General features: G+C 51.0%; 2 protein-coding genes across 2 annotated transcripts; both read left to right on the forward strand.

Annotated features, from left to right (window-relative positions):
• The first annotated feature begins 23359 nt into the window (after nt 1–23359).
• On the forward strand, nt 23360–35543 carry LOC140386501 (uncharacterized). Its single transcript, XM_072468892.1, has 11 exons — nt 23360–23383; nt 23685–23752; nt 24649–24721; nt 26507–26628; nt 27003–27069; nt 28509–28561; nt 30406–30654; nt 31391–31504; nt 32535–32597; nt 35022–35056; nt 35435–35543. The coding sequence occupies exons 2-9, from the start codon at nt 23698–23700 to the stop codon at nt 32555–32557; spliced, it is 756 nt and encodes a 251-aa protein (XP_072324993.1). The 5' UTR covers nt 23360–23383; nt 23685–23697; the 3' UTR covers nt 32558–32597; nt 35022–35056; nt 35435–35543.
• Nucleotides 35544–39968: 4425 nt separating this feature from the next.
• On the forward strand, nt 39969–66570 carry psmc4 (proteasome 26S subunit, ATPase 4). Its single transcript, XM_072468893.1, has 11 exons — nt 39969–40074; nt 40620–40718; nt 42003–42189; nt 44348–44494; nt 45243–45352; nt 45934–46027; nt 47769–47936; nt 48703–48779; nt 56908–57076; nt 66076–66131; nt 66332–66570. The coding sequence occupies exons 1-11, from the start codon at nt 40039–40041 to the stop codon at nt 66443–66445; spliced, it is 1257 nt and encodes a 418-aa protein (XP_072324994.1). The 5' UTR covers nt 39969–40038; the 3' UTR covers nt 66446–66570.
• The last annotated feature ends 77609 nt before the right edge of the window (nt 66571–144179 follow it).

The raw sequence follows: 144179 nt of genomic DNA on the forward strand, positions 1-144179 counted from the left end.
CCCCCCCCCACTCAGACCACATACGGCCAGTGGGCGCCGCCATCTTCCCCTTCACGTAACACGTGCGTTTCATGGGCGCCGCCATCTTGTTCCACCCCCACAACATGCGTTCCATGGGCACCGCCATTTTGTAACCCTCAAAATCTTCGGGCGCTGCCATCTTGTCTACCCCTCAGCACATGGACACCACCAGCGTTCCAGGACCCGGGTTCACCAGCCGCCCCATTACCCGACGACCAACCAAGACTCGCCTCCATGTCAATCGACCTGTCTCGTCCGCATAACTTGACCAACGCATCTACCAGCGTGAAAGTCGACGGACATGTAACCTCTTGCCTGCTGGACTCCAGGAGCACCGAAAGCTTCAAACACCCGGATACGGTAAGGCGCTGCTCCCTCACAATACACCCCGGCAACCAAAAAATCTCCGGATCCCATTGCGTAGCAATCCGGGAGTACTGTACGGTCACGCTCACGGTCCAGGCGTAGAATTCCACGGCTTCCACCTCTATGTTCTCCCTAACCTCTGCGCTGCACTTATCCTCGGCCTGGATTTCCAGTGTAACCTCCAGAGCCTAACCTTGAAATTTGGCGGGCCCTTACCACCCCTCACTGTGTGCGGCCTTGTGACCCTAAAGGTCGATCCTCCTTCCCTCTTTGCCAAACTCCAGATTGCAAGCCCGTTGCCACTAGGGGCAGATGGCACAGCACCCAGGACAAGACCTTCATCAGGTCCGAAGTCCAGCGGCTGCTTTGGGAAGGCATCATCGAGGCCAGCAACAGCCCCTGGAGAGCTCAAGTGGTAGTAGTTAATACTGTGGAGAAACAGCGAATGGTCGTGGACTACAGCCAGACCATCAACCGGTACACACAGCTCGACGCGTACCCCATCCCACGCATATCTGACATGGTTAACCAGATTGCGCAGTACCGGGTCTTCTCAACGGTAGACCTGAAATCCACCTACCACCAGCTCCCCATCCGTAAATCAGACCGTCTATACACCGCCTTCGAGGCAGACGGCCGTCTATATCACTTCCTTAGGGTCCCCTTCGGATTCACAAACAGGGTCTCGGTCTTCCAAAGGGAGATGGACCGAATGGTCGACCGGTATGGGTTGCGGGCCACCTTTCCGTACCTAGACAACGTCACCATCTGCGGCCATGATCAGCAGGACCACGACGCCAACCTTGCTAAATTTCTCCACACTGCTACTCTCCTAAACCTCACTTACAACAAGGAGAAGTGTGTGTTCAGCACGAACCGCTTAGCCATCCTTGGCTATGTGGTCCAGAACGGAGTTCTGGGGCCCAATCCCGACTGCATGCACCCCCTCATGGAGCTCCCCCTCCCCCACTGCTCCAAGGCCCTCAAACGCTGCCTGGGGTTCTTTTCGTACTACGCTCAGTGGGTCCCAAACTATGCGGACAAGGCCCGCCCACTCATACAGTCCACCCAGTTTCCCCTGATGGCCGAGGCCCAACAGGCCTTCGCCCGGATCAGAGCCAATATCGCCAAGGCCACGATGCACACTGTAGATGAGGCACTGCCCTTCCAAGTAGAAAGCGACGCATCAGACGCCACCCTATCACGAGGTACATGTGCCAGCGCACAGGTAGACCGACTCATGGCCCAGTACAACAACCTTTGTCACCCAGGAGTAACACGGTCGTACTACTTCATTAAGGCACAAAATCTGCCCTACTCCGTCGAGGAGGTAAGGACGATCACCAAGGACTGCCAGGTCTGTGCGGAGTGCAAGCCACACTTCTACCGGCCGGACCGCGCGCGCCTGGTGAAGGCCTCCCACCCCTTTGAACGCCTCAGCTTGGATTTCAAAGGCCCCCTCCCCTCCTCCGTCCGTCACACATGTTTCCTCAGCGTGATCGACGAATACTCCAGGTTCCCCTTTGCCATCCCATGCCCCGACATGATGTTTGCCACCGTCATTAAAGCCCTCAACACAATCTTCACTCTGTTCGGTTTCCCCGCCTACATCCACAGTGACAGGGGATCCTCATTCATGAGCGATGAGCTACGCCAGTTCCTGCTCAGCAGGGGTATCGTCTCCAGCTGAATGACGAGCTACAACCCCTGGGGAAACGGACAGGTAGAAAGGGAGAATGGGATGGTATGGAGGGCTGTCCAGCTGGTCCTACGGTCCAGAAACCTCCCGGCCTCCCGCTGGCAGGAGGTCCTCCCTGATACACTACATTCCATTCGCTCATTACTCTGCACTGCTACTAACAATACACCGCATGAACGTCTTTCCGCCTTCCCCGGGAAGTCCACATCCGGGGCATTGCTCCCGACTTGGCTCGCAGCTCCAGGAACCGTGCTTCTCCGTAAGCACGTCCGACTCCACAAGGCGGATCCATTGGTCGAGAGGGTGCACTTGCTCCACGCAAACCCCCAGTACGCCTCCGTGGCGTTCCCCGACGGCCGCCAGGATACTGTCTCCCTCAGGGACCTGGCACCGGCAGGTTCCACCCCCGCACCACACCCCTCGCCCCCGGCGCCACCCTCCCCTCCCCCGTCGCGCACAACAGCAAACCCCCCCCACCCAGGACCGTCCCCCCCCCCCCCCCCCCCCCCCCCCCCCTCTGCCCACGGCCAACGATGAAGCACGCTCCCAGAGTCATCTTCGACCAGATCAGCACCAACATTGTCGGCACCACTGCGTCACTCCCAGAGGAACATGGCCCCGGACTGGCTAAACCTCTGACCGGTCCACCGGACATCAAAGGACATTTGTTTGCTCAAATCTTGTAAATATTAACTCATTGTTGTTTATAGTTATCCATGATAATGAAGTGGATGGTGGGTATGGGGTCTATCTGGGAGCGGGTGGAGGCGGCTTCGTGCAGGGGCACCTGTTTGGCAGCCCTGGTCACGGCTCCCCTACCGCTTGCGCCGGCCAGGTACTCCACCAGGCCGGTAGTGGGGGCGGCCCTGTGGATTTGGGGCCAGTGGAGAAAGTATGCAGGGGAGGTGGGGGCGTCGGTCTGGGCTCCAATTTGTGATAACCATCGATTCGCCCCCGGGAACATGGATGGAGGGTTTCGAGCATGGCGGCGGGCGGTATGTTCCTGAAGGGGAGCTTTGCGAGTTTGAGGGATTTGGAGGAGAAAGCTGGGCTGGAGAGAGGAAATGGCTTTAGGTGCTTACAGGTGCGGGACTTTGTACGCAGACAGGTCCCGTCCTTCCCACGCCTCCCGCCAATAGGGATTCAGGACAGAATAGTCTCTGGAAGAGAAGGAGGAGAGGGAAGTGTCTCGGATGTTTACAAGGTGCTCATGAAGGGGGAAGAGTCCCAGACGGAGGAACTGAAACTCAAATGGGAGGAGGAACTCGGTGGGGAGATGGAAGATGGGGTATGGGCGGCAGACCTGAGTAGGGTAAACTCAACCGCAACATGTGCCAGGCTCGGCCTGATTCAATTTAAGGTCGTTCACCGGGCCCACATGACAGTGGCCCGGATGAGCAAATTCTTTGGGGTAGAGGACAAGTGCGCTAGATGCGCAGGAGGACCAGCGAACCATGTCCACATGTTTTGGGCATGCCCTAAGCTTAGGGGGTACTGGGAGGAATTTGCGGGGGTCATGTCCCGGGTGCTGAGAACAAGGGTGGTGATGAGTCCAGAGGTGGCAATATTTGGGGTTTTGGAAGACCCGGGAGTCCAGGGGGAGAAAGAGGCAGATGTTCTGGCCTTTGCTTCCCTAATAGCCCGGCGGCGAATACTGCTGGCATGGAGGGACTCAAAACCCCTGAAGATCGAACTATGGCTTTCGGACATGTCAAGTTTTCTGGGTATGGAAAAAAATCAAGTTCACCTTGAGGGGATCTGTACTGTGGTTCGCCCGAAGGTGGCAACCATTCATCGACTTCTTCGTGGGAGAGTGAACATCAGCGGGGGGGGGGGGGGGCGGAGATTAGGGTAGTGTAGGAGCGATAAACAGGCGGGGAGTGTAGGTGGGAGAGGAGCGGGTATGTGCATTATGGTTTGGTTGAAGTGTTGGTTTTCTGTTGATGTTTGCATATTTCTGTAATCTGTAACTGTTTACAATGCCAAAAAATACCTCAATAAAATTGTTTGTTAAAAAAAAAAGAAGCTACCCAACTAATTGGGAACAAGTTTAAGGCCCGCCTAAAAGCGTGCAAAGCCCCTCCCAGTATAAGAAGGAACCCCCGCCAAAGGTTCAGTCTCTTGGATTTGGCTCTCAAGCGGAGAGACCCTTCCACCTGCACCACCAGAAACAAGTAAGGTCAAGTTCAACGCTCGCTACCACATGGATGACCTTAGCTGTCCTCCTGTTACCTCTTCAAACCCAACAGCCTCAAATCCGAACAACAGCCATTGTTCCTCTGACCTAAGCGGGCATCCAAAGTTAAGTCTTGTTGTTAGTGATAGATACAGTTTAGCCTGTAGTGTTATTGTGCATGAGTAAATCATACTGTGTGTAAATAAAGTAGTACTGACTTTGAACTAACTAACTGGTGCATTGGCTCTTTGATCGTAATTCGGTTAAACCTTGTGGCGGTATCGCGAGATACCTGCCGACTCCGAAAGCATACTCATAATTAGGATTAAGAATGGCGACCTTATTAACTGCCATATTTACAGCAAGTAAATATAGCAACACTATGGAGCGAAGCACTGAGCAAGGCTAACTCCACCTCCTCCTGCGCAAGGCTCAGCCTCATGCAGTTCAAAGTGGTGCACAGAGTGCACCTGACCAGAATCCGAATGAGCAGGTGGAGGTGGAGGATAAATGTGAGCGGTGCCAGACGGGCCCGGCCAACCACACCCACATGTTCTGGGCTTGCCCCAAACTTGCTGGGTTCCGGACAGCCTTCTCCGAGGCGTTGTCCAAGTTGGGAGGGTGAAGCTATGCCCAAATGTGGCAATCTTCGGGATATCAGAGCAGCAAGAGTTACACATGGGGAAGGGGGCCAACGCCCTCGCTTTCGCTTCCCTAATCGCACGCCGGAGAATCCTGCTCGGCTGGCGATCGGCAGCACCACCCACAGCTGCAGACTGGCTCGCTGACCTCTCGGGATTTCTCCACCTGGAGAAGGTTAAATACGCCATCCGAGGGTCGGAGGAAGGCTTCCTTAAAGCATGGGAGGAGTTTGTCGGCCTGTTCCAGAACCTGTTCGAGGCCAGCAACAATGAGTAGATAGGGAAACGGGAAAGTTAAAAAAAGAGGAAAAAGAAAGGCAAGGAGGAACCGCAGGAACGCACATCCCAGGGGAAGGGGGGAGGAAGATGAGGAAGGGCTGCAGAGGCACAAAAGACGCAACTCTGTGCACCACTTTGAACTGCATGAGGCTGAGCCTTGCGCAGGAGGAGATGGAGTTAGCCTCCACCCCCCCCCCCCCCCCCCCCATATCATCCACAGGAGAGACACTGCCGACAGGGGGAGAAAAGAAAGGAGGGGGGAAAGAGGAGGAGAAGGGGGAACCCCCCCCCCAAGACTGACCAGAGAGGGCACAAGGTGGGTGGGCGGGAGGGGGCAGGGAGAGGCGGGCTGGGGGGGAGGGGCAGGGCGGGGAGAACTGTACGTCGAGTCAGATGAGGGAAATTTAAGGGAAGAAAAGGACAAACCTGTCTGTATTATACAGTAAATTAAAACCAATGGCAGTGTATATAATTTTGAAAATGCCAATAAAAAGATTTATAAAAAAGATAATGCTCCAGTCATTTCACAGGAAGGCGAAAGCTCCATCTGGTGGTCACGGAGAGAATTGTACCAAACTGAATTTCCTGTGTAAAGCTCCATCTGGTGGTCAAAGGACAGAATTGCACTGACCTAAACCTCTTGAATAAATCAATTTCCCCAGAGCGTCACATTCAGAAAAGATGGTTGCCTACAGAGGCCACAACAACTGCAGCAGAGAAGATTAACCTCAAACCTTTTCCTTCAATTCCCATTATTTTAATTCTTCTCTTACCCCTTTACCGTGTGTCTGTCTTGTGTGTGTCTGGGTGGAGAGTGGGACAGGGGGTTGGGAATAAGTAGACTTGTAGACCATCATTCCATTATTTGCTTCATATGTTCATCTTTTATTCTTGTCATAAATAAACAATTTGTTAATGTTTTACTGACTAAGCTTTTGAGATGAGTGATTGCCCTTGACCGTTTCACTGGGCCATTCAAACCTCTAACATTCCAGATGACCAAACGGATTGGAGGTCTCCCATCACCCCTTATTCCCACCAAGAGAGATCAACCAAGGGACACTGAAAAGGTAAAGCAAAATGATTCACCCAAAATGGCCACCAGGCAAAGTTGGAAGACTGGACAAAGGAACACCAGCATACACCATCAGCAGACTATCCCCAAACCCCACCCACCCTCCCCAGCCCCATCCCAACAACACCATCACCATTGAGTGTAACCACACCTGAAAGCATATAAAATCATGGCCAACAAAAACTTATGCAGAAACTAAAACCTACATATAACGGAACCACACCAAACAAAAACTCTAACCTGGGGCATCATTCTCCGACCCCCCAGCGGGTCGGAGAATGGCCGTTGGCCGCCGTGAATCCCACCCCCGCTGGTTGCTGAAGTCTCCGGTACCGGATATTCGGCGGGGGCGGGAATCAGGCCGCGCCGGTTGGCGGGCCCCACCGCTGGATTCTCCGGCCCGGATGGGCCGAAGTCCCGCCGAGAAATTGCCTGTCCCGCCGGCGTAAATTAAAGTACCTATTTACCGGCGGGACAAGGCAGCGTGGGCGGGCTCTGGGGTCCTGGGGGGGGGCGCAGGGCGATCTGACCCCAGGGGGTGCCCCCATGGTGGCCTGGCCCGCGATCGGGGCCCACCGATCCGCGGGCGGGCCTGTGCCATGGGGGCACTCTTTCCCTTCCGCCTCCGCCACGGTCTCCACCGTGGCGGAGGCGGAAGAGACTCTCCCCACTGCGCATGCGCGGGAAACTTTCAGCGGCCGCTGACGCTCCCGCGCATGCGCCGCCCCGAATGTCATTTCCGCGCCAGCTGGCGGGGCAACAAAGGCCGTTTCCGCCAGTTGGCGGGGCGGAAATCCCTCCGGCGTCGGCCTAGCCCCTCAATGTTGGGGCTCGGCCCCCAAAGATGCGGAGCATTCCGCACCTTTGGGGCGGCGCGATGCCCGTCTGATTGGCGCCGTTTTGGGCGCCAGTCGGCGGACATCGCGCCGTATGGGGAGAATTTCGCCCCTTATTTTCTAAAAAGTATTATAATGAGCTGCAGTGAGGCTTCAAAAACCACTCCCATTAACTAACTCCCTAGTTGGCAGGGAGACTCCCAACTGAAGAAGAATAAATTAACAAAACAAAACCCCATTTAACTTGCAAAACCCCACCAGCGACTAAATGTTGCACCAAACGACATTGAAAAGAGAAAGGAAACAATATATTAAGGTAAAAAAAAACAAAGTATTAAAGAACCTCAAACCTAATCAAAGACATTAAGAACACAACCCAACCAAAAAACAATTAAAATAAAGAAAAACAAACAATACAAAATATCCATCAACAGATCCACGAACCCAAATACACAAAGCACAATTTGTGCCGTTTAACAAATTTTTTCTTCAGAAGTGTCGCTTATGTGAGCTTGATAGACCAGTGTTTTTCAAAGTGGGGGCGCGACCCGCAGGTGGGTCGCGGGATGATGTGAAATGGGTTGCCAAAAGGTCTCCAAAAAAGATCCCCAGGGATCGCCTGACCATTTTCTCCCTGGGTGAACTCTCGATGCAGTACAGTGTATGACCACATGAGGCTGATGAAGAAGCCAGTGCCGTGGACTTTCTGCCTCCCTGGGTCACTGTTATAGTTACCACCACCGACACAGCGGGCGAGATTCTCCACTCCCGCGCCGGTTGGGAGAATCGCCTGAGCCGCCAAAATTTCCCGGGACGCCGGTCCGACGCCCTCCTGCGATTCTCCCAAGCGGCGGGAACGGCCCCGTCGAGTTTCGCGGGCCGCAGGCCGGAGAATCGCCGGAGACACCCAAAATGGCGATTCTCCGGCACCCCCGCTATTCTCAGGCCCGGATGGGCCGAGCGGCCAGGCCAAAACAGCGTGTTCCCCCCGGCGCCGTCCACACCTGGTCGCTGCCGTCGTGAGCGGGGCGTGACCGCTGGGGGGGCGGCCTGCGGGGGGGGCGAGGGGGGATCCTGCACCAGGGGATACCTCAAATGTGGGATGGCCCGCGATCGGTGCCCACCGATCGTCGGGCCGTCCTCTCTGAAGGAGGACCTCCTTCCTTCCGCGGCCCCGCAAGATCCGTCCGCCACCTTCTTGCGGGGCGGACTAAGAGAGGACGGCAACCACGCATGCGCGGGTGACGGCAGTTATGCGGCGCCGGCCGCGTCATCTATGCGGCGCCGCCTTCAGGCGGCGACAGGGCCTGGCGCGTGTAGATGACGCGGCCCCGATCCTAGCCCATTGTCGGGGCCTGAATCGGTCGGGATCGGGGCCGTTTCGCGCCGTCGTGAACCTCGACGGCGTTCGCGACGGCGTGGGCACTTCGGCGCGAGAGTGGAGAATCCCGCCCAGCGTCCCGCAGCCACTCCCGATTCTGTAGCAGCTGATCAGACAAGTTAGTCAGCACCTGAAGAGTTTAAAAGATAAAAATCAATCATCTTTAAATGTATTTCCTGCAGATACTCCTTCTGCACAAAGCTGGTTTCCGGCAGTCTCTGTCTCTCCCTCGCTCTCTGTCTCTCCCTCGCTCTCTCTGTCTCTCCCTCGCTCTCTGTACGTGTCTCCCTTGCTCTCTGTCTGTCTCTCCCTCGCTCTCTGTCTGTCTCTCCCTCCCTCTCTGTCTCTCTTTCGCTCTCTGTCCGTCTCTCCCTCGCTCTCTGTCTGTCTCTCCCTCGCTCTCTGTCTGTCTCTCCTTCGCTTTCTGTCTGTCTCTCCCTCGCTCTCTGTCTGTCTCTCCCTCCCTCTCTGTCCGTATCTCCCTCGCTCTCTGTCTGTCTCTCCCTCACTCTCTGTCTCTCTTTCGCTCTCTGTCCGTCTCTCCCTCGCTCTCTGTCTGTCTCTCCCTCGCTCTCTGTCTGTCTCTCCTTCGCTCTCTGTCTGTCTCTCCTTCGCTTTCTGTCTGTCTCTCCCTCACTCCCTGTCTGTCTCTCCCTTGCTCTCTGTCTGTCGCTCCCTCGCTCTCTGTCTGTCTCCCCCTCGCTCTCTGTCTGTCTCTCCCTCCCTCTCTGTCTGTCTCTCCCTCGCTCCCTGTCTGTCTCTCCCTCGCTCTCTGTCTGTCTCTCCCTCGCTCTCTGTCTGTCTCTCCCTCGCTCTCTGTCTGTCTCTCCCTCCCTCTCTGTCTGTCTCTCCCTCACTCTCTGTCTGTCTCTCCCTCGCTCTCTGTCTGTCTCTCCTTCTCTCTCTGTATTTCTCCCGCTCCCGCTCTTATTTCCCGCCCCCGCGCGCACTGTCCCTGGCCCACCCCCGCTAGCGCTATGTGTCCCCCTTCCACATCCCCCCCCACACTCTGTCCCTGCCCCCCCACACTCTGTCCCTGCCCCCCCCACACTCTGTCCCTGCCCCCCCACACTCTGACCCTGCCCCCCCCCACACTATGTGCCTGACCCCCACACTCTGTCCCTGTCCCCCCCAACACTCTAACCCTGCCCCCCCCACACTCTGTCCCTGACCTCGACACTCTGTCCCTGCCCCCTCACACTCTGTCCCTGCCCCCCCCACACTCTGTCCCTGCCACCCCCGCACTCTGTCCCTGCCCCCCCGCACTCTAACCCTGACCCCCCCCACACTCTGACAGTGCCCCCCCCCCCACACACACGCTGTCCCTGACCTCGTCACTCTGTCCCTGCCCTCCCACACACTCTGTCCCTGCCCCCACACTTTGTCCCTGCCCCCCCACACTCTGTCCCTGGCCCCTCACACTCTGACCCTGCCCCCCCCCACACTCTGTCCCTGCCCCCCCCCACTCTGTCCCTGCCCCCCACACTCTGGCCGTGCCCTCCCCCACTCTGTCCCTGCCCCTCCCACACTCTGACACTGCCACCCCACACTCTGTCCCTGCCCCCCCCACACTCTGTCCCTGACCCCCAAAATCTGTCTCTGCCCCCCCACACTCTGTCCCTGCCCCCCCCAACACTCTGACCCTGCCCCCCCGCACTCTGTCCTTGCCCCCCCCCACTCTGTCCCTGCCCCCCTCCGCACTCTGTCGCTGCCCCCCCACTCACTCTGTCCCTGCCCCTCCCCACACTCTGACCCGGCCCCCCACTTTGTCCCTGCCCCCCCCACACACTCTGTCCCTGCCCCCCCCACACTCTGTCCCTGCCCCACCCCCACACTATGTCCCTGCCCCCCCCGCTCTCTGTCCCTGCTCCCCTGCACTCTGTCCCTGCACCCCCCCCCGCACTCTGTCCCCCCCCCCCACCACCACACTCTGTCCCCCCCCCCCCCCCACCACACTCTGTCCCTGCCCCCCTGTTATAACCTGCCTACTTACCATTGGCTGGGGACTAATGACTATCCCACAATCCTGTGGGAGTATGAGCTTCCCCAATGAGGTGGGCGGAGAAACCACTAGTAAACTCCTAGCATAAATAAGCTGGCCAGTTCAGGAACCAGCAGGAAGGAGTATGTAGCAAGGGAAGTTACTGCTACTGTTATGTATACATGTTATAGTAAATAAATGTTATTACTTTGTATCCTTAAAACTCGTGCTGGATTCTTCGTGGCCCTTACAAAACTGACGACGAGGGTTAAAGTGAATAGCTGTCTACACTGCTGAAGCCACCTCCCTGGATTTTTGTTGGATACAGGTTGGAAGTTGTTTTCTATTATACCATGCCTCTGTACGGACGTTTGGATGTTTTTGATGCTGCGCTGGAAAGCTGGAACCAGTACACACAACGGATGCGTTACTATTTCCGGGCAAACAATATCACCGAAAACGAGCGCCAGGTGGTCATATTGCTCACCGCCTGCGGCCCGCATACGTTTGGGGTGATTAGGAGCCTTACGTACCCAGCTGCGCCGGACACCAAAACGTTTGATGAACTTGTGAATATAGTGGGGCAACACTTTAACCCAACCCTGTCCATGATAGTCCAGCGTTACTGGTTTAATACCACTGAGGACCCCTGGAGAATCCCTTGCCGACTTTCTATCCAGGCTACGCAGGATTGCAGAGTACTGTGACTATGGTGAGACCTTGTCAGAAATGTTACGCGACCGTTTGGTTTGTGGTATTAACAATGCAGCCACCCAGAGAAAGTTGTTAGCGGAGCCAACATTGACTTTTCAACAGACCATTCAAATAGTCTTGTCCCGAGAGAGCGCAGAGCGAGGAGTACAGGAGCTACAGGGAATGGAAGTGCATGCCTTGGGGTGCAACCCTTTCCGTCTGAAAACGTCCCCCCGCACTCCTGCGGTACCTTGGACGAGGCAACGTCCGGACCGACGCCAGTGGCCATCGGACATTCCTCCTCGAAGGGAGCCTTCTCCAGAGCCAATGGATGAGGAGCCATGTCCGTGTCAGACTTGTAGGCGCCGACCCCGTCGCGGACGGCGGTCCTGGGGACACCAGAGGCGCCGTCATTCCGACCGAAACTGGGACCAGCCCAGAGGCCGTACCTTCCATGTGGATGAACCTGCGGCGACTACTCCTGAGGATGTGGAGACGGAGGACGACTGCCTGCAGCTGCATTGTGTGGCAGCTCCCCGTGTGGCCCCCATTAAGCTGACAGTACGGGTCAATGGCCACCCGCTTGAGATGGAGTTGGATACTGGCGCAGCGGTCTCCGTGATCGCCCAGAGGACATTCGACCGTATCAAGCAGGGTATACAGACCCTTACATTAACTGACTCACAGGCCAGGTTGGCCACCTACACGGGGGAACCACTGGACATTGCAGGAACTACAATGACCCCTGTTGTCTATGGACGCCAGGAGGGGTGTTTCCCACGTATCTTGGTGCGCGGCCATGGGCCCAGCCTGTTGGGTCGGGACTGGTTGCGCCATTTGCGGTTGCAATGGCAGCACATCCTCCAAACAGTTTCTGAAGGGTTGACTGAGGTGCTAGGACGATACCCAGATGTATTCCAGCCTGGTTTGGGGAAAATAAAAGGGGCCGTAGCCTGCATCCAAGTTGAACCAGGAGCCACGCCGCGCTATTTCCAGGCGCGCCCAGTGCCTTACGCCTTGCTCGAGAAGGTAGAAGGGGAGCTCACTCGTTTGGAGAGTTTGGGTATTATCAGGCCCGTCCGTTTTGCTGACTGGGCAGCACCAATTGTACCTGTAATGAAGCCAGATGCCACAGTTCGCTTGTGTGGTGACTATAAACCTACAGTGAATACAGTTTCCCGACTCGACCGATATCCAATGCCTCGCATAGAGGATCTCTACGCGAAACTTGCAGGTGGACTCTCGTTCACAAAATTAGGTATGAGTCACGCCTGCCTGCAGTTGGAGCTGGACCCTGCCTCCCGACCATATGTAACGATTAATACACACCGGGGCCTGTATGAATATACACGGTTGCCCTTTGGAGTATCCTCTGCCTGCGCAATTTTTCAACGTGTTATGGAGGGCATTTTGAGAGGTTTACCATGTGTGGCTGTCTACCTAGATGACGTTTTGATTACTGGGATGTCGGAGCAAGAACATTTGGAAAATCTGGAGGCTGTCCTTAGATGCCTTTCGGAGGCTGGAGTCCATTTACGTCGCACACAGTGCGTATTTTAGGCAAAGGAAGTAGTCTACCTAGGTTATCGGGTGGACCGCGAAGGTCTGCACCCCGTCGCAGAGAAGGTGCGTGCAATTCAACATGCCCCCGCCCCGACTGACACTTCGCATCTTCGTTCTTTTCTCGGTCTCGTAAACTATTCCAGGAAGTTCCTCCCCAATCTGGCAACTACGCTGGCCCCGTTGCACCTTCTGCTAAAGAAAAATCACACCTGGGTTTGGGGTCAGCCGCAAGAAACCGCTTTCCGGAGAGTAAAGCAACAATTGTCGTCGTCTGGGTTACTAACCCACTATGATCCTGGAAAGCCTTTGCTCGTCACATGTAATGCATCCCCGTATGTTATTGGGGCCGTCCTGTCCCACAAGATGGAGAATGGGGCCGAGCGACCGATAGCTTTCGCCTCCCGCACATTGACTGCAGCGGAGAAAAAGTACGCGCAGATCGAGAAGGAGGGCCTGGCAGTGGTTTTCGCGGTGAAACGCTTCCACCAGTATGTGTACGGCCGCCATTTCACTATCGTGACTGATCATAAGCCCCTGCTGGGACTTTTCAGAGAGGATAAGCCAATACCGCCCATTGCTTCCACACGGATCCAGCGTTGGGCTTTGTTGCTTGCTGCATACGAGTATTCACTGGAGCACAAACCAGGAGCACAGATAGCGAATGCCGACGCACTGAGCCGATTGCCTTTATTGACCGGCCCCATGTCGACCCCCACGACCGGTGAGGTGGTTGCAACCCTAAATTTTATGGACACCTTGTCTGTCACGGCATCACAGATCCGTGAGTGGACCCAGACGGAGCCAGTCCTGTCAAAGGTTCGGCACATAGTCCTGTATGGTGGGCAGCATAGACAGCTCCCAGGCGAGTTGCGGGCATTTTCCTCCAAGCTGTCAGAATTCAGCGTGGAAGATTGCATCCTCTTGTGGGGAACGCGTGTGATTGTCCCAGAAAAAGGCCAGGAGCTGATATTATCAGACTTGCACAATGGGCATCCGGGCGTGACCAAGATGAAAATGTTGGCCCGGAGTTATGTCTGGTGGCTAGGCCTCGACACCGACATTGAGAAGGTGGCCCAAAACTGCTCCATTTGCCAGGAGCATCAGAAGCTTCCGTCGGCCGCGCCCCTACATCACTGGGAATGGCCAGGGCGGCCTTGGGCACGCTTGCATGCAGATTTCGCAGGCCCTTTTCAAGGATCCATGTTCCTTCTACTAATTGACGCCCAGTCCAAATGGCTAGAGGTGCATAAGATGCAGGGGACAACGTCCTGCGCAACAATTGAAAAGATGCGTTTATCGTTTAGTACGCATGGCCTCCCCGAGGTGCTGGTCACGGATAACGGCACTCCATTCTCAGTGAGGAGTTTGCGAGGTTCATGAAGATGAACGGCATCCGCCATATCCGCACTGCCCCTTACCACCCGGCTTCAAATGGGTTGGCAGAGCGCGCAGTGCAGACATTCAAAAGAGGCCTAAAGAAGCAGTCTTCCGGATCAATGGACACGAGGCTGGCTCGCTTTTTGTTTACGTACAGGACCACCCCCCATGCAGTGACTGGGGTAGCTCCCGCAGAACTGCTAATGGGCCGGAGACTTCGCACCCGCCTTAGTATGGTTTTCCTGGACATTGGCGCAAAAGTACGCCGCACACCAGAACGGCAGGGACAGGGATTTTCTCGGCATCGTCCGATTCGGCAGTTTGCGCCCGGTGACCCAGTATTCGTTCGGAAATTTGCTGGTGGTGCCCAATGGGTTCCTGGTGTAATCTTTCGCCAAACGGGCCCTATATCTTACCAAGTGCAAGCCCAGGGTCGTCTCCAGCGAAAACATGTAGACCACGTTCGGTCCAGAAGATCATCCCCTCAAAAGATTCCCCGCCCCCGGAGCTCATTTCAACAGCCGCAGAGAACAGAGACAAGGGAAGGTAGTCCTCGCAATCTTCCACTGGTGCCTCACTCGAAGCCTGCGCAGGTCGTTACGGGACCGAATGGAGATAGAGACGCTGACATGACGGAGGCAGCAGACTCTGACTCCGAGATGGAGACACAGGATGCATCAGAGGGCGAATCCTCGGGTCCACGGGCCGTGGATGTACAGCCGCGCTGTTCATCATGGAAGCACCGGTCTCCGTCTCGTTACACGCCGCGTGCAAATGGCGTCCGGCCTGCGGCCAAATGAGTCCGACGACCTCCTTCGCCAGGGTCTTCGGTGGATTCCTTGGACTTTGGGGGGGAGGGATGTTATAACCTGCCTACTTACCATTGGCTGGGGACTAATGACTATCCCACAATCCTGTGGGAATATGAGCTTCCCCAATGAGGGGGGCGGAGAAACCACTAGTAAACTCCTAGTATAAATAAGCTGGCCAGTTCAGGAACCAGGAGGAAGGAGTATGTAGCAAGGGAAGTTACTGCTACTGTTACGTATATATGTTATAGTAAATAAATGTTATTACTTTGTATCCTTAAAACTCGTGCTGGATTCTTCGTGGCCCTTACAAAACCCCCCACACTCTGTCCCTGCCCACCCCCACACTCTGTCCCTGCCCCCACCCACACTCTGACCCTGCCCCCCCGGACCATGTCCCTCCTCCCCCCCCACACTCTGTCCCTGCCCCCCCCGCCACACTCTGTCCCTGCCCACCCCCCCACACTCGGTCCCTGCCCCCCCACACTCTGTCCCTGCCCACCCCCCCACACTCGGTCCCTGCCCCCTCACACTCTGTCCCTGCCCCCCCCCAAACACACTCTGTCCCTGCCCCCCCCACACTCTGTCCCTGCCCCCCCCACACTCTGTCCCTGCCCCCCCACACTCTGTCCCTGCCCCCTCCGCACTCTGTCGCTGCCCCCCCCCACTCACTCTGTCCCTGCCCCTCCCCACACTCTGACCCGGCCCCCCACTTTGTCCCTGCCCCCCCCCACACACTCTGTCCCTGCCCCCCCCACACTCCATCCCTGCCCCACCCCCACACTCTGTCCCTGCCCCCCCCCGCTCTCTGTCCCTGCTCCCCGCACTCTGTCCCTGCCCCCGCCACACTCTGTCCCTGCCCACCACCCCCACACTCGGTCCCTGCCCACCCCCCCCACACTCGGTCCCTGCCCCCCCGTGCCTCTGTCCCTGCCCCCTCACACTCTGTCCCTTCCCCCCACCAAACACACTCTGTCCCTGCCCCCCCCCACACTCTGTCCCTGCCCCCCCCACACTCTGTCCCTGCCCCCCCCACACTCTGTCCCTGCCCCCCCCACACACACTCTGACCCTGCTCCCCCCACACTCTGTCCCTGCCCCCCCGCCGTGTCCCTGCCCCCCCACACACTCTGTTCCTGCCCCCCCACACACTCTGTCCCTGCCCCCCCACACTCTGTCCCTGCCCCCCCACACTCTGGTCCTGCCCCCACACTCTGGCCCTGCCCCCCACACTCTGGCCCTGCCCCCCACGCTCTGGCCCTGCCACCCCCCACACTCTGGCCCTGCCACCCCCCACACTCTGGCCCTGCCACCCCCCACACTCTGGCCCTGCCACCCCCCACACTCTGGCCCTGCCACCCCCCACACTCTGGCCCTGCCCCCCCACACTCTGTCCCTGCCCCCCCCCCCAAACACACTCTGTCCCTGCCCCCCCCCCCCACACTCTGTCCCTGCCCCCCCCACACAGTGTCCCTGCCCCCCACTTTGTCCCTGCCCCCCCCACACTCCGTCCCTGCCCCACCCCCACACTCTGTCCCTGCCCCCCCCCCGCTCGCTGTCCCTGCTCCCCCGCACTCTGTCCCTGCCCCCCCACACTCTGTCCCTGCCCCCCCCCCCAAACACACTCTGTCCCTGCCCCCCCCCCACACTCTGTCCCTGCCCCCCCCCACACAGTGTCCCTGCCCCCCACTTTGTCCCTGCCCCCCCCCACACACTCTGTCCCTGCCCCCCCCACACTCCGTCCCTGCCCCACCCCCACACTCTGTCCCTGCCCCCCCCCCGCTCGCTGTCCCTGCTCCCCCGCACTCTGTCCCTGCCCCCGCCACACTCTGTCCCTGCCCACCCCCCACACTCGGTCCCTGCCCCCCCACACTCTGTCTCTGCCCACCCCCCCCCACACTCGGTCCCTGCCCCCCTGTGCCTCTGTCCCTGCCCCCTCACACTCTGTCCCTGCCCCCCCCAAACACACTCTGTCCCTGCCCCCCCCACACTCTGTCCCTGCCCCCCCCACACAGTGTCCCTGCCCCCCCACACTCTGTCCCTGCCCCCCCCACACACACTCTGACCCTGCTCCCCCCACACTCTGTCCCTGCCCCCCCCCCCGCCGTGTCCCTGCCCCCCCACACACTCTGTTCCTGCCCCCCCCACACTCTGTCCCTGCCCCCCCCCACACTCTGGCCCTGCCCCCCCCCCACACTCTGGCCCTGCCCCCCCCCCACACTCTGGCCCTGCCCCCCCCCCACACTCTGGCCCTGCCCCCCCCCACACTCTGGCCCTGCCCCCCCCCACACTCTGGCCCTGCCCCCCCCCCCACACTCTGGCCCTGCCCCCTCCCACACTCTGGCCCTGCCCCCCCTCCCACACTCTGGCCCTGCCCCCCCTCCCACACTCTGGCCCTGCCCCCCCCCCACACTCTGGCCCTGCCCCCCCCCACACTCTGCCCCCCCCCACACTCTGGCCCTGCCCCCCCACACTCTGGCCCTGCCCCCCCCCGCACTCTGGCTCTGCCCCCCCCGCACTCTGGCCCTGCCCCCCCCGCACTCTGGCCCTGCCCCCCCCGCACTCTGGCCCTGCCCCCCCCGCACTCTGGCCCTGCCCCCCCCGCACTCTGGCCCTGCCCCCCCCGCACTCTGGCCCTGCCCCCCCCGCACTCTGGCCCTGCCCCCCCCGCACTCTGTCCCTGCCCCCCCCGCACTCTGTCCCTGCCCCCCCCCGCACTCTGTCCCTGCCCCCCCCGCACTCTGTCCCTGCCCCCCCCGCACTCTGTCCCTGCCCCCCCCCCGCACTCTGTCCCTGCCCCCCCCCGCACTCTGTCCCTGCCCCCCCGCACTCTGTCCCTGCCCCCCCCGCACTCTGTCCCTGCCCCCCCCGCACTCTGTCCCTGCCCCCCCCCGCACTCTGTCCCTGCCCCCCCCCGCACTCTGTCCCTGCCCCCCCCGCACTCTGTCCCTGCCCCCCCCGCACTCTGTCCCTGCCCCCCCCGCACTCTGTCCCTGCCACCCCCACACTCTGTCCCTGCCCCCCCCCATACTCTGTCCCTTTCCCCCCCACATTCTGTCCCTGCCCCGCCCCCACACCCTGTCTCTGCCACCTCCTCCCCCCACAGGTTCCTCCTGGACCCCACCGCGCGCGCTCTCTCCTTATCCCACTTCATGCTTGCTCCCTGTTCCTCTGTCCATTTTCTTCTCCAATCTTGGGGCCCCTTCCCACACATGCCCTGCCTTGGGCCCGCTGCATGCACATTCTGCCTTTCCCCCCGCCTCCCCTGTACACACTCTGCCTTGGGGCCCCACCGCACCTTAATGTTGAAATTAATAACCTCAAGACTGTTCAAGCCCCTCTGCTTGGTGAATCAGATCAAAGCACTACTGGCGATCCCCCGAACGTCGTGTAGCCCTTTGCTCAGTAAATACGCATTCAAGTTACAAGACGCAGAAGAAGCAGTCTTTTTGGGATAGACAATTTTGAGAATTTGGCCACGTTTCAGCTCTTCCATGGTACCTTGAAATTGTATCTGAATGGAAATCTTGCTGCTAATCGAGAGACACTGGTGGGATTCAAGTCACCAAATGACATGCTTCTGTCCAAGGTTCGGAAGATTTTATCTCCAGCATCAGATTGCTGTGTCCAGTTATGGACCTGTGAATAATACTGACAGGCATATTGAGCTCGTGCTGCTGGCCCCCAGGGACCACTTTAGCTCACTTGGCTGGATCGCTGGTTCGTGATGTAGAGGGAAGCCAGCAGTGTGGGGACCGGCTGAGGTTATTCATAATGTCCCCACCATCTCAACCTTTCCCCTCGCCTGAGGTGCGGTGATCCTCAGGTTAAATTGCCACCAGTCAGCTCTCCCCCTCAAAGGGGAAAGCAGCCGATGATCATCTGGGACTATGACAATTTTATCTTATTTATTCAATTGCAGCAACACTTAGAACTGGTTAAATTAGTAAGCAGTTTGATGTGTTGATGTAATATGGCAAGAGCAAGATTTTGCACATTTCTTTTCAGTGTACAGTTGTTACAACAAACTATTAAAACAAACAGTTGTGAACCTTGACATATTTCTTGACACAGAGGGTGGTGAGAGCCTGGAACTCACTGCTGGGAGAGGTCGTGGAAGCAGATATGATGATGACTTTTAAGGAGTGCCTGAGGAGACATGAATAAGATGGGAATAGAGGTCCACGGGAGGGTAGGAATTTTTAGTTCAAACGGGTAGCATGGTTTGTGCAGGCTTGGAGGGCCGAAGGGCCTGTTCCTGTGCTGTCATTTTCTTTGTTCTCTTGGACTGGTTCAGACTGACCCTGCAAGTTAGGAGAAGGAGCTGTGGGTTTACGCACATACTGATGTATGGAGCCCAGTGTGCGGTCAGATATGGGGAATATGGAAGATAAGGTGTTGCCGGATTTGGGTAAGGAATCGCCTTTTAGTGGTGGGATGGGTGCAAGCCATCGTGCCTGCACGTGACCCCCTGATGACACAAAACTAGGTGGGGAATGAGTTGCGAGGAGTCTCCCAAGGGGATTTGGACGGGCTGAGTGGGTGGGCAAGAACAAGGCAAATAGAATATAGTGTGAAGAGGAGTGTGAAGATATCCACTTTGATTGGAAACCGCGCCCCCCCCCCCCCCCCCCCCTAGAAAGGTATCCATCTAACCTGCACATCTTTGGACACTGAGGGGCATTTTTAACATCGCCAATCCACCTAACCTGCACATCTTTGGACACTACGGGGATATTTTGCATGGCCAATCAGAAGCAGCACTCAGTGTAGACGTTGGAGTTTTCGAATTGTTGCTGTCGTGGAGGGTGGCTGATGCTCATCTGTTTGCTGCCTGTTTCCAATTGAGGGGGGGGGGTGGGGAGGGGGTCAGCAACCACACTGCACTCCCACCCTGGGATCACCACACCGATGGAAAGCAGGGATCCTCCCTCCTGAAAGAAGCCACTGGTGCGCGAGATCTTCACCACAGCAGATGGTGGGATTTGAATTCCAGAATTAAAAATCGAATGATGAAATTGTCGTCGAAAAAAAACCCACCTGGTTCGCTAATGCACTTCAGGCAAGGAAATCTACCGTCCTTACTTGGGCTGGCTGACATGTGAGTCCCATATACACTGGGAGGTGTTGGTGCAGTGATATTGTGAGTGATCTAGTAACCGAGGAACCCAGGGGATTCTGGTTCGAAACCCGCCACAGCAGATGGTGGTATTTGAATTCAATTAATATCTGGAATGAAGAGACTAATGTTGACCATTGTCAATTGTCTGAAAGACTCACCTGGTTGATCTGCCACCGTCAACTGGTCTGGGCTACATGTGGTTGCTATGAAATAGCCATTCTTAAGTTCCTGCAGAAAGGTCACAGGGACTCCACTTGAATGGTATGTTTCTCACCACCGACTCTGCCATAAGTGCTGGGTATATCCAGCATTTTCTGTTTTTATTTAAGCAAGCCACGTGGTTCATGGACAACAAATGCAGGCCCAGACAAATACGCCCACATTGCATGAATGAACAAAAAGAAGTGTAGCGGTGTTCAGGACAACAGCAGGCATTGACTGAACGTGGCTTCAAGAGAAAACAACAGAACAAGAGCAAAAGGACAATAAGTAAGATCAAAAAGGAGGGAGGTAAATCTGGATTACAATGTGGATTGTGGTGCGAATATATCTTCCCTGGAGGGAGGGTCAGTGTGGATTACAATGTGGATTGTGGTGTGAATATATCTCATCAGGAGGAAGAGTGTGGATTACAATCTGGAGTGTGGGGCGAATATATCTTGAGGGTCAGTGTGGATTACAATGTGGATTGTAGTGTGAATATATCTAACATCTGTCTGCAGGGAGAGTCAGTGTGGATTGCAGTGTGAATATAATAGCGGGAGGGAGGGTCAGTGTGGATTACAACGCGGATTGTAGTATGAATGTATCTGGTATCTGTCTGGAGGGAGAGTCTGGATTAGAATGTGGATTGTAGTGAGTAGATATTAGTATATCTAATATCTGTCTTTATTTTCTTAAATTTAGAATATCCATTCTTTTTTCTAATTAAGGGGAAATTTAGTGTGGCCAATCCATCTAACCTGCAATTCTTTAGGTTGTGGGGGCGAGACCCACACAGATACCGGGAGAATGCAAACTCCATACAGACTGACCTGGGCCTCAGATCGAACCCAGGTCCTCAGCGTCGTAGACAGCAGTGCTAACCACCATGCTGCCCATCTAATATCTGTCTGGAGAGTCAGTGTGGATTACAATGTGGATTGCAGTGTGAGTATATCAAATATCTGGAGGGAGAGACTGTGGAGTGCAGTGTGAATAAATCTGATATCTGTCTGGAGGGAGAGTCAGTGTGGATTACAATGTGGATTGCATTGTGAATATATCTAATAACTGTCTGGAGGGAGAGTCAGTCAGGATTACAATGTGGATTGCAGTGTGAATATATCTAATATCTGGAGGGAGGGTCAGTGTGGATTACAATATGGATTGTACTGTGAATGTATCTAATATCTGTCTGGAGGGAGGGTCAGTGTGGATTACAATGTGGATTGTACTGTGAATGTATTTAATATCTGTCTGGAGGGAGGGTCAGTGTGGATTACAATGTGGATTGTACCGTGAATGTATTTAATATCTGTCTAGAGCGAGGGTCAGTGTGGATTACAATGTGGATTGTACTGTGAATGTATCTAATATCTGTCTGGAGGGAGGGTCAGTGTGGATTACTATGTGGATTGTACTGTGAATGTATTTAATATCTGTCTGGAGGGAGGGTCAGTGTGGATTACAATGTGGATTGTACTGTGAATGTATCTAATATCTGTCTGGAGGGAGAGTCGTGGTGAATTACAATGTGGATTGTACTGTGAATGTATCTAATATCTGTCTGGAGGGAGGGTCAGTGTGGATTACTATGTGGATTGTACTGTGAATGTATTTAATATCTGTCTGGAGGGAGGGTCAGTGTGGATTACAATGTGGATTGTACAGTGAATGTATCTAATCTCTGTCTGGAGGGAGAGTCGTGGTGAATTACAATGTGGATTGTACTGTGAATGTATCTAATATCTGTCTGGAGGGAGGGTCAGTGTGGATTACTATGTGGATTGTACTGTGAATGTATTTAATATCTGTCTGGAGGGAGGGTCAGTGTGGATTACAATGTGGATTGTACTGTGAATGTATCGAATATCTGTCTGGAGGGAGGGTCAGTGTGGATTACAATGTGGATTGTACTGTGAATGTATCGAATATCTGTCTGGAGGGAGGGTCAGTGTGGATTACAATGTGGATTGTACTGTGAATGTATCGAATATCTGTCTGGAGGGAGGGTCAGTGCGGATTACAATGTGGATTGTACTGTGAATGTATCGAATATCTGTCTGGAGGGAGGGTCAGTGTGGATTACAATGTGGATTGTACTGTGAATGTATCGAATATCTGTCTGGAGGGAGGGTCAGTGTGGATTACAATGTGGATTGTACTGTGAATGTATCGAATATCTGTCTGGAGGGAGAGTCGTGGTGAATTACAATGTGGATTGTACTGTGAATGTATCGAATATCTGTCTGGAGGGAGGGTCAGTGTGGATTACAATGTGGATTGTACTGTGAATGTATCTAATATCTGTCTGGAGGGAGAGTCGTGGTGAATTACAATGTGGATTGTACTGTGAATGTATCGAATATCTGTCTGGAGGGAGGGTCAGTGTGGATTACAATGTGGATTGTAATGTGAATGTATTTAATATCTGTCTGGAGGGAGGGTCAGTGTGGATTACAATGTGGATTGTACTGTGAATGTATCTAATATCTGTCTGGAGGGAGGGTCAGTGTGGATTACAATGTGGATTGTACTGTGAATGTATCTAATATCTGTCTGGAGGGAGGGTCAGTGTGGATTACAATGTGGATTGTACTGTGAATGTATCTAATATCTGTCTGGAGGGAGGGTCAGTGTGGATTACAATGTGGATTGTACTGTGAATGTATCTAATATCTGTCTGGAGGGAGGGTCAGTGTGGATTACAATGTGGATTGTACTGTGAATGTATCTAATATCTGTCTGGAGGGAGGGTCAGTGTGGATTACAATGTGGATTGTACTGTGAATGTATCGAATATCTGTCTGGAGGGAGGGTCAGTGTGGATTACAATGTGGATTGTACTGTGAATGTATCGAATATCTGTCTGGAGGGAGGGTCAGTGTGGATTACAATGTGGATTGTACTGTGAATGTATCGAATATCTGTCTGGAGGGAGGGTCAGTGTGGATTACAATGTGGATTGTACTGTGAATGTATTTAATATCTGTCTGGAGGGAGGGTCAGTGTGGATTACAATGTGGATTGTACTGTGAATTTATGCCTGGGAGTGGGCGGGAGAAGGGGCGGAGCCAGAAATCGGGTCGGGGAAGGGGGCGGGGAAAGAGGGCGGAGCCAGATCTTCGATTTAACCAGCCGGCCCGCGCGCGCGCGCGTGTTGAGTTGAGTTGCACCGATTGTGCGAGTTGCGTTACTGCAGGTCAGGTCCATCGCCCGACCCTCCCTCCCCCCCCCCCCCCCCCCCGGACACCCATCTTCGTCCTGTCCGTCCGTCCCCCCCGCGGACACCCATCTTCGTCTCGTTGCCCCCCACGGACCCCCCCCCGTAGACCCCCTTCTTCCCCTTTTCTCCCCCCCCCCCCCCGGACCCCGTCTTCCCCTCTCCTCCGACGCGGACCGCTCCCCCCCCTCCCTCTCCTCCCTCTCCTGACCCTCTGATTAATATTTTTCTCATTGATCCAGGGCTGACAGCAACATGTGTTTATCGAAGAATTCACCGTCCCCGGCAACAGCATCACCAGATGTGACAGGTACTTTGCTCTGTATCATTGGTCTAACAACTTTATAGTGGGGTTTTTAAATGGTGAAAGTAGTGAATGAGGAAATGGACAATGTGTGGTGGACGCAGAAAATCAATCAAATACAACTCTTGCACAAGTACTTGCAACCTGAGGACCATGGGCTGATGGTTCATAAATTGGTCTGCATATTCCGTGGTGCGACCACACTTGGAGCTCTGTGCACAGTTCTGGTCTCCATATTCGAGAAGTCTGATGTATGCACTACGGAAGGAGGGAAAAAGCTTTTGGATGGTGATCCCATGAACTGAGGTTCTGATGATCAGTAAAAAGTGAACTGGCTGGGTGTGTGCGAATCTTTTCTCTGGAAAAGAAAAGACTGAGGAGGTGACCTCATTGAAGACTTTAAAATTTGGAAAGGGTTTAAAAAAAAAAAGAAAATCTCTTATCGTCACAAGTAGGCTTCAAATGAAGTTACTGTGAAAAGCCCCTAGTCGCCACATTCCGGCGCCTGTTCAGGGAGGCTGTTACAGGAATCGAACCTGTAACTTGGGGTTGACATGGAGAAGATATTGTGTCAAGGGAGGGACCAGAACTAGGGGCCGTTGATGTGTGACAGTCACTAATGAATCTAATGGGGAATTCAGGAGAAACGGCCTGCCCAGAGAGTGGGGAGAAAGAGGGGTCCGCTCGCACGAGGGGAATAGTGTCCATGTGTTTAAGGGAGAGAGGAATAGAAGGATATGGTGAAGGGGGAGGGCGGGAAATGAACAGTGCGTGGGAGGAGGCTCGTGTGGGCAGGAACACCAGCAGATGGGCCGATTGGTCTTGTCTCTGAGCTGAGATTCTGCGTATACCTTCTGTAAACTGTTTGTCACTTAACTGAATTGGAATATTGTATTTTTCAGGCATTTATGCAGTTGTTCAGGATCAACTGAATGAGGATTACCAAACACAGTTAGCGTGGCAGCAGTTTTGCAGGTGAGCTGTGAAGAAAGAATGGGATTGTCAGTTCAGTGAGCAACGCATGGTGATGGGTGAGCAGTACTCAGCATGAGCTAGAATGATGGGACTGGGGAGTTTCGCATCAGCTCAGCTGAGAATCTAGACTGTTATAGATTGTGCGTTGTTGGCTGTGCCAGAATTTATTGCTCATCCCTAATTTCCTTTCGGAAAGTGGTGGTGAGCTGTTCTCTTTACTGCTGCAGTCTGTGTGGTGTAGGTACACCCACCGTGCTGTTGGGGAGGGAGTTCCAGCGAGAGTGAATGAAGGGCTGATATATTTCCAAGTCAGGGTGGTGAGTGACTCGGAGAGGAACCTCCAGGTGGTGACATTCCCAGGCATCTGCTGCTCTTGTCCTTCTAGATGGCCGAGATCGAGGGTTTTTAAGGTGCTGTCTGAGGAACTTTGTTGAGCTCCTGCAGTGTATCTTTTGATGGTACACGCGGCTGCCACTGTGTTGGTGGAGGGAGTGAATGTTTGTGGATGGGATATCGATCAAGCAGGGCTGCCTTCTCCTGGTTGGTATCAAGTTGCTTGTGTTGTTGGAGCTGCACTCATCCAGGCAAGTTCCTAACTTGTGCCTTGTAGAGGTGAACAAGCTTTGGAGAGTCAGGAGGTGAGTTACTCACCACAGGATTCATGGCCTCCGACCTGCAGCACTTCAGGGTCGCTCCCTCACAGTGATAGGGACCCGGGTTCAATTCTGGCCTTGGGTGTCCGCTTGTGTACAGTTTACACATTCTCCCTGTGTCTCTGTGGGTTTCCCCAGGTGCTCTGGTTTCCTCCCCACAGTCCAAACATGTGCAGGTTAGGGGTGGAGTTCCCGCGATAGGGCGGGGGAGTGGGCCTAGGTAGGGTGCTATTTCAGAGGGTCGCTGCAGAATCAGTGGGCCAAATGGCCGCATCCTGCACTGTCAGGATTCTGCTCTTGTAGCCACCGTATTTATATGGCTGGGTCCAGTTCAGTTTCTAGTCAATGGACGCCCCAAGATGTTGATTGTGGGGTATTCCATGATGGTAATGCGATTCAATGTCATGGGGCCATAGTTAGATCCTCTCTTGTAGGAGATGGTCATTGCCTGGCACTTGTGTGGGACAAATGTTACTCACTACTTTTTAGCCCAAGCCTGGATATTGTCCAGGTCTTGCATTTGCATTTGGACATGGACTGCTTCAGTGTCTGAGGAGACACGAATGGTGCTAAATATTATGCAATCCTCTGTGATAATCCCCACTTCTGACCTTGTGTTGGAAGGAAGGTCATTGAAGCAGCTGAAGGTGGTTGGGCCGAGGACACTACCCTGGGAAACTCCTGCAGTGAGGACCCGGAGCTGAGATCTTGGGGATCGGACATGGATCTGTTAAAGTAAAACACCTTCAGCCTTTTTAACATTTTTTTATTTTTTCCAATTAAGGGGCAATTTAGCATGACCAATCCACCTACCCTGCACATCTTTGGATGGGGGAGGGGGGGGGGGGGAAGAGAGAGACTGTACCCTAGGTAGGGTGCTCTTTCTGAATGGCATCCTTCTGCGCCACCTGCACATTAGGGATTCAATAATTCTATGGAGCACCCAGAGGTACCCCACACAGACATGGGAAGAATGTGCAAACTCCACATGGACAGTGAGCCAGGGCCAGGATCAAATCCGGGTCCTCAGCACTGTGAGGCAGCAGTGCTAACCACTGCGCCACCGTGTCGCTCTTCGGCCCCTTTCAGTGTTTTCCGGTCGACCCTCTCCTGATCTGCTATTTCTGTGCAGATCGTTGACAACTGAGAATGATGCCGGCCAAGCTCCGACGGTTGACACCTGGACAGAAGATGCAAATTCCAAGTTGGAGAGTGAATGTTTGGAGTCCGAGGTCCTGGAAAATACCCCTTCAGGTGCGTAGTTCTCCCTGATGTCCTGGGACCAATATTTATCCTTCAACCAACAACGCCAAAAAAAAACCATATTTATTAATAAAGATGATCTCATTGGTCTCTGTGGGATCTTGCTGTGCTCTAATCCAGTGCTTTATACCCTCTACTCCAATAACACAGTTCAGTAAAGATCTCTCATTCTCTGTTAAACTCTTTGGGACGTCCTGATGTGGAGAACGTGGCTGGAGACCCGCAAGCTTGAATTTTTTTTTTTTATTGCTGGCGGGAGGTTTTTGAAGCTGCAACAGTGATTTTTATATATTTTATTTTAGGCAGCCTCTCATCCTGGAGATCCGGTGCTCTCTCGCTAACACCAGTTTCATTCCATGTTGCAGGGCCACTTGTGCAGACCGCAATGAGAGGGCGCAATTGCAGGAGAGGGACTCCCAAAGGATCGAAATGGTAGAATCTAAACCATTTCTGTTGGATGTGGGGTGGTGGTGGTGGGGGGGGGATAGCTGTCGGGATGCTCAGAACAGTGGGGAGGGGGCTGCGGGGTGACAAGAACCTTCAACTTGCAGCCAGACCATCCGCGGGAGGATGTCACTAAATGTTTCCTCACAAAAGGGGGAGTCGCAGGGAGTGACAATCGGCAACTTTCTCTCACCCCACCCCACCCCCAAAATAAAAAGCTGTCAATGATGGGAGAATTCAATAGAAAATTGAACACTTGCTGGGATTGACCGAATGAACAGATTCGAGGGGTCTGAATAGGCCTCCTCCTGTTCCTGTGTAACAGGCCCGAAGGGTCTGAATGGGCCTCCTGTTCCTGTGCAGCAGGCTCGAAGGGTCTGAATGGGCCTCATGTTCCTGTGCAACAGGCTCAAAGGGTCTGAATGGGCCTCCTGTTCCTGTGTAACAGGCTCGAAGGGGTCTGAATGGGCCTCCTGTTCCTGTGTAACAGGCTCGAAGGGGTCTGAATGGGCCTCCTCCTGTTCCTGTGTAACAGGTCTGAATGGGCCTCCTGTCCCTGTGTAACAGGCCTGAAGGGTCTGAATGGGCCTCCTGTCCCTGTGTAACAGGCTCAAAGGGTCTGAATGGGCCTCCTGTTCCTGTGCAACAGGCCCGAAGGGTCTGAATGGGCCTCCTGTTCCTGTGTAACAGGCCCGAAAGGTCTGAATGGGCCTCATGTTCCTGTGCAACAGGCTCAAAGGGTCTGAATGGGCCTCCTGTTCCTGTGTAACAGGCTCGAAGGGGTCTGAATGGGCCTCCTGTTCCTGTGTAACAGGCTCGAAGGGGTCTGAATGGGCCTCCTCCTGTTCCTGTGTAACAGGTCTGAATGGGCCTCCTGTCCCTGTGTAACAGGCCTGAAGGGTCTGAATGGGCCTCCTGTCCCTGTGTAACAGGCTCAAAGGGTCTGAATGGGCCTCCTGTTCCTGTGCAACAGGCCCGAAGGGTCTGAATGGGCCTCCTGTTCCTGTGTAACAGGCCCGAAGGGTCTGAATGGGCCTCATGTTCCTGTGCAACAGGCTCAAAGGGTCTGAATGGGCCTCCTGTTCCTGTGTAACAGGCTCGAAGGGGTCTGAATGGGCCTCCTGTTCCTGTGTAACAGGTCTGAATGGGCCTCCTGTCCCTGTGTAACAGGCTCAAAGGGTCTGAATGGGCCTCCTGTTCCTGTGTAACAGGCCTGAAGGGTCTGAATGGGTGTCCTCTGGTTTTTTACCCCCTGAGGATATCTAGACTGGGCGGTGGGGTGTCTCCTCAGCTCTTTACCTGTGACCAAGTTTGGAATCCGGACTGCCTCTTCCTTCACTGCCCTCTCTTTAGCTTTGGTGTTGTTGTGCGCTTTGTACTTTGATCCTTCACTAAAATACATAATTTGTTGCTTTTCTGCATTTCAGGAAACTCGCTGTCTTCGTCATTGTCATCGTCTCCTACATTTCAGGAGTTTCTGGTAGGTACGCCATTGTTTGAAAGTGGTTGCCTATTATTTTCCCTCTGGTCCGTTACCCCCCTCAGTGGCCTCTCTATTCACTCTGAGCCTGGTTTCTATTGCGGTCCCGGACCAGATCCCAATAGTTACTTGGATACCGGACAGGAACCCGAATCACTTTTTTAATTTTGTAAGACAGTGAGGAAAGGATACTTTGTCCCAGGAGTGATTTCACAAAGAAATGGGGATCTGGTTTATTAAAACAAACTTTATTACCAACTTATTATTAAACTCCCTTGGAAGGCACGGTGGCACCTTGGGGTGCCAACCTTGGGGTGTCAACCTTGGGGCTGGTTTAGCACACTGGGCTAAATCGCTAGCATTGAAAGCAGGTCAGCAGCACGGTTTAATTCCCGTACCAGCCTCCCCGAACAGGCGCCGGAATGTGGCGACTAGGGGCTTTTCACAGTAACTTCATTTGAAGCCTACTTGTGACAATAAGCGATTTTCAATTTTTTTTCGCAGTGGTTAGCACTCTGCCTCACGGCGCCCAGGACCCAGGTTCGATCCTGGCCCCGGGTCACTGTCTGAGTGGAGTTTGCACTTTCTCACCGTGTCTGCGTGGGTCTCACCCCCATAACCCAAAGATATGCAGGTTAGGTGGATTCGCCACACTAAATTGCCCCTTAATTGGGGGGAAAAAAGAATTGGGTACTCTAAATTTAGTTTTAAACAGCATGGTGTCACGCGAGGGAGATACTAGCAAATTGGGTCCAGAAATGGGACCCCAATGTAGCAGGCAATTTAGGGGTTAAACAGGCTTGAGGGGAGTCTGAGGGATACGTCTACATCTGGCCGAGTTGCATTGTCCCAGTCAGACTTAAACTAGTTAGTGGGAATACACGGGTTGCCCCAGATCCTTTGTCCTTCAGGACACTCCTGTCTGACCAGCCATAAGTCCATTAGAGTCTGATGGCCTCTGTATGTCAATGGGAGGTTAGTTGCATATCAATGGCTCTGTTTTGTATAAATGGGAGTGGGCAATCGGCCAAGGTAAATCTGATGGTTTCAAGTCCAGCAGAGGATCTTCGTTTGAGGGGCTGGGTGGAGCTTGGAGAGAAAGAGAAGGAATGCTGTTTTGAACAGTTACAGAGAGAAGGCTTTGGAAATCGACTGAGAACATTCTGAAAGTTGCCACCTAGGCATGCTTTAGAAAAGAGGTTCAGAACGAATGTCCCCACCAGAAGAAAAATTGTTTCATAAATGCAGGTATTGCCTTTGTCTGCCTGTGAAAGTCACACAAGCTGTTTTAATTTGTTTACAAAATAACTAAGCCCTGTTACTTTTATTATCACTCCTGGGACAAATCAATCTTTCTGCACTGTCAAAGGTTATGATCCTGGTTCAGTCTCTTAGCCACTGTTGAGCTGACTAGGTGTCCATAACACATGGAAATATATTACCAGTTAAGCGCATTGGAGTTTGAGCCTGGAGTCCCCCATACCCCCAGGTGGGCTAAGGACTGTAGGTTTCCAACCCCTGTCGAACACTGGGGACCTAGTGGGGTTTTCCTGACAATTACATAGTCACTCAGCCATCCCAGATTGTTGATTGGATTGAAATTGCTGGGGGTGAGATGAAGGGGCCTCCTGTGCAGCAGCAGAAATGCCGGTATGGAGAAGATGGGCCGAATGGTCTGTTTGTGATCTTGTGTTTCCTGTATTAGTAGCGCAGTGTGCTAAGTCCCATGGCACTTTACTCCTACAGATATCTTTACAAGCACAGTTAGGAAAGGTGCCTTGCTTGATATCTGATTTAACCCCCTTCCCAGTCTGAAAGCTTTTCCTACAACTTCTGTCTTCCAGGGGAGTATTGCAAACTTATCCAGGTCAAGTATCTGAAGTGCTTCTGTGTCCCACAGAGAGGGTACAATGTCTTAATTCACAGTCCAGCCGGTGGAGATTCTGAGATTGAATGCAGTAGGAGTGATGCGAACGACGTGAGCTGCAGGAATGCAACGATCATTGAGGTCCAACCCTATTTCATCATGCTGGAGCGCAGCGGGGATAGTCCTCACAAAGATTATGTCTGTGAGAAGCGGTTTGTGACTACAGGTATATGCAGGGGCCTGTCTCAGAGCAATGGCTTTGGGGCATGGGGAGCGGAAGAGCATTTGGACAAAAAGGCACCTCCGAATGTTCAAACATACTTTTGGAGAAATTGTTACCCGACAATGGGAGAAAGAAGCAGACCACTGGGATAGAGATTTACTTTGTATCTAACTCTGTGCTGTATTTGTCCTGGGAGTGTTTGATGGGGACAGTGTAGAGGGAGCTTTACTCTGTATCTAACTCTGTCCTATCCGGTCCAGGGAGTGTATTATGGGGACAGTCTAGAAAGAGCTTTACTCTGCATCTAACCCCATGCTGTACCTGTCCTGGGAGTGTTTGATGGGCACCGTGTAGAGGGAGCTTTACTCTGTATCTAACCCCGTGCTGTACCTGTCCTGGGAGCGTTTGATGGGGACAGTGCAGAGGGAGCTTTACTCTGTATCTAACCCCATGCTGTACCTGTCCTGGGAGTGTTTGATGGGGACAGTGTAGTGGGAGCTTTACTCTGTATCTAACCCTGTGCTGTCCCTGTCCTGGGAGTGTTTGATGGGGACAGTGTAGAGGGAGCTTTACTCTGTATATAACTCCGTGCTGTACCTGTTGAGAGTGTTTGATGGGGACAGAGCAGAGGGAGCTTTGTTCTGAGACTATTGCTGTGCTAATTAATATTTGCCTTTCCCTATCAGTCCACCTTGTATATCTTTAAACAAATATCCCGTTTTGATTTTGTGTTTCACAGATAATGCACCTCTCACTTTCGATGGAGAGGTTAATAAGACACCTGTTTCTCCGGAGACCATCCCGAATAATGGAACAGAGCCCACCCCGAATTTGACCTTGTTTCTTTGCTGTGGTCAGTGAAATGCTCACAGTTTACATTCTGTATTGAACGGTGCAGTGTGTCTCCGTCCTATCACCTTGTTACCTGAGTCGCATGTTAGCCATTAAATGGAGGAAAATCAATTCTGTTTCCCCTTCAACTCCGTCCTGCATCTCAGGATCGAGATATCATCCTGGGTGGAGGCCCAGCTCAGATTGACCAGAATGTTCCTGGTGCTGAAAGAGTTCTATTCCGAGGACCGGTCGCACAGATGAGGTTTGTGGTCCCCAGGTCTAGAAGATGAAGGGGGTGATCCAATTGAGGGGTTTAAGAATGATTTAAAGGATTGGACAGGGTCAACAGACGGAAACTGTTTTCTCTGGGGCGAGGGTGGGTGTGTGGTCCTCAACAGAACCTTAAAATTGGAGCCAGCTCATTCGGGGATGTCAGGAATCTCTCCCTCACAGGGGGGATCTTGAAAACTGGAATGTTCTCTCTGAAAAACAGCTGTAGAGGCTGGGAGGGGTGAATTGGAAATTTTCAAAACTGAAATTGATAGATTATTTTTCGGTAAGGGGGTTAAGGATCCAGGGCGGGGAGATGGGGTGAAGCTACAGATCAGACTTGGATCTAATTGCTGAAATGGATTTGAGGTGCTGATTGGGCCTCCTCCTGTTCCCGTGTATTAAGCTCGAGGGGACTGAATGCTCTGTGTTCCCAATGTTATTGGGAGATATTTGTGATGGGAGCGGCACGGTGGCACAGCGGTTAGCACTGTAGCTTCACAGCACCAGGGTCCCAGGTTTCATTCCCGGCTTGGGTTACTGTCTGTGCGAAGTCTGCACGTTCTCCCTATGTCTGTGTGGGTTTCCTGCGGGTGCTCCGGTTTCCTCCCACAAGTCCCAAAAGACGTGCTTGTTAGGTGAATTGGACATCTCCCTCTGTGTACCCGAACAGGTGCTGGAATGTGGCGACTATGGTCTATTCAGTAACTTCATTGCAGTGCAAGTCTATTTGTGACACTAATAAAGATTATTTTAATTATTGTTTTCTCTATTTTCAGTTTTGGTGCTTTTGGTACTGTAGTAAGTTTTGGATTTTGCCTTTACCGTGGTGCTGTTATCTGGTAAGCTCATCTACACAAATTCCATTTTGTTCCAGTGTAAATTCTGCAGAAACTTTAAAATACTGTCTCAGCAAGATCACAATTTTTAAAATCTCATCTAGAAATCCTCCACTGTCACCTTGTTCCCTCTCCCAGTTCCTGTAACATCCCTGAACCCCAACAAGCCTCCCTATCTCTGTTACCTACTCCAGCCCCTACAACCCCCCATTTTTCTGACTTCCGGTGGCGGCCATGGAATGAGTGGTAGCATATTTAGCAGCTCCCGCTGATTGTGGTCTTTTTGTGGCCTTTACACCGGTTTGTCGCAAGAACTTTGTAGGAAAAAGTTGCAGAAGAGAGTGACCCCTAGTTTATGGAGCAGTGGTCCAGAAGTGCCTGGGAAAAAAACGAACCAGTTGCTTGAGGCGAGTGGGGTGTGCTCCCCCCAACATTATCGCATGCATCGATTTCCCTTATTTTGAAGTTGGATAAGGATCCAGAGAGTTGTTGGTCTTATAGGCCAATCTCCCTGCTAAATGTGGATGCAAAGATCTTGGCCACACATTTAGAGGATTTTGTTCCGGGGGTAATGGAAGGACCAGGCGGAATTTGTTAAGGGACGACACCAGACATCCAACATAAGGCGGCTCTTCAATGTAATAATGATGCCTGCGGAGGGCACTAGGTCTAGGTGGTGGTGTCTATTGATGCAGAAAATACCTTTGATTGGGTGAAGTGGAAGTATTTATGGGGTGTCCTGGGAAGGTTTTGGCAGGGATTTGTGGATTGGGTCCTGTTGCTATAACAGGCACCGGTGGTGAATGTAAAGACAAACCGTGTTCAATCAGAATATTTTAGTCTGTGTGTCGGGGGACGAGACCGGGATGTCCACTCTCCCCACTACTGTTTGCCCTGGCCATAGAGCCTTTGGCAATGGCGCTGAGAGCATCAAACATTTGGCGGGGGTTAGTGAGAGGGGGTTGGAACATAGGGTCTCGCACTTTGCGGACGATCTGCTCCTTTACATAACGGATCCGTTGGGGGGGATTGCAGGAATTATGGGGATATTGGAGGAATTTGGTCGGTTCTCAGGTTACAAATTGAATATGGTCAAGAGTGAAGTTTTTGCGATGCAGGAGAGGAGACTGAGGGAGATGCCGTTCAAAGTGGCGGGAGGGAGTTTTGGGTACCTGGGGATTCGAGTGCCAAGGGCTAGGATCAGCTTCATAAAATAAATTTGGGCAGGTTGACTGAGCAAATGAAAGGGGACTTCCGTAGGAACGATGTGCTCCCGCTGTCATTGGCAGGGAGGCTACAGACTGAAAATGACAGACCTCCCGAGATTGCTGTTCATGTTTCAGTGTCTTCCAATCTTCATCTCCAAGGCATTTGGACAGGTATGGGGGAAGTCCTGCGGACCATGTGCAGATGTTCTGGGCGTGGCTGAGGGGCTTTTGGCAGGAATTTTTAGATGTCATGTCAGAGGTCCTGGAAGGAAGGGTGACTCGAAGTCCAGAGGTGGCAACATTTGGAGTGTCTCAAGATCCGCGAGCCCAGGGGTGGGAGAGGCTGACGTTTTGGCCTTTGCCTTCCTGGTGGCCGGAGATGGATTTTGCTGGGATGGAGGGACTCTGAGCCTCCAAACCGGAGGTTTGAGTCCGTGACATGGCAGGGTTTCTTAGACGAGAAAATTAAGTTTGCCGACAGGGGTTCGCTTGGAAGTGGCAGTAGTTCATCAACTTTTCCAAGGAGAATTGGCCGTAAGCAGGAGGAAAGGGGGGGGGGGGGGGTGGAGATGAAGAGGGAGGCATGGAAGTGACTAATAAGGGCAGTCTAATGTTTGAGTAGTTGGGGTTTAGGCCTGGGGGGGAGTTGGGTATGTTATTGTGGGGTTTTTGCATGTATTTGATCTCTTGTTCAAAATGTTAAAATTATAAATGCCTCAATAAAAATATTGTCTAAAAAAAAAACTATCCATCTCTGTAACCACCTCTAGTCCCTACAAGGTTATTATTACAACCCTTCCTGCCTCTGTGAGCTCCGCCAGCTCCTACAACTCATCTCGTAACCTCCTCCTCCAGCCCCGACAACTCTCCCTGTCTCTGTAACCACCTTCTTGATACATGAGCAACTACGCTTTTGTTTCACTCCACTGTTGGTGCGAAGTCCTGATTTACCGTTCTAACCTGATATCTGGATCTATTGATCTCTCTTGAAGCTCTGGTTCTCTTCCCCCTGCTTTCTGCCGACTTGTGCCCACCCTCCCCTGCTCGTGCCATCTGTTCCTCCGACTGCTTCCCACCGGCTCGCGCAACCCCATCCTCCTCTGGTCGTGCCGCCCCTCCCTCGCATGCTTATCTTGGTTGTTCGATAATTGGCACGCTGCAGCGAGAATCTGAAGTTATGGAGTATTGATGCTGAGTAATGTCTTTGTATTGGGCACAGGTATCGCAAGAAGAAAACCGACGTGTTTTTAAGGGGTAAGTGCACTTTTTACTCTTTCAGTTGTTTTATGTTACACCCAAAACCCACTCTGTTTATTCTGATCGAAACACAGACAGTACAAGTACAACGGGATTCGCAAATGGTAATCAGATAATCTGTGATATTTCGTAATGGATAAATACTCCGGGATCATTTTGCAAATCTTACAAATGGTGACGAGGGAATATTTGAAATCCCTGCAAGGGTGGCCCTCTGACAGTGCGACGTTCCCTCGGCACTGACCCTCGAGCATCTCAGAAATGACTTGAGTGTACGCCGTGGATGGATGGGACATGAGAGCCTGCTATCTGTGTGTGTGTGTGTGTGTGTGTGTGGTGCTGTGCTGCTCTGTAATTCATCATGTTTTCTTTCAGATACTCCACTGGATCGGCCGAGCTGTGACCAACAGGATTTGACAGCAAGCATTCTCCATCACTCACCCTGAACTCAAACTGACTGTGAATAAATGCTTTTTCATGGCTGGCTGCTGCTTATGTTTTTCATTGTGATGATAACCCATTTTGGTTTGAAGTGTTTTGTTCGACACAGGCAGGATTAGAATGTTTTGTGGTGCATTTATCTATGCAGGCAAGGGCATCTATGGACGTTGGGCGAATGTCACTGGATTACTTATTCAGAGAACCATGTTAATGCTCTGAGTAACCAAGTTCACATCCAACACAGTGGCAGCCGTGTGTTCCATCTACAAGGTGCACTGCGAGAACTTGCCAAGGTTCCTTAGGCAGCCCCTTCACAACTCCGACCGCTACCATCGAGAAGGACGAGCTGCATTCACCTGGGAACCCCACCATCTGGGGGTTCCCCTCTCAAGTCACTCACTATCCTTACTTGGAAATATATCAGCTGTTCCTTCACTGTCACTGGGTCAAAATCCTGGAACTCCCTCCCTAATAGCTCAGTGGATGTACCTAACCCTCTCGAGACTGCAGCGGTTCAAGAAGGCAGCTCATCACCACCACCTCACTGAGCAATTAGGGGCTGGGCAATAAATGCTGGGCCAGCGATGCTCATCGTGCAAATTTTTTTAATAAGTTATTCCATCCACCACTTTTAATCATTATTCCATCCACCACTTTTAATCATTCCCTCCCACCACCAGCAACACACAGTGGCAGCAGTGTATGCTTTACCTCATTGACATACTTGTGTAATTAGTTATCAAATTGTACTGTATATTAACTGGTATGAAAGGCATTATTTTTAATATATTATTGGAATGCTGCTAATCTGGATTGAAGTTGACTTGCTTTCTGGTGTTAAAATGCTGTACTGTTGCAGTATGGTTATGCATTTGGGCTGCATTGAGTTTACCTTTGCGAGTAATGTGAGCCAAAACCAGGCTGCTGAGTGGCTAGAAGAATGGCCTGGAGTCTAGAATTGTCAGTTTAGGGTACCAGGTAGGATTGGGTTGTGGTAGGGAAGCCTGGGGAACTCGTCCCATTGCTTAAGAATTGCAAATATTTGGTGAGAAGACAATTAGTTATGTTGACAAAGGTGCAGAACTTGGGCTGAGTGTTGCAAAAAGTTGCTGGCGGAGAGGATATAAAGGCAAATGCTCTGGGGGTGATTGACAGCTGATACCAAGGAGACACCCCTCAGCCAGGATTGTGTTCCGGAAGCACTTGCAGATACCAGGCCGTCACAAATTCTTTATTAATCACACTTTCGCTCATTCATCCACGGAGGCCGCCACTCAAACAACAGTGAATGGTTGTTGAACCCTAAAGAATATTGACAGTCAGAGAGAGGTGTACTGAAAGGGGCAACACAGGTGGAGAAGGTAGTCAAGAAGACGTAGGGCATGCTTGCCTTCATTGACCAGAGCATTTGAGTTTGCCTTCATTGGCCAGGGCGTCGAGTATAAAAATTGGCAAGTCATGGTGCAGCTGTATAGAACCTTTGTTAGGCCACACTTGGAGTATAGTGTTCCACTCTGGTTGTCACACTACCAGAAGGATGTGGAGGCTTTAGAGAGGGTGCAGAAGAGATTTACCAGGATGTTGCCTAGTATAGAGGGCATTAGCTATGAGGAGAGATTGAATAAACTCTGTTTGTTCTCACTGGAACGACGGAGGTTGAGGGGTGACCTGATAGAGGTCTACAAAATTGAGGGGCATAGACAGGGTGGATAGTTTTGAGACTTTTTCCCAGGGTAGAGGGGTCAATTACTAGGGGGCATAGGTTTAAGGGGCAAGGTTTAGAGGAGATGTACGAGGCATGTTTTTTTACACAGAGGGTAGTGGGTGCCTGGAACCCGCTGCCGGTGGAGGAAGCAGGGACGATAGTGATGTTTAAGGGCATCTTAAGGAATACATGAATAGATGACCCCGGAAGTGTAGAAGATTTTAGTTTAGATGAGCAGCATGGTCGGCATAGGCTTGGAGGGCCGAAGGGAAGGGCCTGTTCCTGTGCTGCACTTTTCTTGTTCTTTGAATGAAAGTATCATGCTTTGAATTCAATCTCAGGAAACTGAAAACTAAAATTAGAATTTTCAAAGAAAACAAATTAAGTGGATTAAAACAGTAGCCTTCATTCGTCTTTCTACAAAACTGTAATTAAAACTCAAAGAAAAGGTAAATTCTTGCAAATATATGTAAGTTTAAACACTTCTGCAGCCACAGGGGCTTTTCCATTGTCCCAGAATCACCACTCTTGCTCAAACAATTGCTTTACAGCTTGTCCTGCTCCTCAACCTAATTCAAAATACAACTTCATACATACAGTAAACAAGCAACTTTGAAATGTTTTCAGTACCACATAGTTCACTCGGTGACTGGGGTGTTCCTCACTTGGTTGTATGTCATTCCTCACATTACACCAGCAAAAAACACACCACTACAGACCAATATTTCAAGTTATGCTTCTGGGTTTAACAGCAACATGGTTCAGACCACCACCATCACCTCAAGTGGCAATTAGGGATGGGCAATGGTACAGCCAGTACTGCTCAGGGCCGGAGAGTGAACAATAAATCTCTATCCGCTCTGACTCCCAGCTCCCGTTCATTTTATACGTCTGTTTTGACTCCCAGCTTCTGTTGTTTTTAAATCTCCTATCTGACTCTCCGCTCCCGCTCTTTTAAAATAATAATCTTTATTGTCACAAGTAGGCTTACATTTAACACTGCAATGGAGTTACTGTGACAAGCTCCGAGTCGCCACATTGTGGTGCCTGTTCGGGTTCACTGAGGGAGAATTCAGAATGTGTAAATTACCTAAAATAGCATGTCTTTTGGGACTTGTGGGAGGAAACCAGAGCACCCAGAGGAAACACGCAGACATAGGGAGAATGTGTAGACTCCATACAGACAGTGACCCAAGCCAGGAATTGAACCTGGGACCCTGGAGTTGTGAAGCAACAGTGCTAACCATTGTGGTACCGTACTGCCCCACTGATTTTTAAATCTCCGCTCTGACTCCCAGCTCTTTCTAAATCTCTGCCCTGACTTGCGGGGCGCTAACTCTGGATCAGGGCCACACAGCACAGAGAAGGCCATTCGGCTCATCGAGTGCGCCGGTCAAGAACACAACTTTTAATCCTACTTTCCAACACCTAGCCCATAGCCTTGTACACCCTGGAATCGAAAGTGCACATCTAAATACTTAGGGTCTCTGCCTCCACCACCCTTTCAGGCAGTGAGTTCCACACACACATCATCCTCTGGGTAAAAAGGTTTTTCCTCACATTTCCTCTAAACATCCTGCTCCTTACCTTAAATCTATGTCCCCAAGTCATTGATCTCTCCACCAAGGGGAAAAGTCTGTTCCTGTGTACTCTTATCTATGCCCCTCATAATTTTATACACATCAATCATGTCCCCGTCCCCCCAAAAACTCTGTCCCCTCTGTTCAAAGGAAAACAATCCAGCCTATCCAATCTCTCTTCATAACTGTCACTATCCACAACATTCCGGTAAATCTCTGTGCCCGTTCCCGTGCTATCACATCCCTCCGATAATGTGGGTCTCAGAATTGCACGCAATACTCTGGCTGTGGCCTAACCAACATTATATACAGTTACAGCATAATCTCCCTTCTCTTAAACTCTACATCTCGGCTAATAAAGACAAGTGTACCATAAGCCTTTTTAACCACTGTACCACCTGCTCTGCTACCTTAAGGGACCAGTATAAATGCACACCAAGGTCCCTCGATCCTCAGTACTTCCCAGGTCCTCCCATTTATCATGTATTTCCTTGCTACGTTTGTCCTGCCCCGCTGCATCGCCTCACACCTATCTGGATTGAATTGCATTTGCCACTGATCAGTCCATCTGACCAGCCCTTCTATATCCTTCTGTAATCTAAGGCTATCCTCACTATTTACCACCCCACAAACTTACTGATCAACCCTCCTACATTCATATCTAAATCATTTATATAATCCCTGGACACCAACTCTGGATCCCGGGCCATTAATTCTGGAATCCGTAACATGAACTCTGGATTCCAGGGCGCTATCTCTGGATTCTCGCTCTGTGACATGTTCCCAGTCAAAAGGAACTACAACTCCCACTCCCATAAGGAGCGCGTTTCTGCGCCGTCGCGAAGTGACGTTGGAGAGGGCGGGGTTGGTATCGTTTGACAAATGGACTACATATCCCGGCGTGCAGCGCAGCCGGCTTCCAGTCTGAAACGGAAATGCCCATGAGGGGGCATGTTTTCAGTTAAAATTAAAAGAGCACTTGGTGGAACGAACAAAGAAGCTACTCTGGTGTGGAAGAGAAGCCGAAATCAGGCTTTTATTCCGAGAACGGTTCGTGTTCAATGTCAATGTGGTGGCAGACGGATGAGGGAACTACAGATCCCGAAGATGTGTGCGGCTGGCTTCCTCTGGCGTGAGGATGATGTGGGCGGATCCTGGCGCTGATTGACATGCTGCACATGAAAACATCCCAGCATGCCCAGTCTGGCCAGGAAGTGACGTTTTGTTGGGAGGCAGGGAGGCCAGCAGCAGCAATGGAGGAATTGGGAGTGATGCTGGAGAAAGTGCAGGTGGGAGAGACAGACAAGGGGGGAGGGGGGGGTGGATTGATGGATGAGGGGGGGGAAGCGGTTACCCACCCACTCGTATATACACAAAGAGAATTTAGACTGGAGGGGGAGAAATACAACACAGAGAAAAACTGCAAGTCACAGAGAGATGGGGAGGGTTGTCGGAGTGGAGGAGGTTCCTGACATAGCGAGGTGGAGCGGGAGGGGGTTACAGAGAGGGAGGGTTGTAGGTGCTGGACGAGGTTACAGAGATACAGAGGGTTGTGGGGGCTGGAGGGGGTTACAGAGATGGGGAAGATTGTAAGGGCTGGTGGAGGGTTGAGGGATATGGAGGGTTGTATGGGGCTGTAGGAGGTGACACGGAGGGTTGTAAGGGGCTGGAGAAGGTTCTGGGGGGGGGGGGGGGGGGGGATTTTAGGGCTGGAGGAGGTTAAGGATAATGGAGATGTTGGTTGTGATGGAATCTACTCTCTGGGATCCTGTGCTAGGGTTTCTCTGTCCTGTGTGTTGTGTGAATTTTGAAATTGTTGCTGTCGCATCTCCAGGAGGATATTCCTTCCCTCGTCTCGTCCAGGCCCCACACTGGCCTCTCCTTTCTCGCCCCCGAGCCTGAGGATTTAGAGGATCTCTACAGTCGTTACAAGGTGAGGACACCTGTCCGAGTCTGTCCTGAACTGAGCTTGGTGTTCGGCCGATGTCAGAAACTCCGCTGCCAATTTACACACTGCAAGAATCCACAAACAGCCACCTGGTGGTGACCCACATCATCTGTTTCTAGCAATGTTGGGTGAGAGATATTGGTCTCAGGAGACCGGGGAGAACACCCCATTTCCCCCCTCACTCTTCGTTCAACTCAGTGCAGCACTCCTTCAGTACTGACCCTCCGACAGTGCAGACCCACCTGCAGTGCAGCACTCCTTCAGTCCTGACCGACCGGCAGTGCAGCATTGCCTCAGTACTGACCCACTGGCAGTGCAGCACTCCCTTGGCACTGACCCTCCCGCAGTGCAGCACTCCCTCGGCACTGAGCCTCCGACATTGCAGCACCCCCTCGGTACTGACCCTCCTACAGTGCTGCACTCCCTCGGTGCTGACCCTCCGAAAGTGCAGTACTCCTCGGTGCTGACCCTCCGACAGTGCTGCACTCCCTCGGTACTGACCCTCCGACAGTGCAGCACTCCCTCGGTACTGACCCTCCTACAGTGCTGCACTCCCTCGGTGCTGACCCTCCGAAAGTGCAGTACTCCTCGGTGCTGACCCTCCGACAGTGCTGTACTCCCTCGGTGCTGACCCTCTGAAAGTGCAGTACTCCTCGGTGCTGACCCTCCGACAGTGCTGCACTCCCTCGGTGCTGACCCTCCGAAAGTGCAGTACTCCTCGGTGCTGACCCTCCAAAAGTGCAGTACTCCTCGGTGCTGACCCTCTGAAAGTGCAGTGCTCCTCGGCGTTGACCCTCTGAAAGTGCAGTACACCTCTGTACTGTTTTCTGTTCGTTCCTGGGATGTCTGGGAGTAAATTTGAACAGTTCACCGCATGTGGGCATCACTGGCTGGGACCAGCATTTATTGCCAACCCCTAATTGCAGGTCTAGATGGTGTTGCTGAACCATCGCCTTGAACCACTGCAGTCCTGTGTGGTGTAGATACATCTACTGTGCTATTTGGGAATGAATTCCCGGATGGTGTCCCAGCGACAGAGAAGGAATTGTGATATATTTCCAAGTCCAGATGGTGGGTGCCTTGAGGGGAACATCCAGCTGTTAGGGTTTCCAGGTATCTGCTGCTTTGTACTTCTAGATGGGAGTGATTGTGGGTTTGAAAGGCATTGCCGAAGGAGCCGTGATAACCCGGTGCCTGTAGTGCGGTTATAGTTCTATAATTGTTCTCCTTCCTCGTGTCTCTTTCTCTTCTCACTTCCATCTCCCACAGAAGCTGCAGCAGGAGCTGGAGTTCCTGGAGGTCCAGGAGGAGTACATCAAGGATGAACAGAAGAATTTGAAGAAGGAGTTTCTCCATGCGCAGGAGGAGGTGAAGCGCATACAGAGCATCCCTCTGGTCATCGGGCAGTTCCTTGAGGCTGTCGATCAGAACACCGCCATCGTTGGCTCGACCACCGGTGAGACCCATTGTGCTGTGTAGTGCTGGAGTGTTTTTTCTATGATCTAAAATAACCTGGGGCGACTTGGGCGCAGAACGACTGTTTATTAGCCCATGGATTGGGAGAGCACAACCTCAGGGCAAGGTCTCCGGAGCTGACTCTATCCAACTGAGAAATCGATCAAGTAATATTGCAGGTCACGTAGGCAAAGTCATTGATCACAAGATTGTCTGGTTGTAACCTTATATTAAACAGGTTACAGGTGTTCCACAGACCAATCACCCTCTGGGGGCAGAGATTCCTTACTCTGATTTCCCCCCCCCCCCCCCCCCCCCCACACACACACGCACACACAGCCACGAGGGGGAATGATCCTCTCAGTAACCATCCCGTCAAAGCCCCTCCTCAGAATCTGATCTGCCTGAATAAGATCACTTCTTGTTCTTCTGAGCTTAAATTGAAGCAAGACATGCCAGCTTTTATACTCCATTCCAGCTTTGCAATAAAGGCCAATGTCCTGTAGAATCACTACGGTATGGGCACCGTGGCAGCACAGTGGTTAGCAATGTTGCCTCCGGCACTGAGGACCCAGGTTCGATCCCGGCTCTGGTCACTGTCTGTGTGGAGTTTGCACATTCTCCCGTGTCTGCATGGGTCTCGCCCCACAAACCAGAGATGTGCAGGTTAGGTGGATTAGCCATGCTAAATTCCCCCTTAATTTGGAAAAAAAATAATTGGGTACTCGAAATGTATTTTTTTTTTTTAATCACTACGGTACAGAAGGATGCCATTCGCCCCATTGAGTCTGCACTGACCCTCCGAAGGAGCACCCTACCTAGGCCCGCTCCCCCAGCCTATAGCTGTAACCCCACCTAACCTGTACATCTTTGAACACTAAGGGGTAATTTTAGTATGGCCAATCCACCTAAAGTGTACACCTTTGGACTGTTGGAGGAATCCAGAGCACCCGGAGGAAACCCAAGCAGACACGGGAGAAAGTGCAATCTTCACACAGACAGTCACCTGAGGCCGGAATTGAACCCGGGTCCCGGACTCTGAGAGGCAGTAGTGCTCACCATTGTGTCACTCTGCTGCCAACAATTCTTCCCAAATGCTGATTTATTTTTTGTTGAGTTTCATATATGATGCTCATTTACGAGGACATCCAGTTTCCTCTGTATTGCCGCAATCTGCGGCCTCGCTCTCTGTTTTAATAATTTACTGCTTTTCACTATGTTCTGTCGAAGGGGACAACTTCCTTGCATGTTCCCATCCAGCAATTAGTCTACCCACTTACTTAACCAGTAGCTCAGTGGTATTACGGTTGCTTCACAGCTCCAGGGTCCCAGGTTCAATTCCTGCCCTGGGTCACTGTCCGTGCGGAGTCTGCACGTTCCCCCCGTGTCTGCGTGGGCTTCCTCTGGGTGCTCCGGTTTCCCCTCACAGTCTAAAGGTGTGCAGGTTAGGTGGATTGGCCATGCTAAATTGCCCTTAGTGTTCAAAAAAAAGAGTTTGGTGGAGTACTGGGTTATGGGGATAGGGTGGATGCGTGGACTTAAGTGGGGTGCTCTTTCCAAGGGCCGGTGCAGACTCGATGGGCCGAATGACCTCCTTCACTGTAAGTTCTATGATTTATTTGTTCGAGGCTGGGCCAAAATCTATTGTGCATCTCTAATTGGCCCTTGAAGGGGTAGACCTCGCATTGTTGTGGGTCTGGAGTCGCGTGTAGATAAGACTGGGGTAAGGACAGCAGATTGCCCCCTGCTAGCAGTGTGGGGAGAAGGATATTCCCCTGGGCTTGCGGTAGAGAGGGAGGTGGTGGTTCCAGAAACATTGTCCGGATCTGAGAGAGCCCAGTCAGTGAGTATGCTCGCGATAGATTTGGATGAGTCAGGATATGGAGGGAGAGTTCAAGGACACAGTGTTGATCGGAGATCGAGTTGAAAGGGGGAAACACTCAATTATTCTGACTCGTAGGTGTTTTTGAGGCAGCGTTTAACCCTCCTTCCTCTCTCTCCATCCTCTCGCTCTCTCTCTCCTTCCTCTCGCTCCTTCCTCTCGCTCTCTCTCTCCTTCCTCTCGTTCTCTCCTCTCGCTCTCTCCTTCCTCTCGCGCTCTCTCTCTCTCTCTCCTTCCTCTCGCTCTCTCTCTCTCCTTTCCCTTGCTCTTTTCACAGGTTCCAATTACTATGTGAGAATTCTGAGCACCATCGATCGAGAGCTGCTGAAACCCAATGCTTCGGTTGCGCTCCACAAACACAGCAATGCCCTGGTTGATGTCCTTCCCCCGGAGGCTGACAGCAGTATCATGATGCTGACATCAGGTATGGGCTCAGGGAGCTAGCGGAGCGAGCGCCAGAGAGATGGACCAAGATGTTGGCGGAGGGGGGAATACTTTAAAGAAACAAAGGCCGAGAGGGGGGTGACCTGATCGAGGGCATTAAAATTCGAGAAGGATTTCAATAGACATCGATAAGATGTTTTGACTTGCTTTGGGGGTGTGGGGAGACCAGAGCTTGCGGGCATCGATATGTGACAGTCACTAATAAATCCAATGGGAAATTCAGGAGAAATGTTTTGGGGAGAGTGTGGACTCGCTCCCCCCGCGGGAAGTGAAGCGACTGTGGGACTCGCTCGCCCCCCACAGGGAGTGGGGAGAATGTGGGACTTGCTCCCGCAGGAAGTGGGGAGAATGTAGGACTTGCTCCCGCAGGAAGTGGGGAGAATGTAGCACTTGCTCCCGCAGGAAATGGGGAGAATGTGGGACTTGCTGCACCGGAGTAGGGAGAATGTAGGACCCTCTCCTGTGGGGAGAATGTGGGGCTTGCTCCCGCGGGAAGTGGGGAAAATGTGGGACTTGAGTTTTTGTTTCTCACAAGCGAGTTATTGTGATCTGGAAGGTGCTGCCTGAAAGGGCGGTGGAAGCAGATTCAACAGGAACTTCAGAAGGGGCAATTGGAGAAATACAACATAATTTGCAAGGATATGGTGGGGGAAGAGCAGGGGGAACCAGTTGGACAAATCGGTTAAAGAGCCACCACAGGAGATTCAGTGATTGCCTTTCGCTCACAGATCAGAAACCCGACGTTCTGTACTCTGACATTGGAGGGATGGATATTCAGAAGCAGGAGGTGAGGGAGGCGGTGGAGCTGCCCCTCACTCACTTTGAACTCTACAAGCAGGTATGTGCTAAGAGGCAAGCACTATGATTCGGGGACCGTCTCCAGTAATCATGCCCCTCCGCGATCCGCGGTGATCCATTGCCACTCCACATCCAGGTCGCCACTGCCTAATGTGAGCAGTTAACGTTCCTCGCCCCCTTGTCCCTGTAGCAGCAGGAAGGAGGGGCAGGGTTGGCATTCTGCCTGCTTCCCAGGGCCAGTTTATCCCGCGACCCGTTCTGGGATCTTGCTGTGTGTACACTCTGCTGGGTTTCCAAAATCACAACCGTGACCCACTACAAAACTTCAGTCCGGTGCGCCCGCTCCCCGCCTCGGTGCGCCCGCTCCCCGCCTCGGTGCGCCCGCTCCCCCCCTCGGTGCGCCCGCTCCCCGCCTCGGTACCCCTGGTGCCCGCCACCCCCTGCTCTGTTTGTTTAGGGGGCTGGTAGCTGAGGTGAAATTGTACCCGCTCCCCCTGTCCTGACTCCTGGGAAACCCTGGTAAATGGCTGCTTCGATTCTTTATCGTTCAGGGTCCCTCTGCCCCAAGCGGGGTCGGGCCAAACTGGCACATGAGCTGAGCCGTGTTTTTGTGGTTTTCAGATTGGCATCGATCCTCCGCGAGGTGTGCTGATGTACGGACCACCTGGATGTGGGAAGACTATGCTGGCCAAAGCCGTCGCTCACCATACGACAGGTACTGCGGTGACTCTCCCGCCACCAACCGGACTGGGCACCACATCTCCCTGCACCCCTGATGCGCTTCCAGGAGTCTCTTGGTTGACGCGAGGAAAGTCCCAGAAAACCACCCCTCCACAGGAAGATATATTTTTTAATTTAGAGTATCCAATTCTTTTTTTCCAATTGAGGGGCAATTTAGTGTGGCCAATCCACCTACTCTGCACATCTTCGCAGGAAGGTATTATGATCCCAGACCAGACTGGCTGAGATACTGGACCGAAAGCCCAATATTTTAATTCATTTATAAACTGATTCCCTCCAGGATTGTTTGCATTAAGAAATACCAATGTGGTATTTTCAGAACAAAACTTTATTATGGATACAAGTTAACTTCTTTAACTTCACACCCAAAAAGAACAGCCTACACATTACAGCTTAAACATTACTACATTTCCCATTAAACAACAAGAAAGCAAACATACAGCTCGCAATCTATATTACCGTGGGAGAATTGTGGTCTCCGCATCAGGCAGGTCAGAATTCAACTCCTCTCTCCAAAAACTGCGTCTCTGAAGCTTTTCAAAATGTCTTTGTATTCCCTGGCTCCACCCAGCAATGACCTCATCTCCACAAGCTGAAAAACAAATTATCTCTGCAGGTTGCAAAGCACCTGAACTCCCCAGAGACTTTCCCAGTCAAACCACAGTTCATTAGCTCAGCCTGAAAAACAGATTCCTTTGTCAATTTCACCTTCTGTCTGCTAAAAGCACCCAGGCCCTGCAAAATACAATTATTTTTGAAAAAAAGATGTCCACTGCAGTCAAACACCATCTAATCCCAGACTTTTAACCCTTATATTGTTGCATACGCCAAACCCAATATTCCTAAAGTCTTCCAATCGTCACAAAGACAATATTGATCGATTGATTTGATTTATTGTCACATGTACCGAAGTACAGTGAAAAGTATTTTTCTGCGGCCGAGGGAACGTACACAGTACGTGCATAGTAGACAAAAGAATAATCGACAGAGAACATTGACAAATGGTACATTGACAAACAGTGATTGGTTACAGTGCGGAACAAGAGGCCAAACAAAGCAAATACATGAGCAAGAGCAGCATAGGTTGTCGTGAATAGTGTTCTTACAGGGAACAGATCAGTCCGAGGGGGTGTCGTTGAGGAGTCTTGTAGCTGTGGGGAAGATATTGTCCTTGAGGGGCAGGGGTTGGGCAGCTCAGATTCATCAGAATGTTCCCGGTGCTGGAAGGGTTAAATTCCGAGGGAAGTCGCACATTTGGGGCTTGTGTTCCCCCCGGTCTGAGAGATGAAGAGGGGGATCTGATTGAGGGGTAGGAGATGATTAAAGGATTCAATAGAGTCGATAGAAACTGTTTCCTCTGGTGGGACTGGGGGGTCCGGAACAGGAAAGGGGCAAGGGAAGAGCTTTCACATGGGAACCAGAATGTTCAGGGTATATTTCAGGAAACACTTCCTCCACAACAGGGCAGTGGCTACCTGAAAATGTTCTCTCCCCAAAATAAGCTGTTGAGCCTGGGAAGGGTGATTTTTGTCGGGTGAGGGGATTAAGGGTAGGGAGCCAAAGACCAAATGGGGTGAAAATACAGATCAGGTGTGATCTGCTGAAGCGGATGAACAGAGGGTCTGTGTGGCCTCCTGTTCCTGAGCAACAGGCACGAGGAGGCGCCAATGACACGGTGTGATTTATTTCCTGTTGCTTTTCTCCCACTTTCACAGCGGCTTTTATCCGTGTGGTCGGATCGGAGTTTGTACAGAAGTACCTGGGGGAGGGTCCTCGAATGGTTAGGGATGTCTTCAGACTGGCGAAGGAGAATGCTCCAGCGATCATCTTCATCGATGAGATTGACGCCATCGCAACCAAGCGCTTTGATGCCCAGACAGGGGGTAGGGCACACTCTCATCTCCACCTTGGCAGCCTACTGACATGCAGTTGCACAGGGTCGGATACCCGCCTTAGTCCATTGATACCAGAGAAAATTTAGACTTGAATCCCTCGTCCCCCTCCCTATCTCTGTAACCTCCTCCAGCCCTTAGAATCCTCCCTATCTCTCTACCCTCCTCCAGCCCCCTCAACCCTCGCTATCTCTGCAACCTCCTCCAGCCCCCTTGGAACTCTTGCCCCTCTCCCCCCTCCTCCAATCTCTGGAACCTGCATAAGCCCCTACAACCCTCCGAGATCTCGGGGCTCCTCCAAGTCCAACCTCTGGAGCATCCCTCGATTCCAATCGCTCCAACATTGGCGGCCCCGAGCTCTGGAAATCCTAAAGCTCTCCGTCTCTCTTCCTCCATCCCTCCCCATCTGCCCCCCCCCCGTTCCATATCTGGCCCGCACCCCATCCAGTCCGCCCCATGCCTCTGTCTCACCCTCCCCTTCACACCCACTCCGACCCCCTTGTTCCCGACCCAGGCTCCTGCTCCTGCCCCTCTACTCCCTCTCATCCCTGCCTCTCCCCCTCCCTCCCCCAGTTCCCATCCGCTCCCTGCTCCCTCCTCTCGCCCCAGGTAATGTGTTTTGGGTTAAGCAGCCCAGACTGTTGAGGCCGTTGAAGGTGCAGCGTGAATGCACGTTGTGTTGAATCTGAAATTAGAAGCTGTTTATTTGGTTTTTCTTGTCCTGGTGGGTCTTGCTATGAGCTGTTGTGTGTTTCAGCGGACAGAGAGGTGCAGAGAATCCTGCTGGAACTCCTTAACCAGATGGATGGCTTCGACCAGAACGTCAATGTCAAGGTACAGCAGCGAACAGGATGTGGGGTGAAGATTCACAGGGCAAAGTTTCTACCATACGTTGTGACACAGTTTTACGGGTTAGGTGTGATGCGGGGCAGCTCCTGCACAATCTGGAGTATGTCACAGAAATAGGGAGGGTCTGGAAGAAGTTTGAGAGATAGGGAGGATTGTAGTGGCTGGAGGAAATTGCAGAGATGGGAAACGTTGGGGAAGGAGGAAGTGAAAAATGAAATGAAAATCGCTTATTGTCACAAGTAGGCTTCAAATGAAGTTATTGTGAAAAGCCCCTAGTCGCCACATTCCAGCGCCTGTTCGGAGAGGCTGGTACGGGAATTGAACCGTGCTGCTGGCCTGCCTTGGTCTGCTTTCAAAGCCAGCGATTTAGCCCTGTGCTAAACCAGCCCCTGTTACAGAGATAGTGGGGTGTGGAGGCTGGAGAAGATTACAGAGAGGGGCATGTTTGTCGAGGCTGGGGTAGGTGACAATTATAGGGAGGTTTGTATGGCTGGGGGAGGTTGCAGGGATAGGGAAGGTTGTTGAGGCTGGAGGTGGTTACAGAGATGGGGAGGGTTGTAGAGTTTGGAGGAGGTTACAAAGTTTGGGAGAATTGTAGGGGCTGCAGGAAGTGATAGGGAGGGTTGTAGGGCTGGAGCAGATTACAGATAGGAGGGAGGGTTGTCGGGGCTGGAGGAAGTTAGAGAGATAGGGAGGGTTCTAGGGACCAGAGAAGGTTAGTGAGATATAGGGAGGGTTCTTGAGGCTGGTGGAGGTTAAATAGATAGGGAGGGTTGTGGGGGCTGGTGGAGGTTAAAGAGATAGGGAGGGTTGTCGGGGCTGGAGAGGTTGAAGAGATCTGGAGGTTTGTAGGGGCAGGACAGGGTTACAAAGATGGGGAGGGTTGTTGGGACTGGGTAAGCTTCGAGTTGGGGAGGGTTGTAGGTCTGGGGGAGGTTACAGAGATGGGCAATGTTGTAGGAGCTGGAGGTTAAATGGAGAGAGCTATTGGGGCTGGAGGAAGTTCAAGAAAAGGGGTTGGGCAGAATAGTGGGGCAGTGGTTAGCAATGCTGCCTCATGGCATGGAAGACTCAGGTTTGATCCCGGCCCCGGGTCCCTGTCCATTTGGAGTTTGCGCATTCTCCCCATGTTTGCATGGGTCTCCTCACCATAACCCAAAGATGTGCAAGCGAGCCAGATTGGCCACACTAAATTGCCCTTTAATTGGAAAAAAATTAATTGGCCACTCTAAATTTGTAAGAAAAATAAAGAGATAGGGTGTTGGGGCTGAAGGAGGTTAGAGGCATAGGGAGGATTATAGGAGCTGGAGTAGGGTACGGAGATGAGGAGGGTTAAGAACAAAGACAATTATAGCAGAGCAACAGACCATTTGGCCCTCCAAGCCTGCACCGGCCATGCTGCCCGTCTGAACTAAAGTCCCCTACCGGAGACCAGATCCCTCCATCCCCACCCTATTCATGTATTTGTCAAGACGCCCCTTAAATGTCACTATCGTATCTGCTTCCACTACCTCCCCCAGCAGCGGCTTCCAGGCTCCCACCACCCTCTGTGTTTTAGAAAAAAAACTTATCTTTTATATCTCCTTCAAAGCCCCTCACACCAATACCCCCTAGGACCTGACTCTTCCACCCTGGGAAAATACTTCTGACTGCCACGCCCCTCATAATCTTGTAGACGTCTATAAGGTCACCCTTTAAACTCCGTCATTCCAATGAGAACAAACCAAGTTTCTCCAACCTCTCCTCATAGCTAATGCCTTCCATTCAAGGGAACATACTGATAAATCTTTTCTGTACCCACTCCAAAGCCTCCACATCCTTCTGGTAGTGTGGCGACCAGAATTGCACACTGCATTCCAAGTGTGGCCTAACTAAGGTTCTATAAAGCTGCAGCATGACTTGCCAATTTTTAAACTCAATGCCCTGGTCGATGAAAGCAAGCATGCCTTATGCCTTCTTGACTACCTTCTCCACCTGTGTTGCCACTTTCAGTGACCTGTGTACCTGTACACCCAGTTCCCTCTGCCTATGAATATTCTTAAGGGCTCTGCCGTTTACTGTATATTTCCTATCTGTATTAGACCTTCCAAAATGTATTACCTCACATTTGTCCTGATTAAACTCCATCTGCCATCTCTCCACCCAAGTCTCCAACCGATCTATATCGTCTGACGATCCTCATCGCTATCCACAATTCCATCAACCTTTGGGTCATCTGCAAACTTACTAATCAAACCAGTTACATTTTTCCACCAAATCATTTATATATACTACAAACTGCAAAGGTCCCAGCACTGAACCCGAGAACGCCGCTAGTCACAGTCCTCCATTCAGAAACACGCCAGTTGCCTTCTGTGACTGAGCCAGTTCTGTATCCATCTTGCCAGCTCACCTCTGATCCCATGCAACTTCACCTTTTGTACCAGTCTGCCATGAAGGACCTTGTCAAAGACCTTACTGAAATCCATGACAGCATCCCCTGCCTACCCTCATCGATCAACTTCATCACTTCCTCAAAAAACTTGATCAAGTTAGTGAGACATGACCTCCCCTCACAAAATCATATTGCCTCTCGCTAATATGTTCATTTATTGGGAGTAAATCCTGACTCAAAGAATCCTCTCCAATTATTTCCCTAGCACTGGATTACCTGGATTATCCTTCTTGAACAAAGGAACAAAATTAGCTATTCTCCAAACCGAGGGACCTCCACTGTAGCCAACGAGGATACAAAGATTACACTGTGAAGGCCTCATCAATATCCTCCTTTGCCCCCCTCACTATTCTGGGGCATATCCCATTAGGCTCTGGGGACTTGTCTACCTTAATGTTTTTCAAGACCCCCCAATACCTCCTTTTTAATCTCGACATTCCCCAACTATCGACACACCTTCCCCAGTCTCATCATCCTCCAAGTCCTTCGCTTTGGTGAATACTGATGCAAAGTACTCATTTAATACCTTGCCCGTTTCCTCCTGCTCCACATAAATTCTCTCCCCTGTCCTTGAGTGGGCCAACCCTCTCCTTGGCTACCCTCTTGCTCTTTATATAAGTATAAAAAGCCTTTGGTTATTCCTTAATCCTGCTGGTCGATGACTTTTTGTGACCTCTTTTAACTCTCCTGACTCCTTTTTTAAGTTTCTTCCTACTTTCCTTGTATTCCACACTAGCTTTGTGTGTTCCCACCCTCCTCGCCTTGACAAATGCTTTTTTTTTTGACTAGGCTTACAATATCTCTCGTTATCCAAGGATCCCAAAACTTGCCATACCTATACTTCATCCTTACAGGAACGCGCCGTGCCGGTCCTGAATTCTTACCAACTTACACTTGAAAGCCTCCCACGTGCCAGATGTTGATTTGCCCTCAAACATCTGCCCCCATCAACATTCTTCAGTTCCTGCCTAATATTGTTGTTTTTAGCCTTCCTCCAATTTAGCACCTTCATCTGAGGACTACACTTATCTTTATCCATCAGTACTTTAAAGCTTACTGAATTGTGGTCACTGTCCCCGAACTGCTCCCCTACTGAAACGTCGACCACCTGGCTGGGCTCATTCCCCAATACTATAGAATCATAAAATTTATAGTGTAGAAGGAGACCATCCGGCCCATCGAGTCTGCATGGCCCTTGGAAAGATCACCGTACTTCAGCCCACACCTCCACCTTATTCCCGTAACCCAGTAACCCCACCTAATCTTTTTTTTTTTTGGACACCAAAGGCAATTTAGCATGGCCAATCCACGTCTTTGGACTGTGGGAGGAAACCAGAGCACCCGGAGGAAACCCACGCAGACACAGGGAGAACATGCAGACTCCACACAGCCAGTGACCCAAGCTGGGAATCAAACCTGGGACCCAGGAGCTGTGAAGCAACAGTGCTAACCACTCTGCTACCATGCCGTCCAGTATGGCCCCTTCCCTAGTTGGACGAAATACATACTGTTTCAAGAAGCCTTCACGGATGCTGCTTATAAACTCTGCTTCATCCACGCCCCCAGCACTTGAGTCCCAGTCAATATAGGGAAAGTCAAAATCACCCACCACAACAACCCTGTTACTTTTACACCTTGCAAAAATCTGCCTACATATCTGCTCCTCTATCTCCCGCTGGCTGTTGGGAGGCCTATAATAAACTCCCAACATTGTGACTACACCCTTCCTATTCCTGAGCTTGTATGAGCCCTCCGAGGTGACCTCCCGCTGTACAGCTGTGATATTCTCCTTAACAAGTAGTGCAACTGCCCCACCCCTTTTACATCCCCCTCTATCCCGTCTGAAACATCTGTACCCTAGAGCATCAAGCTGTCAACCCTGTCCTTCCCTTAACCAAGCCTCTGTAATGGCAACAACATCATAGTTCCAAGGACTAGTCCAAGCTCTTAAATTCACCGGCCTTACCTGTTAGACTTCTCGCATTGAAACAAATGCACCTCAGTTCCCCCGATCCTCTTTGATCAGCAACCACACCCTGCCTGCTCTTTCTCTGAGTCTTACTGACCCTCTTCTCCAGTTCCTGTTCAGTTAATTCACCTTTGCTTTTATTCCCACCCCCCTGCCAAACTAGTTTAAATCCTCCCATGTGACACTAGCAAATCTCCCGGCCAGGATATTTATGCCCCTGCAGTTTAGATTCAACCCATCCTTCTTGTATAGGTCCCACCTGCCCCGGAAGAGATCCCAATGGTCCAGATATCTGAAACCCTCCCTCCTACACCAGCTGTTTAGCCACGTGATGAGCTGTACTATCCTCCTATTTCTAGCCTCACTGGCACATGGAATAATCCTGAGATTACAACCCTAGATGTCCTGCTGTTATACTTTCTACCTAACTCCCTAAACTGCTGCTGCAGGACCTCGTCACTCTTCTTATCTATGCCGTTAGTATCTATGTGTACCATGACCTCTGGCTGTTCACCCTCTCCCTTCAGAATGCTTTCTGCCTGTTCAGAGACATCCTGGACCCTGGCACCAGGGAGGCAACATAACATCCTGGAGTCTCTATTGCTCTAATGCTCTTTGTCCCTCCCTTCTTTACAACAGAGCCAGCCATGGTGCCACTGTTCTGGCTGCTGCTGTTGTTTTCCCCTGATAGGCCACCCCCCCCCCCCCCCCCCCCCCAACAGTATCCAAAACTGTATACTTGTCAGAGAGGTGGACGATCACGGGGGATTCCTGCACTGACTGCCTGCCCCTTCTCGCGGTCACCCATCTATATGCCTGCCCCTTGTGTGTCACCACATCACTAATACCCCTGTCTATGATGCTTTCTGCCACCTTCATGCTCCTAAGTGCATCAACTGCTGCTCCAACCGAACCATGCAGTCTGTGAGGAGCTGTAATTGGGTGCACCTCCTGCAGATGTAGTCGTCCGGCACGCTGGAAGGGTCACGTAGCTCCCACATCTCACAAGTGCAGCATTTAACCCCACTGACCGACATTTCTATCACCAATTAAATTATTTAAGAAAATGTATTAAACTTTTACCTTCACTTATTGCTGCAGATACCTGTGGTAGGTCTTTATATCACTTACCGTCCCAGGATACTCTCTGGATATCCCTGCAGATTAGGGGCTGGATGAGGTTACAGAGATAAGGGAGGATTGTAGTGGCTGGAGGAGGTTACAGAGATAGAGAGGGTTGTTGGGGCTGGGTAAGCTTACAGAGTTGATGAGGGTTGTAGGTCTCTGGGAGGTTACAGAGATAGGAAGGGTCGTCGGGATTTGAGCAAGTTAGATGGGAGAGGGTTGTAGCGGCTGGAGGAGGTTAAAGAGATAGGGTTGGGCAGCACAGTGGTGCAGTGGTTAGCACTGCTGCCTCGCGGCCCTGCGGACACAGATTCGATCCCGGCTCCGGGTCATTATCAGTGTGGAGTTGGCATATTCTCCCCATGTTTTCATGGGTCTCACCCCCACAACCCAAAGATGGGCAGGCTAGCTGGATTAGCCACGCTAAATAGGAAAAAAAAGAATTGGATACTCAGAAAAATAAATAAAGAGATTGGGTTTAAGGGGGTGGAGGAGGTTACAGAGTTAGGGAGGATTGTAGGGGCTGGAGGAGGTGATAGGGAGGGTTGTCGGGGCTGGTGCAGGTTTCAAAGATAAGTGAGGGTTATAGGGGCTGAAGCAGATTACTGATACCAGGGGCTGGTGGAGGTTACAGAGATGGGGAGCGTTCTAGTGGCTGGAGACGGTTACTGAGATAGGAAGTGTAGGGGCTGGAGGAGGTTACAGAGATATTGAGGGTTGTAGGGGCTTGTGGAAGTTATAGAGGTTGTAGTTTCTTGAGGTGGTTAAAGAGATGGGGGTTTGTAGGGGCTGGAGAAGGCTACTGAGATAGGGAGTGTTGTAGGGGCTGGAGGAGGTTACAGCGATGGGCAAGGTTCTAGGGCTTGGAGGAGGTTAAAGAGATAGGGATGGTGGAGGTTGCAGATTTAGGGAGGGCTGGAGGAGGTTACGGAGGTAGGGAGGGTTGTTGGGGCTGGAGGAGGTTACAGAGATAGGGAGGTTTGTTGGGGCTGGGTACAGTTAGTGTTGTGCAGGGTTGTAGCAGGGGGGGGAGGTTCCAGAGATAGGCTGATTGTAAGGGCTGGAGGAGGTTCCAGAGATAGGGACGGGTGTTGATGATGGAGGACGTTACTGTGTTAGAGTAAGTTGTAGGGGCTGGAGAAGATTTCAGAGATGGGGAGTGTTGTCGGCGCTGGAGGAAGTTCCAAAGATAGCGAGGATTGTAGGGGCTGGAGCAGATTACAGACAGGAGGGAGGGCTACAGGGGCTGGAGAAGGTTAAAGAGATAGGGTGGGTTCTAGGGGCTGGAAGCATTTGCAGCGATAGTGAGGGTTATTGTGCCTGGAGAAGGTTCCAGAGAAAGGGAGGGTTGTTTTAGTTTGAGGAGGTTACAGCGAGTGAGTCATTCCCATATTCTGCGTTAAACGTTGCACAGATTATTGATTCGTGAGCGTTCCAAAACTTTCACTTTGGTAATGTTGGCATGGTCAGTAAACGGCGTTGTCAGCTTTCCCTCGGTTGGTGGCGCTGTTGCCTCTGTTTTACTTGGAGTGTTTTGAGGAAAAGAATGTTTTGATATTCACGTAAGTGATTGTAATAAATCAGCAAGGAGCGAGAGCTGGACGAGGCCAATTGGCCCCTCGAGCCAGCTCTCCCTGGCCATTGCCCCTCAGCTTAGCCAAAATGGCTGACGCCTCATCCAGTACTGTGGTGCCCCTCCCCCCAGTTCCAGACTCTGTGGGGGGAAGGGGGGGTTGCAGGAGGGCATTAGGGACATTTCTTTAGCAGATCCCAATCTCCGCACAGCAAGGACCCACAGACCTCCATGCCCCAGATCACCGGTTTTCAGTGACATTGGATAAAGGCCAGTGTCTGCATGGGTTTCACCCCCACAACCCACAGATGTGCAGGTTAGGTGGATTGGCCTTGCTAAATTGCCCCTTTAATTGGAAAAAAAATGTATTGGGTACTTTAAATTTATTTTAATAATGTTTTGACATACATTCTCCCCGTGTTTGCGTGGGTTTTGCCCCCACAACCCAAAGATGTGCAGGGAAGGTGGATTGGCCATGCTAAATTGCCTCTTAATTGGAAAAAATAAAATTATATTAAAAAAATAATGTTTAGACATTGGGCAAGGGCTAGATATTGGTCACCGGAGCCTCTGTTTAATGTCTAAAAGAAGGCAGACCGATAGTGCAGCACTCTCTCAGTACTGACCCTCTGACAGTGCAGCACTCCCTCAGTACTGGCCCTTTGACAGTGCAGCACTCCCTCAGTACTGGCCCTCTGACAGTGCAGCACTCCCTCAGTACTGACCCTTTGACAGTGCAGCACTCCCTCAGTACTGGCCCTCTGACAGTGCAGCACTCCCTCAGTACTGGCCCTCTGACAGTGCAGCACTCCCTCAGTACTGGCCCTCTGACAGTGCAGCACTCCCTCAGTACTGGCCCTCTGACAGTGCAGCACTCCCTCAGTACTGGCCCTCTGACAGTGCAGCACTCCCTCAGTACTGGCCCTCTGAAATCGCTACACTCCGTTGTGTCTGGCCTTGCTGACAGTTGTTGAACAGCCACCCTACTCTCCCTGTCTCTCTCTCTCCGCAGGTGATCATGGCGACGAACCGAGCGGACACTTTGGACCCGGCCCTGCTCCGACCCGGACGCCTCGATCGTAAGATCGAGTTCCCGCTCCCGGACAGGCGCCAGAAGCGACTGATCTTCACCACCATCACTGGCAAGATGAACCTGTCGGAAGAAGTGGACCTCGAGGATTGTATCCTTTTCTGCACAGCTCGGGGAGGTGGGTGGGGGGTTGCACGGTTGCTGGCGCGAGGTAGGGGTGTCCTGTAATCACCCTGCCCTCTGCTGTTGGACTAGCTGGGAGTGCTGGGGCCGCCGCTGCCACCACGCCTGCCGCCGCGCCGACCACTGCTGCTGCCCCTGCCACCGCGCCGGCCACTGCCGCCCCGGTCACCGCCACCGTCCCGCCCCAAATAGAGAGAGACTGCAGAAAGTTACAGCTCACAGGGATTTGGGGGTCCTCATGCATAAATCACAAAAAGCTAGCATGCAAGATATGCAGGTAATAGGGAAGGCAAATGGAATGTGAGCCTTTAATTTAAAGAATGGAGTATAAAAATAGGAAATCTAGCGAAAACTACACCAGGCACAAATATATATTTATTCAAATTTTTCAACAGATTTTCAACAACCCCCCCCCCCCCCACCAACAAAAAGAAAGAAACAAAAACACAGCAATACAAAAATTATACATTGGATTTCCCCCATATACAATAACCCCCCATTTGACATTTAAAAGCACCAATAGGGAAGCCCACCCTGACCCACCCAAACGCCCCCCCCCCAAAAGAACCCCTCCCCACCCCTGGGCTGCTGCTGACCTCCTAACGCTCCGCGAGATAGTCTAGGAACGGTTGCCACCGCCTGAGGAACCCCTGCACAGACCCTCGCAAGGCAAACTTTATCCTCTCCAGCTTGATGAACCCTGCCATGTCATTGATCCAAGCTTCCACACTAGGGGGCTTTGCATCTTTCCATAATAGCAAAATCCTCCACCGGGCTACCAGGGAACCAAAGGCCAGAATACCGGCCTCTTTCGCCTCCTGCACTCCCGGCTCGTCCGTTACCCCAAATAATGCCAACCCCCCCCCAGCCCGGCTTGACCCGGGCTTTCACCACCTTGGACATAGTCCTCGCAAAACCCATCCAGTGCCGGGCACGACCAGAACATATGGAAATGATTTGCCGGGCTTCCCGAGCACCTCCCACACCTGTCCTCCACCCCAAAGAACCTACTCAACCTCGCCCCTGTCATATGCGCTCTGTGAGTAACTTTGAACTCTATTAGGCTGAGCCTGGCACAAGAGGAGGAAGAATTAACCCTTCTCAGGGCATCAGCCCACAGACCCTCCTCTATCTCCTCCCCAAGCTCCTCCTCCCACTTGCCCTTTAACTCCTCCACCGAGGCCTCATCCTCTTCCTTCAGCTCCTGGTAAATCGCTGAAACTTTGCCTTCTCCAACCCATACACCCGAAATCACCCTGTCCTGAATCCCCTGTGCCAGGAGCAGCAGGAATTCCCTCACCTGCCGCCTCACAAACGCCCTCAGTTGCATGTACCTGAAAGCGTTTCCCGAGGGTAGCCCAAACTTCTCCTCCAGCGCCCCTAGACTCGCAAACGTCCCATCGATGAACAGGTTCCCCCATTCCTCTAATCCCTGCCCGATGCCAGCTCCGAAACCCCCCATCCATCCTTCCCGGGACGAACCGATGATTCTCCCGAATCGGGGACCAAACTGAGGCTCCCACCTCGCCCCTGTGTCGCCTCCACTGCCCCCAGATCGTCAAAGTCGCCGCCACCACCGGACCCGTGTACCTTGTCGGCGAGAGCGGCAGCGGTGCCGTTGCCAGCGCCCTCCGGCTCGTGCCCACACAGGACGCCTTCTCTAACCTCTTCCACACCGCCCCCTCTCCCTCCATTACCCACTTACGGATCATCGCCACATTGGCTGCCCAATAATAGCCGCACAAATTCGGCAGCACCAGCCCCCCCCCTGTCCCTGCTACGCTCCAGAAACACGCTCTTCACCCTCGGGGTCTTATTCGCCCACACAAAACCCATGATGCTCCTACTTACCCGTTCACAAGTCACTAGTTAAACCACACTTGAAACACTGAACAGTTTTGGTCTCCTTATCTAAGGAAAGATGTACTGGTATTGGAGGCAGTCCAGAGAAGGTTCACTGGGGCGAACCCTGGTACGGAGGGATTTTCGTATGAGGAGTGGTTGAATGGGTTAGGTCTGTACTCACTGGAGATTAGAAGAATAAGAGGTGACGTTATTGAGACATAAGTATTCTCAGGGAGCTTGACAGGGTAAATGCTGAGAGGTTGTTTTCCTCTTGTGGGAGAGTCTCGGACCAGAGGGCATAATCTCAAAGGGAGTCGTCCATTTGAAACAGATGGGGAATATCTTCTCTGAGGGTAGTAAACCTGTGGAATTCATAACGCAGAGAGCTGTAGAGGCTGGGTTGTTAAGTATGTCCAAGGGTGAGATAGACAGATTTTTAATCAGTGAGGGATTTGGGGGTGACGGGGATAAGGCAGGAAAGTCGAGCTGAGGATTATCATATCAGAGGTAGTGTCGTGGTAATGTCGCTGGATCAGTAATCCAGAGACCAGGGTTCGAATCCCATCAGGGCAGATGGTGCAATTTAAATTCAATTTTTAAAAAGTTGAATTAAAAGTCTAAAGATGACCACGAAAACATTGCCGATTGTTGTAAAGACACATCTGCTTCACTAATGTCCTCTTTAGGGAAGGGAACCTGTCGTCCTTACCCGGTCTGACCTACATGTGATTCCAGATCCATAGCAATGTGGTTGACTCTTAAATGACCCTCCGGGATGGGCAATAAATGCTGGGCCCAGCCAACCACCCCCATATTCCATGAACAAATGAATAAAAGATCAGTCGTGATCTCGTTGAATGGAGGAGACCCGAAGCTCCTTCAGCTTCTACCTATGGTCATACGGTCTAATTCATCATATACAGAAGAACTAGGAGTAGGCCATCTGGCCCCTCGAGCCTGCTCCGCCATTCAATGAGATCATGGCTGATCTTTTGTGGACTCAGCTCCACTTTCCGGCCCGAACACCATAACCTTTAATCCCTTTATTCTTCAAAAAACTATCTATCTTTATCTTAAAAACATTTAATGAAGGAGCCTCTACTGCTTCACTGGGCAAGGAATTCCATAGATTCACAACCCTTTGGGTGAAGAAGTTCCTCCTAAACTCAGTCCTAAATCTACTTCCCCTTATTTTGAGGCTATGCCCCCTAGCTCTGCTTTCACCCGCCAGTGGAAACAACCTGCCCGCATCTATCCTATCTATTCCCTTCATAATCTTATATGTTTCTATAAGATCCCCCCTCATCCTTCTAAATTCCAACAAGTACAGTCCCAGTCTACTCAGCCTCTCCTTGTAATCCAACCCCTTCAGCTCTGGGATTAACCTAGTGAATCTCCTCTGCACACCCTCCAGTGCCAGTACGTCCTTTCTCAAGTAAGGAGACCAAAACTGAACACTATACTCCAGGTGTGGCCTCACTAACACCTTATACAATTGCAGCATAACCTCCCTAGTCTTAAACTCCATCCCTCTAGCAATGAAGGACAAAATTCCATTTGCCTTCTTAATCACCTGTTGCACCTGAAAACCAACTTTCTGCGACTCATGCACTAGCACACCCAGATCTCTCTGCACAGCAGCATGTTTTAATTTTTTATCATTTAAATAATAATCCGTTTTGCCGTTATTCTTACCAAATGGATAACCTCACATTTGTCAACATTGTATTCCATCTGCCAGACCCTAGCCATTCACTTAGCCTGTCCAAATCCCTCTGCAGACTTCCAGTATCCTCTGCACTTTTTGCTTTACCACTTATCTTAGTGTCGTCTGCAAACTTGGACACATTGCCCTTGGTCCCCAACTCCAAATCATCTATGTAAATTGTGAACAGTTGTTGGCCCAACACTGATCCCTGAGGGACACCACTAGCTACTGATTGCCAACCAGAGAAACACCCATTAATCCCCACTCTTTGCTTTCTATTAATTAACCAATCCTCTATCCATGCTCCTACTTTCCCCTTAATGCCATGCATCTTTATCTTATGCAACAACCTTTTGTGTGGCACCTTGTCAAAGGCTTTCTGGAAATCCAGATATACCACATCCATTGGCTCCCCGTTATCTACCGCACTGTTAATGTCCTCAAAAAATTCCACTAAATTAGTTAGGCACGACCTGCCCTTTATGAACCCATGCTGCGTCTGTCCAATGGGACAATTTCCATCCAGATGCCTCGCTATTTCTTGATGATAGATTCCAGCATCTTCCCTACTACCGAAGTTAAGCTCACTGGCCTATAATTACCCACTTTCTGCCTACCTCCTTTTTAAACAGTGGTGTCACGTTTGCTAATTTCCAATCCGCCGGGACCACCCCAGAGTCTAGTGAATTTTGGTAAATTATCACTAGTGCATTTGCAATTTCCCTAGCCATCTCTTTTAGCACTCTGGGATGCATTCCATCAGGGCCAGGAGACTTGTCTACCTTTAGCCCCATTAGCTTGCCCATCACTACCTCCTTGGTGATATCAATCCTCTCAAGGTCCTCACCTGTCATAGTCTCATTTCCATCAGTCACTGGCATGTTATTTGTGTCTTCCACTGTGAAGACCGACCCAAAAAACCTGTTCAGTTCCTCAGCCATTTCCTCATCCCCCATTATTAAATCTCCCTTCTCATCCTCTAAAGGACCAATATTTACCTTAGCCACTCTTTTTTGTTTTATGTATTTGTAGAAACTTTTACTATCTGTTTTTATATTCTGAGCAAGTTTACTCTCATAATCTATCTTACTCTTCTTTATAGCTTTTTTAGTAGCTTTCTGTTGCCCCCTAAAGATTTCCCAGTCCTCTAGTCTCCCACTGATCTTTGCTACTTTGTATGTTTTTTCCTTCAATTTGATACTCTCCCTTATTTCCTTAGATATCCACGGTCGATTTTCCCTCTTTTTACCGTCCTTCCTTTTTGTTGGTATAAACCTTTGCTGGGCACTGTGAAAAATCACTTGGAAGGTTCTTCACTGTTCCTCAACTGTTTCACCATAAAGTCTTTGCTCCCAGTCTACCTTAGCTAGTTCTTCTCTCATCCCATTGTAATCTCCTTTGTTTAAGCACAAAACACGAGTGCTTGATTTTACCTTCTCACCCTCCATCTGTATTTTAAATTCCACCATATTATGATCGCTCCTTCCGAGAGGATCCCTAACTATGAGATCTTGAATCAATCCTGTCTCATTACACAGGACCAGATCTAGGACCGCTTGTTCCCTCGTAGGTTCCATTACATACTGTTCGAGGAAACTATCGCGGATACATTCTATAAACTCCTCCTCAAGGCTGCCTTGACCGACCTGGTTAAACCAATCAACATGTAGATTAAAATCCCCCATGATAACTGCTGTACCATTTCTACATGCATCTGTTATTTCCTTGTTTATTGCCTGCCCCACCATAATGTTACTATTTGGTGGCCTATAGATTACTCCTATCAGTGACTTTTTCGCCATACTATTCCTGATTTCCACCCAAATGGATTCAACCTTATCCTCCATAGCACCGATGTCATCCCTTACTGTTGCCCAGATGTCATCCTTAAATAACAGAGCTACACCACCTCCCTTACCAACCACTCTGTCCTTCCGAAAAGTTTGATACCCTCGGATATTTAACTCCCAGTCGTGACCATCCTTTAACCATGTTTCAGTAATGGCCACTAAATCATAGTCATTCACGATGATTTGCGCCATCAACTCATTTACCTTATTCCGAATACTACGAGCATTCAGGTAAAGTACACTTATGTTGGCTTTTTTACCTCTGTTCTGAATCTTAACACCTCGATCAGTAACCTCTCCTAAGTTATATTTCCTCTTAACCTTTCTCCTAATTTTCCTTGTCGTCGAACCCACATCTTCCTGTAACAACCTGCCGCATCGCTTACCATTAATGTTTTCACTTCCCGTTTTATTCCTTTTAGTATTCCTGGTCCTATTCACTGAGCTCCCCTCAGTCACTGTACCTTGTACTGTCGCCCTTTTTGATTTTTGACTATGGCTTCTCTGCCTTACACTTTCCCCCTTACTGCCTTTTATTTCTGTCCCTGTTTTACTACCTTCCAACTTCCTGCATCGGTTCCCATCCCCCTGCCACATTAGTTTAAACTCTCCCCAACAGCTCTAGCAAACACCCCCCCTAGGACATCGGTTCCAGTCCTGCCCAGGTGCAGACCGTCCGGTTTGTACTGGTCCCACCTCCCCCAGAATCGGTTCCAATGTCCCAGGAATTTGAATCCCTCCCTCTTGCACCATCTCTCGAGCCACGTATTCATCCTCTCTATCCTGACATTCCTACTCTGACTAGCTCGTGGCACTGGTAGCAATCCTGAGATTACTACCTTTGAGGTCCTACTTTTTAGTTTAACTCCTAGCTCCCTAAATTCAGCTTGTAGGACCTCGTCCTGTTTTTTACCTATATCGTTGGTGCCTATGTGCACCACGACAGCTGGCTGTTCACCCCCCCCCCCCCCCCCCCCCCCCACACAGAATGTCCTGCAGCCGCTCCGAGACATCCTTGACCCTTGCACCAGGGAGGCAACATGCCATCCTGGAGTCTCCATTTCGTCCGCAGAACCGCCTGTCTATTCCCCTTACTATTGAGTCCCCTATCACTGTAGCCCTGCCATTCTTCTTCCTGCCCAGCTGCGCAGCAGAGCCAGCCACGGTGCCATGAACCTGGCTGCTGCCGCCTTCCCCTGGTGAGCCATCTCCCTCAACAGTATCCAAAGCGGTATATCTGTTTTGCAGGGAGATGACCGCAGAGGACACCTGCACTGCCTTCCTACTCTTGCTCTGTCTTTTGGTCACCCATTTACTATCTCCCTCAGTACCTTTCACCTGCGGTGTGACCAACTCGCTAAACGTGCTATCCACGACGTCCTCAGCATCGCGGACGCTCCAAAGTGAGTCCATCCGCAGCTCCAGAGCCGTCAAGCGGTCTAACAGGAGCTGCAACTGGACACACTTCATGCACATAAAGGAGCCAGGGACAGTGGACGTGTCCCTGAGCTCCCACATCGCACACGAGGAGCATGACACGGGTCTGAGATCTCCTGCCATGTCTTAAACCTTCGGTTAACTTCAACAATTTCAATTCCCCCCCCCCAAAAAAATTTAAATAAATAAATAAACAATGAAGAAAAAAATAAATAAATATACCAATGAAAGAAACAGAAAAACAGAAACACTACTTACCAGTCACTTACCAGGGATAAAAAACACTTCCTCCCCACCCAGCTTCGAATTCCCACCTCGATTCAAATTCCCAAACTCACTCTTTGCTGTGTCTCACTCCTGGCTCTGTCTTCTCTGGCTCACTGGGAGAACTCACCTTAATGGACGAATGGACACCGGTTCACAGTAATGGTCAAAGGAAGTAAAAGTGATGTGAGGATGGGTAGAATGTTTTTCAGCCAACACAAATCCCAGGTCAGGCCATGCTCTCGCATTAGGAAGTTTATTAATTTACGGGCTGTGGGCATTGCCCATTGTCCGTGTTGGGGCAGTTGAAAGCCAACCACGTCGCTGCGAAGGGGATCTGGAGTCACATTTGGGCAGGCCGGGTTAGATTTCCTCTCTTGCAGGCGCGACAGCAAGCGGACGGGTTTTATCGTCGCTTCGCGGTCGCTGTTTGTCAGACTGTTTAAATTTTATTTGAGTTCAGATTTCACCATCTGCCTTGGCGGGGCTTCGAACCCAGGTCTCCAAGACTCACTGTCCCCTAGTTTTTCCCCTGGAGAAGTGGTATTGGGGTTGCAAGGCAGAGGAAGTGGGCGGGGGCAGTGCATGGTAACGGGTCTTTCGGTCCCCTCGCAATTTTCCGCACCTCGGGACGTCCCGAAGACATCTACGGCTGATTAAGGACCTTTCCTTTCAAATGAGGTCAGTGTTCAAATGTAGGAAACGCAGCAGCCAATTTGCGCAAAGCGAGATCGCAAAAACAGTGTGGTAATGACCAAGTCACTGATGGATATATGTATATATGTTTTTAAAACATAAATTTAGAGTACCCAATTATTTTTTTTCCAAGTAAGGGGCAATTTAGTGTGGCCTATCCACTTAACCTGCACATCTAATATATTATGTATCTATATATCCTCTGCCCACTCCACCAACCCCAAACCTGACAGTGCAGCATTCCCTCAGTACTGACCCTCCGACAGTGCGTCGCTTCCTCAGTACTGACCCTCTGACAGTATAGCTCTCCCTCAGTAGTGACCGTCTGACAGTGTGGCACTTCTTCAGTACTGACCCTCCGACAGTGCGTCGCTCCCTCAGTACTGACCCTCCGACAGTGTGTCGCTCCCTCAGTACTGACCCTCTGACAGTGCAGCACTCCCTCAGTAGTGACCGTCTGACAGTGCGGCACTCCCTCAGTACTGACCCTCCGACAGTGCGTCGCTCCCTCAGTACTGATCCTCTGACAGTACAGCTCTCCCTCAGTAGTGACCGTCTGACAGTGCGGCACTCCTTCAGTACTGACCCTCCGACAGTGTGTCGCTCCCTCAGAACTGACCCTCTGACAGTGCAGCATTCCCTATCTAATGTGCTTATGTTTTATCACAGAATTTACAGTGTAGTAGGAGGCCATTCGGCCCATCGAGTCTGCACCGGCTCTTGGAAAGAGCACCCTACCCAAGGTCAACACCTCCACCCTATCCCCATAACCCAGTAACCCCACCCAACACTAAGGGCAATTTTGGACACTAAAGGCAATTTATCATCGCCAATCCACCTAACCTGCACATCTTTGGACTGTGGGAGGAAACCGGAGCACCCGGAGGAAACCCACGCACACACGGGGAGGATGTACAGACTCCGCACAGACAGTGACCCAAGCCAGAATCGAACCTGGGACCCTGGAGCTGTGAAGCAATTGTGCTACCCAAAATGCTACCGTGCTGCCCTTTTAGGCTCCATTTGTCTCCGCAGGTCCCTTGAGTGGGACCTGAACCCACTATCAACCCACTGACAAAGTGGCATCCCAAAGTCGCCCAATGTCCATCGGGGAGGTGGGGTTCTGAGCAAATCTGGGTTTCCCACTTCCTTGACGGGATTCGGCAGATATCGCTCGGCCGGACAAGATTTCCGGAGCTGACATCAATTCCATCTGCCAGGAGGTGAGTATGCAACAGTGCAGCACTCCCTTTGTGCTGTGCTGGCCCTTCAACAGTGCAGCACTCCCTCAGTACTGCCCCTCTGACATAAGAACATGAGAGGGAAGGTTGAAAGAGCCAAATGGCCTCCTCCTGTTTTGCTCTCTCTCTTGAGTGATGTTTCTTTATTTTCACTCTGCCTCCTCTTTCCACCCCCGGTACAGGCTGGTATGCTGGCTGTGAGAGAAAACCGCTACATCGTGCTGGCGAAGGACTTTGAGAAGGCTTACAAAACAGTCATCAAGAAAGATGAACAGGAACATGAATTCTACAAGTGAATACGGAGAGGATGGAAATGTCAGTGTGTGTGTGTATGTTTGCTTTCTTCCACCATCCAAATCTTAATATGTTAGAGAAATGCAGAGATGTAGATGGCGCATTTCCAATAAAGTTTACTTTTGAGCGTTGTGGCTCCTTTTTTGGTTTTGCGCTCGTAGTAACGACCTCGCTCCTGAGGGAGTCAGGTTCGCGACTTGCTGCCTCAGCCACCGGCACACTGAATGTCACGGAAGTGGGGTGGGGGGGGGATTGACGGTTGAATGTGCCAAGGTGGAAATCTATTTTTAAATTTAGAGTACCCAAATATTTTCTTCCAATGAAGGGACAATTTGGTGTGGCCAATCCGCCTAACCTGCACAGCTTTGGGATGTGGGGGTGAAACCCACGCAGACCACAGGAAGATTGTGCAAACTCCACACCGACGGTGACCCGGGGCCGGGATCGAATCTGGGTCCTCAGTGCCATAGGCAGCAGTGCTAACCCCTGTGCCACCGTCCTGCCCTGTGCTGAGGTGAAAAGCGCGCTCCAACACCTTTTCACCCCCCCCCCCCCCCCTTGGCTCATCCCAAAGCCTTTGCGCCTTATGTATTTTTTTTGAAGGAAGGTCACTGTTGTGACACAGGAAACCCACCAGATATTTTGTGCATTGCAATGACTCCAAATTATCTACATGGGGACTGCTCTCCAGGGAGTTTTCCAATTCACAGCTGTTTTTCCAGGCACTTAGAAGCGAACAGTGGCAACACTAGCAGTCCATGGGCTTTCCAGTCTGAGGCGATACCTGTGCGATTGTGGACAGATCCGTGGAAATTCTGTTTACCACGTGCAGTGTGGTGATCAATGGCTTTGGTTTGTTGATGCTGGTTCCCTCATTTCTGTTTCCATCAAACACTACCGGAACAAATACAGACCTGGGTTAGACACAGAGTAAAACCCCCTCTACACTGTCCTTCATCAAACACTCCCAGGACCGGTACAGCATGGGATTAGATACAGTGCAAAGCACCCTCTACACTGTTCCCATCAAACACTCCCAGGACAGGTACAGCATGGGGTTAGACAGAGTAAAGCTCCCTCTACACTGTTGCCATCAAACACTCCCAGGACAGGGACAGCATGGGGTTAGATACAGAGTAAAGCTCTCCACACATCAAATGCTCCCAGGACAGCTTCAGCATGGGGTTAGATACAGAGTGAAGCTTCTGCTACACTGTCCCCATCAAACACTCCCAAGATGATGACCTGTGCTGAGACATCTTTCCGAGCACTGGCCACGACCCCACTCCCATTTACCCAGCCAAGTACTGAAGAAGCCCAGTGGTAGTGGCCATGCTGAGGATGTGGGATCAGACATCACTTTGGTCTTGTTGCAATGACCCCCATCTGCAAGAACTATAAATTCACCCCTATGCAATGGGTGCCTCCTTCAGAAGGTGGAGACCTATACATGGATGGCAGAGTGGCAACCTTGGGAAAACTCATGGACAACCCCCTTGAAAGGGAACTTGCTCCGGTATATGCAAATAAAGAACTTACTCCACAAGGAGAAAGCAATGTTCCGCCATTGGGTCACTGTGCGGAGTCTGCACATCCTCCCCGTGTGTGCGTGGGTTTCCTCCCACAGTCCACAAATGTGCAGGTTAGGTGGATTGGCCATGATAAATTGCCCTTAGTGTTGGGTGGGGTTACTGGGTTATGGGGATAGGGTGGAGGTGTTGACCTTGGGTAGGGTGCTCTTTCCAAGAGCCGGTGCAGACCCGATGGGCCAAATGGTCTCCTTCTGCACTGTATAATCTATGATAATCCACCAGGACATTCTCACTGGACAGATTTCTGACCGCGGGTATACTAGGGAACGGTAGCTGTGCGGACATGTACAAACGACTACTGGAAGGGGTACGGTCACTGCTCGAAAAGACACTGGAGATGTGGGAGGAAGAGCATGGAGATGGGGGGGGGGGGGGGGGGGGGCTCTGGATCTGCATTGGGCAAACGTTGCCTTGTGCAGGACTGAGCCTAATGCAACTAAAGGTGGTGCACATGGCACACTTAACCAGAACACGCATGAGCGGGTTCTTCCTGGAGGTGGAGGATAAATGTGAACGGTGCCAGGCCAACTACACCCGCCTGTCCCAGGCTCGTCGGATACTGGATCGCCTTTATTGAGGCCATGTCCAAGGGTGTTGGGGTGAGGGTGGAGCCGTGCCTACTAGTGGTGGTCTTCGGACTATCAGAACAGTCAGAGCCCACTAAATGGGGACAGGGCAGACGTCCCAGCCGTTGCCTCCCTGATTGCCCGCTGGAGATTCCTACTCGGCTGGAGATCAGCAGCTCCACCCAAGGCCGCAGACTGGCCGAATCCTTTAAATTAGAAAATATTAAATTCTCAATTGGAGGATCGGAGGAAGGATTCCACAACATGTGGATGCTATTCACCAGCCTGTACCAAAACCTGTTTGTGACCGGCAGTCAATGGGGGAGGGGTGGGGAAAGGAAAAGAGGGAGGATCGAAACTGACAACGGAAGGAGAAAAGAAAGCGGGAAGATAGGGGGTAAATAGAAGGCGGGGAGGACACCAATCAGAACGCAGGGCAGAGGGGACAACGGGCGAGGATGCTCACAGGTACAACCACAACACCAAGATACATCTGGTTGGTACCAAACAAGCCCCTGGTATATTTTACATGTAAATAATTAACACAATACAGGTGTGGCAACTGAATCATGCACCTGAAAGGTATGCTTTCAGGTGCATGCATACCTGTTTATTTTTGCTTTTATATACCCATTTAGAGGAGCAGTTTCAAGACGTGTTATTGAGTCAGCTTCCACATGGGGTTATTCCCTGTGGCTCAACTCAGTACAGAGAGGAACAAACACGACAGCCTGGACAAAGATGGCTTATTTAATCAAGCTTGTTATATGTACACAGAGAACAGACTGGATATTGGCCAAGACCTGTTCTGCTGAACACAGTAATTATACAACGTTCAAAAATCAATAGCTCACCCCAGTTGAACGCGATCCAATCCCTGAAGCTGCTACTTTTAAACTTATCCAATAGAATTGCAAGCAGTGTTTAAATTTCACCCAATAGAATCGCAAGCAGCGCATGATTGATCCTCATCCTGACAGCTGCATACAATCCCAGCAGCTTGTTGACTGTGGGGAGCAGAACAACAGAACCAGCACTCTGAATTGTTTCACAAAGACAAGGGGCGAAATTCTCCCCCAACGGCGCGATGTCCGCCGACTGGCGCCCAGATCGGCGGCAATCAGACGGGCATCGCGCCGCTCCGCATCTTTGGCAGCCGAGCCCCGACATTGAGGGGCTAGGCCGGCGCCGGAGGGATTTCTGCCCCGCCAGCTGGTGGAAATGGCATTTGTTGCCCCGCCAGCTGGCACGGAAATGCGGCGCATGCGCGGGAGCGTCAGCGGCCGCTGACAGTTTCCCGCGCATGCGCAGTGGGGAGAGTCTCTTCCTCCTCCACCATGGCGGAGGCGGAAGGGAAAGAGTGCCCCCACGGCACAGGCCCGCCCGCGGATCGGTGGGCCCCGATCGCGGGCCAGGCCACCGCGGGGGCACCCCCCGGGGTCAGATCGCCCCGCGCCCCCCCCCCCCCCCCAGGACCCCGTAGCCCGCGCACGCCGCCTGGTCCCGCCGGTAAATACCAGCTTTGATTTACACCGGCGGGACAGGCAATTTCTGGGCGGGACTTCGGCCCATCCGGGCCGGAGAATTGAGCGGGGGGTCCCGCCGACCGGCGCGGCCCAATTCCCGCCCCCGCTCAATCTCCGGTACCGGAGACTTCGGCGGGGGCGGGATTCACGGCGGCCAACGGCCATTCTCCGACCCGGCGGGGGGTCGGAGAATGACGCCCCATATGTCAGAAGTAATGTCCTTTTGGTCCAGTTAACTATCCTAAATCCCATTTCATTACTTATTACTGCTATGTCCTAAAAATACATGTTTAATGGTTAATAATGATTACTCAGTCCTATAATTCGTCTCAATCCTTAATAAAACAACTTATGTAAAACTACTCTAGTGGCATGCTAACAATTCAGTTTTAAGAGGTATCATCGCTGCACCCCCCCCCCCCCCCCCAATCCCCAATCCCCCCTTTTGTCCCTTGGCTAGCCCAAGAATAGGCCATTAAAGAGACATGCTGAATTTATTGGAGTCCGGCTGATGTGTGGAATATTCAACAGGTAAGAGCTGTAACAGTTCCTCTTTAACTAGGGGGTGACAGTTTGTCTTCCATTTCCTAATGCGGCGTCTGAGGCAACAGCGTAATAAGACGAACAATATAAACAGCCGCAAAAGTACAACAACTTGCGATATAATACGTATCCATGGATGGATATTGGCATTCAGTCCCCAATTCCATACTGTAGAGAAAAAGTTCTGTGACTGAAACAGTTCCGCAGCCTTCTTGGCATGAGTCTGGATGAGCTCCCGCTCCTTGTTCCAGAGGTGGTCAATTGGCGTTGCCTCCTCCCGAAGTCCTTCCCAATCGGCCTGCAAGCACGGGATGCGTGGAAGTCCCTTCTGGACATATCGGCAAATCCGCTGATCATCGTCAGTTCGCTCGCGATCATCCGCGTTCACAATGGTCACATCCCTGTATGGAGTCAGTTCATGTTGGCCAATGGTAATAGACTCAGATAAATTGGTTAGAACAACATTATGCCTAGGCAATTCACACACAATGCCTCGCTTGGTATAGTTATACGACGTAACTTATTAATTGTTGTCTGATATGGCTACAACTGTTTAAGTGCCATCCACACAAGCTGATTGATTTTCTGGCTAAGCGCTGTAGCCGTTTCAGCATCCTGGTATTTATCCTGAACTGCAGCTCTCATTTGCCCTTTCATAACCTCAATCCCTTCACTTATCTCTGCAATGTCGAGGGCGTTCAGTTCCACTATGTCTCTCTGTTGTCGCTTATGTATTTTCCATCAACCCCCATCCAAAATTCCCCTCTCCAAGGCTACAAACAATCCTAGGCCACAGCAATAGACTGGTAAGTGTAGATTGGCAACATCAATCATAACTCTTACATGTCCATATCCTATAATTCACCGGCACTGATTCATCATCGTCACTGATTCATCAGTGAGGGTCAGAACTAGCCCGTGTCCCACAGTGTGGCCAGTGATATGGTCATCACATTCGGGCTTGGGGGTTGTCCTTGGATACGTGGTTGTAATCGAGCAAGAGCCCACCGGTGTCACAGCGGTGCTGGTCGGCTTCAGCCTGATCCCCACCCATACCCTGTGGAGTCCTTGCTTCCGACAATATCCCAACCGATTCTCAGACTCCTGTGCTGACTGGCTGCCTACCTCACTTCCCCGATACAAAGCTGTTAATCTATCACATATCATCTCATGATTGTCAGTACGGTTAGGTGTCTGGTAGGGATCCATACAGTGAATTACCAGACGGTCCCCCATAACTTACTAGTGCACAATCAGGTGATTTGGGCCATCGATGGCATGTAGCGTTCCCCGATCGGTCATTTTAAAAACATGTCATCCTGCCTGGGGGCAAAGGTCCCGCATCCCAGCATTTCATATCACCTGTAACTCCCATGATCCTGGGTTCCCAACTGATATAGGGCCGAGGTATTTCGGAATTGCACGTAATTCGTATAAGCGGCCCCGCCGGAACATATAGAGTCCTGTTTGTGCACACATCCTGAGTGCCATCATAATAAAAACCTATACCACTCCTCCCCTTTGCATCTCTCATAACATTAACAGCATCCCGACGCACCCGCGTGACATTAGTAAACATGCGATCACTGGACATGACTTCAGCTCCTTCCTCGTCCCTGGCAAGGTGGTCGATGTTGATGGCTGCAACCAGAGATGAGATGGGATCCTGAGGTGTGCTAGTAATAGAAACCTGTAGGAATAAACAAACACCTTCCGGCGCTCAATTAGTATTATATCATTTGCATCATCGCCATTCCTTCCTCGTATACATCCTCTCCATGCCTTACTCCCATATCGTGAGCCACACTGGTGGCCCATCTACAAATACAGATAAGTCCTATTACAAGTGCCGCAGCTGGCAATGCCATGGCTACCCCCCCGCTCCCTGGATCCGCCGACCCACTAGAGGGTTCTCTCAATCCTTTTGACTATGCGATGACTCATGAGGTTATGATTTCAACTACGTCCAGTGCCGCCACTGCGGACTGGGTTTCTCGTCTATTAAGGCACAGATTTGTCCAGCGATGATTACTGCATAGGGTCCCTCCCATCAAACCCCTGGTCCCTTTTTGCCTGTCATGAGTTTGACCATGACCCTATCCCCTGGTGTTGGTTGTTCTGGGGTATGCTTTCCAATCAGTTTGGTCTAATCTCTATGCTGTTGCTGTGCAATTACCTGACCCTTAAGGGCAGATCTTGCATGCATTGGAGTACAGTGCCTTTACTTATCTCAAGTTCCGCCTCCGGGAGGTGCATTGCTCTTCCTGGCATTAACTCAAAAGGGGTTAGACCTGTACCCTGTTCCCCGGACGGGGGTTGCTCTTTGTCGCAACAATTTTGCATGTAGGGCCCGTATCCAATTATTCCCTTCCTGCAATATAGCTTTGGCTAGGCTATTTTCAAGGATTGGTTCATCCGCTCTCCCATTCCCAAGCTTGGAGGATGGTGTGGGATGCGGAATCTTTGCTGGATGCCAAAAAACCCACAAGCCTCCCCCATGACTTTCCCCGTGAAATGGGCCCCTTGGTCAGAATCCAGTTGAAGTGGCACACCCCACCTTGGTATTATTTCATTAGCCAATATCAAAGCCAGGGTACTAGCGGTGGCATCCTTACACGGGAAGGCTTCCATCCACCAGGTGAATTGATCTACAACCACCAAACAGTATGTTCTACCTGTACCCGAGGCAAAAACTCAGTAAAATCTAGTTGCAAATTTCTCCATGGTATCTTGGGCCGGGGGCTGACTTCCCATTTATCTTGCACGGACGGCCTGGCTCCACCAGGGGGCACTGTATGCATTGCTGGCAGAATTTGGCCACATCCCTGCCCATTCCCTTCCACCACCAACATTCCTTTCATAGTTTGATCATATTGTCTCTCCCTGTGTGCGCTTGCCCATGGTATATGTCCAACAGGGATTGTTGCACGGCCTTGGGGGCTATTATCTTTCCCTCTCTCCTCCATATTCCATCATGGCCTATCCATCTCCCGTTATCTCTCCACGCCCCCCCTTTTCCCCCACTAATGCTAGTTCTTGCACCTGCCTTACATCAATATCAGCATTGCCTGCGGCCTCCACGGCTGCTATTCCTGGAGTCTGCATCCCCACCCGTTCCTGCTCTAATAGCTCTATTGCTGCTTGATCGGCCCAACTATTACCTTGCTGCGCCTAATTCTCAATTCTCCGATGGGCCTAGACGTTAATCACGGCTGCTTCTAAGGGCTGTCAGGCGGTCAGAATCAACGCCTTGATTAAATCCTCCACTGGTGGTCACAAACCCTCGCCTACTCCAAGCTGTCATATAGTCATGAACTACGCCAAAAGCGTACTACACATTGATTTGCTTTCCCCAGCTCCATCCCAGGGCCTTCGTTAGAGCTATTAATCCAGCTATTCGTGCTGAGTGGTTGCCAGGGATCTGTTCTCCTGCAATCAACTCACCTTCAGTATCCACTACAACCCATGCCGTACGGGGCTCCCCTCCTATATACTTCCTTGCTCCCATCCACATATAGGTTGCTCACTCCCTCCACCACCAGTGGCTCTTCCGCCAAGCCTCCACTAGTGTCCTCCTCTACTTCCACAGCACATTCATGCTCCGTTACTTGTATTGTTAACCCTATCGTGGGATTTTCCTTCATATCTTTACAGATTTCCACATGTCTGTCCCCAGGTAAAATATTAGCTTCCCACTTTGAGCGTCTACCACCCGAGACACCCTTCAGTCTTCCAGCCTCTAAGAGTTGAACAATAGTATGAGGGCTATGGAGGATTATCTTACCCATCAGGGCGGTGGGTTCTGATGCATTTAGTGCCCATGAAGCACACGCCAAAACCTGCACACATTGGTGCATGCCTGTGGCTACTGCATCCATTTGGGCAGAGTAATATCCCACTGGTCTTAATTCATCCCCATGCCTCTGGGCTACTACATTGGCCTAGATTCCAATAGCCCTCTGGCAGGAGATGTGGAATGGCTTACTAAGGCCCGGCCACCCCAGGGTGGGCCCCTTCAGCATTACTTGTGTAAATTGGAAAAGCCTGCATCTCCTCCCCGCACTCTACTTTGTCTTTGCTAGCCCTTCCCCCCCCTTTGCTAAGTCTTGTAGGGGTTTCACAAGGGTTGCTTACCCCTCCACTAGATTTTAAATCATGTTGGCTATTGCTGCACTACTGAAAGTCACTTAGAAATTCTCAAATCCTCGAAGCTACTGCAAATCTTGTTCCACTGGCAGTTACCTAGAAAGTAAAACACGAAAGATCCATTGGGACAAGTCAATATTAAAATTCGCAATTCCTGTTAAAAGAAAACCTCTTCAGCTGTCAATTCCAAATTAAAACTTTGTTTCCTTTCTTCCGGCCAATATCAATTGTGTCAGGAATAATTATTTTTCAACCTGATCCAAAGTTTTAACATAAAATCAATCCAATACAGGATCAGACATAATCAATTTAGATATCTCAAACTCCAATCAATCCTGTTAAATTAAAATGGCCTCATTTTTACGTGTGTGAATTTATATCCGGATTAAAATTCCCACATGTGGTTCAGAATAATCCTGGAATCATGTCTCTGGCCAGAAAACATGACTTCAGGTTTTTGTCATTGTTCGGACTTGAAGCACTTAAATGATTAAACATTTATAAAAAAACTCAACTTCAGGCAGCAAGTGTTTTGAAACAAAAATAATCATTCCTCAGAAAGATAAATCTTAATAATAACATTACTCCACGAATCTCCTCCAAACAAACGAAACACGAACCTTCTGCTGGTAAAGTTTACAGCAGGCTTTTGTTCTTGCTGCACCTTCAAGCTGACAGTCGGTTAAAGTAATGAACATGGTTCACTACCCAATTTCATTATAAAAGTTAAACTGTTTGTTAGATTCATTTATCTTTCTTTTTTCCATTTAATCCAATCCTCAATACCTGATTTCATAGGCATGACCAATCCTTCAATAAATTTAAATCTCAAAGGCATTTCACTCAAACACACTATGAGCGACTAAACCTTTATTCCCTCACAGGGGTGGTGTATGCTTAGAATTTCTACTTTTAACTGGCGTTATTGAATTCCCATACATCCACAATTTAATCTTGTATCAAGTAATTTACACACATGTTTCGGGGCAATTTAAAAAACCAATCAATAGCATGCTAAAACAGTTAACTTTTGTGCTCCAATTCATGTATCTTTGTTGTTTTTTTTTACCTCCCCTCTAAGCAGTGGAGTTTCAAATCCTGTTGCACATACAACCTCAGAATAATGACACCAGCTTTGTCTGACTGGTCACTTACTCTGAGTCCCTCTGGGGTTCACTGTTTTGGCCTCCATCGAATCGTCGTGGGGCCCTACCCTTTCCAATCTTTTTAACGTGTGGCGGTTTATCCTGCTTTGCTCATCGGCGTGGCACAAAAGTCCATCTTTGCCCACCCAACATTAGCGCGTTCTCAGTGTTGCGTGTGTCCACCGCTACCTACTCACAACTTTTGCACAACTTATGGATCCGACCGCCTGATCCGTAACTCCTCTATCTACTGGATGGTAAATTGAAATGTACCCACCTGTGTTTAGGAGGCGAATCATTCTGCCAGAATCCTGTGTACGCCCGAGCTCACAGTGCCAAATCGTAGGAGCGGTTTCAAGACCTGTGTATTGAGTCAGCTTCCACATGGGGTTATTCCCTGTGGCTCAACTCAGTTCAGAAAGGAATAAACATGAGAACCTGGACAAAGATGGCGTATTTAATCAAGCTTATTATGTGTAGAATCATAGAATAGAATCATAGAAGTTTACAGCATGGAAACAGGCCCTTCGGCCCAACCAGTCCATGCTGCCCAGTTTTTACCATTAAGCTAGTCCCAGTTGCCCGCACTTGGCCCATAACCCTCTATACCCATCTTACCCATGTAACTATCTAAATGCTTTTTAAAAGACACAATTGTACCCGCCTCTACTACTACCTCTGGCAGCACATTCCAGACACTCACTACCCTCTGAGTGAAGAAATTGCCCCTCTGGGCCCTTCTGAATCTCTCCCCTCTCACCTTAAACCTATGCCCTCTAGTTTTAGACTCCCCTACCTTTGGGAAAAGATGTTGATTATCTACCTTATCTATGCCCTTCATTATTTTATAGACCTCTATAAGATCACCCCTAAGCCTCCTACGCTCCAGGGAAAAAAGTCCCAGTCTATCCAGCCTCTCCTTATAACTCGAACCATCAAGTCCCGGTAACATCCTAGTAAATCTTTTCTGCACTCTTTCTAGTTTAATAATATCCTTTCTATAATAGGGTGACCAAAACTGCACACAGTATTCCAAGTGTGGCCGTACCAATGTCTTGTACAACTTCAACAAGACGTCCCAACTCCTGTATTCAATGTTCTGACCAATGAAACCAAGCATGCCGAATGCCTTCTTCACCACCCTGTCCACCTGCGACTCCACCTTCAAGGAGCTATGAACCTGTACTCCTAGATCTCTTTGTTCTATAACTCTCCCCAACGCCATACCATTAACTGAGTAGGTCCTGGCCTGATTCGATCTGCCAAAATGCATCACCTCACATTTATCTAAATTAAACTCCATCTGCCATTCGTCGGCCCACTGGCCTAATTGATCAAGATCCCGTTGCAATCCTAGATAACCTTCTTCACTATCCACTGTGCCACCAATCTTGGTGTCATCTGCAAACTTACTAACCATGCCTCCTAAATTCTCATCCAAATCATTAATATAAATCACAAATAACAGTGGACCCAGCACCGATCCCTGAGGCACACCACTGGTCACAGGCCTCCAGTTTGAAAAACAACCCTCTACAACCACCCTCTGTCTTCTGTCGTCCAGCCAATTTTGAATCCAATTGGCAACCTCACCCTGGATCCCGTGAGCTTTAACCTTCTGCAACAACCTACCATGCGGTACCTTGTCAAAGGCTTTGCTAAAGTCCATGTAGACAACGTCTACTGCACTGCCCTCATCTACCTTCTTGGTCACCCCCTCAAAAAACTCAATCGAATTTGTGAGACATGATTTTCCACGCACAAAGCCATGCTGACTGCCCCGAATCAGTCCTTGCCTCTCTAAATGCTTGTAGATCCTGTCTCTCAGAATACCTTCTAGCAACTTACCTACTACAGACGTTAGGCTCACCGGTCTGTAGTTCCCAGGCTTTCCCTGCTGCCCTTCTTAAACAAGGGCACAACATTCGCCACTCTCCAATCTTCAGGCACATGGAGAACAGACAGGATATCGGCCAAGACCCGTTCTGCCGAACAAAGACCCGAACACAGTAATTATACAACGTTCAAAAATCAATAGCCCACCCCAGTTGAATGCGATCCAATCCCTGAAGCTGCTACTTTTAAGCTCATCCAATCGAATTGCAAGCAGTGTTTAAACATCACCCAATAGAATTGCAATCAGCGCATGATTGATATTCATCCTTGATGTGTTGGGTGCTCTGCTACACAGACGAACCAACACGGTTGCGAATGGTACAACTCAGTTTTATTACTAACATTTATTTACAGTGGTAAACTGGTTACTGAGGTTCGATCATAACCCTAGAATCTGTGGACCTATTCCTGATGCTATATTGGATACCATGATGGATGTCTGAGTGGCTTGCTGTGAGCTCTGTGCCCTGAGCTGTCTCCTGCTGGAATGCCCGGGAAGTGTTATGTTCCCTGTTTTGTAGTGTGTATGCTCTTGCCTGTGATTTGCTGTGGTGTTGTGTGTGTGTTGATTGGTCCGTTGATCTGTCCATCAGTATGTATGTATGTTTGTACCATGATGTTTACCTGAATATCATGACATCCCTCCTTTTTTACAAGAACATGTGCCTATGTGGTTATAAATAGAGATGTGTACTGAGTGCAGCTGGATGTGTGTGTGTGCAATATCTTCAGCATGTACATGGGGCTAAACTATATACAAGGGGTGATGACGGGTGCGACATAGCAACGAGGTTGTACCATAAACAAAGAACGGGGAAATGTTGAACGACAAAACTAATTCCTGTAACGACAAGGAAGAACAGAAACATATTAACACAGTGGTATTATGAGTTCAATGTACAAACAGGCTCATATGTCCAGTCTAATTATTAACCATTAAACATGTATTTTTAGGACATAGCAGTACTAAGTAATCAAATGGGATCTAGGATAGCTAACTTGACCAAAATGACATTACTTCTGACATCTTGGGTAGGATTCTCCGATTAATTACTCAGTCCTCTGAGGACTCAGTCCTGAAGTTCACCTGAGGAAGGAGCAGCGCTCCGAAAGCTTGTGACATCGAAACAAACCTGTTGGACTTTAACCTGGTGTTGTAAAACTTCTTACTTAATAAAACAACTTATGTAAAACTGCTCTAGTGGCATGCAACGATTCAGTTTTAAGAGATATCATCGCTGAACCCACCCCCTTCACCATTATGTAGATTCCCCTTTATTGTTGCGTGTTATCCCTTGAAATGTTGTTGTAAACAATTATTGTGAAACCAATAAAAATATTTTAAAATAACACTCCCAGGACAGACACAGCATGGGGTTAGATGCAGAATAAAACATCCTCTCTTTACATTTCCTGACGACAAGGTGTGACGTTTCTTGATTGTTCACTCAATCTGTGACCTCACTGGAATGTACGATCAGTTTTCCATCCTGTGTTCACACTCAGTTACAATCACTTAATATAATTTGAGGTTGGTGTTGAAACCCTGATATGCTGTGGAACCTGTTCAGCCACTTAGCCAATGAATGTTTGGCAGCTCCCCTCCCTGCTGACTCTTAGCGTGTGTCTCAGATCACCTGGAGTGAAAGTTGCTATAACAATGAGGCCTTTGATACATGGGTTGTGGACTGGAGCTCAGGGTACACAATGTGTGGCAGCATTCCATATTGCCCCAGGCGGCAGCCTATCCATCTCACTCAGGGTCCATGTTGCAGTCGCTGGCCTTCACGGGCTGCTGTCCAGAAACCTCTTCCAGTGTTAAAATCCTTAGAATCCCGACCGTGCAGAAGGAGGCCATTCGACCCATCTGGTCTGCACCGACCCTCTGAAAGAGCATTCTACCCAGGTGCACTCCCCCACTCTGTCCCTGTAACCTCATCAAACCTGCACATCTTTGGACACTAAGTGGCAATTCATCACGGCCAATCTACCTAAGCTGCACATCTTTGCTCTGTGGAAAGCGGAGCACCCGGACACAGACACGGGGAGAAAGTGCAAACTTCACACTGACAGTCACCCAAGGCTGGAACGCAGGTCCCCGGTGGTGAGGCAGCAGTGCGAACCGCCGCACCACCGTGCCGCCTGGTATTGGCATGTCGATATGTTGCACATTGCGAGGCAGTGGCCTCATGGTGCTGTCGCTGGATTAGTAATCCAGAGAACCAGGGTAATACTCCTGGCCCTCGACTTCAAATCTCACCACAGCAGGTGGTGAAATTTGAATTTGGGTGGCACAATGGTTCGCACTGTTGCTTCACAGCGCCAGGGTCCCAGGTTCGATTCCAGGCTTGGGTCACTGACTGTGCGGAGTCTGCACGTTCTCCCCATATCTGCGTGGGTTTCCTCCGGGTGCTCCGATTTCCTCCCACAAGTCCCAAAAGATGAGCGGTTAGGTGAATTGGACATTCTGAATTCTCCCTCAGTGTACCCGAACAGGCGTCGGAATGTGGCGACTAGATGCTTTTCACAGTCACTTCATTGCAGTGCTACCGCAAGCCTACTTGTGAAAATTGTCATGTGAGAGTACCTTTAAGAAATGGAAGTTTATAAATGGGTGTGTATATAAATATCTGTAATGAGAGTACCTTTAAGAAATAGGTGTTTATGACTGCAGTGATATCAGAAAGGGGGTGGAGCTGGGCTGTCTGTCAACTTTTTACTTTTGTTTTAGGCTGGTTGCTGCAGGCTGTGTTTTAGTTTCGTTTTCAGAGCTGGATTGCTGCAGTCACAGCCAGAAGGTGTATTAGTCTCTCTCTGTAATCTAAAGACTGTAAATCGATTCTGGTGATTTAAAACTAATAACAGTAGTGACTTTAACCTGATGTGCTTCTGGTAAAAGGTGTTTTAAGTCTTAGGGATGTTAAAAGGAAAGCTTAAAGGATTATTTAGTGTTGTATTCTTTGGGGGTTGTATTTGAATTAATGGTTGCTAAGATGTTCACTGCATGTTTTAAAAATGTGAACTTGTGTTCATAGAATAAACATTGTTTTGCTTTAAAAAACACTTTTACATTTCTGGTCCACGACACCTGTAAAGTGGGCTGTGTGCTCCCCATACCATAATCTAGTAAAAGTTGGCGGTCAGGTGAACTCCATGATACATTTTGGGGTTCTCTAAACCCTGGCCCATAACAAAATGGTGGCTCGAGGGGGATAAAAGTCTATCTACTGGATTGGCTTAGTGAACTTAAAGACAGTGAGGGGTGAACATATTGTGGTTGCTTCTCAGGTGTGGTACTTTAGTTTAAGTAGGGAGTGTGTTGTAGACAATGGCTCTTTCAGAGTGTTTGAAGCTTTTGGGGGGTGGAGACGGTCACACACAGTACCGTACGAACAGAGACTAAAAGCAGACTGTTAGATTTGGCAAAAACATTGCAGTTAACATTACCTGACAAAATGCGAAAAGCTGAGGTCATTATGGCGGTGGTTAAGCATTTAAAGTTGCCTGAGATATAGTTTGACTCATTGGAAATGGCAAAAATTCAGTTACAAATTAAACAAATGGAACATGAGAAAGAATTAAAGCGGCTTGAATACGCGAGTGAGAGAGAGGAAAAAGAAAGAGAAAGCGAGAGAGAGGAAAAAGAAAGAGAAAGAGCGAGAGAGGAAAAAGAAAAGGACTGTGAAGAAAGGAGAAAAGAAAAAATAGCCCTAGCAAAACAAAAAGAAAAAGAAAGGGAGTTACAGATCAGGGAAAAAGATCAAGAGAGGGAGTTTGAACTTCAGAAAATGGCCATCAAACATGACAATCAGTTAAAATTGGCAGACGTAAAGGGAAACGTACAGTTGGATGATAGTGATGAGGATAGTGAGAAAGAAAGTGTTTGCATCATTACCGGAGGAGGTATCTGGAATGTCTGAGGAGGTGAAGAAATCCATCTTAAGTGCATATGAGCTAGTGCCTGAAGCTTACTGACAAAGGTTTAGAAATTTAAGAAAAACATTTGGTCAAACATACATGGAGTTTGAAAGGCTCAAACAGAGTAATTTTGATAGGTGGATCAGGGCGTTGAAAATAGACCAAACGTATGAAGTTCACAGAGAAATTATACTTTTGGAGGAGTTTAAAAATTCAATTCCTGATGTAGTGAGAACTCATGTGGCAGAACAGAGGGTTAAAACTGCGAGATTAGCAGCGGAAATGGCAGATGTTATGAATTAGTTCATACATCAAAGATTGATTTCCGACATCAATTTCAGCCGGTAAGGGATTGAAACTGGGGACATGAGAAATATTCAAGTGGTAAAGGTAAAGGTGATCTGATGGGAGACAATAAAGAGAGTGTACCTCAGATTAAAAAGGAAATCCAGGAGGGTGGAAAAGAAATGAAAAGTTTCAGATGTTTTCACTGTAATAAACTAGGCCATGTAAAGTCAGTGTTGGTGGTTGACGAAAAGCACTGGGAAGGCTGATGTGGTAAAACAGGATAAGACAGTGGGGTTTGTTAGAGTAGTAAAGGAAAGCCCAAGGGAAGCAGAGGAGGTGCAAACGATTGTACAGCCTGTTCAAGAAGTAATTGTTAAGAAGGTGCCAGATGTCTTTAAAGAATTTACTTGTGTGGGTAAAGTTTACTCATGTGTATCAGGAGGAGCAGATAAATAAGTCACAATTTTAAGACATACAGGAGCTAGTCAATCTTTAATGGTAAGAGATGAGGAATTATGTAGTTTGGGAAGAATGTTGCCAGAAAAGGTGGTGATATGTGGAATTCAGAGGAGTAGCGTTCCAGTATATAAGGTAAGGTTGGAAAATCCAGTGAAGAGTGGTGAAATGGCCGTAGGAGTAATAGATAAACTATCTTGTCCAGGAATACAGTTTATATTGGTAATGATATAGCTGGATCTCAGGTGGGAGTGATGCCTACTGTGGTTGATAAGCCAGTGGAAAATCAGTCAACTGAAGTGTTGAAGGACGAATATCCTGGGATTTTTTCGGATTGTGTAGTAACAAGGTCGCAAAGTCACAGGTTAAGACAAGAGGAGAAATCAAAGAGTGAAGATGAATTTGAAGTGCAATTATCAGAAATGATTTTTGATCAGATGGTTGAAAAAGAACAAGAACAGAACGAGGTGTTCAAGACCTTTTATGAGGGACTGCATAGGTCCCAACCCCCAGAGGGAGAGGAGGGGATGCGGCAGTTCCTGGATCAATTGAGGTTCCCGAGGGTGGAGGAGCAGGAGGTGGAAGGCCTGGGGGCACCGATTGGGGTGGACGAGGTTATTAAGGGGCTGGGGAACATGCAGGCAGGGAAGGCTCCGGGACCAGACGGGTTCCCGGTGGAATTTTATAGAAAATACGTGGACTTGTTGGCCCCGTTGTTGGTGAGGACGTTCAATGAGGCCAGGGAAGGAGGGACTTTACCCCCGACAATGTCGGAGGCGACGATATCGCTAATTCTGAAGAGGGATAAAGATCCGTTGCAGTGCGGGTCCTATAGACCTATTTCATTATTGAATGTGGACGCCAAATTGCTGGCAAAGGTACTGGCATCGAGGATAGAGGACTGTATCCCGGGGGTGGTGCACGAAGACCAGACAGGGTTCGTAAAGGGGAGACAACTGAATGTCAACGTGCGACGACTATTAGGGGTGATAATGATGCCCCCAGTGGAGGGGGAGGCAGAGATAGTGGCGGCAATGGTTGCAGAGAAGGCATTTGATAGGGTGGAGTGGGAGTATTTATGGGAGGTGTTAAGGAGGTTTGGGTTCGGGAACGGGTTTATTAGCTGGGTCAAACTTCTTTATGGGGCCCCTTCGGCAAGTGTAGTCACGGGTCGGCAAAGATCGGAGTATTTCCGATTATATAGGGGAACAAGACAGGGATGCCCGCTATCTCCACTGTTGTTCGCGTTGGCAATTGAACCTCTGGCCATGGCGTTGAGAGACTCCAGGAAATGGAGAGGGGTGATTAGAGGGGGAGAAGAACACCGAGTCTCGCTATACGCGGATGACCTACTGTTGTATGTGTCGGACCCAGCGGGGGGGGATGATAGAGGTTATGCAGATGTTGAGGGAGTTCGGAGATTTCTCGGGATATAGGCTTAACATGGGGAAGAGTGAACTATTCGTGATACACCCAGGGGACCAGAGTAGAGAGATAGAAGGCCTGCCTCTAAGGAAAGTGGAAAGAAACTTCCGATACCTGGGGATTCAGATCGCTAGGAGCTGGGGAACCTTACACAGACTTAATCTGACACGATTGGTAGAACAAATGGAGAAGGACTTCAAGAAGTGGGACATGCAGCCTCTGTCGTTGGCGGGCAGAGTGCAGGCAATTAAGATGATGGTCCTCCCGAGGTTCTTATTTGTATTTCAATGTCTCCCTGTACTAATCACTAAGTCCTTTTTTTAAAAAATAGACAGGAGCATCACGAGCTTCGTGTGGGCAGGGAAAGTCCCGAAGGTAAGGAGGGGGTTCCTACAACGTAGCAGGGACAGAGGAGGATTGGCACTACTGAATTTGGGTGACTACTATTGGGCCGCCAATGTAGCGATGATTCGTAAATGGATGATGGAGGGAGAGGGAGCGGCGTGGAAAAGACTGGAGAGAAAGTCCTGTAAAGGGACGAGCTTAGAGGCGCTGGTGACGGCGCCGCTACCACTCTCACCAAAAAAGTTTACCACAAACCCGGTGGTGGCGGCAACATTGAACATCTGGGGACAATGGAGGAGACAGAGAGGTGTGCGGGGAGCCCTGGTGGGGTCCCCAATCAGGAACAACCATAGGTTTGCTCCAGGAAGAATGGATGGAGGATTTCAGAGCTGGCACCAGTTGGGAATTAGGAGGGTGGGAGATTTATTTATAGATGGGACGTTTGTGAGCTTGGGAGCATTGGAGGAAAAGTATAAGTTGCCCCGGGGAAACTTCCTTAGATATATGCAGATGAGGGCGTTCACAAGACAACAGGTGAGGGAATTTCCGCTGCTCCCGGCACAGGGGATTCAGGACAGAGTGCTTTCGGGGGTGTGGGTCGGAGAGGGCAAGGTGTCAGAGCTATACCGAGAGATGAGGGAGGAAGGGGAGGAGTTGGTGGGCGAATTAAAAGGAAAGTGGGAAGAAGAGCTAGGGGAGTAGATAGAGGAGGGTATGTGGGCTGATGCCCTAAGCAGGGTAAATTCCTCTTCCTCGTGCGCCAGGCTTAGCCTGATGCAATTCAAGGTGCTACATAGAGTACACATAACGGGAGAAAGACTGAGCAGGTTCTTTGGAGTGGAGGACAAGTGTGGGAGGTGCGGCGGAAGCCCGGCAAACCACGCACATATGTTTTGGTCGTGCCTGGCATTGGAGGGGTATTGGAAGGGAGTGACGGGAGTGATTTCCAAGGTGGTGAAGGCCCGGGTCAAACCAGGCTGGGGGCTAGCTCTATTTGGAGTTGCGGATGAGCCGGGAGTGCAGGAGGCGAAAGAGGCCGACGTTGTGGCCTTTGCATCCCTAGTAGCCCGGCGTAGGATTCTACTCATGTGGAAAGAGGCGAAACCCCCCGGACTGGAGGCCTGGGTAAACGATATGGCGGGGTTCATAAAACTGGAGCAGATAAAGTTTGCCCTGAGAGGATCGGCTCAAGGGTTCACCAGGCGGTGGCAGCCATTCCTCGACTACCTAGGGGAACGTTAGAGGGAAGACAGATGACCAGCAGCAGCAACCCAGGGGGGATGGGGGGGGGGGGTGGAAGTTGTAGTTTATGTTAAACGATTAGATTACCATGTTGATTAACCATTTGTTTATTGTTTAACTTTCTTTACTGTTATGTTTGATCTGTAAAGGGAAAAAATTTTGATCGAAAAAATTTTCAATAAAATATATTTTTTTAAAAAAAGAACAAGACCAGGTGGAGGATGAGGCGGATATTTTTAGTTCAGGAAAATTGGCAGAGTTACAACAGAAAGATGTAGAAATAAAACGGATATATCAGAAAGCATATACGGAAGAGGAATCTGAGAGTATACCAGAGTGTTATTACCGTAAAAATGATGTCTTGATGAGAAAATGGAGACCTGTACATAAACAGGCGGATGAAAAGTGGGAAGAAGTTCATCAAGTAGTATTGCCGGTAGGGTATAGAAAGGAGGTGTTGCGAGTTGTACATGAGGTACCAGTGGGAGATCATTTGGGAATAAGGAAAACACAAGCTAAAGTCCAAAAACATTTTTATTGGCCTGGACTACATAAAGATGTAGTTAAATTTTGTCAATCATGTCACACATGTCAAGTGATAGGGAAACTTCAAGCAGTGATAAAACCAGCACCCTTAATACCCATTCCTGCATTTGAGGAACCTTTTACGAGGGTCATAATTCATTGTGTAGGACCGCTTCCTAAAACAAAAAGTGGGAATCAATATCTTTTGACTATAATGGATGTGACTCCTGGGTTTCCAGAGACCATTCCAGTATGTAATTATCAGCTAAAAGGATTGTGGAGAAGTTTGTTGCTGCTAACTTTAGCCTTAGTTTAATTGCTCTGTTCTATCACCTTTGCTCTTGAGTCACCAGGTATCTTTCTGATACCGCCACATGGTTCAAGTCCGAGTAATGATCAATAAACCAACACACCGCTTAGTAAGAGTTAAATCAACGCACATTTATTATATACAGTAATCAATACTCATGCATAAATTCTACGTCTAAGCTATTTCCTACAACTAACAGGCCAATACTTAACTTGGAAATGGCCCACCAGGTCAGGGAAATGAATGGCCTTTCGAATGGGTTCTGAGCCTGCGGGATTCGAAACTGGTACAGATCGATAGCTAGGAGCGCCTATCTCGTAGCGAGCGTTGAAGTAAGACTTACGATTTGAGCGGCTGTTGCAGATGGTCTGCAGAAGGGGTTGCAGAAGGGTGCGGGAGGGGTATCAGAAGGGTCGATTTGAACTTGGACTCTATTCTTATAGTCCCCAGGGGCTTCCCGCCTTTCGGGGCGGACCCTGTACCTAGTTCCAAGTGATTGGACATCGTCCCAATCATTTGGTTCGATATTCTCCAATGCTGGGGCGATTCCTTGATCGATGGGTGGTTTTGGGGTGGTCGTTCACCTCTCTTTGTGTAGGCTCCTGTTGGCGCCGGAAAGTCTGGGTTGGCTTTGTGTGTCTAATTTGTTGCACATTGTTCCCGGGGATTGTTAATTAGTATTCAGATGGCTGGTGTTTTGTTATGCTGATGGCTGCAGGTATCGATCTTGTCTGGCCTCCCAAGAGGCGAATACACAGTTTTACCTGCAGCTGTTTGTTTTAATCCTGTTGGCTGATTTTCCCATCAGCCTTTTCCGTTCGCCATTTTAAATTGGGGTTAGCCATTCTAAATCGGGAGTTAGCCATTTTAGCTGGCTACAAGTTACTTAAATTCTTTACTAGATATGGACTACCCACAGAAATTCAATCGGATCAAGGAACGAATTTTACTTCAAAGTTATTCAAAGAAAATATGGATAGCTTAGGAATAAAACAATTTAAATCAACTGCATACCATCCAGAATCACAGGTAGTGCTAGAAAGGTGGCATCAGACATTAAAGACAATGTTGAGGGCGTATTGTCAAGATTATCCAGAGGATTGGGATAAAGGAATCCCATTCGTATTGTTTGCAATTAGGGATGCACCTAATGAGGCTACCAAATTTAGTTCTTTTGAACTAATTTTTGGTCATGAGGTAAGAGGACCACTTAAATTGATTAAGGAAAAATTGGTGGGTGAGAAATCCGAAATTACACGATTGTATTACGTGTCAAAGTTTAGGGAACAATTAAATAGAGCGGGTGAATTGGCTAGACAACATTTGAAAGTTGCACAAAATGCGATGAAACGGGTAGCGGACAAGAAATCCAAAGTTTGTAGTTTTGCCAGTGGGGATAAAGTTTTAGTGTTGTTACCAGTGGTAGGTGAGCCTTTAAAAGCTAGGTTTTGTGGACCGTATCAGATTGAAAGGAAATTAAGTGAGGTGAATTATGTGTAAAAACACCAGATAGAAGGAAGACTCACCGAGTGTGTCATGCAAATATGCTTAAAAGGTACTTTGAAAGGGAAGGAGAGAAAAAGGAGGTTTTAATGATTCTACCTCAAAGTGACAAACCAAATCCAGATGACTGTGAATTTGACATACCTCAAATTAAATTGGAAAATGAGGATGTTCTTAAAAATTGGGATGAATTGTTAAGTTACCTTCCAGAGGAAAAACGAAAGAGTTATTGATATCACATGGGCAAGTTTGTAGAGATAAATTGGGAAGTACTAAAATGGCTATACGTGATGTAGATGTGGGAAATGCTGTTCCTATCAAACAACATCCATATAGACTTAATCCTTTAAAATTGGCACAGGTTAACAGAGAGAATGAGAGTATGCTGAAGAATGGCAAAATTGAAGTGGGTTGCAGCCAATGGAGCTCACCCATAGTGATAGTACCTAAACCAGACGGTACCCAACGGTTGTGTGTGGACTATCAAAAGGTGAATGCAGTTACAAGAACGGACTCTTATCCTATCCCACGTTTGAAGGATTGCATTGAGAAAGTGGGACAATCTGCTTTTATTTCCAACTTCCAGACATGGAAAGAACATTTAAAACATCGTATGGAGTTCTTTGATCGACTTCAGGTGGCGGGTTTGGTGATGAACCTAGCCGAAAGTGAATTTGGAGAAGCCTGAATCACTTTCCTTGCGGAATTTCCGATACCCTCAAGACGAAGGGAAATAATGCGATCTCTTAACATGAATGAATTTGATCGAACATTTGTGCAAAGGATTTGTGGCGTGATTACTCCACTGATGGACTTGTTAAAGAAACGTCAAAAATTTCAAGGGACAGCGGACTTTCAACAGGCATTTGACTGCCTGAAAGCTGTGATCACCAATGCTCTTGTATTGGAGAATTGCAAGGGACTCTGTGGTCAGATTGAACTAAAGTATCTGATTCTAAAGAGAAATGCCGAGTAGAGGAATGGATGGATCGTGCAGAGACTTTGTTCAAAGAGACTGTCAATCGAGAAGGATTTCGGTTGGAGGAAGATGAACAAAGAAAAATGGACTATATTATTATACCTGTTTGCGTGTGTTGTTTTTGTTTAAAAACGAAAAGGTATATTTACTGTGTACATTTCTTAGTGGATGGTGGAAAAATGAAAAATGAAACCATCTTGAAGTTGATGGTTTATTTTTTTTTCTTGGGGGGAGGTGTCATGTGAGAATACCTTTAAGACATGGATGTTTAAGCAATGTACCTTTAAGAAAACAGTGATGTCAGAGAGTGAGTGGAGCTGAGGTTAGGTCAGCCATTTTGCAGTTTAGTTTTGCAGTTTGAAAAATAGCTTGTGTGTGTCTGTGTGTTTCCAGAGAGCTGCAGTTTGGAGAAAAAAAGCATGGCGAGTGTCTGTGTTTGCAGTGAGCTGGATCTCTGCCAGGAAAGACTATCTCTGGATTATTTGGGTGATTTAAACTCATAATAGTAAAGCCTTTAACCTGATGTGATTCTGTTTAAAGGTGTTAAGTCTCTTGGATGTTTGAAGGAACATTTTGAGGAATTATTTACTGTTGCAATATTTTCTGAGTTATCTTTGAAGTAAAGGGGGTTAAAAGGTCCAATGTTTATTTAAGATGTTAAGTTGAGTTCATGGAATAAACATTGTTTTGTGTTTAAAAACCCACGTGTCGGTGGATCTTTGGGGCGCCCTCGAGGAAGTAGGTCGCAGGTTGGATCGCTCCTGCCCGCAATGGGCAAACGGACCTGTTTCAAAGGATGTTTTCGGGACCTGGCGACCTGAATCGGTGGAGGAGATGAAGGGAAGAGGTTTTCCCCCCGGGGTATGGACAGTTGGACCAGAAGTGGTCGAGTGGAGCGCAAAGGATTGAAGCGGGAGCACTGGGGACCCCAGACCGGGCGGCGAAACGTGGTGGACGGCAGGGACCAGGGAGCGGAGACTCACTGGCCAAGGGAGCAACAGATGGAGTTTTTCAGGAATTGCTTCACCGAACTGAAGAGGGACACGTTGGACCCAATGAGGGCGGTAATGGACAGCCGGGAAGGAGAGCAGAGAAGACTTAAGTGGAAAAGGGGGAGGGGGCGATCAGGGATCCCCGGGGGAGAAAGTCGCTTGCAGGGAACAGCGTAGGAAACCGACAGCAGCAGCACCGGGGAGGAGAGGGGGGCGGAGGTTTAGAGCCACATTCGTTTAGTTGAACACGTGGGGCATGGACAAACAGAGCTGATAGGGGAAGTGCGTTATTAATATGTTTATTCTTTCCCACGGTTCGCTTTCAATATGTTAAGGCTTTTTGCATATGGCCTTCTTTTTTCGCTGTAAATGTTACAAATTTGTTTTAAATAAAAAATTTCAAAAAAAACAAAAACAAAAAAACCCCACGTGTCCATAATTGTAATCCCACCCCCAGGGAACAAGCCGTGTGATGGGAAACGCAACAAATACATTAAAGGGGGAGGTTGGTTGAACTCCATGATACATTTTGGGGTTCTGAAAACGCCTCATCCATAACATACTCGACTCCCCCCCCCACACTCATCCCAACCACCAAGATGGCAGCAAGGAGAGCGACACCCTGGTTCACAGACACTGAATTGGAGACCCTACTAGTCGCAGTGGAGGAGACGTGAGCCACTCTGTACCCCGGAGTGGGGAGGCAGTTGCTTTGGTGCAGTTGTGAGGGGTCATGAACGCTGTGGGCAACACTGCCAGTGTGGTAAACCACTGTACACCTGTATTAGGGGATGTACGGTAGGACCTGTACTACAGGTTCGCCGGTAGTCCCTGCCTGCTGGCTCCGCCCAGTAGGCGGAGTATAAATATGCGTGTCCTGACTTCCGGGTGCGGCGATGACCAGCTAGGTCGCACGTTTCGGCAGCTCCCGGTGGAACGGACTTTTGGGCTCTTGATAGGAGCCCCAACGGCAATTTTAACGGCAAAAAACACTGTGCTGTAATCCAGAAGGGAATCCCCCTGGACACGGATGGAAAAAAGAGAGGAAAGTGGCCGGATTGCGGTGGATCCTCTCAAGCAGCGGCCAGGAAGGCAGGCACAAAGCAAGATGGCGTCGGAAGGAGGCAGTTTAATATGGGGCCCTGATCAACAAGAGTTCCTGCGGCGTTGCGTGGAAGAACTCAAAAAGGAGATGAAGAAGGAGCTGTTGGCCCCGATATGACAAGCGATTGAGGGGCTAAAGGAGGAGCAAAAGACCCAGGAACAGGAGCTTCGGGTCGTGAAGGCAAAGGCTGCTGAGAATGAGGACGACATACAGGGCCTGGTGGTGAAAACGGAGATCCACGAGGCACAACACAAAAGGTGTGTGGAAAGGCTGGAGGTGCTGGAGAATAATGCGAGGAGGAAGAATTTAAGGATTCTTGGTCTTCCCGAAGGTGTAGAAAGGGCGGACGTCGGGGCATAGGTGAGCACGATGCTGCACTCGTTAATGGGATCGGAGGCCCCGACGGGTCCGCTGGAGGTGGAGGGAGCCTATCGAGTTATGGCACGAAGACCGAGGGCTGGAGAAATTCCTCGAGCCATAGTGGTGAGATTTCTCCGATATAAGGACAGAGAGATGGTCCTCAGATGGGCAAAGAAAACTCGGAGCAGTAGGTGGGAGAACGCGGTGATCCGCGTATATCAAGATTGGAGTGCGGAGGTGGCGAGCAGGAGGGCAAGCTTTAATCGGGCCAAGGCGGTGCTGCACAAACGGAAGATTAAATTTGGAATGCTGCAACCGGCAAGACGGCACACATCAAGGGAAACACCACGACTTCGAAACGGCAGATGAGGCGTGGACATTTATTGTCGAGGAGAAACTGGAGTGAGCGGGCCATAAAAAGAACGTTTGAGACAAAGTGGGGGGGGGGTGAATATGTGGGATGAAGGGGGGGAAAAGAGGGAAGAGATGACTTCCCAAGTTGTTAATCCTGCGACCCTGTAACTTTTCTCTCTTCCCCATGTCGTGGAGGAGGGGGGGAGGGAGGATGAGGAGCTGAGGGCGCCGGCCATTGGGGGCAGGGCCAAAAGGGAAGCGCGGGCTTTGTTCCCGTGCTATGGTAATCACGGTGGGAACAGGGAAGCAGGAAGGAGGGGGCCTCGCACAGTGTGAGCTGAGGTCACGGGGGGAAGCCGAGGTCGGCCAGACTTTGCTGACTTCTGGGAGCAACATGTGGGGTGCAATTACGCTAGTTTGGGATCTAGCGGGTGGGGGGGGGGGGGTTAACTGGGTTGCTGCTGCTGGGGAGAAGGGGGAGCTGGTATGGGGGGGGGTGGTCGGGGCGGGGGGGGGGCGCCGCTTGGGGGAGATACGGCTACGTGGGAACCGGGTGAGGAGCTGGATTGAAAAAGGAGATGGCTAGTCGTCAAGGGGGGGGGGTAAAGAGCCCCCCAACCCGGTTGATCACGTGGAATATGAGAGGGCTGAATGGGCCGATTAAGAGGGCACGGGTACTCGCACACTGTAGCACACAAAGACTCCGTGAGACGAATAGAGTGAAGTCAATGAGGCTTTATTAAGCGTGTCTGTTCCCCCGCAGCTCGATAGTAAACTGGCCTGCGGGGGAAGACTCCGGCTTCATATACTCCGCCTTCAGGGCGGAGCTTGAGGTCAACGGCCAACCAGGACCCGGGATCTGTCAGCCAATGACATTAGGGCTTCCAGTCCCACATGACCCCCAATACATACTACCACACACACCTAAAGAAACTTAAGGCAGATGTGGTTATGCTTCAGGAGACGCATCTGAAGCTGATAGACCAGGTCAGACTACGCAAAGGATGGGTGGGGCAGGTGTTTCATTCGGGGCTAGACGCAAAAAACAGGGGGGTGGCCATACTAGTGGGGAAGCGGGTAATGTTTGAGGCAAAGACTATAGTGGCGGATAGTGGGGGCAGATACGTGATGGTGAGTGGCAAATTGCAAGGGGAGGCAAATTGCAAGACAGATCGAGGTCCAGGACAGGAAGGCGGCCGGCTGCAGCTAGGGTGCTTAAGGACTTTATGGAGCAGATGGGAGGAGTGGACCCCTGGAGATTTAGTAGACCTAGGAGTAAGGAGTTTTTGTTTTTCTCCTATGTCCACAAAGTTTATTCACGAATAGATTTTTTTGTTTTGGGAAGGCCACTGATCCCAAAGGTGACGTGGATGGAGTACACGGCTATAGCCATTTCGGATCTGGAGATAGGGGAAGAAAAACAACAGCGTCCACCCTGGAGAATGGATATGGGATTATTGGCAGATGAGGGTGTGTGCTTAAGGGTGAGGGGGTGTATTGAAAGGTACTTGGAACTCAATGATAATGGGGAGGTACAGGTGGGAGTGGTCTGGGAGGCGCTGAAGGCAGTGGTTAGAGGGGAGCTGATATCTATTAGGGCACATAAAGGAAAGCAGGAGGGTAGGGAAAGGGAGCGGTTGTTGAAAGAACTTCTGAGGGTGGACAGACAATATGCGTAGGCACCGGAGGAGGGACTGTACAGGGAAAGGCAAAGGCTACATGTAGAATTTGACTTGTTGACTACGGGTAATGCAGAGGCACAATGGAGGAAGGCACAGGGTGTACAGTACGAATACGGGGAGAAGGCGAGCAGGTTGCTGGCCCACCAACTGAGGAAAAGGGGAGCAGCGAGGGAGATAGGGGGGGTGAGAGATGAGGAGGGAGAGATGGAGCGGGGAGCGGAGAGAGTGAATGGAGTGTTCAAGGCACTTTACGAAAGATTATATGAAGCTCAGCCCCCGGATGGGAAGGAGAGAATGATGTGCTTTCTGGATCAGCTGGAATTTCCTAAGGTGGAGGAGCAGGAGAGGGTGGGACTGGAAGCACAGATTGAGACGGAAGAAGTGGTGAAAGGGATTGGGAGCATGCAGGCGGGGAAGGCCCCGGGACCAGACGGATTCACAGTTGAATTCTATAGGAAATATATGGACTTGCTGGCCCCGCTACTGATGAGAACCTTTAATGAGGCGAGGGAAAGGGGGCAGCTGCCCCGACTATGTCAGAGGCAACGATATCGCTCCTCCTAAAGAAGGAAAAAGACCCGCTGCAATGCGGGTCCTACAGGCCCATTTCCCTCCTGAATGTGGACGCTAAGATTCTGGCCAACGTAATGGCAATGAGGATAGAGGATTGTGTCCCGGGGGTGGTTCATGAGGACCAAACTGGGTTTTGTGAAGGGGAGACAGCTGAATACAAATATACGGAGGCTACTAGGGGTAATGATGATGCCCCCACCAGAGGGGGAAGCGGAGATAGTGGTGGCGATGGATGCCGAGAAAGCATTTGATTGAGTGGAGTGGGATTATTTGTGGGAGGTGCTGAGGAGATTTGGTTTTGGGGATGGGTATATCAGGTGGGTACAGTTGCTGTATAGGGCCCCGATGGCGAGCGTGGTCACAAATGGACGGGGGTCTGACTATTTTCGGCTCCATAGAGGGACGAGGCAGGGATGTCCTCTGTCCCCGTTATTGTTTGCACTGGCGATTGAACCCCTGGCCATAGCATTGAGGGGTTCCAGGAAGTGGAGGGGAGTACTCAGGGGGGGAGAAGAACACCGGGTATCTCTGTATGCGGATGATTTGTTGCTATATGGACCCGGCGGAGGGGATGCCAGAGATAATGCGGATACTTGGGGAGTTTGGGGATTTTTCAGTGTATAAACTGAACATGGGGAAAAGTGAGTTGTTTGTGGTGCATCCAGGGGAGCAGAGCAGAGAGATAGAGGATTTACCGTTGAGGAAGGTAACAAGGGACTTCCGGTACTTGGGGATCCAGATAGCCAAGAATTGGGGTACATTACTGTGGTAGTATGCATTAGGGGTCATGTGGGACTGTGAAGCCGTGATGTCATTGGCTGACAGATCCCGGGTCCTGGTTGGCTGTTGACCTCTAGCTCCGCCCTGAAGGCGGAGTATAAGAACCTGGAGTTCTCCCCCGCAGGCCAATCAGCTACTGAACTGCGGGGAACAAGTCACGCTTAATAAAGCCTCATCGACTTCATCTCTATTCGTCTCTCGTGAGTCTTTGTGCACTACAATTTATTAAGCGTGCTTAAAAGAACTATGGAGCTCAGGATCATCCCGGAATGCCTGAGGATCAGCCCCAACGCCGTGAACTCAGCAGCAGTTTTCAAACACTGGCAGACTTGTTTCGAGGCCTACGTCAGAACGGCCCCCGGCCAGGTCACAGAAGACCAGAAACTACAGGTCCTGCACTCGAGGGTAAGCCCGGAAATTTTCCCTCTCATCGAAGACGCAGAGGATTTCCAGACGGCGTTCGCAGCACTAAAAAGCATCTATGTTCGCCCAGTGAACCAGATCTACACACGCTACCAACTCGCAACGAGACGGCAAAGTCTCGGAGAATCGATAGATGATTTCTACGCCGCGCTACTAATTTTGGGACGGGCCTGCAACTGCCCGCCGGTAAACGCGATGGAACACACGGACATGTTGATGCGTGATGCTTTTGTGGCTGGTATGAACTCTTCCCAAATCCGCCAAAGACTTTTAGAAAAAGAGTCGCTAGGACTCTCAGAGGCACGGGCCCTTGCAGCCTCACTAGATGTGGCCGCGCGAAACGCCCGCGCCTACGGCCCCGACCGCGCGGCAGCCCCTTGGGCTCCGTGGACCCCCGTCGCGACAAACCCCCCCCACCCCCCCACCCCACAGGCTTGCGCGGTTCAGATGCCAAGTCGTCCCGGGGGAGCCCGCTGCTATTTCTGCGGCCAGGCGAAACACCCCCGGCAGCGCTGCCCGGCCCGCGCAGCGACTTGTAAGAGCTGCGGGAAAAAGGGCCATTTCGCGGCTGTGTGTCGGTCCCGGGAGGTCGCCGTGGTCCCCGGTGAACAAGGATTCCTGCGCGCTTCGAACGCTCCCTAACCCCTCCAGCGCCCCATGTACGACCCGCAGGCGCAACCAGTTTGGGTCCCGACTACCGCTGTCCCCGGAGAACAAGGTGATCTGTGCGTTTCTGACGCTCCCCAACCCCCCCAGCGCCCCATGTGTGACCCGCAGGCGCCGCCATTTTGGGTCCCGGCCACCACGAGGGGAGGAGGGGCGCCGCCATCTTGGGATCCCCCAGACCTGTGCGACGCATGGGGACGGCCATTTTGTCCACCCCCGCCACCATCTTGTGACCCCCCAGCCATGTGCGATGCATGGGGGCGGCCATTTTGTTCACCCTCGCCGCCATCTTGGACGGCAACAACAGACCCCAGTGTCGACGGCTCCACGGGGTTCGAGGCAGACGCTCAAACACTACGATCACGTCTGGCCTCAATGACGCTGGACCAAGCACGGCCCCGGACGCTCCAGACGACGACAACAACGGTGCTGATAAACGGGCACGAGACACCATGCCTGGTCGACTCCGGGAGCACGGAAAGCTTCATCCACCCCGACACGGTAAGACGCTGTTTTTTGACCATCCGTCCCAGTGCGCAAAAGATTTCCCTAGCTGCAGGATCCCACTCCGTACAGATTAAAGGCTTCTGCATAGTGACCCTAACGGTGCAAGGGAGGGAGTTTAAAAACTACAGGCTCTACGTCCTTCCCCAACTCTGCGCGCCCACATTACTGGGATTAGATTTCCAGTGCAACCTGCAGAGCCTAACGTTTCAATTCGCTATCTGCGGCCTCGCAACCCTCAAGGTTGAGCCCCCATCCTTGTTTGCAAACCTCACCACGGATTGCAAATCCGTCGCCACTAGGAGCAGACGGTACAGCGCCCAGGACCGGACATTCATTCGGTCCGAAGTCCAGCGGCTACTGAAGGAAGGCATAATCCAGGCCAGCAACAGTCCCTGGAGAGCACAAGTGGTAGTAGTAAAGACAGGGGAGAAGCAAAGGATGGTCATAGACTATAGCCAGACCATCAACTAGTACACACAACTAGATGCGTACCCTCTCCCCCGCATATCCGACATGGTCAATCGGATTGCCCAATATAAGGTCTTCTCCACCGTGGACCTCAAGTCCGCCTACCATCAGCTCCCCATCCGCCCAAGTGACCGCAAGTACACAGCCTTCGAGGCAGACGGGCGATTATACCACTTCCTAAGGGTCCCATTTGGCGTCACAAACGGGGTCTTGGTCTTCCAACGAGAGATGGACCGAATGGTTGATCAACACGGGTTGCAGGCCACGTTCCCGTACCTCGACAACGTGACCATCTGCGGCCACGATCAGCAGGACCACGACGCCAACCTCCAAAAATTCCTCCAGACCGCTAAAGCCTTGAATCTCACATACAACGAGGACAAGTGCGTGTTTAGCACAAACCGGCTAGCCACCTTGGGATATGTAGTGCGCAATGGGATAATAGGCCCCGACCCCGAACGCATGCGCCCCCTCATGGAATTTCCCCTCCCGCACTGCTCAAAAGCCCTAAAACGCTGCCTCGGGTTTTTTTCATATTACGCCCATTGGTCCCCCAGTACGCAGACAAGGCCCGCCCCCTAATACAGACCACGACCTTCCCCCTGTCGACAGAGGCTTGCCAGGCCTTCAGCCGCATCAAAGCGGATATCGCAAAGGCTACGATGCGCGCCATTGATGAGTCTCTCCCCTTCCAGGTCGAGAGCGACGCCTCCAATGTAGCTCTAGCGGCCACCCTTAACCAAGCGGGCAGGCCCGTGGCCTTTTTCTCCCGAACCCTCCACGCTTCAGAAATCCGCCACTCCTCAGTGGAAAAGGAAGCCCAAGCCATAGTGGAAGCTGTGCGACATTGGAGGCATTACCTGGCCGGCAGGAGATTCACTCTCCTCACGGACCAACGGTCGGTAGCCTTCATGTTCGATAATGCACAGCGGGGCAAAATTAAGAACGACAAGATCTTAAGGTGGAGGATCGAGCTCTCCACCTTCAACTATGAGATCATGTGCCGTCCCGGAAAGCTGAACGAGCCGTCCAACGCCCTATCCCGCGGCACATGTGCCAACGCACAAATTAACCGCCTCCAAACCCTCCACGAGGACCTCTGCCACCCGGGGGTCACTCGGCTCTACCACTTTATAAAGTCCCGCAACCTCCCCTACTCTGTGGAGGAGGTCCGTACAGTCACTAGGAACTGCCACATCTGCGCAGAGTGCAAACCGCACTTTTTCAGGCCGGATGGTGTGCACCTGATCAAGGCTTCCCGTCCCTTTGAACGCCTTGGTCTGGATTTCAAAGGGCCCCTCCCCTCCACCGACCGCAACATATACTTCCTGATCATGGTGGACGAGTACTCCCGTTTCCCCTTCGCCATCCCCTGCCCTGACATGACAGCGGCCACAGTCATTAAAGCCCTTAACACCATATTCACACTGTTCGTTTGCCCCGCATACATCCACAGCGACAGGGGGTCCTCCTTTATGAGTGACGAGCTGTGCAAGTTCCTGCTCAGCAACGGTATAGCCTCGAGCAGGACGACCAGCTACAACCCCCGGGGCAACGGGCAAGTAGAGAGGGAGAACGGCACGGTCTGGAAGACCGTCCTACTGGCCCTACGGTCCAGGGACCTCCCAGTTTCACGGTGGCAGGAGGTCCTCCCGGACGCTCTCCACTCCATCCGGTCGCTACTGTGTACTAGCACTAACCAAACGCCTCATGAGCGCCTCCTTGTCTTCCCCAGGAAGTCCTCCTCTGGAACGTCGCTGCCGACCTGGCTGGCGGTCCCAGGACCCATCCTGCTCCGAAAACATGTGCGGGCGCATAAGTCGGACCCGTTGGTCGAGAGGGTTCGCCTTCTCCACGCGAACCCGCAGTACGCTTACGTGGAGTACCCCGACGGCCGACAGGACACGGTCTCCCTGCGAGATCTGGCGCCCGCCGGCAACACGCACACCCCCCCGACACCAATCACCCCCTCCCTGCCACCGGCGCACCCCGCGAGCGCCCTCTTCCCGGGGGGATCGGTCCTCCTCCCAGGTCCGACCAGAAGTGAAGCGGAAGCAGAAACTGTAAGGCTCCCGGAGACGACAACACGGGAACAAGCACCACCACCGGGGCCGAGGCGATCGACGAGGACGACCAGACCGCCCCGACCGACTTGTGGCGTCAATGTAACACTACTATATTGTGGACTGTAACGAGAACGTTTTCCTTTTTCCCTCTTTTACTGTAAATAGTTCAAAACAAAAAAAACCTCTGTACATGCAAAAGTTTTCCTCCCAGGACCAGTCTTGTAAACACTTACCACCATACGAAGCACCACCCCGCCGGGTTCATTTTTAACAAGGGGTGAATGTGGTAGTATGCATTAGGGGTCATGTGGGACTGTGAAGCCGTGATGTCATTGGCTGACAGATCCCGGGTCCTGGTTGGCTGTTGACCTCTAGCTCCGCCCTGAAGGCGGAGTATAAGAACCTGGAGTTCTCCCCCGCAGGCCAATCAGCTACTGAACTGCGGGGAACATGTCACGCTTAATAAAGCCTCATCGACTTCATCTCTATTCGTCTCTCGTGAGTCTTTGTGCGCTACAATTACACAGGCTTAATTTAACGCGGTTGGTGGAACAGATGGAGGAGGACTTTAAGAGATGGGACATGGTGTCCCTGTCATTGGCAGGTAGGGTGCAGGCGGTTAAAATGGTGGTCCTCCCGAGATTCCTTTTTGTGTTTCAGTGCCTCCCGGTGGTGATCACGAAGACTTTTTTCAAAAGAATCGAGAAGAGTATTATGAGTTTTGTGTGGGCTGGGAAGACCCCGAGAGTGAGGAGGGGATTCTTGCAGCGTAGTAGGGACAGGGGGGGGCTGGCACTACCGAGCCTAAGTGAGTACTGCTGGGCCGCCAATGTTTCAATGGTGTGTAAGTGGATGGGAGAAGAGGAGGGAGCGGCGTGGAAGAGATTGGAGAGGGCGTCCTGCAGGGGGACTAGCCTACAAGCAATGGTGACGGCATCGTTGCCGTTCTCACCAAAGAAATACACCACAAGCCCGGTGGTGGTGGCTACATTGAAAATTTGGAGGCAGTGGAGAAGGCATAGGGGAAGGACGGAGCTTTGGTGCGGTCCCCGATAGGAAATAACCATAGGTTTGTTCCGGGGAGAATGGATGGGGGATTTGGAGCATGGCAAAGAGCTGGGGTAGTACAACTGAGAGATCTGTTTGTAGATGGGACGTTTGCGAGTCTGGGAGCGCTGACGGAAAAATATGGGTTGCCCCAAGGGAATGCATTTCGGTACATGCAATTGAGGGCTTTTGCGAGGCAACAGGTGAGGGAATTCCCGCAGCTCCCGACGCAGGAGGTGCAGGATAGAGTGATCTCAGCGACATGGGTGGGGGATGGTAAGGTGTCGGACATATACAGGGAAATGAGGGATGAATGGGAGATCATGGTAGATGAGCTGGAAGGGAAATGGGAAGAAGAACTGGGGGAGGAGATTGAGGAGGGGCTGTGAGCTGATGCCCTACGTAGGGTAAACTCATCATCCTCGTGTGCCAGGCTAAGCCTGATACAATTTAAGGTGTTACACAGGGCGCATATGACTGGAGCACGGCTTAGTAAATTTTTTGGGGTAGAGGATAGGTGTGCGAGATGCTCGCGAGGCCCAGCGAATCACACCCACATGTTCTGGTCATGCCCGGCACTACAGGGGTTCTGGGTGGGGGTGGCAAAGGTGCTTTCGAAGGTGGTGGAGGTCCGGGTCGAACCAAGCTGGGGGTTGGCTATATTTGGGGTTGCAGAAGAGCCGGGAGTGCAGGAGGCGAGAGAGGCTGACGTGTTGGCCTTTGCGTCCCTAGTAGCCCGGCGCAGGATATTGTTAATGTGGAAGGAAGCCAAACCCCCGGGTGTGGAGACCTGGATAAACGACATGGCAGGGTTCATAATGTTAGAACGGATTAAATTTGTGTTAAGGGGTTCGGCTCAGGGGTTCACCAGGAGGTGGCAACCGTTCGTCGATTACCTCACAGAAAGATAGAGGGAATGGAAAAGAAGTAGACAACAGCAGCAACCCGGGGGGGGGGGGGGGGGGGGGGGGGGAGGAATCGAACGGACTCTCAGAGATGTTATTGTATATGTATAATATGTATAGGTATTTGCTATAGGTAATTGCATATTGGATTGTTGGATTGTATTTTTGGAGAGTATTTATTTTGGACAAGGCAGTTGCCATTCAGTTTTGTTTTTGTTTTTGTTTATATATTATTTATTTATTTGTTTAAAACTGGCCACTGTTATTTATATTGCTTTATTGTTGTGTAAAAGAAACACTACGTACTGTTATGTTTGGCCAAAAATCTTGAATAAAATATATATGTTTTTAAAAATATGCGTGTCCTCCATTCAGCAGCCATTTTGCCAGCTGCTGTGGGAGGCCACACATCTTAGAGCAATAAAGTCTCAGTTGTATCCAACTCTAGTCTTTGTTCAATTGATCGTGCATCAATTATGGTCCAGCAGTTCCACAAGAAACTGCACGACCTCCTCAGAGCGGCCAGAGTAGGTAGACAACATTGTGACTCTAGAACTAACCCATAAACCCTTCCCCACCACCCCTGCCAGCACCCCCACACCCCACCCACATTGCCCTCTCCACCACCACCCCCACACCCTCCGCCCCACACTGCCCCATCCACCGCCACCCCTGCCCACGGTCCAATAATTTGTCATGTCTTGTGTCTTGCGGGATCACCTGGTGATGAGGCCTGTCCACCCGGTGTCCCCCGACCCCGACCCCAAGCCCAGGAGGAGATCAGAGAGGAGGAGGAGGACACGGGCGGGAGCCCTCGGCCTGCAGGCGGGGACTCTCCGGAGCCCCAGTCCGAGGATGACACTGACGTCTCATCACAGCTGTCTCCAACACCCTCCAGCATCCCAGAGACACTCGCTTCAGTTGGACAATTTAACAAAGTGGCTCCTGGTCAGCCACTCTTGGCGCGGGGTGGCCCCTCCTCAAAATATCAGCCCCTGGCGACTGACCCCTGACCTGTTCCGGGAATTACCCGCGATGGAAACTGTATCAGAGTAACACCATTGGCTGGTGTAACGTCACGTGTTACGCAATGATGTCATTTTGGAGTCTTTTTGCCGGCTTTTGCGACTCGCCACTGTACCCCGCTTGCGCAGCAACTTGTAAAGTAAACCGCTCATGCCATGTTTTATTGAAAATATTTTTACTGGAGTTTTGCATTTAATATCAAAACTTTGCAGAACACTATAAAAACAATAATGACCAAGATGATAACAACGCCAACACAAGTATCACAAGCTGCCATCACGTCTGTGACGGTCGTCCCAGTACTATCATTCTCTACATGATTTACATTAGTGTGTATTTTACAGTTTTATTTTAAAAATGTACTTTTACTGGGACTTTTAATGTTGAATAATGAGTTACACAAAACTTTATATACGTATTTACAGTTACTGACCAGAGCTTCAAGTTTTTAGGTGTCCAGATCACCAACAACCTGTCCTGGTCCCCCCCATGCCGACACGATAGTTAAGAAAACCCACCAACAATTCTACTTTCTCAGAAGACTAAGGAAATTTGGCATGTCATCTACGACTCTCACCATCTTCTACAGATGCACCATAGAAAGCACTCTTTCTGGTTGTATCACAGCGTGGTATGGATCCTGCTCTGCCCAAGATCGCAGGAAACTACAAAAGGTCGTGAATGTAGCCCAGTCCATCACACAAACCAGCCTCCCATCCATTGACTCTGTCTACAATTCCCGCTGTCTCGGAAAGGCAGCCAGCATAATTAAGGACCCCACGCATCCCGGACATACTCTCTTCCACCTTCTTCCATCAGGAAAAGATACCAAAGTTTGAGGTCACGTACCAACTGAACAGCTTCTTCCCTATCGCCATCAGACTTTTGAATGGACCTACCTCGTATTAGTTGTTCTTTCCTCTACATCTTGCTATGACTGTAACATTGCATTCTGTAGTCTCTCCTTCCTTCCCTATGTACGGTATGCATTGTTTGTACAGCATGCAAGAATCAATACTTTTCACTGTATACTAATACATGTGACAATAATAAATCAAATCAAATCTAATCTTTACGTTGTTTATGATGACTTCGTTTTGCTTGGTGGTGCAGGGTGGGGGGGGAGGTTAGTCATGTGTCCCCCCCCCCCCCTCTCCCCCAACCACCACCACCAACCGAGTTCTCGCAGGAAGTTCGGATGGTCAGCAAAACAAGACCACTGAATCGTGCCCTGTGTGAGAGAGTGTGTGTGAGAGAGTGTGTGAGAGAAAGTGTGTGTGAGTGTGTGTGTGAGAGAGAGAGCGTATGAGAGAGAGTGTATGAGAGAGTGTGTGAGTGTGAGTGAGAGAGTGTATGAGAGAGAGTGTGTGTGAGAGTGAGTGTGTGTGTGAGAGAGTGTATGAGAGAGAGTGTGTGTGAGAGTGAGTGTGTGTGTGAGTGAGAGAGTGCATGAGAGAGAGTATGTGTGTGAGTGAGAGAGAGAGTGTATGAGAGAGTGTGTGTGTGAGTGTGAGTGAAAGAGAGAGTTTATGAGAGAGTGTGTGTGAGCATGTGTTGTGAGAGAGAGAGTGTATGAGAAAGAGTGTGTGTGAGAGTGAGTGTGTGTGTGAGAGAGTGTATGAGAGAGAGAGTGTGTGTGAGAGAGAGTGTGTGTGTGAGTGAGAGAGTGCATGAGAGAGAGTATGTGTGTGAGTGAGAGAGAGAGTGTATGAGAGAGTGTGTGTGTGAGTGTGAGTGAAAGAGAGAGTTTATGAGAGAGTGTGTGTGAGCATGTGTTGTGAGAGAGAGAGTGTATGAGAAAGAGTGTGTGTGAGAGAGAGTGTTTGTGTGAGAGTGTGTGTGTGAGCGAGCATGTGTGAGAGTGCATGAGTGTCTGAGAGAGCGTGTGTGAGTGTGAGTGTGTGTCTGACGACGTGTGTGAGACTGTGTGTCTGAGAGAGCATGTGTGTGTGTGTGTGTGTGTGTCAGAGAAAGCATCTGTGAGAATGTGCATCTGTGAGAGTGCGTGTGAGACAGAGTGAGTGTGGGAGAGTGTGTTTGAGTGAGAGAGTGTATGAGAGAGAGTGTGTGTGTTACAGAGAGAGTCTGAGAGAGAGAGTGTATTGATGTGTTGCGTGTTCTGGATCACATATAGGTTACCACCAACACTTGAAGTAGTGCAACACTATTTTATTAAACGGTTAACAATTTAAACATACTTGAACTGTGGGTAAATACGATACTAGCTTTAACTAAAGACCTTTGCCTTGTCCTAACCAGTTGATGCCCTCAGCACATGGTGAATTTCTGTGTTGCAGGCTGTGAGCTCTGTGCTCCTAGCTAGCTGCTACTCGAGTGAGCAGGAACTCTGATGTCCCCTGTCTTTATAGTGAGTGTGCTCTCACTGATGATTGGCTGCGGTGTTGTGTATGTTGATTGGTCCCACTGTCTGTCCATCAGTGTGTGTCTGCACCACAATATACTGGTGTATATTATGACATCCCCCTTTTATATAAAAAAATGTGCCTGCGTGACAATAAATAGTGTGTGGTGAATGTTCCTGACTACGTGTGTGCGAAATATTTACCGGACTATGTACATAAAACTAAGCTATTTACATGGGAAGGTGCCAGGTGCAGAAAAAACAGTGTGTCACACAAATAACGAGATGAACACTATATACAAACCACTTGAACGATTAAACGGAAGAACAGAACAGACCAGAGAGTCCATTAGTGCACAAAGTTCACAAATTAAGTCTCTGAGGTGGGTGACGAATTCTGGTTGACCGCCTCAAGGGTGGGTCAGGAGCCACCAGCTGAGGAGCAGGCTGGACTGCGTCAGAGTGAGGAGGATGCAGATTAACCGGAATCTCCGCATAGTCCAGGTTAGGGACAACAGCAGGGCGTGGCACTGGCAGAGGATCACGTAGCGAGCGCGGAACGAGGCGAAGGGCACGTCGATTACGGCGCAGAATGGAACCATCCGGTAGACAAACCAGGAACGAGCGGGGAGCCACCTGCCGAAGAACCACAGCAGTTGCAGACTAGCCACAATCTGGAAGATGGATGCGGACGTTGTCATCTGGAGCCAGAGCAGGGAGATCAGCTGCACGGGAGTCATGAGCCGCCTTGTGCTGTGCACGAGACAGTTGCATTCGTTGAAGGACCGGAACGGGGTCGAGGTCTGGGACGTGAATGGACGGCACCGTCGTCCTCAGGGTGCGACCCATGAGAAGCTGGGCTGGCGACATGCCAGTGGACAGTGTGGCCGAGCGATACGCCAGCAGGTAGAAGACGGATCCCGCATCGGCAGCCTTGCAGAGGAGCCGTTTGACTATGTGGACGCCCTTCTCCGCTTTGCCGTTGGATTGGGGGTACAGGGGACTGGATGTCACATGCACAAAGTTGTACCTCCTGGCAAAGTTGGACCATTCCTGGCTTGCGAAGCAGGGGCCATTGTCCGACATCACAGTGAGTGGGATGCCGTGACGAGCAAAGGTGTCCTCACAGGCACGGATGACTGCAGACGATGTGATGTTGTGCAAACGTACCACCTCCGGGTAGTTTGAAAAATAGTCTACAATCAGAACATAGTCCCTGCCCAGCGCGTGGAACAGGTCGACGCCCACCTTAGACCAAGGTGACGTGACCAACTCATGGGGCTGTAGGGTCTCACGTGGTTGGGCTGGCTGGAACCGCTGACAAGTGGGGCAGTTGAGCACTGTGTTGGCGATGTCGTCATTAATGCCGGGCCAGTACACTGCCTCTCGGGCCCGTCGGCGGCACTTCTCCATGCCAAGATGGCCCTCGTGTAGCTGTTCTAAGATGAGCTGGCGCATGCTGTGCGGGATCACGATGCGGTCCAGCTTCAGGAGGACACCATCGACTACCGCCAGGTCGTCTCTGATATTGTAGAACTGCGGGCATTGGCCCCTGAGCCACCCGTCTGTTAGGTGGCGCATGACACGCTGTAGCAGGGGGTCAGCCGCAGTCTCGCGGCGAATTTGGACGAGGCGTTCATCTGTGGCCGGTAGATTGGAGGCCACGAAGGCCACATGTGCGTCAACCTGGCAAATGAATCCCGCTGGGTCACACGGGGTGTTGACAGCCCTGGACAGAGCGTCGGCTCTGATCAGGTCTTTGCCCGGGGTGTATACGAGCTGGAAGTCGTATCGCCGGAGTTTGAGCAGAATGCGCTGGAGGCGAGGCGTCATGTCGTTCAAGTCTTTTTGTATTATATTGACCAGCGGGCAATGGTCGGTCTCGACGGTGAATTGGGGAAGGCCATACACATAATCATGAAACTTGACGACACCGGTCAAAAGGCCCAGGCACTCCTTTTCTATCTGCGTGTAGCGCTGTTCCGTGGTGGTCATGGCGCGTGACGCATATGCAACGGGGGCCCATGATGAGGCCTCATCGCGTTGCAGGAGCACTGCCCCAATGCCAGATTGGCTGGCATCGGTCGAACTTTTTGTCTCTTTCGCTGGATCAAAAAAGGCCAATACCGGGGCCGTGGTAAGTTTGGTTTTAAGTTCTCTCCATTCGCGCTCGTGAGCAGGAAGCCATTGGAAGTCTGTCGTCTTCCTGACCAGGTTCCTGAGAGCTGTGATATGAGAGGCGAGGTTAGGGATGAACGTCCCGAGGAACTTGACCTTGCCCAGAAATCGGAGGACCGCCTTTTGTCCTCTGGCTTTTTCATGGCTGTGATGGCAGCCACCTTGTCTGCATCTGGCCGCACACCCAACTGGGAGATGTGGTCTGATGCACGATCAATTACACTCAAGACAAAGTGATTTCATAACTGAAGGCTTTAATCGACTAGAACTTGTTCCCCAGCAGCTTTGGTACAGAAAGTGAAGGCTGCTGGGACGGCAACGGTTCTTATAGTCCGCCTGTCAGGGCGGAGCTACGTATCAACAGCCAATGGTGAACTCCTAGGTTTAACCAATGGTCATCAGCCTCTTAGGTACCGCAATACCTGATAATACCACATTCACCCCCTGTTAAAAAAGAGTCTGGCGGGGGTGGTGGCCAGTGGTAACAGTCGCCTTTAACATGGTATGATCAGCTATGGAGGTACCGTGATACCTCCTTACAAGGCTGTTGAGAATATTTACAAAGTGTTCGTTCACGGTTAAAGTCACAGCGAAGCAATCAGCCGATCGGGTGGCCTGGTCGTCCTTCTGGATTGTCTGGGTTTCGGTGGTGATTCTGGTGGGGGTCCAGGTGGTTGCGACTCCGGGAGCGTGGTTTTGGCCTCCCTGGCAGCTTCGTCACCCCCCCGGCGGCGCTGTTGGGGCAAACGGTTGACACGGGGGCGGGGCGCCTGTAGGGGGCGTCGTTGGGTGGGTGGGCCTAGGCAGGAGCGGCGGGAGTGCTGACCCTCCAGTGAGGTGCTGTGGGGGAGGGGGGGGGTTAATGGTTCGGGTGCGCGTGGGGTTCCGGCGGGCGGCAGGTCCCGTAGGGAGACCGTATCTTGCCGGCCGTCAGGGAACGCCACGTAGGCGTACTGGGGGTTAGTGTGCAGCAGGTGGACCCTCTCGACAAACGCTTCGGACTTGTGCGCCCTCACATGTCTCCGAAGCAGGATGGGTCTGGGAGTCGCTCGCCAGGTTGGGAGCAAGGTCCCGGAGGAAGACTTCCTGGGGAAAACAAGGAGACGGTCATGAGGTGTCTGATTGGTAGTTGTACAGAGCAGCGACCGGATGGCGTGGAGGGCCACCGGGAGGACTTCTTGCCAGCGGGAGACTGGGAGATTCCTGGACTATAGGGCCAGTAGAACAGTCTTCCAGACTGTTCCGTTCTCCCTCTCCACCTGTCCGTTTCCCCGGTGGTTGTAACTGGTCGTCCTGCTTGAGGCAATGCCCCTGTTGAGCAGGAATTGCCGCAGTTCGTCGCTCATAAAGGAGGACCCCCATCACAGTGTATGTACGCGGGGAAACCGAACAGTGTAAAGATACCCTGGAGGGCCTTGATGACGGTGGTTGTGGTCATGTCTGGGCAGGGGAGTGCGAATGGGAACCGGGAGTACTCGTCAATCACGTTCAGGAAATACGTGTTGCGGTCGGTGGAGGGGAGGGGGCCTTTGAAATCCACGCTGAGGCGTTCAAAGGGACGGGAAGCCTTTATCAGGTGCGCCCTCTCTGGCCGGTAGAAGTGCGGTTTGCACTCCGCACAGATTTGGCAGTCCCTGGTGAATGTCCTGAACTCGATGGAGTAGGGCAGGTTGCGGGTCTTGACGAAGTGGAAGAAACAAGTGACCCCCGAGTGGCAGTGGTCCTCGGGGAGGGCTCGGAGGCGGTCCACTTGAGCAGTGGCACAAGTGCCGCGGGACAGGGCATCAGGAGGCTCGTTCAGCTTCCCAGGATGGTACAAGATCTCGTAGTTGAAGGTGGAGAGTTCAATCCTCCACCCCAAGATCTTGTCGTTTTAATCTTGCCCCGCTGTGCATTATCGAACATAAAAGCCACCGACCGTTGGTCCGTGAGGAGAGTGAATCTCCTGCCGGCCAGGTAATGCCTCCAATGTCTCACAGCTTCAACTATCATAGATTATCATAGATTATACAGTGCAGAAGGAGGCCATTTGGCCCATCAAGTCTGCACCGGCTCTTGGAAAGAGCACCCTACCCAAGGTCAACACCTCCACCCTATCCCCATAACCCAGTAACCCCACCCAACACTAAGGGCAATTTTGGACACTAAGGGCAATTTATCATGGCCAATCCACCTAACCTGCACATCCTTAGACTGTGGGAGGAAACCGGAGCACCCGGAGGAAACCCACGCACACACGGGGAGGATGTGCAGACTCCGCACAGACAGTGACCCAAGCCGGAATTGAACCTGGGACCCTGGAGCTGTGAAGCAATTGTGCTATCCACAATGCTACCGTGTTGCTGGCTTGTGCCTCTTTTTCGGCCGAGGAATGGCGAATATTGGAAGCATGGAGGGTACGGGAGAAGAAGGCCACGGGCCTGCCCGCTTGGTTGAGGGTGGTCGCCAGAGCTACGTCGGACGCATCGCTCTCGACCTGGAAGGGGAGGGACTCGTCGATGGCGCGCATCGTGGCCTTTGCAATGTCTGCTTTGATGCGGCTGAAGGCCTGGCGGGCCTCCGTCGACAGGGGGATGGTTGTGGACTGGATTCGGGGTCGGGCTTTGTCTGCGTAGTTAGGGACCCACTGGGCGTAATAACTGAAAAACCCGAGGCAGCGCTTCAGGGCCTTGGGGCAGTGAGGGAGGAGGAACTCCATAAGGGGGCGCATGCGTTCAGGGTCAGGGCCTACAACTTCATTTCGCACTGCGTAGCCTAGAATGGCTAGACGGTCGGTGCTAAATACGCATTTATTCTTATTGTACGTTAAGTTAAGGGTTTTCGCGGTCGGTAGAAATTTGCGGAGGTTGGTGTCATTGTCCTGCTGGTCATGGCCGCAGATGGTGACGTTATCCATATACAGGAACGTTGCGCGTAAGCTGTACCGGTCAACTATTCGGTCCATCTCTCGCTGGAAGACCGAGACCCCATTAGTGACACCAAAGGGAACTCTTAAAAATTGATAGATCCGCCCATCTGCTTCGAAGGCAGTGTACTTGCGGTCACTATTACGGAGGGGTAGCTGGTGGTAGGCGGACTTGAGATCTACCGTGGAGAAGACCTTGCGCGATCCTGTTTACCAGGTCGGCTATACGGGGGAGAGGGTACGCATCCAGCTGCGTAAACTTGTTGATGGTTTGACTGTAGTCAATGACCATCCTATGTTTCTCCCCGGTCTTTACCACCACTACTTGAGCTCTCCTGGGACTGTTGCTCGCTTCGATGAGCCCTTCCCTCAGCAGCCTATGGACCTCTGACCTGATGAAGGTCCGGTCCTGGGCACTGTACCGTCTGCTCCTGGTAGCGACGGGTTTGCAATCCGGGGTGAGGTTCGCAAACAGGGAAGGCGGGTCGACCTTAAGCGTCGCAAGGCCGCAGACAGAAAGGGGGGGGGGTATAGGGCCGCCAAATTTAAAGGTCAGGCTTTGCAAGTTACATTGGAAGTCCAACCCCAGGAGGGTAGCCGTGCAGAGGTGCGGCAGGACATAAAGATGGAAATTGTTGAATCTCCTGCCTTGGACAGTGAGGTTCACTAGGCAGAACCCCTTTATCTCCACCAAGTGTGACCCGGAAGCCAGGGAGATCCTTTAGTTTACGGGGTGGGTAACAAGTGAACAGCGCCTTACCGTGTGGGGGTGAACAAAGCTTTCCATGCTCCAAGAGTCAATCAGGCAAGATGTCTTGTGGCCGTTGATGAAGACCGTCGTTGTAAGCTGTTGCGAGTGTCCGAGGTTGACTTTGGTCCAGCGTCACCGAGGCTGATGAAGCAATTGCGAGTTCTGATCGGGCAGCGTGTAGTCGGCCGTGCTGGGGGCCTGGGGCCCCATCCAAGATGGCGTCTCCCATGGGTCGCACATGGTGCTCGGGGATGGACAAAATGGCGGCGGGGATGGACAAAATGGCGGCGCCCACCCATCCAGCGTGGTGTCCGGGGGGCAAGATGGCCGCACCCATGGGTCGCACGTGGCCCTAGGATAGGGGGGTGGCGGTGAGCGCTGGCCGGTCGGGGCCTGAAGGGGGAGTTCCCGCGGCGGTCTGGAGTCACTGGAGACCGCGGCCATGGCGCGGGCCTGGCAGACCCACACAAAGTGGCCCTTCTTGCCACACTCTTTGCAGGTGGCGGTGCGGGCCGGTCAGCGCAGGCAGGGATGATTCGCCTGCCCGCAGAAGAAACAGCGGTGCCCGGCGGCGTTAGTGGCCCGTCTCGCCGCGCAGGCCTGCGGGGTCAGGGGGAAGGTCTGTGGGGCTGCCGCTGCGGGGTGCCACGCGCGATCGGGCGCATAGGACTGCGGGTTTTGGGAAGCTACCGTCCATGGACCCTGCCAGGGCCCGTGCCTCTCTAAGCCCCAGGGTGTACTTTTCTAGGAGTCTTTGGCGGATCACTGAGGAGCTCATACATGCTACGAAAGCATCCCTGATTAAAAGTTCCGTGTGCTCACTCCCCGAAACTTGTGAGGCAGCCACAGTTTCGGCCCAGCACCAGTAGCGCCCGGTAGAAATCCTCCAACGATTCCCCGGGGCTTTGCCGTCTAGTTGCAAGCAGGTGATGTGCGTAGACCTGATTTACAGGGCGGATATAATGTCCATCTAGCAGTTCGATCGCGGCATCATAGTCCTCCGCTTCCTCGATAAGGGTGTAGATTCCAGGGCTGACCCTCGAGCGCAGGAGATGCATTTTCTGTCCTTCTGAGGGGGTGCCTCTGGCCGTCTCGAGGTAGCCTTTAAAGCACGCCAGCCAGTGTTTAAATATTGCAGCCGGGTTCTCCGCGTGGGGGCTGAGTTGAAGGCACTCCGGTTTGATTCGGAGATCCATCCTTCCAGCTTAAGTCAAGGAGATTAAATTGATGCGCGATCAATTACACTCAAGACAAAGTGATTTCATAACTGAAGGCTTTAATCTACTAGAACTTGTTCCCCAGCAACTTCGGTACAGAAAGTGAAGGCTGCAGGAACGGCACCGTTGCTTATACTCCGCCTGTCAGGGCGGAGCTACGTATCAACAGCCAATGGTAAACTCCTAGGTTTAACCAATGGTCATCAGCCTCTTAGGTACCGCAATACCTGATAATACCACATGGTCCCCGAGGAACTTGAGTTCTGTCTGGCCGAAGGAGCATTTGGCTCTGTTGAGGCGGAGGCCCTGCTCCCGTATGCGTTTGAACACGCACTGGAGGCGACTGATATGCTCCTGCATATCCTGGACCAAATGATTATGTCGTGGACATAGACGCGAACACCTTCTATGCCTTCCATCATTTGTTCCATGATCCTGTGGAACACTTCTGACGCCGATATGATCCCAAACGGCATCCTGTTGTAACAATATCTGCCAAAAGGGGTGTTAAAGGTACACACTTTTCTGCTGGATCTGTCTAGTTGAACTTGCCAGAATCCTTTTGAGGCGTCATGTTTGGTGAAGAGCTTGGCGCGAGCCATCTCGCATGTGATCTCTTCGCGCTTGGGGATTGGGTAATGCTCCCTCATTAGGTTGCGACTCAGATCCTTTGGATCAATGCAGATTCTGAGCTCGCCAGAGGGCTTTTTTACGCACACCATGGAACTGACCCAGTCGGTTGGTTCCGTAACTCTGGAGATCACTCCTTGGTCTTGGAGGTCCTGCAGCTGCTGCTTGAGGCGGTCCTTGACGGGTGCTGGGACTCTGTGAGGTGCATGCACCACAGGCGTGGCGTTCTGTTTGAGTAGGATCGCGTAAGTATATGGGAGCGTGCCCATGCCTTCGAAGACATTGCGGTGCTGGTTGATGATGGCGTTGAGTTGCGACCTGAAGTCAGCATCCTGGAAGGCAGATGCGTCATCAGGAGAGAGAGAGTGAACTCTTTGAACGAGGTTTAGCAGCTTGCACGCCTGTGCGCCAAGCAGAGAGTCCTTTGAGGAGCCCACGATCTCGAAAGAAAGGATGGCTTTTCATGACTTGTGCGTCACTTCGAGTTGGCATGAGCTGGTAGCAGGAATGATGTTGCCATTGTAGTCCAATAGCTGGCAGGCCGATGGGAGAATGGTTGGTTTGACACAAAGGCTTTGGAAAGCAGACCACGCCATGAGATTGGCGGAGGCACCAGTGTCCAGCGGAATCGTATTTGGGACCGGTTGACCATCAGGGTGGCACACCACTCATCGTCTGGATCGATGTTGTATACCGACAGCGGCTGGTGTCTTTGCTTCGGGGCAGCCTGTTTTTTGTTACGACACCGACTCGAAAAGGCGCCTTTGGGTCCTCGGTGTCACTGCTGTGCGGGAGATCGGACTCGGTGATCATGGGTTGAATTGCCCGAACATTCCTGCGAGGCTAGCTGAAGCGATATGAATTGGCAGGCTAAGCTGCTCGACAGAAGGCAGCATAGTGGCCAAGTCTTCCACATCGTAGGCATTGCCGAGATTTTGCGGGGCATTGTCGCTTTAAATAGGCGGAGCAGCCACGATTGCCGCACGTCATGACGTCAGCATGTTCGCTGCGCCACCGCGCATGCGCGGAGCGGTCATGCATGGTGCGCGCCTGCGCATTACGTTCCTCCACGTCGCCGTCCCCTCGTTTGGTGCGTACAAGCGCGGGAGTCCGCGAAAAGCGCGCAAAATGGCCACTCTCATCCAGGCTGAGGCCCTGGAGGTGCTCAATCACTTGGACCCGTTCAGCCTTGTGGGGACCTTGCCGCGCAGTTTCAGCCGCTTGTATGTGGGAGTACCGACTGGTGGCATTTTCATGTAGGACACAGGTCTCGATGGCAGTCGCTAGGATGAGTTGCTTTACTTTGAGGAGCTGCTGATGTAGGGGGTCCGACTGAACACCAAAAATGATCTGTTTGCGTATCATGGAGTCGGAGGTGGGCCCGTAGCTGCAAGATTTTGCAAGGATGCGGAGGTACGTTAGAAAGGATTGGAAAGGTTCGTCTTTACCCTGCAAACGCTGCTGGAACACGTAGCGCTCGAAACTTTCATTCACCTCTACGCTGCAGTGAGTGTCAAATTTGAGGAGAACCGTCTTGAACTTCGTCTTGTCTTCGTCATCTGCAAAGGTGAGAGAGTTGAAAATGTGGATGGCATGGTCCGCAGCCGTGGAGAGGAGAAGAGCAATCATTCTGGTATCCGAGGCACCCTCCCTGTCCGTGGCTTCGAGGAAGAGCTGGAAGTGCTGTATGAAAATCTTCCAGTTGGCCCCGAGGTTGCCGGCGATGCGGAGCGGCGGCGGCGGGCTGATGTTATCCATGTTGCAGGATGACGGAATGCTGGCGGAAGATGCAGATCACTTGCAGGTAGTTCTAAGAAGTGCTAGTATGCAACCAATCCTGGTATCATGATGTGTTGGGTGTTCTCGATCACATACAGGTCACCAACACTTGAAGTAGTGCAACACTATTTTATTAAAAGGTTAATTATTTAAACATACTTGAACTGTGGGTAAATACGATACCAGCTTTAACTAAAGACCTTTGCATTGTCCTAACCAGTTGATGCACTCAGCACATGGTGAATGTCTGTGTTGCAGGCTGTTAGCTCTGTGCTCCTAGCTAGCTGCTACTCGAATGAGCGGGAACTCTGATGCCCCCTGTCTTTATAGTGCGTGTGATCTCACTGGTGATTGGCTGTGGTGTTGTGTATGTTGATTGGTCCCACTGTGTGTCCATCAGTGTGTGTCTGCACCATGATATACTGGTGTATATTATGACATGTATGAGAGAGAGTATGTGTGAGAGTGTGTGTCAGAGAGTGTATGAGCGAGTGTGTGTGAAGGAATGTGTTTGTGTGAGTGAGAGAGAGAGTGTATGAGAGAGAGTGTGTGTGAGAGAGAGTGTGTGTGTGTGTACATGAAAGAGAGTGTATGAGAGAGAGAGTGTGTGTGAGTGTGAGTGAGAGAGAGAGAGTGTATATGAGAGAGAGTGTGTGTGAGAGAGAGTGTGTGTGTGTGCATGAAAGAGAGTGTATGAGAGAGAGAGTGTGTGTGTGAGTGTCAGTGAGAGAGAGAGAGAGTGTATGAGAGAGAGTGGGTATGAGAGAGAGTGTGTGTGTGAGTGAGAGTGAGAGAGAGTGTATGAGAGAGAGTATGTGTGAGAGAGAGTGTGTGTGCATGAAAGAGAGTGTATGAGAGAGTGTGTGTGAGTGTCAGTGAGAGAGAGAGAGTGTATGAGAGAGAGTGGGTATGAGAGAGAGTGTGTGTGTGAGTGTGAGTGAGAGTGAGAGAGAGTGTATGAGAGAGAGTCGGCATGAGAGACTGTGTGTGTGAGCGTGTGAGAGAGAGAGAGAGAGTGTATGAGAGAGAGTGTGTGTGAGAGAGAGTGTGTGTGCATGAAAGAGAGTGTATGAGAGAGAGAGTGTGTGTGAGTGTCAGTGAGAGAGAGAGAGAGAGTGTATGAGAGAGAGTCGGCATGAGAGACTGTGTGTGTGAGCGTGTGAGAGAGAGAGAGTATGATGCACGATCAATTGCACAAAGGCTAAAGTTGGGTACAACTGTGGCTTTATTACAGTCAGATGCGTGGCCTCCTGCTGCAGCTGGCGAAATGGCAGGGCACTGGAGGTCATGCATATTTATACAGTTCTCCGTGGGCGGAGCCAGCCGGCAGGAGCTACCGGCGAACCTGTAGTGCAGGCCCTACCTTACACCTCCTATTACAGTGGTTCACCACATTCACCCCCTGTTAAAATCAGTCCGGTGGGGGTGACGTGAAACTATATACAATTAGTGCAATTATGTACAGTGGTAGGGAAAGAAAAGTCCATGTTGACGGTCCGGAGTCCGTCAAAGGTTCAGACGGTCCGGTGCTTCATTGGGAGCGGCGTAACGGTGGCGGCGAAGTCGGTGCTGGCGGTGGCACCGATAGCGGTGGTGGCAGTGCCGATGCTGGCTAGTCATCGGGGAACTCCGGAAGCGTGCCAAAGTCCTCTTCGTCCTCTTGTGCGGAAAAGGGGAGGGGGGGTGGTCTAGTGGGGTCAATATTGGCGGCGCGGTGGGAGGTGGGGGGGGGGGGCGCATTGGCGGGGATGTGTGTTGGGGTGGAACCTGACGGTGCCAGGTCCCTGAGTGAGACAGTATCTTGGCAGCCGTCGGGGAACTCAATGTAGGCATATTGAGGGTTGGCGTGGAGAAGGTGAACCCTGTCCACCAAGGAGTCTGCCTTGTGGAGTCGGACGTGCCGACGGAGAAGGACCGGTCCTGGAGCAGCGAGCCAAGTCGGGAGCGACACCCCGGGTGTGGACTTCCTGGGGAAGGTAGAAACACGTTCATGGGGTGTGTTATTAGTGGCGGTGCACAATAGTGACTGGATGGAGTGCAGAGCGTCAGGGAGGACCTCCTGCCAGCGAGAGGCTGGGAGGTTCCTGGACCGTAGGGCCAGCTGGACGGCACTCCAAACCGTCCCATTCTCCCGTTCTACTTGCCTGTTTCCCCGGGGGTTGTAGCTGGTCATCCTGCTGGAGGCTATACCCCTGCTGAGCAGGCACTGACGCAGCTCATCGCTCATGAATGAGGATCCCCTGTCACTGTGGATGTAGGCGGGGAAACCAAACAGAGTGAAGATGGTGCTGAGGGCTTTGATGACGGTGGCAGACGTCATATCGGGACATGGGATGGCGAAGGGTATCTGGAGTACTCATCGACCACACTGAGAATGTACGTGTTACGGTCGGTGGAGGGGAGGGGCCCTTTGAAATCCACGCTGAGGTGTTCAAAGGGGAGGGAAGCCTTCACCAGGCACGCACGGTCCGGCTGGTAGAAGTGCGGCTTGCACTCCGCAGTCCCTGGTGACTGTCCTTACTTCCTCGACGGAGGAGGGCAGATTGCGAGCTTTGACCAGATGGTACAATCGAGTGACCCCCGGGTGACAAAGGCTGTCGTGTAGGGCCCGGAGTTGGTCCACTTGTGCGCTGGCACATGTACCTCGGGAGAGGGCGTCAGAGGGCTCGTTGAGTTTACCGGGGCGATACAAGATCTTGTAATTATAGGTGGAGAGCTCGATTCTCCACCGCAAGATTTTATCATTTTTGATCTTGCCCCGCTGTGTGTGATTGAACATGAAGGCTGCCGACCGTTGGTCCGTAAGGAGAGCGAATCTCTTACCGGCCAGGTAATGCCTCCAATGCCGCACAGCTTCAACGATAGCTTGGGCCTCCTTTTCGACGGATGAGTGTCGAATTTCAGAGGCATGAAGGGTGCGGGAAAAGAATGCCACGGGCCTGCCTGCCTGGTTTAGAGTGGCGGCAAGGGCGACGTCTGAAGCGTCGCTTTCTACTTGGAAAGGCAGTGACTCGTCCACTGCGCGCATCCCGGCCTTGGCGATGTCTGCTCTGATGCGGGTGAAAGCATGTTGTACCTCGGCCGCGAGGGGGAATAGGGTGGACTGAATGAGTGGGCGGGCCTTGTCCGCATAGTTTGGGACCCACTGAGCGTAGTAGGAAAAGAACCCCAGGCAGCGTTTGAGGGCCTTGGGGCAGTGGGGGAAGGGAAGTTCCATGAGGGGGCGCATGCGGTCGGGGTCGGGCACGAGAAGTCCGTTTTGGACTATATAGCTGAGAATGGCTAACCGGGTCGTGCTGAACACACACTTCACTTTGTTGTAGGTCAGGTTGAGAAGAGTGGCAGTGCGGAGGAATTTATCGAGGTTGGCATCGTAGTCCTGCTGGTCATGGCCGCAGATGGTGACATTATCTAAGTACGGAAAGGTGGCCCGCAAACCGTACTGGTCGACCATTTGGTCCATCTCTCTTTGGAAGACCGAGACCCCATTTGTGACACCTAAAGGGACCCTAAGGAAGTGGTAGAGGCGACCGTCCGCCTCGAAGGCGGTGTATTGCCGGTCCGACTTCCAGATGGGGAGTTGGTGGTAGGCGGATTTCAGGTCAATTGTTGAAAAGTCCCGGTACTGCGCAATCTGATTGACCACATCAGATATGCGTGGGAGGCGATACGTGTCGAGCTGCGTGTACCGATTGATGGTCTGGCTGTAGTCCACGACCATCCTGTGTTTCTCCACAGTTTTAACCACTACGACTTGGTCTCTCCAGGGGCTGTTGCTGGCCTCGATAATACCCTCCTGAGCAGCCGCTGGACTTCGGACCTGATGAAGGTCTTGTCCTGGGTGCTGTACCGTCTGCTCCTAGTGGCAACGGGCTTGCAATCCACAGTTAGATTGGCAAAAAGGGAGGGGGGATCGACCTTGAGGGTCACGAGGCCGCAAACAGTAAGGGGGAGTAAGGGCCCGCCGAATTTGAGGGTGAGGCTCTGGAGGTTGCACTGGAAGTCCAGGCCCAACAGGAGTGCAGCGCGGCGATTAGGAAGGACATAGAGGCGGAAGTTACTAAATTCTACGCCCTGGACCGTGAGGGTGACTGTACAAAAGCCTCGGATCGGGACGGAGTGGGATCCGGAGGCAAGGGAGATCCTTTGATTGGCAGGGTGGACCGCGAGGGAGCAGCGCCTTACCGTATCTGGGTGAATGAAGCTTTCGGTGCTCCCGGATTCCAGCAGGCACGAGGTCGCGTGGCCGTTGATTTTAACCGTCGTCGACGCGGTGGCCTAGTTGTGCGGACGAGATTGGTCCAGCGTCATCGAAACGAGCTGCGGGTAGCCGTCGGATGCTTCGGGTGGAGAGCGTGTGCGGTTCCAATGTCGGGATGTCCGGAGACCCTGTGGGGGACAAGATGGCGGCGCGCATGGTGCGCACATTGCGGGGTCCGGCCCAGATGGCGGCGCCCATGGTGCGGACATTGCGGGGTCGGGCCAAGATGGCGGCGCCCATGGTGCGGACATTGCGGGGTAGCGACAAGGTGCCGGCGGCCATTGGTCGCACATGGACCCCGGAGGAGAAGATGGCGGCTTCCATTGTGCGTCTGGCGCGGGGGAGGGGGTGATAGCGGGCACGATCGCAGCGACTGCGCGGATCTGGCATACAGCCGCGAAGTGGCCCTTTTTACTGCAGGCTTTACAAACTGCAGTGCGGGCCGGGCAGTGTTGGCGGGGGTGCTTCGGCTGACCGCAGAAGTAACAGCGGGGACCCCCGGGGTGCGCGGATCGGCATGCGGCGCAGACGTATTGCGAAGGGAGGGCCCCGGCTGAAGAGGTCGTTGGCGGGATCCAGGAGGGGTAGGAAGGAGTAGAAGGGTGGGCAGCGCGGCGGGAGGGGTACAATTGTACGTTACGGGATGCGACCGTCATGGAGAGCGCCAAGGTTTTCGTCTCCGCCAGTTCGAGCGTGGCCCCTTCCAGCAATCGTTCTCGGATGCGGTCCACGCAATCCTCGTCACGAAGGCATCGCGCATGAGGAGATTCGAGTGTTCGCCGGCCGTGACGGCCTGACAGTCACAGTCCCGGTTGAGTGGAATTAGGGCCCGTCAGAAGTCTTTGATGGACTCACCAGATAGTTGCGAGTGGATGGCAAGTAGATGCCTGGTGAAGAGCGTGTTTGTCTTCTGTGCGTAGTGTTCTTTGTGGGATTCCATTGCTCTTGTGTAATTTGTGGCGTCTTAGATCAATGGGGACACGCTGGAGCTCAGTCTGGAGTACAGGACACTTATCTTCTGAGCCTCCGTTGGCGCTGGGTCCGCCGCGTTGATGTAGGCCTCAAAACATGCTAGCCAGTGAGTAAAGTCTTTCCTGGCGTCGGGCGAGTGCGGATCCAGCTGCAGGCGATCGGGCTTAATTCGAATATCCATTCTGTGGAAAATCTGACTGTAAAAATTGATGCACGATCAATTGCACAAAGACTAAAGTTGGGTCCAACTGTGGGTTTTTTTTTACAAAAAATATACTTTATTCATAAAATCTATCATAAACATGACAGAACATTTTGAATTGTCTTGACTGTACATTTCCATCAGAGTTACACATTCTCTTGACTTTCTTCCATTTAATTTTGATAACATTACACACATATCGCTCTTTACGTTACAATTCCGTCTTAAATATTTACATTGTCATGTTTCTTTTATACATTGGAGTGTTGGTGGCCCAGACGAGGGGGGTTTACACTGTTACCCGCCCCTCGGTGTACATTTGCTGGAAAGACCTTACACAGTGGTCTTTCCCCATTGTGCCTTGGCGGCAGCTGCCCCAAGTTTGAGTGCGTCCCTCAGCACGTAGTCCTGGACCTTGGAATGTGCCAGTCTGCAACACTCGGTCGAGGACAATTCTTTGCACTGGAAGATCAGCAAGTTTCGGGCAGACCAAAGAGCGTCTTTCACCGAGGTGATGACCCTCCAGCAGCAGTTGATATTTGCCTCGGTGTGTGTCCCTGGAAACAGTCCGTAGAGCACAGAGTCCTGTGTCACAGAGCTGCTCGGGATAAACCTTGACAAATACCACTGCATCTCTCTCCAGACCTTCTTTGCAAAGGCACATTCCACAAGGAGGTGGGTGACCGTCTCATTTCCCCCACAGCCACTCCGAGGGCAGCGTGCAACGGCGCAGAGCCTTCGGGTGTGTCATGATATTCAAACACACACATCATGATGGACACAACAACAGACAAATCAGAGCACACAACACCACAACCAATCACACACAAAGACAGGAACCACATAAAAGCTCGAACACAACATCGAGTGGACAGTAGGTCTGGGGACAAGGGCACGGACACGACCTGTTTCAACATCACAAACAGGGAATCCCCACGTGCAGGGTATCAAGACAAAACTGTACATAGAAAGTTTAAATAAAATAGCGTTGTACCATATACAACCGTGTTGGCTCATCTGTGTGTCAGAACGCCCAACACCACATGGTACAGGAGTGGATCGATACCTGCCAACTAACCTGCCATTCTGGACATGGACCGCACCGACAAACCGCAGCCGTTGCAAGTCGCGGGGAACGTAGGTACCAATTTGAAGCTCTTCAGGCAGCGATTTGACCTGTACATCCGAGCCAACGAGAAACAGAGTGCCTCGGATGAAACGAAGATTGCACTGCTCCACTTCTACGCAGGGCAGCACACCCTCGACGTCTTCAACTCACTGGTGTTCGAAGAAGGGGAAAACCAATCCAAGTATGACACGGTCATCCTCAAACTGGACAAGCACTTTAATGTTGAAGTGAATGAAAGTTTTGAAAGATACCTCTTTCAGTAACGCCTGCAAGGTAAGGAGGAGCTTTTTCAACCCTTTTTGACGCACCTCCGAATTCTAGCGCAGTCCTGCGGTTACGGCAGCACCACAGAGTCCATGATCAGGGACCAGATTGTTTTTGGCGTTGCCTCTAGTGGCCTACGCCAGCAGCTTTTTAAAATAAAAAGCCTCACCTTAGCATCTGCTGTGGAAGCCTGTGTCCTCCACGAAAATGCAACCTGCCGTTTTGCCCGATTTCAGGCGTCCGAGTTGGCACGGAGGGGGTCCCCAGCCATCGAATTGGCAAGCCAGGCCGCCCACGACGCCGAACGCATCCAGGCCGTCGATTACTTCCCGACCCGCGGCCCCGACGACAGCGGCAGCTTCCCGTGCTTTTCGCGGTTTCCCGCGCTGGTGCGCGCCAAAAATAATGGCCACATCGAGGGACGCACTGCGCAGGCGCGCCCACCACAAGATCGCACTGCGCATGCGCAGTGGCGCAACGAACGCCATGACGTCATGACGTGCGGCAATTGTGGAGCTGTACACTTAAAAGGGCAATGTCCTGCTAAAAACCGACAGTGCCTAAGATGTGGCAAGATGGGCCACTATGCTGCCCACTGTCGTGCTGCTCAACCCATGGATCCTGCACATCCCCGACAATCTCGCAGACAAGTCAGGACCGTCCAGCCCACGCATCAAGACTTCCCGTTAAGTGATGCAGATGACCAGGATGCCTTCCGCGTTTCCGTCATCGATGTCAACAAGGTCAATGCCATCAATCCAGCCGATGAGTGGTGTGCCACCCTGACGGTCAACCGATCGCGCGTCACCTTCCGTCTGGACACCGGCGCATCCGCCAACCTGATTGCATATTCTGAATTCCAGGCCATGAAGGTAAAACCACCCATCACGCCATCCCGGCTCAAGATGGTTGATTATAACGGGAACGTCATCCCGTCCATAGGATCTTGCCAGCTACAGATAACTCACAAGATGCACACGGCCACACTCCCCTTCGAAGTTGTCGGCTCATCAAAAGACTCGTTACTGGGCGCACAGGCGTGTAAGGTCCTTCACCTGGTACAGCGCATTATGTCTCTCTCTCCAGATGAGATATCCGACTTCCCGGATGCTGAGTTCCACGCAAATCTCCATTCCCTCCTTGCTCACAGCCAGGAGGTTTTTGAAGGCATGGGGACATTGCCATACACGTACAAGATTCGACTCAAACCGGACGCCATCCCTGTCGTTCACGCACCTCGCAGGGTTCCTGCGCCACTCAAAGTCCGCCTCAAGTTGCAGCTGCAGGCTCTTCAGGACCAAGGGGTCCTATCCAGGGTCACGGAGCCCACGCCATGGGTCAGCTCCATGGTCTGTGTAAAGAAGCCCTCTGGCGAGCTCCACATATGTATAGATCCTAAAGATCTGAATAACAACATCATGCGGGAACACTATCCCATCCCGAAACGAGAGGAACTCACCAGCGAGATGGCGCAAGCCAAAATATTTACCAAATTGGATGCGTCCAAAGGATTTTGGCAGATCCAATTGGACCCGGCCAGCCGAAGGCTATGCACGTTCAACACCCCTTTTGGCAGATTCTGCTACAACCGGATGCCATTCGGCATCATTTCAGCATCTGAAGTTTTCCACCGCATTATGGAGCAGATGATGGAAGGCATCGAAGGGGTACGTGTATATGTGGACGATATCATCATTTGGTCCACCACTCCGCAGGAACACATGCATTGTCTACGACGTGTCTTCACCCGCATACGACAAAATGGCCTGCGTCTCAACCGTGCGAAGTGTGCCTTCGGCCAGACGGAGCTGAAATTCCTCGGGGACCACATCTCACGATCAGGGGTCCGTCCCGATGCAGACAAAGTTAGCGCCATCACAGCCATGCCACGGCCGGCTGACAAGAAGGCTGTCCTAAGATTCTTGGAAATGGTCAACTTCCTTGGGAAGTTCATTCCCAACCTGGCTTCTCATACAACGAATATGCGCCATCTCGTGAAAAAATCAACAGAATTCCACTGGCAGCAATCGCATCAGCTGGAATGGGAGGAGCTCAAGCACAAACTGGTCACGGCACCAGTGCTGGCGTTCTTTGACACGACTCGCCCTACAAAGATCTCAACAGATGCCAGCCAATCTGGTATTGGAGCGGTACTCCTGCAAAAAGACAGCACGTCGTCATGGGCCCCGGTTGCATATGCCTCACGAGCCATGACCCCTACCGAACAGCGCTACGCGCAAATAGAAAAAGAATGCCTGGGCTTGTTAACTGGACTGGACAGGTTCCACGACTATGTGTATGGTCTGCCACGATTTACGGTTGAAACTGACCACCGCCCCCTGGTCAACATCATTAACAAAGACCTGCACGACATGACCCCTCGCCTTCAGCGCACCTTACTTAAACTCAGGAGGTATGATTTCGAACTGATCTACACTCCGGGGAAGGATCTCATCGTGGCGGACACGCTCTCCCGAGCAGTGAGCACACCACCAGATGCGGAGGGGTTCGTGCGTCAAATTGAGGCACACGTGACTCTGACAGCAGCAAATCTGCCAGCTGATGACCCAAGTCTGGCCCACATACGCGCAGAGACGGCGACTGACCCCCTTCTACAGCGAGTGATGCGCCACATGGCGGAAGGGTGGCGGCTCAAAGGGCAGTGCCCCTAGTTTTATAATGTGCGAGATGACCTTACCAACATAGACGGGGTCCTTATGAAATTAGACAGGATAGTTATTCCGCACAGCATGCACCAGATGATTCTTAATCAACTACACGAAGGCCACTTGGGCGTCGAAAAATGCAGACGAAGGGCCCGAGAGGCGGTATATTGGCCGGGTATTAATGAAGACATAGCCAACATGGTGCTCAATTGCACAACCTGTCAGAGGTTTCAGCCAGCGCAACCTCCGGAGACACTTCTACCACACGAGTTGGTGACGTCCCCCTGGGCGAAGGTGGGTGTTGACCTATTTCACGCGCTCAGCAGAGATCACATCTTTATTATAGACTACTTCTCAAACTACCCGGAAGTCATGCCTCTACATGATCTGACGTCGTCCGCAGTCATTGGGGCCTGCAAGGAAACATTTGCTCGCCATGGCATTCCAAGGACTGTCATGTCAGACAAGGGACCCTGCTTCGCCAGCCGTGAATGCTCGTCCTTTGCCGCAGCATATGGTTTCACTCATGTGACATCCAGCCCTCTACATCCACAGTCGAACGGGAAGGCTGAAAAGGGCGTCCACATTGCCAAGCGGCTCCTGTGCAAGGCGGCTGCTGCCGGATCGGACTTTAACCTCGCCTTGCTGGCCTATCGATCGGCCCCGCTATCCACGGGTCCCTCGCCAGCGCAGCTCCTAATGGGTCGCGCCCTCAGGACGACGGTACCATCCATCCTGGCACCAACAACGGACCATGAGACGGTTCTTCGGAACATGCAAATGCAGCGTGATCGCCAGAAAAGTCAGTACGACACACGAGCGACGGACCTGCCCCCCCTGTCCTCCGGAGACAAAATACGCGTCCATCTGACGAATGTGATATAAAATAGTTACTTTAGAGATATTGGTTAATGTAATGTAGAAATAAGCCACTTTGATTCTGGCAGGTAGAGACAAAGGGATTTGAGACCGCATGGAAAAAGCAGGAAGAGGTGTGTCAATGAGAGTGATGCTGCATTGATAGGGGCCGGAGAAAGGGATTGGAAGTGAGCCATTCAGAATAGATCAAACAATTCAGGAGGGACATAGGATGACCTATGGGTGTCGAGTATGTGAAACTTGATGCCATTTGAATGTATGAGTACTGATCTCTTTGTCTGGGACCTTCACTTAGTTCCCGGGACTGCAGACAGCAACATGTTGTCTGTATCACTGTGGACTAGGTAGCTTGCAAGCTGACTAAAATAACTTCTTTTTACGTGCAAATCCATCTCGACTTTTATTGAGGCCAGACTGACGGAGAAAGAAATTTGGAATTCAACATTTGGTGCCGAAAACCGGGATTTCTCAGGGCGATCCTGATCCAACTGCGAAATCAGAATTAGACTGATTATGAACAGGAGGATGGGGAACAAAGGGCCCTCAATGTAGAACTGGAAAACGACCGCGCATTGATTGTTCCCCTCTTCTTATCGTCTGATTAGTCTGGTCACTCGCGGTTGGCACAGAAAGACCGCCTCGACGAAATCACAGGTCAGTCTGGGGATTAACATTTTAATTGATGGGATTTCATAGAGTTAATTCGGCTGGGGTAGGCTGTATTGTTGATGTGACATTTAAAATATAAATGGTTCAACTTCATTTGTGAGTTAATTCGGCTGGGGTAGGCTGTATTGTTGATGTGACATTTAAAATATAAATGGTTCAACTTTATTTGTGAGTTAATTCGGTTGGGTTACGTTATGAGAGGTTGATGTAACATTTGAAATTGAAAATGGTTCACCTCTATATGTGTGTGTGTTAAAAATTTAGTTGATTAAGCTAAAATTTTCTCTTTGGACTGTAGTGGCGAAAAAACGCAGTTCCGAGGACTAGTTGAGATTATGGGAAATTCCTTGGATAGCACAAATGATCCAGGCATGCCACTGCAAATATTATGTGATAAGTATCCGGACAAAGCGAAGGATTTTAGAAAATTGTCAGCACAGTTAAGAACTAAAATGGGAGATGAATGGCCACTAGGGGGAACCAAAGACCTAGAAATGGTTAAGAAAATCCAGGGACAAATTTGGAGAAAAAATCAAGGTATGAAAGCTAAAGAATTAATTGGATTATGGAGGCAATATTGTCAAAAGGAAAAAGATAAGATTATGTTGTCCAGCTGGCAGGATAATGCCCTTAAAATGGGGATTCCAATTAGTGAACAGGGTAACCTAAAAACATTACAGATCTTGAAAAAGGAATGTGCATTTAAAAAAAGAGCAAATAGAGACAGGAAGGACCCGAGTCACACAAGAGACGAGCTACGCAGTTTAATGGCTGGCCTTGAATTGACAGAAGAAGAAAAATTCAATAATTTGGAAAAGTCAGCAAAAGTTCCGTCTGCACCCATAGCATGGTCTGCGCTCATTCCAGAACCACCAGAGTACAATAATATATACCCAGTCATTGCTCACCAGATTTCAAATATGCCAGAAACTCAAGCCCTTTTGGGTGATAGTGTGGGTCCTGATTTACCAACTTCACAACCGGAAGAGCAAAAGGAACTCTGTCCCACAAGCCCAGTTAGCTCTAGGACAAGATCTCGGACAGCGAGAGAGGGGCTTGACGCTCACCAGAAACAATTAAGCATATCACCTAAGTCTCCCCAAACTAAGGAGAAACCACGAGATTCGGGAACAAAGGAAGCTGAAACAACTTATTTTGAAGAGAAAGAACTCCCCCTAGTGACAGGGAGAGACGTTGAAGTCTTGGAACAACCAGGGGAAATAGCTAGAGTGCCCCCTGGTGACATTCGGAGACAGTTACCGATTAGGAAGATGCGAAACCCCGACCCAGTGACTGCGGGAGCGAACCCCACGATAGACGTTTACTTCCCATGGACACCCAGTGAGATGATGGCTATTATGGCTACAATCCCAGATAGAAAAAAATCTCCTGCTGCCTTCGTGGATTCCTTGAGAACTACCATCTCAATTTATCAAGCTGATTCAAGGGACCTCTGGGCCCCAGTCCAGCAGATTTTAACCCCAGCAGAGTACCGCAATTATCTTAACCACCTGAATTATGCTAGTCATGCCGCACTCCAGCAGGCCTATGCGTTAGACGACGATAGAAGGACACAGATCTTGAATGCGTTGAATAGCACATTTCAAAGGCCCATAAATCTTTCTGTTATCTTAGACCTAAAACCTAAGAAGACTGAAGAGCCAGAGGAATTTCTGGAGCGTTTTAATGAAATCTACCGGGGGCAGTCAGGCGATTTGCTGTATCAAAATGGTCAGAATTCCCCTCAATACTGTGCTATGTTAATGCATTGCCTACCACCTTCTGTGGTTACTGCTGTGAAATGTAATAACATGAATTGGACAGAGAACGACCCTTCCCAGATGGCAAGGGCAGTCAGATTTTACTGGAAGGAGGGTGTAGGCCAAGAAGGAGACTCAGTTACAAAGGTTAAGACTGAGTATGTAATGAAAAAGGATGATCTGCGACCCCAACAAGCGGTAGAAATGGTAGTTTACCAGCAGGAGCCCCAATATAGTGACTTTGGGTGGGTGGATCAGCGAAGAGGAGGATACCAAACCCACCCAAAGGGACCCTCACCCCATTTTTATGGCCCACCGAACGAATCAACAGCTCTACAACCGCAGCCCCCTCTGAGGGGCCATTGGTCTACTGGAAGAAGAGGACGGGGCAGAAATAGAGGGAGCAATGCATGTTTTAATTGCGGCCGTGTAGATCACTGGCAACAGGAATGCCCCTTTAAAAGACAGGCAGTAGAAGGAGATTATCCGACCCAAAGGAGTGGGTACCCACCAAGGGGAGGACAGATGAGATACACTGACTTCTCCCAGGAAAACCCTTTCCCAACACAGGATTGACTAGCTAATTTAGCCATAAGGACTCTCCAATCGGACAGGGAACCTATTATCTCTCTGCAGATAGGAGATCAACATCACTCATTTGTAATCGACACCGGGGCAGCTATGTCTTCTGTGCAATCAGCACTTAAATTACCATTATCCGACCACACGCAGCAATTGTCAGGGTTCCAAGGACAGGTGTGTGAGTATCCTATTTCTGAACCTGTGACAGTCACTTACGAGAATAAGTCTGCAGAGCCTCAGTTTGTAGTGACTACTGGATTGGACTGTAACTTGTTGGCCCGAGATTTACTATGTATCTTCCAGCTACAGCTAGAATGCGGAGATGAGGGGGTAACGGTTACATCATGGAGGATGAGATAACAGTGCTATATTTCTATCACCCCCCAGTGGTGGACATTAGACGTTGAACAGTCACTGCATCACGTTACCCTGGCCTATGACAGAACTTGACGAAACAGGGAGTTGGAGGACAAATACCAGCCATTACTTGAGACCGAATGGCCAGTCAAGGTTACAGCCCCAGTCATGGGAAAAGAAGGTACAGCCGATTTTGTTACAATATCACCACATTTATGGCCACAGTCAGCTTCGGTAAGCCCTCATATTACACGTCAGGTCCATGACCAGTACCATGCCAGGGATATGGGGCGAATGGTCAGGAGGGCAGTGGATCATTCAGATCCAACAGACTACGCACTTCAAGTCATGCCGGACGGCACTACCATAAAATATTTTGAGGTCCCTGAAACGATTAACACTCGACTGCAGCATCACAGGGGACATGATGTGTTGGAATATGTCAATCCACAGGTCTGGGCGGAATACCCATCACAAGTGGGAAAGACAAATGTTACACCTATCAAGGTGATGATTAAGGATCATGTAAAGCTACCTTCCATTCGGCAATACCCCCTGAAATCTCAAGCTGCTCCATCAATAGATAAATTAATTCAAGAACTGTTGAAACAGGGTATTTTGGTCCCTTGCCAATCAGAATGTAACACCCCCATACTTGCTGTGCCTAAACCAGCCAAACCAGATCAGTACCGATTAGTACAGGATTTACGTTCAATTAATGCCATCGCACAGCCGTTACATGCTCTCGTCCCTAACCCTGCCCACATACTGGCTCAAATTCCAGCTCAAGCCCGGGTCTTCGCCGTAATTGACCTTCAGCACGCCTTCGTTGCCATGACATATTGGTGGCAAGTCCTGACGAGCCCAGTAATAGGGATGATGTGATCCAATTATTGAACCACCTATCCTCATTGGGTTATGTTGTTTCACAAGCAAAGGTCTTGGTGGCTCAGAGAAAAGTTAAGTTCTTAGGAGTTTTACTTACAGCCACAGAAAGAAGTCTCGAACCCAGTAGGATTGAACCAATATGCCAATTCCCCACCCTTACAATAGCAAAGGAGGTTCGTCATTGGCTGGGTATGGTGAATTATTGTCGGCAGTGGATACCAAACATCGCTGTCTATACAAAGCCGCTGACGCCTTACACGAGTAAAGGGGGGAATTTTACTCTCACCACCGAGGCACTCGAGGCCTTCCGTTGCCTGAAGCAGGCCTTGCTACAAGCACCGGCCCTCGGGAGGCCCTTGTACGACCGACCGTTCCAGATATACTGTACTGTTCTGGAAGGATGCTCAACAGCGGTACTCACCCAGCAACATGGGGACAAGCACCGGCCCGTAGCATATTACTCTTCCAAACTCGACCCAGTGGCATTGGGCCACCCTGTTTGCACCCAGATCTTGGCAGCGATATACAATAGTTTGCAGGCTGCTGCTAACATCACTCTCCAACAGGATATTACGGTGTATAGCTCCCACTCGGTAATCGCACTATTGGGGCAACTGCAGACTCAGCATCTTACCGCAGCTCGTCAGAATAGGTATGAGATATACCTTTTGAACAATCCACGTCTGACATTTAAATACTGTACCACTATCAATCCAGCCTGTTTTCTTAGCGGTCCCCCTGTCCATGAGGACGCGCCTGGTCACGACTGTTTAGCCTTGATTCAGGAAACGACAACAATAAGGGACGATCTGAGTGATATTCCGTTAGAACAACCTGACATGATTATGTATGTTGATGGCAGTGCATTAGTAAGCCCCACTGGCCGGAGACTGTCCGGTTATGCAATCATAGATCAGGATGGTCTGATTCTAGAAGCGGCAGCTTTCCAGACCCCTTACTCAGCACAACAAGCCGAACTTTTTGCCCTCACCCGTGCATGTATACTTGGGGGAGATCGCCGGGTAAATATCTACACTGACTCCCGATATGCTTTCGGGGTAGTTCATGACTTTGGACAACTCTGGAAGAATAGGGGATTCCTTACCTCGGCAGGCACGGAAATATCCCACCGGGGTTTAGTTAGTGACCTACTGCAGGCCCTCCTTATGCCAGCGCAGATTTCCGTTATTAAATGCGCTGCCCACACGAATGGTACAACCCCAGTTGACGTTGGGAATGAACGAGCAGATCGTGCAGCGCGAACAGCCACGCAAATTCAGCAAGTGATGGTGCCTAAGATGTTAAGTCAGACTAAACGATCTACTATAAATATGTCTGCTTCTGACAAATCAATGCCAACCATCCAAGACGTCATAAGGTTACAGGAGGACGCTCCTGAGAGTGATAAACAAATGTGGAAACGGTTAGGTTGTACATATGATTCTGTTTCCTCTTTATGGACCACGCCTGCACATCAGACTTGTATGTCTGATGTGCTGGCTTTATGGGTCATTGAATGTGTACACTTTGCAACTCATTGTGGGGCTCGAGGGACTAGTAATTTGTTGCTGGACACTTGGTGGCACCCTAAAATGCAGGGGTTGGCCCAAAGTATCAGTAATCGGTGTTTGATTTGTCAGCAATATAACACCGGAAAAGGTATCCCTTGTGGGAAGGGGTCAAACCCCGTTGCCCAGTGGTCCCTTTGAGACGCTCCAAATGGATTACATTGAGTTGGAAAGGTGTCAATGTTACAAATATGTTTTGGTCATTGTGGATGTGTTCAGCAGATGGGTCGAGGCGTATCCGACTATCGATAATAAAGCTGCTACTGTGGTTAAAGTCTTGATGAGGGAAATCATTCCCCGGTACGGTATACCAGCTCAGTTAAGTTCTGATAATGGGCCTCATTTTATTGGCCAAATTAACAAGGAGTTTTGCTCCCAGTTGGGCATACGCCAGCAGTTACACTGTGCTGACAGACCGCAGGCGGCCGGGTTGGTTGAGAGACACAATCAGACCCTCAAAACTAAATTGGCTAAATTAAGAGCAGACACGGGACTGACATGGCTTAAGTTGCTCCCCGTTGCCCTCTTCCAGCTGCGGGTTACACCTGCGGGACCGGCCCGGCTCTCTCCCGCCGAGATTCTTTATGGCAGGCCTCTTAGAACTCCCTGGAGCCTGCAGGTTCCCAGACTGGTTCAGTTTCATCAGATGACTGAAGAAATGACCACCTATGTTCTAGCCCTCACGCAAGTGCTCAAGGAACTCCATGGCCAGGTCCACGCGGCTCACCAGCCATTGCCCCCAGTACCTAGCTCACTTTCAGTCCAGCCTGGTAGTTATGTCATGGTCAAAAATTGGACTAGGAAGGGGTCGGAGCCGCGATGGGACGGGCCCTTCCAAGTTCTCCTTACCACCCCCACAGCAGTTAAAGCGGAGGGGCGAAGTGCTTGGGTCCACCTACATCACTGTAAATTGAGTCCATCTCCACTACTGTAAAAGGTCGGATACTAACCTGCCTCCCTTCTCCAGTGCTATTTTACAGGTGTGGAGCATGATGGAGTCGCTACGCATCGTCTGTCTGATATTTGGCCTCACTTCGCTTGGCGTGTTATTGGCGATGGACATGGAAAAGGGGAATATTATGTATCTGTGTAGCCCCAACCAATCTACAAGGATACATCACCTGTGTAAAGGTGATGTTCTTCGCTGCCCCCATATACGAGGACATGGTAGCGACTCATGGAAGGTCATCAAAGTTAAGGAGAATGCAGGAGTCATGAAGCAGTTGCACCGGTCCCGGCGATGGGAAGGGAACATTATATGGACATTGCCTTGTTTTTGGAATACATGTAAATTTGATTTTGGATGTGTTAAGAGTGGTACAATAAAGGTAAAATCAGGCTGTCAGAAGAGTGTAGGAAGAGGCTATGAGAAAGAGAAAGGGACTAGAGAGAGGACGGGGCGTATGAGAAGGGAAGTACAGCTGGAACGTAGGTTACCGGGAGATACACTTAAGTTAATTAAAGGCCAAACTGAGGAAAACCCGGGTAGTATGAATCTCTTCTACCAGATTTACCACCGTCTGTATGGCCAGGGACGGGTTGTCTGCTACCCAAACCCCGCAGCGGTGTCTAGGTTATTTTCTGTTTCACCGCTTTGGGGCACTCCCCAAACGGTGGTTCATTGTCAGCATTCCGAATCACTGCCCGATCAGGTCACTCTTCCTTACGATCCGGGTTCAGCACCACCGGCTATTTGCCTTCCCCTTCCTCGGGATAATTCCCATTCACAGTACGATAGGCTGCGACGGTGGAGGGCGTACATACCTAGCCACTTCACTCCCAATAGGGATTCCCGGTCGTACGAGAATTGCTTCAGCAGTGAAGGATATGGCTGTTTGTTGGTAGAGGTGGACACAAATATAACATGTCTGTTTCCCACCTGTACGGACAGGAGGTGCCATATCACTCAGGCGTCTGGCCAATGCGTTTGTTACAACACCACTTGCGTTCCATTGAACGCCGGCCTCCAGCTCCTCTGTGGCTGGGCGAATGTCTCTCATATCACTGTTGGGACTAGGGCTTTCCGTATTGCTGGGCGGCCCGAATGGGCATTTCAAAGTTGGATAAACTGGGCTACTGGGGGGTCCTTACACAACCGATATGCTGATTGTGATGCTAGCCTCCACACGGAACAAGGATACTACTTTTTATTTAATGGTACAGCGACCAACGTTTTGTCACCCCCATTTCCCCGCCAAATTGCTATAGGGACTCTAGTCCCTACCACAGTCCCCTGCCCTTCGGCGTGGAACCTGCATAATCAGTTAGCACGCCGGGCAGTCTCTGCTGAATTTTGCGAGAACTGGAAAAAACCTCAGGTTCTTGCACCCAACCGGGGCCACTCAGCCGGGTGGGGCATTCTGAGCGTATTGACACTGGGAGGTGTGGGGGGTTCCTTGGCTGTCAGTGATCGGAATTATTTTATTTGCGGCCTTACCATCTTGGGAAATGAAACCTTGGGAGCCCTCGGGGCAATAACCAAGGAGTTGTCTCAGCTACGGTTGTTTGCAATGCAGAACCGGTATGCTCTTGACTATCTTCTGGCCCGTGAGGGTGGGGTATGCGCCATAGTACAGGGCAAGTGTATCATGGGAGTTCAGGACTTGACCACTAACATCACTAAATTTATGGATCGCATACGGGATCACTTGGACGGGATGCAGGATCCTGGCTCTTGGGGTAACTGGGGATTTGGAGGATGGAAGGACTGGTTGATAAATATGGCCATGTATCTAGTGGTAGCTATCGGCTGCATCTTTGTGGGCCTGGCCATCCTTAAATGTGTGATGGGTAGAATGCGGGGTGCACTGGATCAGATCACCGCCCCAATCACCGCAAAAAAAAATTTAACTGTTAAAATCCATGAGGGTGAGGCAGATGAAGGGGGGCTAAGACAGGAATTGGAAATGCAGCGACGGATCTTTTTAGATGAGGAACCGTAGCTATGGATTGGATAGTTCGGTTATCATGGAATGATAAAAGGAGGGAATGACGAATGTGATATAAAATAGTTACTTTAGAGATATTAGTTAATGTAATGTAGAAATAAGCCACTTTGATTCTGGCAGATAGAGACAAAGGGATTTGAGACCGCATGGAAAAAGCAGGAAGAGGTGTGTCTATGAGAGTGATGCTGCATTGATAGGGGCCGGAGAAAGGGATTGGAAGTGAGCCAATCAGAATAGATCAAACAAGTCAGGAGGGACATAGGATGACCTATGGGTGTCGAGTATGTGAAACTTGATGCCATTTGAATGTATGAGTACTGATCTCTTTGTCTGGGACCTTCACTTAGTTCCCGGGACTGCAGACAGCAACATGTTGTCTGTATCACTGTGGACTAGGTAGCTTGCAAGCTGACTAAAATAACTTCTTTTTACGTGCAAATCCATCTCGACTTTTATTGAGGCCAGACTGACGGAGAAAGAAATTTGGAATTCAACACATCAACCGTATGTGGCTGGTCAGCACCGGCCGAAGTCCTCCGACGTGTGGCTCCCCGCTCATTCCTGGTTCGCATGCCGGATGGTTCAGTGCGTCGCCGCAATCGGCGCGCCCTTCGCCGACTTCCACGCTCGCAGCCACACAGTACGTACACGCCAGATCCTCAACAGGCTTCCGAGGATGACTTTGTGGAGCTGCCGCATATCACGCCCTCTCCATCGCCACCCGTGGCCAGGCTTGCACATCAGCCGGTGGTTCTTGACCCACCCTTGAGGCGGTCAACCCGAACTCGTTGCAAGCCCATTAGACTGGACTTATAACACCGTTCATATGTCTAACAAGTTACACAATTCTGTATGATAACCTGTTGTTGTTTATCGTTCCAGATATCGTCTGACTGGACCACTGTTCAGGTTTTTTTTTCTCGTTCGCATTCATGTTCTGTTATGGTACAACCTTGTTCATGTGACGCACCCGACACCGCCCCATGTAAATAGTTACGTCATATGCACGTGCTGTACACAACACACACACACTCTTAGATGCACTCACGACACGATTATATTTATTACCACGTAGGCACATATCTTTGTAAAAAGGGGGGATGTCATGATATTCAAACACACACATCATGATGGACACACCAACAGACAAATCAGAGCACACAACACCACAACCAATCACACACAAAGACAGGAACCACATAAAAGCACGAACACGACACCTAGTGGACAGTAGGTCTGGGGACAAGGACATGGACACGACCTGTTTTAACATCACAAACAGGGAATCCCCACGTGCAGAGTATCAAGACAAAACTGTACATAGAAAGTTTAAATAAAATAGCGTTGTACCATATACAACCGTGTTGGCTCATCTGTGTGTCAGAACGCCCAACACCACAGGGTGTACATGAAGAATCTGACGGGGAGAGCCCTTCTCACCACCAGCCAAGCTAGGTCTTGGTGCTTGTTTGTAAGTTCTGGTGTTGAGGCGTTCTGCCAGATGACTCTGATAGTCTGCTCAGGGAACCGTCCAAAGTCCTCCACAGCCTCCTTTTCCCTGAGGGCCTCGAGGACATTACGTGCTGACCACTGCTTCATTGCCTTGTGGTCAAAGGTGTTTTTCTTCAAAACTTTTCCACGATGGACAGGTGGTACGGCATGGTCCAACTACTTGGAGCGTTCCGCGGCAATGAGGCCAGGCCCATCCTTCGTAACACCGGGAACAGGTAGAACCTCAGTATGTAGTGACACTTGGTGTTTGCATACCGGGGGTCCACGCACAGCTTGACGCAGCTGCACACATAGGTGGCCAACAGGATGAGGGAGGCGTTGGGTCCGTTCCGCCCTCCCTTCTCCAGAGGTTTGTACATAGTGTCCCTTCGGACACGGTCCATCTTGGCTCTCCAGATAAATTTGAAGATGGCCCGGGTGACTGCTGTGGCGTAGGGTCGGGTAATGGGCCAGACCTGCGCTATGTACAGTAACACCGAGAGTACCTCACATTGATGACCAGGGTTTTGCCTACAATGGAGAGGGAGTGTTGCTCCCACCAGCCTAGTTTCTGTCTTACCTTGGCTATGCGCTCCTCCCAGTTTTTGGTACACGCCCCAGCCGCTCCGAACCATATCCGCAGCACCTTCAGGTAATCTGACCTGACGGTGAAGGGGACAAAGGACCGGTTGGCCCAGTTCCCAAAGAACATATCCTCGCTCTTGCCGCGGTTTACCTAGGCTCCCGAGGCCAGTTCAAACTGGTCGCAGGCATTCAAGAGCCTGCGTACAGACGCTGGATCCGAGCAGAAGACAGCGACATCGTCCATGTACAGGGAGGCCTTGTACATGGAGCCTCCACTGCCTGGGATCGTCACTCCTCTTATACCCGGATCCTTCCTGATGGACTCGGCAAATGGTTCTATGCAGCACACAAACAGGGCAGAGGAGAGAGGGCAGCCCTGCCTGACTCCGGATTTGATCTGGAACTTTTCTGATTCCCACCCATTGATTGAGACTGCGCTATAGATGTTTGTGAGGAGCAGTTTGATCCAATTGCGAATTCCCTCCCCAAACCCCATTTTGGAGAGCACATCCATCATGTAGGTGTGCGATATTCTGTCAAAAGCCTTCTCCTGGTCAAGGCTGATGAGGCAGGCGTCCAGCCTCCTGTCCTGCACGTAGGCGATCGTATCCCTGAGTAGCATGAGGTATCAGAGATCTTCCTGCCGGGTACAGCACAGGTCTGGTCAGGGTGAATCACCGACTCCAGAGCAGACTTGACTCGATTGGCAATGACCTTGGCTAGAATTTTATAACCCACATTCAACAGTGAAATGGGTCGCCAATTTTGAATTTCTTTCCCCCTTCTGTTTGTAGATGAGGGTGATGATGCCTTTCCTCATGGACTCTGACATGCTGCTGTCCAGAAGCATATTCTCGTACACTTCCAGCAGGTCTGGGCCCATCCAGTCCCACAGAGCCGAATACAACTCAGCTGGTAAGCCGTCGCTTCCGGGAGTTTTACTCGTCTCAAAGGACTTGACGGCCTTTGCCGGCTCATCCAGAGTTAGCGGTTTGTCCAGGTTTTCCGGCTCGCTGTCGCCTATGACCTCCGTGATAGACGACAGGAAGGTCTGGGAAACAGTGCTGTCTGTTGGTTTCAGGTCATACAGTCCGGCATAAAAGGATTGGCTGTTCCTCAGGATGTGAGACTGCGATGACTTTACAGAGCCATCTTCTTCCTTCAGGCTGCTGATCACAGGTCTCTCTGCACCTTTTGGAAGAAGAAACATGAGCTTTTCATCCTGCTCCATGGAGCGGACTCTGGAACGGAAGATAACCTTGGAGGCCGCCGAGGAATAGAGCGAGGCTTGCTGGCTCTTCACCTCTTGGAGATTCCCCTTGACATCAACCCCCATCGACTGCAGCTGGAGCAAATTCTGCATACTTTTCTGGAGCCTGGACATGGCCCCTCGGTTCTCTCTCACCTTTTGAATGCCCTTGAGGATGAAAAACCTTTTGATGTTCCCCTTGATTGCTTCCCACCAGAGGTGTGGAGACTCAAAGAGGAGTTTCATGGTTCTCCAACCTTTGTAAACCCCCTTGAGTTCCTCGAGGTTCTCAGGGGTCAGCAGTTTTGCATTCAGCTTCCATGTCCCCCTGCCTACCCCTGGTTTACCTGCAGGTGGCAGTCGGCCAGTAGGAGGCAGTAGTCAGAGAAGAACACCGGCTTAACATCGGTGGACCTGACCGTGAAAGCACGAGACACAAAGAAGAAGTCTATCCTGGAGCGGACAGACCCGCCTGGCCGTGACCATGTGTATCTACGCTGCGCTCCGTCTGCAGGGTTGCTGCAGACGTCGAGCAGCTTGGCGTCTTTTACCGTTTCCATCAGGAGCCTGGACGTAGCGTCTAGTTTGCTGTTGGCTCTGCCGGATCGTCCAGCCGCATCGATGATGCAGTTGAAGTCACCACCCAGAATGACCGGCTTGGAGGTGGCCAACAGCAGTGGGAGTTGCTGAAGGACTGCCAGCCGCTCACTCTTTACGGCCGGGGCGTACACATTAATGAGTCTGAGAGCGGTGTTTTTGTATTTGACGTCTGCTACGAGGAGGAGTCCGCCCACCACCTCCTTAACATCGGAGATGGTGAAGTTGCCTCCCCACAACAGAATACCCAGGCCGGAGGAGCGGCAGTCGTTTACTCCTGACCAGTTGGATGGCCCGTGGGACCACCAGCTCGACCAGCGCCTGTCGTTGCTGAGGTGCGGAATTCCGCACTCCTGCAGGAACAGTAGGTCGGCTTTCACGTTTGCTAAGTAGTTGAATGTGGCTACACACCGCAAAGTATCTTTAATGCTTCACACATTAATAGATGCAATTTTAAACCCCATTTTAAAAAAGGTAAACTTACCAGTCCCAGAGTCCAGAGTCTATACAGCTGGGTGTTCCAGCTGTTGGATGTTCCCCAGCATGCCGGTGGTGCTCACAAACTGTTGCACAGTTGCAGAGCTGAGAAAACTGTCCTGGTCCTCACTGGGCCCATGAACTCGACGGGGATGCATTGGGGGGGTAGTGTAGCCCTGGCGTCCGTCGTGGCATTCAGTGGGTGTTGGGGTTGCAGGCCGGTTTTTGCCTGGGTTGTTGCTGCTTGTTAATTTCTGGAGTTGGTCTGTGACCTTGTTTTCAATGTCCGCCGTTTGGTGTCCGTTGGTCATATTGCTGTTCCCATGAGCCAGAGGTTGGTTGTCTCGGCGTGTTTTATTTTCTTCCCGGTCTGTGGTCTGGGGGGTCTGTGCCTCCCGTTCCACATTGGTGCTTTGCCTCTTTATTTGAGGCCGATTCTTGTCTTGTTTTCCCTCATCGGAGGAGGTGTCGGCGCTAAGTCCGCTGGCTGAAAGGTGTCGCTTTTTGCCACTCCCCATCGGGGGGTTCTTCAGATTATTTTTTTGTCTCCTCTTTCGTTTGTCCCTGTTCACCGTTTCCCAGGGCTCTTTATTCTTCATTCCATCCTCTTCCATTGAGTGTTCCTCATCAGATGAGGTTAGGGTTGAGTTGTCAGGGTGTGCTGGGGCCTCCACATTTTGTTGAGGGCCCTTCTGTTGATTTTCAGCATTCTGTGCTGTGGTGTCTTTGTCGATGGAGGGTGCATGAACCTCCTCTCTGGTCGCCTTTTTGACTCCGCCGCTGATGATTTGTGCGTACGTTGCCCCGCGTTTTGGGCAGGACCTGTAAAGATGGCCGGCCTCCCCGGACAGGTTGCAGCACTTGTCTTCCTTGCAGTCCTTTGTCATGTGTCCCTCCTGCCTGCAGTTTTTGCAGAAGGTGACATTGCAGTTGGTGGCAACATGACACATTTTGCCACAGGTGCAGCATACTCGTGGCTGTCCCACGTAGTAGAGGTAGCCATGATTTCCTCCAATGGCGAAACTGGAGGGGGTTGCAGGATGGTTCTGTCGCCGTCTGTTCTCAGAGTCACCTTGGTCTGGTGCTCACTTGTTCAGATGACAAAGGTGTCCTTCAGTTGCACGCTGTTACTTTTCAGCTCGGCTTACCTGGCGAGGAACGTGAGCACGTCAGACACGGGGACGTGGGGGTTGTACGTGTGCAGTGTAACAACCCGGTTTTGCTGCAATGGTAGTGTAAACAGAGGCTCCGCAGTCAGGATAGACAGGGGGCTCTGGTTACCTTTTTCTTTGAACACGTTCAAGAATTTGATGCAAGCTGCGACACTCTTGAAGGTGACACCAAAATATCCATTGTTGGGGATGTCTTGCAAGCAGAAGATATCTATTGCTTGAAACCCGCAGCACTCGAGCAGCACCCGCTTCACGAAGAAATTGCGGTCCACAGGTGACTCCCCTTCTGACTTCTTTGCTGTGACTCAGACAGTGTTTCGCACTCCCCAGCCTGGTGGTCAGGATGCAGCTGCCGCCATATCTCACACATTGAGTCTAAACTGTATCGGCGTTAGGCCTAAACCAGAGGCTTAGACCAGCATGTAGATCCACCAATAGTAGCAGAGCTCTAAACATTTCCTCTTCGACGACTTCAATCCCTCCGTGCTCTCCAATCCACGATCGACATCGAAATCCTCAGCTTCCCTTGATCAAATATACACTTGATCTTAGCCAAAGATATGTGGCCTCCTGCTGCAGCTGGCGAAATCGCAGGGCACTGGAGGTCATACATATTTATACAGTTCTCCATGGGCGGGGCCAGCCGGCAGGAGCTACCGGTGAACCTGCAGTGCAGGTCCTACCTTACATCTCCTATTACAGTGGTTCACCACAGAGTGTATGAGAGAGAGAGTGTATGAGAGTGTGTGAGAGTGTGTGTGAGAGTGTGTATGAGAGAGAGTGTGTGTGTGAGTGTGAGTGAGAGAGAGTGTATGAGAGAGAATGTGTGAGAGAGAGTGTGTGTGAGAGAGAGTGTATGAGAGAGAGTGTGTGTAAGAGTGTGTGTGTGAGAGATTGTGTGTGAGAGAGTGTGAGAGAGAGTGTGTGAGAGTGTGTGAGTATGAGTGAGAGTATATGAGAGTGTGTGTGAGTGTGAGTGCGAGGGAGAGAGTGTATGAGAGAGTATGTGTGAGAGATAGTGTGTGTGAGAATGTGTGTCAGTGAGAGAGTGTATGAAAGAGAGTGTGTGTGAGTGTGTGTGAGAGAGAGAGTGTATGAGAGAGTGTGTGTGAGAGAGTGTGTGTGTGAGTGTGAGTGAGAGAGTGTATGAGGGAGAGTGTGTGTGAGAGAGAGTGTATGAGAGAGAGTGTGAGTGTATGTGAGAGAGTGTGTGAGTGAGTGTGTGAGAGAGAGAGTGTATGAGAGAGAGAGTATGATAGTGTGTGAGTGTGAGTGAAAGAGAGAGTGTGTGTGAGCGTGTGTGTGTGAGTGAGAGAGTGTATGAGAAAGTGTGTGTGTGAGAGAGAGAGTGAGTGTGTGAGAGAGTGTGTTTGTGTCTGAGAGAGCATGGGCGAAATTCTCCGATCCCCCGCCAGATCGGAGAATCGCCGGGGGTTGGCATGAACCCTGCTCCCGCCGGTTGCCGAATTCTCCGGCACCGGATATTCGGCGGGGGCAGAAATCGCGCCGCGCCGGTTGGCGGCCCCCCCCCCCCGGCGATTCTCCGGCCCGGATGGGCCAAAGTCCCGCTGCTAGAATGCATGTCCCGCCGGCGTGGATTAAACCACCTCTTTTACCGGTGGGACAAGGCGGCGCGGGCGGGCTCCGGGGTCCTGGGGGTGGGGGGGGGCGCGCTGCCCGGCAATGTCATTTCCGCGGCAGCTGGCGGGGCACCAAAGGCCTTTGCCGCCAGCTGGCGGGGCGGAAATCAGTCCGGCGCGGGCCTAGCCCCTCAAGGTTAGGGCTCGACCGGTCAAGATGTGGAAGGTTCCGCACCTTTGGGACGGCGCGATGCCGGACTGATTTGCACCATTTTTGGCGCTGGTCGGCGGACATCGCGCCGATTACGGAGAATTTCGCCCCATGTGTGAGTGTGTGTGTGTCTGAGAGAGCGTGTGTGAGAGTGCGAGTGTCTGAGAGAGCGTGTGTGAGTGTGAGTGTGTCTGAGATAGCATGTGTGAGGGTGTGTGTGTGTCTGACGGCATGTGTGAGAGTGTGTGTGCGTCTGAGAGAGCATGTGTGTGTGTGCGTGTCAGAGAGAGCATCTGTGAGAATGTGCATCTGTGGGAGTGTGTGTGAGACAGAGTGAGTGTGGGAGAGTGTGTTTGAGAGTGTGAGAGAGAGTGTGTGTCTGAGTGTGTGTGTGAGAAAGTGTGTGTGTATGTGAGCGAGTATATGTGTGTATGTGAGCGAGTATATGTGTGTGAGAGTATGTGAGAGAATGTGTATGAGTGTGTGTGTGAGAGTGTGTCTGTGTGAGAGAGAGTGTGTGCGAGACTATGTGCATTGGAGAGAGGGTGTGCGCGTGTGAGAGAGTGTGTGCATGTGAGAGAGTGTGTGTGTGAGAGAGAGATCGTGTCTGTGTGAGAGAGTGTGTGCGAGAGTATGTGCGTTGGAGAGAGGGTGTGCACTTGTGAGAGAGTGCGTGTATGTGAGAGAGAGTGTGTGTGAGAGCGAGATTGTGTACGTGTGTGAGAGATGTGTGTCTGAGAGTGTGTGTGTGAGAGAGTGTGTGTGTCTGACAGAGTGTATGTGTGAGAGAGTGTGTCTGAGTGTGTGTGTGAGCAAATGTGTGTGTGTGTCAGACAGGTTGTGTGTGTGAGAGAGTGTGTTAGAGTGTGTGTAACAGTGTGTGAATGAGAGTTTGAGTGTGTGTGAGTGTGAGAGAGAGTGTGTTTATAAGAGAGTGAGTGAGTGTCTGTATGAGGGAGTGCCTGAGAGAGTGTGTGTGAGAGTGTATATGAGAGAGTGTGTGTGAGAGAGTTTCTGTGTGTGAGAGAGTGTGAGAGTGTGTGTGTGTGTGTGTGAGACAGAGTGTGAGAGTATGTGTGTGAGAGAGAGAATGTGTGTGTGAGAGAGAGTTTGTCTGTGTGAGGGTGGGTGTGTGAGAGAGTGTTTGTGAGTGAGTGTCTGATTGGCTGAAGCTGCCCCACCCTAATTGCTGGGAGGCAGTTATCTGGCATGCACCTGAGGCCTGCTTAGGGGCACAAAGGTACACATTGTAGTCTTCTCTTTGAAGTTTAAGTAGTGTGAGTCATCCTGAAGTCTGTATAAAAGACAGACAGAAAGCGCACCTAGTAAGTGTTGTGCAGGTCAAAGAGACACAGCCTGAGTGAGTGAGACTCAGACAGAGTGAGAATTTGAAACTTGGTAATTTGGTGCAGTGAGGTAACCAGGAAAGATAAGTGATAAATCTAATTCTGTTGTTTTTCAGTTAAAAATGCAGTGTAGATTAGTGTCTGGTTGGCTGAAGCTGCCCCCACCCTAATTGCTGAGAGGCAGTTATCTGGCAGGCACCTGAGGCCTGTTTAGGGGCATAAAGGTACACATTGTATTCTTCTCTTTGAAGTTTTAGTGTGAGTCATCCTAAAGTCTGTATAAAAGACAGACAGAAAGCGCACTCAGTAAGCGTTGCGCTGGACAACGAGACACAGTCTGAGTGAGTGAGACACAGACAGAGTGAGAATTTGAAACATGGTAATTTGGTGCAGTGAGGTAACCAGGAAAGGTAAGTGGTTAATCTAATTGTGCTGTTTTTCAGTTAAAGGTGCCGTGTAGATTAGTGTCTGATTGGCTGAAGCTGCACCCACCCTAATTGCTGAGAGGCAGTTATCTGGCAGTGTCCTGAGGCCTGTTTAGGGGCATAAAGGTACACATTGTATTCTTCTCTTTGAAGTTTTAGTGTGAGTCATCTTAAAGTCTGTATAAAAGACAGACAGAAAGCGCACTCAGTAAACGTTGTGCTGGTCAAGGAGACACAGCCTGAGTGAGTGAGACACAGACAGAGTGAGAATTTGAAACTTGGTAATTTGGTGCAGTGAGGGAATTCGGTGAAGAGTGGGAGAAGGTGCTTTGTCCCTACTGTTTTGTTCTCTTTCTTTCTTCTGGCCTGTAACTTTTAATCAGCAGGGAGAGAACCTGAGAACATCTGAGACCCTCAGAAGGTAAGTAAGTGATTTTTACTCATTTTTACTTCTATTACCTTTTCAAATTGTGCGTGGGGGGTGGGGGGGTGGGGGGGGGGGGGGTGGGGGGGGGGGGGGTGGGGGGGGGGGTGGGGGTGGGGGTGGGGGGGGGGCTGAAGTGACATCACAGAAAATCTGTGACCTGAGTGGCTAGTTGGGAATCTACACTAAATTAAAAAAATTAAGCATTGGTAACTAATTAAACATAATTACTTAGGCAGAGCTAGGCAGAAAGTTAAAAGACAGGACCTCGAGAGTCGTCATCTCGGGATTACTCCCTGTGCCACGTGCCAGTGAGGCTAGAAATAGGAAGATAGAGCAGCTAAACACGTGGCTAAACAGCTAGTGTAGGAGGGAGGGTTTCCGTTATCTGGACCACTGGGAGCTCTTCCGGGGCAGGTGTGACCTATATAAGAAGGACGGGATGCATCTAAACTGGAGAGGCATAAATATCCTGGCCGCGAGGTTTGCTAGTGTCACACGGGAGGGTTTAAACTAGTATGGCAGGGGGGTGGGCACGGGAGCAATAGGTCAGAAGGTGAGAGCATTGAGGGAGAACTAGGGAATAGGGACAGTGTGGCTCTGAGGCAGAGCAGATAGGGAGAAGTTGCTGAACACAGCGGGTCTGGTGGCCTGAAGTGCATATGTTTTAATGCAAGAAGTATTACGGGTAAGGCAGATGAACTTAGAGCTTGGATTAGTACTTGGAACTATGATGTTGTTGCCATTACAGAGACCTGGTTGAGGGGAGGGCAGGATTGGCAGCTAAACGTTCCAGGATTTAGATGTTTCAGGCGGGATAGAGGGGGGATGTAAAAGGGGTGGCGGAGTTGCGCTACTGGTTAGGGAGGATATCACAGCTGTACTACGGGAGGACATCTCAGAGGGCAGTGAGGCTATAGGTAGAGATCAGGAATAAGAAGGGTGCAGTCACAATGTTGGGGGTTTACTACAGGCCTCCCAACAGCCAACGGGAGATAGAGGAGCAGATAGGTAGACAGATTTTGGAAAAGAGTAAAAACAACAGGGTTGTGGTGATGGGAGACTTCAACTTCCCCAATATTGATTGGGACTCACTTAGTGCCAGGGGCTTAGACAGGGCAGAGTTTGTAAGGAGCATCCAGGAGGGCTTCTTAAAACAATATGTAAACAGTCCAACTAGGGAAGGGGCGGTACTGGACCTGGTATTGGGGAATGAGCCCGGCCAGGTGGTAGAAGTTTCAGTAGGGGAGCATTTAGAGTGACCACAATTCAGTAAGTTTTAAAGTGCTGGTGGACAAGGATAAGAGTGGTCCTAGGGTGAATGTGCTAAATTGGGGGAAGGCTAATTATCACAATATTAGGCGGGAACTGAAAAACCTAGATTGAGGGCGGGTGTTTGAGGGCAAATCAACATCTGACATGTGGGAGGCTTTCAAGTGTCAGTTGAAAGGAATTCAGGACCAGCATGTTCCTGTGAGGAAGAAGGATAAATACGGCAATTTTCGGGAACCTTGGATAACGAGAGATATTGTAGGCCTTGTCAAAAAGAAAAAGGAGGCATTTGTCAGGGCTAAAAGGCTGGGAACAGACAAAGCCTATGTGGAATATAAGGAAAGTAGGAAGGAACTTAAGCAAGGAGTCAGGAGGGCTAGAAGGGGTCACGAAAAGTCATTGGCAAATCGGGTTAAGGAAAATCCCAAGGCTTTTTACACGTACATAAAAAGCAAGAAGGTAGCCAGGGAAAGGGTTGGCCCACTGAAGGCTAGGCAAGGGAATCTATGTATGGAGCCAGAGGAAATGGGCGAGGTACAAAATGAATACTTTGCATCAGTATTCACCAAAGAGAAGGAATT

Source organism: Scyliorhinus torazame, chromosome 12, assembly GCF_047496885.1.
Source record: "Scyliorhinus torazame isolate Kashiwa2021f chromosome 12, sScyTor2.1, whole genome shotgun sequence".
NCBI lineage: Eukaryota > Metazoa > Chordata > Chondrichthyes > Carcharhiniformes > Scyliorhinidae > Scyliorhinus > Scyliorhinus torazame.

Coding starts and splice junctions, on each gene's coding strand:
- psmc4 (XM_072468893.1), top strand. CDS start 40,039: ATGGAGGAATTGGGAGTGATGCTGGAGAAAGTGCAG. Junction 57,077..66,075: donor AGAAGTGGACCTCGAGGATT/GTATCCTTTTCT, acceptor GGGATTCGGCAG/ATATCGCTCGGCCGGACAAG. Junction 66,132..66,331: donor TCAATTCCATCTGCCAGGAG/GTGAGTATGCAA, acceptor CCCCCGGTACAG/GCTGGTATGCTGGCTGTGAG.
- LOC140386501 (XM_072468892.1), top strand. CDS start 23,698: ATGTGTTTATCGAAGAATTCACCGTCCCCGGCAACAGCATCACCAGAT. Junction 26,629..27,002: donor CCTGGAAAATACCCCTTCAG/GTGCGTAGTTCT, acceptor TCCATGTTGCAG/GGCCACTTGTGCAGACCGCA. Junction 27,070..28,508: donor ACTCCCAAAGGATCGAAATG/GTAGAATCTAAA, acceptor TCTGCATTTCAG/GAAACTCGCTGTCTTCGTCA.